The following is a 123,351-nucleotide window of genomic DNA, read 5'->3' on the forward strand; positions in this document are numbered from 1 at the left end:
CTTTGTAGATTTGCAGTGGTCTGATACTCCTTCCATTTCAATATTATCGCTTGCACAGTGCTCCTTGGGATGTTTAAAGCTAGGGAAATCTTTTTGTATCCAAATCCGACTTTAAACTTCTTCACAACAGTATCTCGGACCTGCCTGGTGTGTTCCTTGTTCTTCATGAAGTTCTCTGCGCTTTTAACGGACCTCTGAGACTATCACAGTGCAGGTGCATTTATACGGAGACTTGATTACACACAGGTGGATTGTATTTATCATCATTAGTCATTTAGGTCAACATTGGATCATTCAGAGATCCTCACTGAACTTCTGGAGAGAGTTTGCTGCACTGAAAGTAAAGGGGCTGAATAATTTTGCACGCCCAATTTTTCTGTTTTTGATTTGTTAAAAGTTTGAAATATCCAATAAATGTCGTTCCACTTCATGATTGTGTCCCACTTGTTGTTGATTCTTCACAAAAAAATACAGTTTTATATCTTTATGTTTGAAGCCTGAAATGTGGCAAAAGGTCGCAAAGTTCAAGGGGGCCGAATACTTTCGCAAGGCACTGTATTTCAGGATGTTGTGTATCCCTGGAAATAATCAGAATTGATGTAAACATTACAGTTTTGAAAACATAGCTTGTCCAAAACAGTGGTCTCTTGGCACAACTTACCCCAGGTATGGGACAGGGTAAGTTCAGCCGCCTACAAATTTCTGTACAGAATTAAATATTACCACTGTCTTTATTTCCCAAACACAATAAAATACAATCACTTTGTCGTTTTATAATTTTAAGCATTAGGCTTAACACCTGACAAACATTTGTGTATTTTTTAAAACACTTTTAAATTAACCTGCCCTGTTGTTACCTCCTATCCAAGCAATAATGCCTTGCATTACACTTGGGAAGAAAACACTTCAATTTCCTTAACCTTTTCGATTGCCTCAACCATTGGCTCAACCATTGGCTCAACTTCCCCCATGTCCATTGGTTAAATTTACCCCAAGGACAAACATTTGTACTATATTAGCCCACACAGCTACAAGGATGCTCTTTCATGCTAGATTCAGGATTCACGGCCCAGAGACAACAACAAAAATAACAGTACAACCTTCTTTTTTACTGCAACCGCCAACCACAGGAACCTGCTCTAAATGTTCAAAATAAAAACTCATGAATGCAACTGTTTAATATCAAATTGTTTAATGTTCTAAATAAAATGGTAAACAATTAATTGTGAGGCTAAATCTAAGGGCTGGACATGCTGATAAATGAAAAGCATATTTTTGCTGGTGTCTTGGGACTGGTAGGGTTTTAAGCATACAAAAAAACAATCTATAACAAATTAAAATGGCTTTCGGTTAGGATGCTACTCGATTAGCATGCGCACCACTGCGCACCATATTTACGGCAGTTAAACATGACAAACTGAACAAAGTATGTACAGTTGAAGTCGGAAGTTTACATACACCTTAGCCAAATACATTTAAACTCAGTTTTTCACAATTCCTGACATTTAATCCAAGTACAAATTCCCTGTCGTAGGTCAGCTAAAATCACCACTTTATTTTAAGAATGTGAAATGTCAGAAAAATAATAGAGAGAATAATTTATTTCAGCTTTTATTTCTTTCATCACATTCCCTGTCTTAGGTCAGAAGTTTACATACACTCAATTAGTATTTGGTAGCATTGCCCTTAAATTGTTTAACTTGGGTAAAACTTTTTGGGTAGCCTTCCACAAGCATTCCACAATAAGTTGTGTGAATTTTGGCCCATTCCTCCTGACAGAACTGGTGTAACTGAGTCAGGTTTGTAGGCCTCCTTGCTCGCACACGCTTTTCCAGTTCTGCCTACACATTTTCTATAGGATTCAGGTCAGGGATTTGTGATCGCCAGTCCAATACCTTGACTTTGTTGTCCTTAAGCCATTTTGCCACAACTTTGGAAGTATGCTTGGGGTCATTGTCCATTTGGAAAACCCATTTGCGACCAAGCTTTAACTTCCTGAACGATGTCTTGAGATGTTGCTTCAATATATCCACATAATTTTCCGTCCTCATGATGCCATCTATTTTGTGAAGTGCACCAGTCCCTCCTGCAGCAAAGCACCCCCACAACATGATGCTGCCACCCCCGTGTATCACGGTTGGGATGGTGTTCTTCGGCTTGCAAGCCTCCCCCTTTTTCCTCCAAATATAACGGTCATTATGGCCAAACAGTTCTATTTTTGTTTCATCAGATCAGAGGACATTTCTCCAAAAATTACAATCTCTGTCCCCTGTGCAGTTGCAAACTGTAGTCTGAAGGATGAACCAGACGTGTGGAGGTCTAAAAAAATTATTCTGAGGTCTTGGCTGATTTCTTTTGATTTTCCCATGATGTCAAGCAAGAGGCAATGAGTTTGAAAGTAGACCTTGAAATACATCCACAGGTACACCTCCAATTGACTCAAATTATGTCAATTACCCTATCAGAAGCTTCGAAAGCCATGACATCATTTTCTGGAAATTCCAAGCTATGTTAAAGGCACAGTCAACTTAGTGTATGTGAACTTCTGACCCACTGGAATTGTGATACAGTGAAATATTCTGTCTGTAAACAATTGTTGGAATAATTCTGTGTCATGCACAAAGTAGATGTCCTAACAGACTTGCCAAAACTATAGTTTGTTAACAAGACATTTGTGGAGTGGTTGAAAAATGAGTTTTAATGACTCCAACCTAAGTGTATGTAAACTTCCTATTTCAACTGTATGTACAGTATGTATCAACTCCCAATAAAATGTTGTCCATTCATGTCTCATCTTTCGTCACGACAATATTTTTCATGATTCAATAATATATACATACTGTCACGCCCTGACCGTAGAGAGCCTTTTTATTTCTCTATTTGGTTAGGTCAGGGTGTGATTTGGGTGGGCATTCTAGTTTTTCTGTTTCTTTGTTGGCCGGGTATGGTTCCCAATCAGAGGCAGCTGTCTATCGTTGTCTCTGATTGGGGATCATACTTAGGCAGCCTGTTTTCCACCTTAGTTTGTGGGATCTTGTTTTTGCATAGTTGCTGTCTAGCCCTCCAGAACTTTATGTTCGGTTTTGTATTTTGTTGTTTTGTCGCAGTTCAGTATTAAAAATCATGAACACTTTCCATGCTGCTCTTTGGTCTCATTCATCTAACGACGGACGTAATTCAGAACATGGGGCCATTACAGAATTCTCCTTGTACACCAACTTAGAACCGTAAGATAAATAAAGGTGGCAAATATGAAGACAATGAAAGATCTTACAATATTCGATGATGACATTTCTCTAAAACAGGCTATAGGCTACATGTGCACCACCAAGTCAAAACAGGAGGCAATATTATGAGGGGAAAAGTGATCAAATTATTAGAGTGAGGCACATGGGCTACTAACAGCTTACTTCACAACATACACTTAGTATTACTTTCTTAGCTACAGACAGTATACATATATCCCTGGCACATTACATCATTTATAAAGCAGCATACAAGACATTTTTGGACTCACCTTGTTGTGCAGTGCTCAATTGAACAGGAAGGTGGTCCTTTGTGGGAAAATTTTGTTAACAAACTTACATCAAAGTTTCTGGATTTATGGGGCTTTCAAGACAACTGGGAACTCTGAAAAAACAAGGTTGAATCATGATGTGATCTTCAGGTCGGAGCGCTAGAAAGGCCGTGTTCCCGACTTGCAATTCCGAGTTGGATGACCGTTCAAAACGTATTTTCTCAGTCGGAGCTAATTTTTTTTCCAAGTTCCCAGTTGTTGTGAACTCAATGAGGTCAGATTTCTCAGTTCCAAATTTTCCAGTTGTTTTGAGCATTGCAGAAGTCATGCTGGATTGACAGCATGGCCAATGTTGAATGTTTATTATTTTTAGCTTGGAAAAGAGATCCTTAAACCCAGACTTGGGTCCCCACACCCACTCCACTGAATAGAAGGCTAGTGATTATTTTGCAATACTTGCAGTTAGCCACTGATTCCTTCCAAACCCCTCATTGCTGAATTTGTAATTTCCAACTTGTTGTGTACTGTTTATGTCCAATGGCCGATGAGCACCGATACGTTTCATCTATAATTTATATTCATAATTTCTCTTCATATGACAAGGATTGAAAAGGATTTGCCAGTAGATTATCGACTTGATTCATGATGATGACCGCTAGCTAAGATTTTGAAAGTATGATGTTGACATGATCAGTCCAATCAAAGCTACTGTAGATATGTGATTTGATGTCATTTTATCTGTGGCCAATGACCTTGAGCCTTCTTGGATGGGCACTTCTAATGTAACTATGGCAGCACCCAAAGGCATGAACTTTCGAGCTTTACCCTTAGATTTTGCGGTGATGTCCCCAGAACTGACAGAACACTGAGCCAATCACAGCGCAACTAGAGAACATTACCAACCCCTACGCTCTGTATTTTCCGCTTGCTGCCCCACCTTCACAGCACTGAGCTAGACTGAAACACCTGCATTTTGGAGCTGCCTTACTCAAGAAAGCAAAAAGAGACCAAGTTTGTAGACGGCTTTATTAACTCAATGATTATTGTTTGATTTTTTTTTTTACATTGTTTCCAAACTGTTATTTTAATGACAAAATAACATGCAAGACAGGCAACAACTACAAAAATATACTGTTTGTGTGTGTGTCTGTGTGTATATATATATTAGGGGGCTAAACAGGTGGGGCGCAGCCGGTGACGGGCTGCCACTGGCTGTGTCTCAATCCACCGAATCCGCGTATGTCGGCCTTCCGCATCTGCGGTGTTAGGTGGCCGAGCTACAGCAGTGTTTGTCTAACCATGATTCATCCTGAAAATCGGTCTTCTCACGATAACATCTATAGAATACGACCCCCATAAGTGTCACGGGACTCATCTGAAGTCGGTAACACTGATGTGCCAACTTCTGTCTGAAGCGTCCGAACTGTTTGAGCTACAAACTAATATCTAAATGGAGACTCTCACAAACACGATGATATTCTCCGTTCTGCTCTACAACCCTCACAAGTGGCATGGAACTCATCTGAAGGTAACCCATACAAACTAATGGAGGTATGCAGGTAGTTTTGTGTCATCAAAAACAAAGGGCTAAATGTGTCCAAAAAAACTCTGATTTCCTGAGCTTTCTTACATCTCCTAGATATAGGACAGACATTTCCAAACTTTATTCCTCATTATTTATTTTTGGGCTGTCTTTTTTTGCCATTTTATGTAACAACGAATGCTTGTTCTTTTTACAAATTTTTAAGTTTACAATAGCATCCCAACATTGGTCAGTGCCATCCGGAATCTTTGGGACGTCCTTACACAAAACCCTAACTTTAACCCTAACCTTAACCTTTACCTAACCTTAACCCTTAACCATTTTAAATGTCAATTTCAATGGGGTAGGGACGTCCCAAGGATTCCAGGTAAACATGGATAAACCATGTGGTTCTATCTCTCTGTGACCACCAATAACTTCAAAGTTGATTACAAATACAAAGTTGTCAATGTTTTACTTTACAACTGAGATGATGAATATGAAGTAACGATTGTTTTTGGAAACAATCTTGGAGATTTAACGATGCCCCTATGAAGGTTCTAACGATGAACTTAGCCTTAAGATGCTTTAGGGAAAATGTGCCAATCAGCGGTCTACTCACATTAATACTTTTAAAGAACGGTGTACGCCTGCACCATTCCAACACATTTTTTTTAACACTTAGTTTTCCTTCCAAAACATGACAATAATTTCACACATGTTGTATTTAATTATATTTCAAAGAAATGTGGAAACACTGGACAGTTTAAAAAAAAATTGTCACCTGTCTAAATGTTGTGTACAGCAATCCCTTAAAAATATAACACACCTAAACTCCCTTAATCATGTATTTGAGCCAATGTAATCCTGTCATTTTGGCATAAGCAAGACTTTAAGTGTTCCAAAGAGCACCACTATCCCACAGAAAGGCAGAAGAAGAGAGACCAGGGGAGGATACAGACGGACTTAATTAGAGATTTCAGAGAGAGACGAGAACATGATACAGATGGACTGAACTAGAGATAGCAAAGAGAAACTAGAACAGAGATACCTTGATACAGATGGCCTGAACTGCCTCCTCTTCCTTGGTTTTGTTCAGGTTGAACATGCTGTACACTTTCTTCATGTTGTCAGGTTCACCTCACTATGTGAACACCTTCCACCACACGCAGAAAGACTGTATTTAACCGTGGACTGATCGTGCTCGACCGTGAACTGACCGTGTTTGATGAGAAGGTTCAGGGATTAAAGGCTGGCTAAGCTAACACAGTGAGAGGAGCCACACCTTCAGCTCTCAAGCCCAGGTTCCAGGTGAGAGAAAAGACAGAAGAGAGAAAAAGATGAGGAGCCAGAGACAGGAGGAGAGGAGAGTGGGCCAAAGAAGAAGTGAGCCTTTGTGAGCTGAGAGAAGACGAGAGGAGCAGTTTCCAGGATGAACAATTGGGAAAGGAGGGAGCGAAAGAGGGGAGGGATGGAGGGCAGGAGTACATAAAGAACCACTTGAGGCCTCTAATGAATATGAATGATGTTTGGAGTGCTCTCTTATTCCCAAGGGTAAACCATACAAACGCAGATGTGTGTGAGTGAGTCTGTGAGAATTGTGTGTCCAGAGAAGAAGAGTGGAAAAATACATGCATGTACAAACACAAGAACCACGGACAAGTGTGTACACAAACACAACCACTGTGAGAGCTGTCTTGTCCTGGTAAGTTGACACAGTATTAATTTATAACAAAGGCTGACTTGTCTTTGTTGAGGTCAGGAACATGAGGGGGTGGAGTCCTAGTCATTGACTCATTGTTTTTACACAATAACTACACTTATTAATGGTAGAAGGGGAGCTAAATATATGTACTATGTACTCTCTGTCATGTGTGTAAAACATTCATATGGCCGGCCACGGACAATACGATGATTAACAAAATAAGGATATGCAGATACACGCCTGCTACCTGAGTGGGAGTGAGCCTGAAGAGAACGTACTCGTATTGAGAAACACATTTCAGTGTTGCATTCAGCACATTTGACTTAAGTAAAGCTTATTAGAAACTCAAACTGTCCTGAACACACACATGCAAACACAAATAAAGCCCATATAAATGAGGTATAGGTGACGATAGCTGCACACTGACCTTTAAAGGCTTGAGAGTGAACCTGTTCTTCTAAAGGCCCGCACTCTTAGTATAGCTTACCTAATGAAGTGTGTGTGTGTGTGTGGTGTGTTTACCTCATGAAGTGTGTCAATCTGGCACACCCTGAATGTCACCAAACTGACCTAGTACGGGTTCACAACTTTTAAACAACCTTCATACGCCCTGCTAACAACAAACATTCCCTTAAGGGTCTCATTAGGTCATTTACTAACATTTTCAAAGGAATGTTCCTGTGAAGTGCAAGGAATATTTCCATGAGACCATTACCTTAATGTCAAACAGAACTTACCCACAAAGTGGATGCCATGTAATCAGAACGTACGATATTAATGTTCTAGACAAGTTCCATAAGAAATTTGCAAGAACACTTGTGTCTAGTTTTCTGTGGAATAGGAGAATGTTCTATGAATGTCCCACCAAACATACACAGACCATGGCTGACATGTTCTTAGAACATAATGTATTGATGTTCAAAACACGTTTTATGAGAACGTAGCAAGAACATTCCAGTTTTCTGAGGGTTAGCATGCTAGCAGATACCCATAGACTTCCAGTCATTGCGCTAACGCTAGTTAGCATTGGCTCGTAAAACTACCTCTAACTTCCTTCATACAGGACACAGAGACTTAAAAATGATACCCACGAGCTCTTCTGACTCTGGGGAAGTAGATAAAACCTCAAAGTATCCCCTTAACCACTGATCCATTCATAGCTATTTGTCTGCTGGCAATGTTAGGGACACGCACACACACAGTACATTTAACATAGTGTTTTCAACTTACATATTTGACATACACGATTACATTGTGCATGTTTAGGAAAGTATTATTATTTTGCATGTACTCACTTGGGATTTAAACTCTCAACCTTTTTGGTTGACGGTACTCTGATCTTCCTGTTACGCCACCATGTCCGGTATCAGATCATCTGATTACTCTCATCATTGATTTTATTTACTTATTTCAACAATATAAGGGCTTTCTGTTTTAATGATACTCCAGAATCAATACGATCAATAACATTTATTTTTTAGTGTACTATTAACAAACTCAATTCACCTTATTGCTTACACCTATCAAGTTCTTTGAGATCTACACAAGTGCATATGGAAGAAGGTTTACGGTTTCTTCTGGACAGGGCCTAACCATACTGGCCCAATAAGAACATGCTCTAGGTATATCCCTTATTGGGACAGTGGTTAGGGCGTTCGTCGTTGATGCTGGTGGCCTGGGTTAGAGACCTGCTAGAGGAGTCACCCTACTCTCACATTCTTAGCAATATACTGGATGTTGAATGAAATAAAATCGTATTTGTCACATCCCACGAATACAACAAGCAAGAAAAAAGTAAGAAAATTGTGATAAATAAAACAAGGAAATAGTACTAAAATAACAAGGAGTACCGGTACCAAGTCCATGTGCAAGGGTGCAAGGTGTAATTAAGGTAATATGTACATGTTTGTAGGGGTAAAACTGACTAGTCAATCAGGATAGATAATAAACGGAGTAGCAGCAGCGTATGTGAAAGTGTGTGTTGTTGTGTCACTGTACATGCAGTATGTGTGGGTAGAGTCCAGTGAGTGTGCATAGAGTCAGTGTTTAAGAAAGGGGGTCAATGAAAATAGTCCGGGTAGCCATTTGATTAACTGTTCAGCTGCCTTTTGGTTCCAGACTTGGCGTTCCGGTACCGCTTGCCATGCGGAAGCATAGAGAACAGTCTATGACTAGGGTAGCTGGAGTCTTTGACAATTTTTAGGGTCTTCCTCTGACACCGCCTGGTTTAGAGGTCCTGGGTGGCAGGGAGCTTAGCTCCAGTGATGTGCTGGGCTGTAGCCTCTTTACGGTCGAATGCCAAACAGTTGCCATACCAAGCGGTGATGCAGCCATATCAATGGTGCAGCTGTAGGACCTTTTGAGGATCTGAGGGTCGATGCTAAATCTTTTCAGTCTCCTGAGGGGGCAGAGGCATTGTTGTGCCTTCTTCATGACTGTGTTGGTGTGTTTGGACCATGATAGGTCCTTAGTGATGTGGACACCAAAGAAAATGAAGCTCTCGATCCGCCCCGTCGGTGTGGATGGGGGCGTGCTCGGCCTCCGTTTCTGGTAGTCCAGGACCAGCTCCTTTGTCTTGACGACGTTGAGGGAGAGGTTGTTGTCCTTGCACCACACTGTCATTTCTCTAACCTCATCCCAATAGGCTCTCATCGTCGTTGGTGATCAGGCCTACGACTGTCATGTCATCAGCAAACTTAATGGTGGTGTTGAAGTCGTGTGCTGCTACGCAGTCGTGGGTGAACTGGGAGTACAGGACTGGACTAAGTACTCCCCCCTGAGGGACCCCCTTGTTTCTTGTAGGCTAGGCTATAGGTCATACAGGCCTATCCGATGCATTTCTTGTTGTCCTTTTATAAACACATTTCATGCCATTCTACTACACTTTATATGAATGGAGACATTAGCATAATATTTTTTAATACTACCAAAATTACAGGGTAGCCTACTCTGCTGACACTGACAAACAAGTCAATAAAAACTACGTTGTCAGATCCATATAATTGGCCTACGAAAAGGGGAGACAAAAATACAATATCTAACCTGGAGGAGGAAATTATTGTCCAAAAACAAACAAAAGTGTCACTGACCCAATGATAAAGTTAAAGTTCTCAGCTCGTGCCAATAAGATAGGCCACTGTTTGCTAAATAAAGTTGATATTTTGGATAACTAAAAGAGGGATTGGAGTCTTTTCATTGTCGTCTCTTTACAGCAATAGCCATTTGCTTTCCAAACGTTTTTTCCGCAACTGTATTTTTAAATATTGCGAAATGTCTGACTGGGTCTATCTGCAATCACAACTAAACAATCATCTATTTGATATTTGCAGAGCATGCTGCCCAAATTGCGGGCCCTTCCGACTGTAGGCTATGTGATTTAAAACAATCCAGTTGTTTTTTAAAGAAAAAGCTAATGATCCTCTGTTGGCCAAATTATGCTTTCTGGTGTAGTAGCCTACTTTGAATGGTTTTATTTATTTCTGTATAGATATGAGTAATCTAATTAAGCTATATAATTGTGGAAATTCAAATAAATTTACTTTAGGGAAATCTTAACTTCCTCTAGCCTGATGGACACGCCACCTATGCCTTTTTAACGTGGCATAAACACAAACAGTCGTGACGTTTTCATCTGAATGTCAAACAATCACTTAACAAAGGTGGTCCTGTAGGTCATCAACACACATTCGTACACTCACAAAATAATTCCAACATCCAAACCCCAACAGTGGTCCCGCATCTATTACAAACACCCATTGACTGGAAATGTACTGACATAAGCGTCAACCTTGTCTCTTCTCTTTTTCCCATTGAATGGGAAAATGTGTTGACATAAGCATCAATTGGTTGGCACTCATATTTTCCCATTGACGCGATGTATTGACAAACGCGCCATCAACCTTGGGAAACTCATGTTTTACCATTGAATGCAATGTCTTAACATTAGCATCAATTGGTTTACACTTATCTTTTCCCATTGACTGCGATGTATTGACATAAGCGTCAAATGGTTGCAGCCCATCTTTTCCCACTGGCACCACAAAGCCTGTTGGGAGCATGGCCAATTGACATAAGCTTCAATTTGTTGATGCAACACTTGCAAAATGTGACAGAATGACCTTTTCCTGTGATATCATGTTGCAGCCCAGCCAGCCTCCAGCATATGATCCTTTTCAACATCAGGGTTGCAATGTCGGCATTATAAATATATAATAAATTCAGATTTATTGTAAATCCTAAGGAAAAGTCTAAGATTTCCCATTAATTTCACATGGGGTCATTGGTTGGACAGGGTAAAACAGATTTATATAGACTTTTTGCCTGCAGTGCCTCCATGCCATTGTGTTGTCCGTGATAACACAGGACCACATTACACACAGTGGCATTTGTTTACAGTAAACCCTTATGGCAATGATGGTCACAGAAAGCGGCAGATCACATTAAGTATTTAGGCCCACAACCAACATTTTATTTTGCAAACTTTAATTGAAATTCCATTGAAACTTCCATTGAACAACCCCCAGAAATGGAAATGGTTCACTGAACTGCCATCTATTAAAAACAAAGAAGGTTGCAACACAGACAATGATGAAGAAAGAGCCAGTAGTCTTTACTTTCAGGGTGAGGGTTCAGGAAGTCTTTGCTCCAACCTTAATGAGATGACTCAGGTGCTCCAGGGTCGTTTCCGTGGTAACTGGATGCAGAGGGTGTGTCTACTCTGCGGAGCATGAGGAAGGGCGGTAGAGGGAGGGTCGTCCCTAGTTACCACAGCCACAAAGTCAGAAGGCCCGCCTACTTGACCAATCAGATGAGAGTGAGGATGATGCGTGTGCCGGCTTACGTTTGGTGGTAAACGACCAATCAGATGAGGGAGTGTGATGATGCGTATGCCGACTGGCATGCAGGGGCAGACGAGACATGCATTTATTTTATCTAGTGATCCATCAATGATTTGAGTATTTATTAAATATAGTTAAATCAACTGTTCTAAATGCAAAGTGGTAATCGGATGTCTTATTCAAACTCAACTTATAAGCTTATCATGATGTTTGCCCTTACTCATGGTTACTTGCCTTAACCCAAAATAGGTTTACTCCAATATCTGCATTGTTTTTAAAATAGCATGAAGACAAACAAATTGACAGTGTATAAAAGTACAATGTATTTATATAAAAGTGTATAAATAATGTATTCACAATAAATATTTATATAGATTTTATTTAATCGACTCTTTCTGTATGCCCCTGGTGGCATAACATGATATAATGTGTAATTATTAATGTTTTCTCATAGAAAAACATAGTAGAAGCTTAGAAGTCTGGGTCAGGGACAAGGGCAAAATCGTGTAATTGAGGTATAAAATGCCTCTGAAAAGTAGCTAAAATACTTGACAGAGGTGTTTAAAAAGTATGGGGTGATTCCAGTGTGAACTTAACATACATGTCATGACTTCCGCCGAGGTCGGTCCCTCTCCTTGTTCGGGTGGCGTTCGGCGGTCGACGTCACCGGTCTTCTAGCCATCGCCAATCCACATTTCATTTTCCATTTGTTTTGTCTTGTTTTCCCGCACACCTGGTTTCATTCCCTCATTACTCGTGTTGCATATAACCCTCTGTTTCCCCCCATGTCTGTGTGTGGAATTGTGATATGTTAATGAATGTGTACTCCAGGCTGGTTTGCATTCCCTCATTACTCGTGTTGCATATAACCCTCTGTTTCCCCCCATGTCTGTGTGTGGAATTGTGATATGTAAATGTATGTGTACTCCAGGCTGGTTTGCGCCGGGTTATTGTAACCTGTGTGTGTTTAGTTTTCTGAGTGCCGTGTTTTGTTCGCCTCAATAAAGGGCTCCATTTGCTACCTATTTCTGCTCTCCTGCGCCTGACTTCCCTGCAGTCAGTTACACACTACTTTACAATACAAATATTTTTATTTTTGTTGTTTTTTTATAAAATCCCCAAAATTGACCCGAGGACACGAAAGTGCCCGTAGTTGCAGAATCATTATTTATACACTTTGATATATATATATATATATACATTGTACTTTTATACACAGTTACATGATATGATTACAGTTTGATTTACACATAAAAATGGTACTCATCATTAAATACTCTTGCAATAAGTGCCATGGGATCTTTAGTGACCACAGAGTAAGGACATGCATTTAAAGCCCCTTCTTCAATTTTATTGAGGAAAATCCCAGTGTATGGTATACATTACAGTGACTTGTCTTTGAACTTACTGCCTTCATGTTCATTTCAGCAACACATTTCTCTTTAGATTTTGTTTGTGTCTTTCCCCTGGTGGCATTCATACGTCTTTGTGCCCACAACTTGAAACAGAACATTGGATGGGAGACTTTTACTCTCCCAACTGAGTTTTTTTTTTTTGCATCTGTTGAAGGTCAAGAATATGATACATTACTATTAGAATTAAAGGCTTGGGAAACTAACAACGTTGCTCTATCAAATAGAATAACTCCTCTGTGCTTGGAATGGAATCCCATATGTTGGCTAGCTAGCAAGCTCATTTTAGATGATAGTATCATAAGTTAGCTAGCAGTTTTCTAAAAAGGAAATGACAACTTACCCTTTTGCCCAAAACCTTTTGTCTTTTCAAACTAACCACGTTTCCATCCACAGTTTTTATGTGAGTAAATCATACCGTATAAAACAGCTGCGTTGGAAACAGGAAGATCCGGTACAATTTAATACATGCTGACAGATACAGTTGAAGTCGGACTATAGTTGGGGTGGCAGGGTTGCCTAGTGGTTAGAGCATTGGACTAGTAATTGAAAGATTGCAAGTTCAAATCCACGAGCTGACAATGTACAAATCTGTCATTCTGCCCCTGAACAGGCAGTTAAACCATTGTTCCTAGGCCGTCATTGTTAAGATTAAGATTTTGTTCTTAACAGGCCGTCATTGTTAAGATTAAGATTAATATTTTGTTCTTAACTGACTTGCCCAGTTAAATAAAGGTAAAATAAAAAAATACAAGTTTACATACACCTAGGTTGGAGTCATTAAAATTTGTTTTTCATCCACTCCATAAATTTCTTGTTAACAAACTATAGTTTTGGCAAGTCGGTTAGGACATCTAATTCTTCCAACAATTGTTTACAGACAGATTATTTAACTTATAATTCACAATATCACAATTCCAGTGGGTCAGAAGTTTATATACACTAAGTTGACTGTGTCTTTAAACAGCATGGAAAATTCCAGAAAATAATGTCATGGCTTCAGAAGCTTCTGATAGGCTAATTGACATAATTTGAGTCAATTGGAGATGTACCTGTAGATGTATTTCAAGGCCTACCTTCAAACTCAGTGCCTCCTTGCTTGACATGATGGGAAAATCTAAATAAATCAGCCAAGACCTCAGAAAAAAATGTAGACCTAGCTATTTCCAGCTATTTCCAAACGCCTGAAGGTACCACGTTCATCTGTACAAACAATAGTACGCAAGTATAAACACCATGGGACCACGCAGCCGTCATACCACTCAGGAAGGAGACGCGTTCTGTTTCCTAGAAATGAACTTATTTTGGTGCGAAAAGTGCAAATCAATCCCAGAACAACAGCAAAGGACCTTGTGAAGATGCTGGAGGAAACAGATACAAAAGTATCTATATCAACAAAACCTGAAAGGCCGCTCAGCAAGGAAGAAGCCACTGCTCCAAAACCGCCATAAAAAAGCCAGACTGCGGTTTGCAACTGCACATGCGGGCAAAGATAGTACTTTTTGGAGAAATGTCCTCTGGTCTTATGAAACAAAAATAGAACTGTTTGGCCATAATGACCATCATTATGTTTGGAGGAAAAAGGGGGAGGCTTGCAAGCTGAAGAACACCATCCCAACCGTGAAGCACGAGGGTGGCAGCATCATGTTGTGGGGGTGCTTTGCTGCAGGGGGGACTGGTACACTTCACAAAATAGATGGCATCATGAGGCAGAACAATTATGTGGATATATTGAAGCAACATCTCAAGACATCAGTCACGAAGTTAAAGCGTGGTCGCAAATGGGTCTTCCAAATGGACAATGACCCCAAGCATACTTCCAAAGTTGTGGAAAATGGCTTTAAGACAATTAAGTCAAGGTATTGGAGTGGCCATCACAAATCATTGACCTCATCCTATAGAAAGTTTGTGGGCAGAACTGAAAAAGTGTGTGCGAGCAAGGAGGCCTACCAACCTGACTCAGTTACACCAGCTCTGTCAGGAGGAATGGGCCAAAATTCATCCAACTTATTGTGGGAAGCTTGTGGAAGGCTGCCCAAAATGTTTGACCCAAGTTAAACAATTTAAGGGCAATGCTACCAAATACTAATTGAGTGTATGTAAACTTCTGACCCACTGGGAATGTGATGAAAGAAATAAAAGCTGAAATAAATAATTCTCTCTACTATTATTCTGACATTTCACGTTCTAAAAATAGTGGTGATCGTAACTGACCTAAGACAGGGAACTTTTACTGGGATTAAATGTCAGGAATTGTGAAAAACTGAGTTTAAATGCATTTGACTAAGGTTTATGTAAACTTCCGACTTCAACTGTAATTCCTTCATTCGACATGGTGGGATCTTTTTTTGTCTGTAAAATTAATCCAAATTGGAGTCACGCGATGATAAGGTGTGTGGTCCTCCCACTACGACAACCATGCAGTTTATTAGGCTACAGATGAAATAACTTATGATGAACTTCACAGCTTGGTGAAAATGCACAGTGATCTTGATGCTCTTTTCCAATAATGAGGGTCTGATTGTGGTGACTTGACTGAAATTTGACAAATAAAAGTATTCTCGCTCTTATCCATAATAATCTCATCATGTTAACTACCTATATCTGCCAGTTGTTTGCTAGAGCGTACGTGCCAAGACCAGAGTACGCAAATTTGCTCTTTAACGCAACAGTTGTTGTGAGAAAACTATCGATGGATTTGAAAATGCAATGGAAACACATTGAACTTGAAGATTTTTATTCGGTACATGAAAAAAGTACATTTTGTGTGCACACACTGATTTATATCCACAAAAAGTCAGTTGGTGGAAACACCACTGGTTGGAAAATGCAATATGCAGAATTTAGAATATTCACATGAAAATCTATCGCTGTGTCACGACTTCTGCCGATGTCGGTCCCTCTCCTTGTTCGGGCGGCATTCAGCGGTCGACTTCGCCGGCTTTCTAGCCACCGCCGATCCACTTTTCATTTTCCATTTGTTCTGTCTGCATTTTCACACCTGGTTTCACTCAACTAATTACTTGTTTATTATTTAACCCTCTGTTCCCCATGTGGTATTTTGTGAGTGATTGTTTATTTGTATTTTCGGTCTGTCATGGAGTGCATGTATTTGTTACTTTGTATTTTTGACATTTTGAGTAAAAGTACGTTGATTACTCGTATCTGCTGACTGGCACCTGACTGTCTACACCAGCTACAGTGCCTTGCGAAAGTATTCGGCCCCCTTGAACTTTGCGACCTTTTGCCACATTTCAGGCTTCAAACATAAAGATATAAAACTGTATTTTTTTGTGAAGAATCAACAACAAGTGGGACACAATCATGAAGTGGAACGACATTTATTGGATATTTCAAACTTTTTTAACAAATCAAAAACTGAAAAATTGGGCGTGCAAAATGATTCAGCCCCTTTACTTTCAGTGCAGCAAACTCTCTCCAGAAGTTCAGTGAGGATCTCTGAATGATCCAATGTTGACCTAAATGACTATTGATGATAAATACAATCCACCTGTGTGTAATCAAGTCTCCGTATAAATGCACCTGCACTGTGATAGTCTCAGAGGTCCGTTAAAAGCGCAGAGAGGGGGCCTCCCGGGTGGCGCAGTGGCTAAGGGCGCTGTACTGCAGCTCTGTGCCATCAGAGTCCCTGGGTTCGCGCCCAGGCTCTGTCGTAACCGGCCGTGACCGGGAGGTCCGTGGGGCGACGCACAATTGGCCTAGCGTCGCCCGGGTTAGGGAGGGCTTGGTCGGTAGGGGTGTCCTTGTCTCATCGCGCACCAGCGACTCCTGTGGCGGGCTGGGCGCAGTGTGCGCTAGCCAAGGTGGCCAGGTGCACGGTATTTCCTCCGGCGCATTGGTGCGGCTGGCTTCCGGGTTGGATGCGTGCTGTGTTAAGAAGCAGTGCGGCTTGGTTGGGTTGTGTATCGGACGAGGCATGACTTTCAACCTTCGTCTCTCCCGAGCCCGTACGGGAGTTGTAGCGATGAGACAAGATAGTAGCTACTACAAACAATTGGATACCACGAAAAAGGGGTAAAAAATGTTTTTTATTTAAAAAAAAAAAAGCGCAGAGAGCATCATGAAGAACAAGGAACACACCAGGCAGGTCCGAGATACTGTTGTGAAGAAGTTTAAAGCCGGATTTGGATACAAAAAGATTTCCCAAGCTTTAAACATCCCAAAGAGCACTGTGCAAGCGATAATATTGAAATGGAAGGAGTATCAGACCACTGTAAATCTACCAAGACCTGGCCGTCCCTCTAAACTTTCAGCTCATACGAGGAGAAGACTGATGCAGCCAAGAGGCCCATGATCACTCTGGATGAACTGCAGAGATCTACAGCTGAGGTGGGAGACTCTGTCCATAGGACAACAATCAGTCGTATATTGCACAAATCTGGCCTTTATAGAAGAGTGGCAAGAAGAAAGCCATTTCTTAAAGATATCCATAAAAAGTGTTGTTTAAAGTTTGCCACAAGCCACCTGGGAGACATGTGGAAGAAGGTGCTCTGGTCAGATGAAACCAAAATTGAACTTTTTGGCAACAATGCAAAACGTTATGTTTGGCGTAAAAGCAACACAGCTGAACACACCATCCCCACTGTCAAACATGGTGGTGGCAGCATCATGGTTTGGGCCTGCTTTTCTTCAGCAGGGACAGGGAAGATGGTTAAAATTGATGGGAAGATGGATGGAGCCAAATACAGGAACATTCTGGAAGAAAACCTGATGGAGTCTGCAAAAGACCTGAGACTGGGACGGAGATTTGTCTTCCAACAAGACAATGATCCAAAACATAAAGCAAAATCTACAATGGAATGGTTCAAAAATAAACATATCCAGGTGTTAGAATGGCCAAGTCAAAGTCCAGACCTGAATCCAATCGAGAATCTGTGGAAAGAACTGAAAACTGCTGTTCACAAATGCTCTCCATCCAACCTCACTGAGCTCGAGCTGTTTTGCAAGGAGGAATGGGAAAAAATGTCAGTCTCTCGATGTGCAAAACTGATAGAGACATACCCCAAGCGACTTACAGCTGTAATCGCAGCAAAAGGTGGCGCTACAAAGTATTAACTTAAGGGGGCTGAATAATTTTGCACGCCCAATTTTTCAGTTTTTGATTTGTTAAAAAAGTTTGAAATATCCAATAAATGTCGTTCCACTTCATGATTGTGTCCCACTTGTTGTTGATTCTTCACAAAAAAATACAGTTTTATATCTTTATGTTTGAAGCCTGAAATGTGGCAAAAGGTCGCAAAGTTCAAAGGGGCTGAATACTTTCGCAAGGCACTGTATACAGTAACTTTGATTGGACTGATCATGTCAACATCATACTTTCAAAATCTTAGCTAGCAGTCATCATCATGAACAAGTCGACAATCTACTGGCAAATCCTTTTTAATATTTTTCATATGAAGTGAAATGAAGAAGTGAAAATATAGATAAAATGTATGGATGCTCATTGGCCATTGGACATAAACAACACACAATGAGTTGGAAATCGCAAATTCACAATGAGTGGCTTGGAAGGAATCAGTGACAGTAGCTGTGTGGTCCCAAATCTGGGATTAAGGGGCTCATGTCCAAGTTTAAAATGATAAACATTCAACATTGGCCATGCTGTCAATGAAGCATGATTTGTGCTGCCCTCAAAACAACTGTTAACTCGAAACTGCGAAAACTTGACATCAGTGAGTTTACAACTGGGAATTCCGAAAAAAACGAGCTCTGACTGGGGAATATGTTTTGAGATGTCATCCAACTCCGAATTGTAAATCGGGAAGTGAGGCATCTTTCTAGAGCTACGATCTGAAGAACAGAGAAATGTAATCATAAAATGTTGTAAGAGCTTTCATTGTCTGCTTATGTGCCCCCTTTATTTATTCTACGGTTCTGACTTGGTGTACAGGGAGAACTCTGTAAGAACAGACCACGTACTGAATTCTGTTGCTGTACATTTCAAAAGTGCTAAACAAATAGTTATTAACTGTGTCCGCCCTAGCTCGCTCGTTAATGTCTTCATCCAAATTAGTGTGAATGACTTTTGCTTCCCTCCAGGCCTGAGAGCACACGATTTCTAGTAGGTTTAATTGAAGATGTGGTAAATAGGAGTGGCAAGTGCTAAACAAATAGTTATTAACTGTGTCCGTCCTAGCTCGCTCGTTAATGTCTTCATCCAAATTAGTGTGAATGACTTTTGCTTCCCTCCAGGCCTGAGAGCACACGATTTCTAGTAGGTTTAATTGAAGATGTGGTAAATAGGAGTGGCAAGTGCTAAACAAATAGTTATTAACTGTGTCCGTCCTAGCTCGCTCGTTAATGTCTTCATCCAAATTACGGATTGCCTCTTATCCACTTGTCATCGCCTTCTACCATAGTTTGTACATCTCAATTGTCATCAATTGTCATTAGAAACACATTTGTTTAAGCAAGTAAGCCATATCAGCTATGTTTTTTTAAGTCAGTAAATGAGGCTGAATGAACTGTTTCGCTGCCAGACAAGGCTCTGCTGATTGCCAGGTGTAGCAGTGTTAGGATGTTGGGACAGATTTATGTAGGCCCTAACAGTTTGGGGGCACAGTTTGTCACCGTTATAGTGCAATTAATTACTGTAGTGACTTTTCTGGCATGCATCCCACTTTTTTGTTTTGCCCCATCAGGATTTACATGCTAAAATCGCCACTGTGCTCAGTATCTGCATGTGCAAACTACAAGCAAGCACAGGCTGCTGGGGTAACAGTTCATCGGTTACCTTACTATGAAGTCGAGCAGAGATAAATAAATGTAGTTTGCCAGCTAGTTATCTAAACCAAACTCTGTCTAGCTGGCTTTCATAATAAGCTGGCTAGACATTCCAAAGCAAATCAATGTAATTAGCTAGCTGCTAAATGGCAATGTGATTTGTAGCTTTGCACGCTAAAGTTAGCTTCATTACAATAGCAACAGCCTACCAAATGTGATCAATATAATGCCAAATGTATTCACAAATGTAAATCACCTTTCCAAAAATGTAAATCACTTTCCACAAATGTAAATCAGCAATCCACAAATGTAAATCACTTTCCACAAATGTAAATCACTTTCCACTAATGTAAAACGCTATCCACAAATGCAATTCACTATCCACAAACAAACACCTTTTGATTTGTATTTGTAAATCAATATATTGCATTAGAATTTTGTTATAACTGCAGATATGCAGGGGGCCTTAAAATGACTCCTATAAAGACAAAGTTCTCCAGCGTAGAAAAAAAGTTCCCATAAACATTGATCCCATTGATGCTTTTGACCCGGATCAGGACGCAGTGAAAGCGGGTGAGTGCAACCGGTGTGAAATGGCTAGCTAGTTATGATTGTGATTGTTGTGTGCAGAGGGTTCCAGGTTCAAGCCCAGGATGAGGCGAGGAGAAGGACGGAAGCAATACTGTTACAAAGTCCCTGTGGGGGAATTATTTCTTCCAAACAATCAAACTTTATTATTTAATTAGTGCAGTAACGGAGCTGGTCAGTAATCACCCCTGGAGGTGATCACTGAGAACTCAACCAGCTGGTTTGAGCCACAGCATTTTATAGCAAAGTCCATCCTCCTTCATTCTACATGACACACAACAGATGTATGGAATGGGTCACAAGGTTAAGATTTGTATGAAAGATACTTATAATTCACAGCAGACAGTATCTGCTGTAAAAACGTGAGAACTCATTGTGTAAAGACCAGTGTCTGGCCACGCAACTCCATACTGGAGCAGTAACAGCATTATAAAATAATCTTGTAATTTCCACCATATCCCATATCCTACACCTCCCCTCTATCTTTTGCATGCATCTCCTGGGAAAATGGTTAGAGGCCTCAGGAATATTTATGTCTCGTCTGTGCATCATGAGGCAGCGGATGGATTATAATAATTGACAATGTATGACGTATCCTTCAGATTGAGTGATGCTGTCACACTGGCCAGCTAATTCAACTATTTGGGTGATGAACGGGGTGTACACCGCAATAGTGTTGCAAATATAGAGTAATCTAGGGCTAGGGTTTCGATGTACTTACGTTGGACATACTATGGTTACACACATGGTTAACATATTATGGTTACTATTCTATAATTTCTGCAGCCTTGAAAGGCAGGCATCAACATGGCTGAACGAGAGGCTTCCAGCGATTTATAGAAATCCCTTTCTATGGGTACAAACCTTTTTTTCTATTAATATAAATCACTTTATACATGTGAGAACTTTTTTTCTACTCATGAGAACTTAATATTTTTCTTGTCGTCAAATCCCTGCCAAAAGTCAGGTGACCTAAGCACAGGTTTGCCATTTGCCATGTGTGCGCATATCCCTCCTATGTGCAAATCTTTATGGCAGTCATTTCTCTTAAGGCCCTTGGAAATTACCTGCATACTGTATCTGCAGTTTTAAAACAATTCTAATTCAATATATCGATTTACAAATCTAAATCAAAAGGTGTTTGTTTGTGTATAGTGAATTGCATTTGTAGATAGCGATTAACATTTGGGGAAAGCAATTGGTGATTTACATTTGTGAACACATTTTGCATGATATTGATCCCATACTACCGGTCTGTATTTAACCGTTAGCTAGTAAAGTCTAACATGACTGGCCTAAGTGTTTTATTGATAGAGTCTGATTCTATTAACATCTGCAGCGGCATCTACATCAAGCTCAGCACCAGGAACTAGTGATAACTTTGTTAAATCTTCTGTTAAATCTTCCCATGACAAGTAAATAAACATACTGGAGCTAGGCATAAACACGATCTGTGTCTTGAGGTCATAGTTGGTGTAAGTAGGTCACAACTTTTACTGCAATTTCCTTTGTATTATGGAGGCTTGAAGTCTAAATTGGAGAAAAGCAGAGTTAGTAAGGAGGGGATGGTGTGGGTGACCGACTGCTGTCTATTGGGGGTAGGTACTGTGTGTATGAAGGTTATTATGCATGATCAATTTACACAAAAGGGAGGGGTGGATATAGTGCCTTGTTTGAGTGTGTATTGATCTGGACAAAGTAGTAATATGTTGGCTAATCCCTGACTAGTGTATGTCCTACAGACTAATTCTGCTGCTGCTGCTGATGATGATTCGTCACACCTTTAGTAGTACAGATCCTGTAGACCCATAGGAGGAAAACTTTCAGCCAGGAACAAGCTCAAGCACAACATCATCTGACTCGGAAGAGGAAAAGACTGCACAGGGCCGGCAAGAGCCAAAGTATAAAGTCTATTAGCCCAAGGTCATGGAGCTCATGAAGTTCTGACAGACCAGCTGACATTTTCCAACGCAAGATGAAGTTCACCAGCTGAAGAACATTCAGGTCCCTGCCAGGAGCATTCAGCCAACATATCATCCATATTTATACTGATGTTGTAATATAGAGTGCCTAGTATGCTCACAACTGCATTGTGGTATAAACACAACTGTGTTGGTGTGTGTGGACCATGATCATTCTTTAGTGATGTGTGGATGGGGGCATGCTCGGCCCTCTGTTTCCTGTAGTCCACGATCATCTCCTTTGTCTTGCTAACGTTGTTGTCCTGGCACCACACTGCCAGGTCTCTGACACCATGGTGTCATCTGCAATCTTAATGATGATATTTGAAGTTGAGCGTGGCCACAAAGTCGTGGGTGAACAGGGAGTACAGGAGGGAACTAAGCACGCACCCCCGAGGGGAACTGTGTTGAGGGTCAGCGTGTTGGATGTGTTGTTGCCTACCCTAATCACCTGGGGACGGACTGTCCGGAAGTCCAGGATCCAGTTACAGAGGTTTTTAATCACAGGGTCATTAGCATAGTGATGAGCTTGGTGGGCACTATGAGCTTGGTGGGCACTGACCATGACAGTTTACGATCCAGGGTTACTCCAAGCAGTTTAGTCTCCTCAACTTGCTACATTTCCAGATTATTCATTACAAGATTTAGTTGAGGTTTAGTGAGTGATTTGACCCAAATACAATGCTTTAAGTTTTTTAAATATTTAGGACTAACTTATTCCTTGCCACCCATTCTGAAACTAAATTCAGCTCTTTGTTAAGTGTCATTTCAGTTGCCGTAAGTAGCAAACGTGTATAGTGTTGAGTCTTCTGCTTACATAGACACACTGGCGTTACTCAAAGCCAGTGGCATGTCGTTAGTAATGCTTGAAAAAGTAAGGGGCCTAGACAGCTGCCCTGGGGAATTCTTGATTCTACCTGGATTTTGTTGGAGAGACTTCCATTAAAGAACACCTTCTGTGTTCTATTAGACAGGTAACTCTTTATCCATAATATAGCAGGGGGTGTAAAGCCAAAACACATACATTTTTCCAGCAACAGACTACAGATACTGTCAAAAGACACAATGAAGTCTAACAAAACAGCCCCCACAATCTTTTTATCATCAATTACTCTCAGCCAATCATCAGTCATTTGTGTAAGTACTGTGCTTGTTGAATGTCCTTCCCTAGCATGTTGAAAGTCTGTTGTCAATTTGTTTACTGTAAAATAGCATTTTATCTGGTCAAACATAATTTTTTCTCAATGTTTGAAACAAGTTGGTCAGCTATTTGAGCCAGTTGAGCGGGCTTTACTATTCTTAGATAGTGGAATGACTTTTGCTTCCCTCCAGGCCTGAGAGCACACGATTTCTAGTAGGTTTAATTGAAGATGTGGTAAATAGGAGTGGCAATATTGTCCACTATTATCCTCAGTAATTTTCCTTCCATGTTGTCAGACCCCGGCGGATTGTCATTGTTGATCAACAATAATAATTTTTTCACCTCTTCCACACATACTTTCTGGAATTCAAAATCACAATGCTTGTCTTTCATTATTTGGTCAGATATACTTGGATGTGTAATGTCAGCGTTTGTTGCTGGCATGTAATGCCTAAGTTTGCTAATCTTGCCACTGAAAAAATTATTAAAGTAGTTGGCAATGTCAGTTGGTTTTGTGATGAATGAGCCATCTGATTCAATGAGTGATGGAGCAGAGTTGTCTTATTTGCCCAAAATTTCATTTAATGTGATCCAAAGACAATAACATTTTTCAATTCCTCACGGACCAACAAATATTCTTCACATCAACAACATATGAATCACTACAAAACTTATTGTATGACCTCTTATACACTATATTAGGCCCAGCATTTGGAACTTTGGTTTTCCTAGATATGGCTACTATATTGTGATCACTACATCCGATAGATTTGGATACTGCTTTCAAACAAATTTCTGCAGCATTAATAATGATATGAACAATACATGTTGATGATGTCATTCCTGTACAGTTTGTAACTACCCTGGTAGGTTGATTGATAACCTGAACCAGGTTGCAGGCACTGGCTACAGTTTTGAAGCTTTCTCTTGAGTTGGCAGCCTGATGAAAGCCAGTCAATATTTAAATCACCCAGAAAGAATCACTCTGTTGATATGATATACATTATCAAGCATGTTATCCAGATACTGACTGTTAGCACTTGGTGGTCTATAGCAGCTTCACACCAGAATGGGCTTTAGGTGAGGCATGTGAACCTGTAGCCATATTACTTCAACAGTATTTAACATCAGATCCTCTCTAAGCTTTATAGGAATGTGGTTCTGAATATAGACCGCAACACCTCCACCACTGGCATTTCTGTCTTTTCTGTAGGACCAGCAGAGGCATTCCGGGCAGTAAGAGGGACATAAATTTGGTTATTTACATTGAAGACACTTGCCAGGTTGTCAGTGCATGCACTGAGTACACATCAAATTGTATTAGTCACATGCTCCGAATACAACAGTTACAGTGAAATGCTTACTTACAAGTTCCTAATCAACAATGCAGTTTAAAAAATACGAATAAGAAACTCTCTACTCTCTCGAGCAGTTTCCATACCAGGCAGTGATGCAACCAGTGAGACCATGCTCTCTATTTGTGCAGCTGTAGAACCTTTTGAGGATCTGAGGACCCATGCCAAATCTTTTCAGTCTCCTGAGGGGGAATATATTTTGTTGTGCCATCTTCACAACTGTCTTGGTGTGCTTGGACCATGTTAGTTTGTTGGTGATGTGAACACCAAGGAACTTGAAGCTCTCAACCTGCTCCACTACAGCTCTGTTGATGAGAATGGGGGCATGCTCGGTCCCCCTTTTCCTGTAGTCCATAATCATCTCCTTTGTCTTGATCACGTTGAGGAAGTGATTGTTGTCCTGGCACCACACTGCCAGGTCTCTGACCTCCTCTCTATAGGCTGCTTCATCGTTGTCTGTGATCAGGCTTATCCCTGTTGTGTCAACGGCAAACTTAATGATGGTGTTGGAGTCGTACCTGACCGTGCAGTCATAAGTGAACAGGGGACTGTGTTGAGGTTCAGCGTGGTGGATGGGTTGTTACCTACCCTTACCACGTGGGGGACAGCCCATCAGGAAGTCCAGGATCCAGTTGCAGAGGGAGGTGTTTAGTCCCAGGGTCCTTAGCTTAGTGATGAGCTTTCGGGGCGGAGTGTGGAGTGCAATAGAGATTGCATCATCTGTGGATATGTTAGGGTGGTATGCAAATTGGAGTGGGATAATGGTGTTGATATGAGCCAGGACCAGCATTTCAAAGCACTTAATGGCTACAGATGTGAGTGCTACGGGTCGGTAGTCATTTAGGCAGGTTACCTTAGTGTTCTTGGGCACAGGGACTATGGTGGTCTTCTTAAAACATGTTGGTATTACAGACTCGGACAGGGAGAGGTTGAAAATGTCAATGAAGACATTTGCCAGTTGGTCAGCGCATGCTCGCAGTACACATCCTGATAATCCGTCTGACCCTGCAGTCTTGTGAATGTTGACCTGTTAATTAAAGGTCTTACTCACATCGGCTGCAGAGACTGTGATCACACAGTCATCCGGAACAGCTGGTGCTCTCATGCATGTTCAGTGTTATTTGCCTCAAAGCAAGCGTAGAAGTAGGTTAGCTCATCTGGCAGGCTCGTGTCACTGGGCAGCTCTCGGCTGTGCTTCCCTTTGTAGCCTAATGATTTGCAAGCCCTGCCACATTTTACGAGCGTCGGAGCCGGATCTGGTACGATTCGATCTTAGTCCTGTATTGACACTTTGCATGTTTAATGGTTCGGAGGGCATAGCGGGATTTCTTATATGCTTCCAGGTTAGAGTCCCACTCCTTGAAATCAGCAGCTCTAGCCTTTAGCTCAGTGCGGATGTTGCCTGTAATGGCTTCTGGTTGGGGTATGTACGTACAGTCACTGTGGGGACAACATCATAGATGCACTTATTGATGAAGCCAATGATTGATGTGGTGTACTCAATGTCATAGGAAGAATCACGGAACATATTCAAGTTTGTGCTAGCAAAAGAGTCCTGTAGCTTAGCATCTGCTTCATCTGACCACTTTTTTATTGACCGAGTCACTGGTGCTTTCATTCATGAAGGGAACATTTTGACATTTGCCATATGGTCGGTGAGAAAGTCCATATTGCAATTGTACGGTCCCTTACTAGACGTATGGTCCCTTACGTTTCTAAAATTTGCGTACGGCGGCGTGCCGTGCACGGGGCCGGATCTTCCGGGAAGTCATCGAACGAAGTCTCTCGGACATTCGGTTTCCGTTTTATAAAATTAACAAATTTTGGTCATTTTTCCGCTGTCCCGGTAAATCCCACCAGAGGGCGAATGGAATCATATTCCAAATGTACAAAACATCACCAATCACGACGTGGCCTTTTCTCCTAAACGGAAAAGACTTTGAAGACAAAACTTGGTGAGCATAGGTTTGGCATAATGGGCAGTTGGCCCCGAACAAGATGGTGTCGAGGCCTCAACGCTTTTTGAGTTATGGACATTTTTCTGGGATTAAAGGTCAAAAACGAAAATAGAGCACTAATTTGACCGCTTCACGTCAAAGTAAATGAACCTACGGCGTCAGGAAAAAAAGAAGAAGCCATTTATCTATCATAATTTAAGAGAAATCGTACAATGTACAATTGGTGATGTTCAAAAAAAGGTGTTTTTTCCCCAAAAAAGTTACAGATCCAGTTGCAGTGTGTTCAGACAAATATTTTTTTAAGTGGGTTTCGGAGCTCTGCGAGATTTCTGTGATTTTCTGAAATAACACGCACTTATTCAACCCTCCGTAAATAGTCAGTTCTTAACATAAAGATTTAAAAACTCAAAATTCTATAAGTGCCTACACCAATGAGGATATGTGTTCACGTTCAGCTTCCTGTGTCAACCGGAAGTGCCTAAAAATGATGTCATAGGTGCTGTTTCGAAGGGTTAAAAAGGTCTGATCTTTTCAAAACTTCATATGTGTGATTAGGAAACCCTCGAACTGTAAATCAGTCATTTCTCCCAACAGATGTCAAAGCTCTCTCTCTCACACACACACACACACACACACACACACACACACACACACACACACACACACACACACACACACACACACACACACACACACACACACACACACACACACACACACACACACACACACACACACACACACACACACACAGCAAGGATGGAGTGACAAAGTGCGGTGCTTAAAGACACTCAGAGCCTGCAATGGCATTATCATATCATCATCATCTCTAGGCTGTTCCGAGTTCAACGAGATGCCTCGCTAGACCGTAGCTTGCTCGGTCTGAGCTCAGCGACCATGAAAAAAGTAGGCCCATAATGAAGCCTGCCCTAAATTGCAGGTGCTTTGGGTGACCTCGGGAGAACAGTTAGGGTTAGAAGCACAATTCGACCTCAGGAACATTCCTGAGGTCCTCCCGATCTGTGCAAGCCTAACCTGACCATGTGGCATTAACCCTTTAACAGTTAAAAGAAGGTGTTTACACCCTAAAAGTGTTTTTCCATACCCAACAAGCAGTTTATGATAAATAGTGCATTCAACCCTGTGTAAATCAGTCAGTTCTTAACATAAAGACTTAAAACTCAGGATTTTGTAAAAGCATACCCCAATCAGGATATGTGTTTACTTATAGCTTCCTGTGCAAACCGGAAGTGCCTAAAAAGGGTGTCATAGGGGCTGTTTCGAAGGGTTAAAAACTTCATATGTGTGATTAGGCAACCCCCACAACTGTAAATCAGTCATGTCTCCCATAAAATTTCCAAGAAAAACTCACACACACACAGCTAGGACGGAGGGACACAGACAGAGCATGCAATAGTTACCTTTGTTTGAACTAAAAAAGAACCGTCAGACCTAGAGTTCTGAAACTTTAGATGCCTGTTCTAGAGCTCAGGTCGATAGCGCGTGGTGAGTTATGTGGCTCTAGAAGGTTCTCGGACCGAGAAACAGCGCCTTGTACATTTGCAATAACTTCAATTCATTTGGACCATTATGAAAATGACGACATTTAGAAAAGTCCCAGAGTCGCAAGACTAGGTGCATTGAAACCGTCTCGGCCCATAGAGACGGACCCCAATGTTTCTGTCCGATAGCTCATTCAAGGACCCCGTAGCAAGGCATGGAAAAAGTGGATTTTCAGCACCAATTAAGGTCATTGCTCGGGCACCGAATTACCTATCGAGCTGAAACTAGGGATTCGGGGTCGCCTCACATAGGTCTACACATAATGTCAGAACTGGACCCGCAGCTAGAACGTAACTATGTGTTTTATGTTTTTATTATGTTTTAAACTGAAGACGCTGTGAATTATGGGCCTGCTCTGAAATATGTGATAGTTGGCTTCGAGTTGGAAAAAGTGGGTTTGGTGTCAGATGGTATCAGTTTGGTGTCAGAATGACATCTAATTGACTGATGGACACTGACTTGCTAGTTGACTTTTGTACATTTGCAATATGTTTAAACAGTGAGGGACCATCACCAAAATGACATTCTGAAATCAACACTAAAAATGGCTTCACCATAGTCTCCAGACCGTGCCAAGTTCAACGAGACGCCCGCTTGACCGTAGCTGGCTCTGAGTGCAGCAACCGCGAAAAAAAGCAGGCCCAAAATGAAGCCTGGCCATAAATTTCAGGTGCTTTTGGGGGACAGCGGCAGAACCGTTAGGTTCAGAAGGAAAATTCAACCACGGGAATGTTCCTAAGGTCCTCCCGATCTGTGCAAGCCTAACCTTGACCGTGTAGCATTAACCCTTAATAGTTAAAAGAAGGTGTTTACATCAAACAGGTTTCACTGACTTCTCTCCCCATATGAATACATTGCCTGCAACCCTAAATTCAACCTGAAGCCTATGTGGGTTATGAATGCCTTATGAACCTGTCTTCGATAACAATCCATCAGGGCACTATGAGATCTACCTGTGTTGATTCTAAGCTTCCTAGAGCAACCGGAATTGTTTAAATTCACCCAAAAGGTGTTTGATGTACATAACCTGCAATTGTGAAAATCACTGCATTCAACCCTGTGTAGATCAGTCAATTCTTAACATAAAAACTTAAAACTCAGGATTCTGTAAGAGCCTACCCCAAGGAGGACATGTGTTCACGTTCCTGTGCCAACCGGAAGTGCCTTAAAATGGTGTCATAGGTGCTGTTTCGGAGGGTTAAAAAGGTCATATCTTTTCAGAACTTCATACGTATGGTTAGGCAATCCTCATGAACTGTAAATCAGTCATTTCTCCCAACAGACGTCAAAGAAAAGCTCTCACACACACATACATACACACAGCAAGGATGGAGTGACAAAGTGCAGTGCTTAAAGACACACAGAGCCTGCAATGGCATTACCATAATCTCTAGGCTGTGCCGAGTTCAACGAGATACCCCGCTTGACCGTAGCTCGCTCGGTCTGAGTGCAGCGACCGTTAAAAAAAGAAGACCCAAAATTAAGCCTGGACCTAAATTTCAAGTGCTTTTGGGAGACAGAGAGTGAACCGTTAAGGTTAGAAGCACAATTTGACCTCAGGAACATTCCTGAGGTCCTCCCGATCTGTGCAAGCCCAACCTTGACCGTGTGGCATTAAGGGGGTGATAAGTTTTTGAAAAAATTTTCAACATTTTACTCTTGGGTCTTGACTTGTGTTACATTTGCAATATGTAAAATTACAGTGGAGTGCACTCGCATTCTAGCGCACTCGCCATCTATTGGATTTTTGCAGTGTTACACTTGGCATTTGCCATATGGCATTTGCAATCAACTTTGAATGAAACATCAACATTGTACATCGTGTATATGTTTCGTACGGTGCCAATATGTTCCCATTCATTGTTGTCCATTTCAGGGGGGTGTTCCCTTACTGCTTTAATATTTGCTTGTAAGCAGGAATCAGGAGGATAGAATTATGGTCAGATTTGCAAAATGTAGGGCGAGGGAGAGCTTTGTACGCATCTTTGTGTGTGGAGTAAAGGTGGTCCAGAGTTTCCCTGCATTTAAGTCCATGGCTTTAATGCAGGAGTGCCACGTCTGGATGAGCGTTTTCCTGTTTGCTTCTGGCAGAAGACAGCTCATTGAGTGCGGTCTTAGTGCCTACCACATTGGTTTGTGGTGGTAAATAGACAGCTACCAAAATTATAGATGAAAACTCTCTTGGTAAATGCTGTGGTCTACAGCTTATCTATCATGAGGTATTCTAACTCAGGTGAGCAGAACCTTGAGACTTCCTTCATATTAGAGATCACACGCCAGCTGTTGAGCTGCCCTGATTCCGCTGTTCTGTCCTGCTGATTGTATAGAAAACCAGCTTGATTTAAATTTACCATGTCCTTGTTCAGCAATGACTTGGAGAAACAGGATATTACAGTTCTTTAGATCACGTTGATCGGATAGTTTCGAACGGAACTCATAGAGTTTATTCTCCAGTGATTGCACATTCACCAATAGAATGGAGGGTAGAGGCAATTTATCCACTCTGACATAGTCTCGCCAGACATCCTTCAAGCTGTCTCCTCCTTCTTCGATTGTGAAGTGACTATGACCACAAATATCCTATTTAATTTGTAGTCAATTTTGACACTATAATAAATGTTTCCGACTGATATCAATACCACATTGGCCACTTTCTAGCATTTTAAGAGCAGTCACTCTTTAAAACCGTACTGGATTTAGTGTCAAATAGCGCCAACGTGACCAAACAGCCATCATAAACAAGGCCAAAGAGAACTCATTCTAACTTGCATTTGATTTTCTTCTCTAAACTCAACCATGCATTACAAAACCCTCTCACACACACACACACACACACACACACACACACACACACACACACACACACACACACACACACACACACACCATCCAACTCCTCTCCCAATGCAGGCTCCCTAGCAACCGGTTGCTATTAGATACTGCTGGGCCTGTCACCATGGCAGCAGATTCTCCCTCATTCTCTCTGCAGTGTTACAACACACACACCACACCATTTAGCTGTGTTGTGCTGTGGAGGGTGTGTCATAAGTCCTTGAGGACTTCCCCAGTCCAGCACACCTGTTGTGGACAGAATTCCAATGCAAAGAAAGAGCGAGAGGAACAGGGAGGTAAAGAGGGAGAAAGAGCCATAAGGATTCAAAAGTATCACATGGTATCATACTCATTGTATTGTATTGTATTGTATCATATTCATTCACATGAGATGCACTTTCTTGAGGCTGCTGCTGATGTACAGTTTGCTTACACTGAAATTAATTACTAGAGAGGCAGAAGTGTTTGTCTGTCTGTGTGTGTTTGCTTTAGTGCTTTACTCTGATATATGAATCATTCCCTGGATTTGACACTGCAACATGCTTCACCTCAGCCCTAACTAAGGGTCATCGTAATGGAGCATATGATTTACAACCATGACTCAGTGCGAGTAGACCACACACACACAGAGAGAGGAAATGAGAAGAGAATAAAGGAAAGATGGAGGAGAGGAGAGGTGAATAGAGGGAAGACACTGGAGAAAAATTCAAGAGAGAACAGAGGAAGCAGTGCTTGTTTTCTCTCAAATAAAAGCAATGCTCTCTGATTGTTGCTATGACGACCTCTCCTCTTGATTCCTTTTCATGCTGCTCCCTCTCATCCCTCATCCCCACTGCTTTTCAGCCTGCAGGGTGAATACGTGTGTGTGTGTGTGTGTGTGTGCGTGTGTCTCGGTGACATACTTTTCTGAATCTCTGTCACTCAGCTCCCATTATCCCCTTCTCTCTGCACAACAGGAATCCTTCCATCCCTCCATTCTTCCATCCGTCATCCATCCATCCATCCATCCATATATCCTCTCTCACTGATGTTCATATTCTGTGTTGTTATGTGATTAGGAAAGGTAAAAAAAGGTCAACACTAAACATGACATTCCATCATGACTTCCATTACGGTTAGATGGGTTAGGTTAATAATGAAGATATATTTATATATCTTTATTTATAGATTTGCTGATCGATCACACAATAAACACACACACATTCAAGCCTGAGATTGAGCAGAAAAGCCTTGTGTTGAGCTGTGTAGGTTAGGTGACTTGTCAGTGTTTGTTGGGAGAGAACGGAAACTTTTGTGCAATCCTTTTGTTTCTTCCCCTCAATTGTCACTAATGGCACAGGAATGTCTGAGGGCATAAACACACAAACACAAAGATATATAGTCATTCTCTTTTACACACAGAGAGAAGGAACAGGAGGGGGGAGAGGTGCAACTGCTGGAGAGAGAGAAAGAGAAGATAGAATCTTCTGCTTTACTGCACACACACACGCGGGAAAACTCAGTGCACTGAAGCTCATATAGTTCATTCTCTATGTGGCCAGCAGCTACGCTCCAATACACCACTTTTTAAAAGCAAACCAGTGCGCTATTCCAAAAGCTAGGAGTACCTCTTAAAATAGTATCACCCCCCCCCCCCCCCCACCACAACTGTATCTATTTATTTAGGCTGATAGCTACTTTATTGAGGAAAAATGTACTTACTTTGACATGTGGTTGTCCCGCTTAGCAATTTTAAGATTAACGCACTAACTGTAATTTCCTCTGGATAAGAGCATCTACTAAATGACTCAAATGTAAAGCTCACTGAGCCTGCAATTATGAGGCATTGGAGAGTAGAGAGGGACAGAATCTCCTATTAATTCATATTTAGAGAGAGAGAGAGAGAGAGAGAGAGAGAGAGAGAGAGAGAGAGAGAGAGAGAGAGAGAGAGAGAGAGAGAGAGAGAGAGAGAGAGAGAGAGAGAGAGAGAGAGAGAGAGAGAGAGAGAGAGAGAGAGAGAGAGAGAGAGAGAGAGAGAGAGAGAGAGAGAGAGAGAGAGAGAGAGAGAGAGAGAGAGAGAGAGAGAGAGCACATACACACACACACTGTTAAAGATACAGAGGGGTTGGGGAGAGCAGAGGTAGTAGGCAGATTCATCCTGTAGAGATCTCTCCACAGCCTCAAAGAGAAAAGCAGGGATATTTTAAAAAGAGAGAAATACAGAGGAGGAGATACAGATGTTTTAAGGAGAGAGAGAGATCGAAATAATGACTATTTATGGTAGAGCTTGCCCTGAACACATAGAAAAAAAGCTGACAGAACATTCCCAGATAAAAACAACACAGTAAAAAGATTGAGGAGAGGTAAAGAGGCACAGAAGGAGAGAGAGGAAAGATCGAGAGATGCATGCAGTCAATGATACTCCTCTGATGGTAAGGACTATTTCTCTGTGAGCTGCAAATGTTTGGACATAATTGCTTGAGTTTGTTTGCTAGGACATGTCTGGGTTAGACACAGACAGACACACAGAGCAGTAGAGTGAGAAGAGTGGCATCTGTGGTGTGTCACAGTGTTGTCAGCTCATACGTGTGCTGAGACTCTGGCGTGTGTGTGTTTGCTTGTGTTTTTATGTTTGTGGTGTGTGTGTGTTTGCTTGTTTGTTTGTGTGTGTGTGTGTGTGTGTGTGCGTGTGTATGTGTGTTTGTGTGTGTGTGTGCGTGCATGCGTGTTTGCTTGGCAGCAGGGGGATACATCTCTATTTGTATTGATCAGCACCCTCGCTTTTCCTCACTGCCTTCCTTTCCCTCACTGCCTTCCTTTCCCTCACTGCCTTCCTTTCCCAGACTCCCTTCCTTTCCCAGACTCCCTTCCTTTCCCTCACTGCCTTCCTTTCCCTCACTGCCTTCCTTTCCCTCACTGCCTTCCTTTCCCAGACTCCCTTCCTTTCCCTCACTGCCTTCCTTTCCCTCACTGCCTTCCTTTCCCTCACTGCCTTCCTTTCCCTCACTGCCTTCCTTTCCCTCTATCCCCCGTCATTCCCTTTTCTTCGCTCTCACTCTTTTCTCTCCCATTCCTCCATGTCTTTCAATCTCTGTCAGTACGTATAGCTAGTTCAGCTACATCCCTCCTTCTGCAGTCTCAGCTACAGCAAGACAACCTCCTCTCCTTTCTATTCCCTTTTCCCCTTCTGATATTCCCCCCTCCTTTCCTCTTCTCCCCTTTTATCTCCAGTGTGTGCGTGTGTTATTTCAAACTTCCTCTGTTGTCATTACTGGTGACCACTGCCACTAGGTGATACTGGTGGTCATCAGTACACACACACACACACACACACACACACACACACACACATACACACACTTTAATTAATTGAATACACGATGAGAGTAAAGAAGAGGGAGATCAAAACTACATCAAATTAAATTGAATCCATTACTTAGCAGGGATGCAGATGAAAAGAGGAAGTAAATTGTTGATGGAGAGTTGAAAACACAGGAGGTATTCTCGCAGCCTAAACCTGACCTTGACCCATTATCTCCCCTGTCTCTCTCTCTCACAGGTAATCTCCTGAGTGTGTACAGAGCCATGCCCAATTCACATGTCGCCACAATGTGACAGCAACTGTCTGACCACAGAGACTGCCACCTAGACAATCCACAACACTATACATTCCTACAGCACTGTAACCTGACAACAGTAGATTCCTACAGCGCTGTAACGTTGTAACAACACTGAGTCAATCACCATTGAATTGCCGCCGCTGAATCAACGTCTCTGAATCAACTCCTATAGATCGACTCCTCTGAATCAACTCATCTCTGCTGTGAGGATGCTGAGGGTGTCAATGGTCCTACTGAAGAGGCAGCTGATCCTGTGGGTGTGGGTTTCCAGTGCTCTAGTAGTCTATTCCCTGCCATGGCGGGTCTCCTGTCCGACAGGGTGTGTGTGTCAGATGAAGCCCTGGTTCTCCCCCCAGTCAGTGTCCTGTGAGGCTTCTACTGTGGACTGTAACAACCTGTTCCTAACCCAACTCCCCTCTCCTCTGCCCCCAGACACACACACCCTCCGTCTGCAGAGTAACCTGCTGTCTGCCCTGGAGATACCACTCTTACACACACTCCCCAACCTCACCGAGTTGGACCTGTCTCAGAACCGCTTCAGCTGTGTTAGAACCCTAACCTTAACCCAGCCCCAGGCTGCCTCCCTGCCCTCCCTACTCTCCTTGCACCTGGAGGAGAACCAGCTCTGGTTCCTGCCCCCTGCCTCCTTTTCCTCCCTGCCCGCCCTACAGGAGCTTTTCCTCAGCCACAACCGGCTGTTCTACCTGGCTCCTGGAGCATTCTCCGGCCTGGGCTTACTGCTGCGCCTGCACCTCAACAACAACCACCTGACCTCAATTGAGCCCCGCTGGTTCACTGCCCTGCCCCGCCTCCAGGTGCTGATGCTGGGGGGAAACCCAGTGGAGGTCCTCCCTGACCGGGGCTTCCAGGACCTGGGGTCTCTACACAGCCTGGTGCTGGGGGGCATGGGGCTGAAGGGGCTGACTGAGAGGGCCCTAGAGGGGCTGGACAGTCTGGAGAGCCTGTCCTTCTATGACAACCTCCTCACCACCGTCCCCACACAGGCTCTGAGGAGGATCCCGGGCCTCAAGTTCCTGGACCTGAACAAGAACCCTCTGAGTGTGGTTCAGACAGGGGACTTCAGGGACCTGGTCCACCTGACAGAGCTGGGTCTGAACAACATGGAGGAGCTGGTGGCCATCGAGAGGGCAGCCATGGAGAACCTGCCTGAGCTCACCAAGCTGGAGATCACCAACAACCCCCGGCTGTCCTACATCCACCCCCAGGCCTTCCTTCGGCTGGGCCGGCTAGAAAGTCTGATGCTCAACTCCAACGCTCTGAGCGCTCTGCACCAACACACTGTCCTGTCTCTGCCCAGCCTGAGGGAGGTCAGCCTGTACTCCAACCCCCTCCGCTGTGACTGCCTGTTCCGTTGGGTGGCTAAGGAGCAACCTCACACAGATACACAGATGCCGCAGGCTGTGAGGTTTATCCAGCCTCAGGCCACGTTGTGTTCTGAGCCTCCAGAGCTGAGGGCTCGTAGTGTGAGGGAAGTGTCAATCACCGAGATGTCAGCCTCCTGCCTACCCCTCATCCCCCCTGGTATCCTTCCTCACTACATGGGGGTGAGAGAGGGGGAGAGGCTGACTCTGCACTGTCGCGCACTGGCAGAGCCTCAGCCCACAATCTATTGGGTCACACCTTCTGGAATGAGACTAGGACCATCCGACCACACCCACAGCACCAAGCTTGCATCCAGCCAGACGTCCTCTTACCATTCCCCCTCACCCAGCCGAGCATCTGGAAATGCCTCAGTCCTCACCCCTTCCTCTCCCTCCTCCACTGCCTACCGCTTACTGCCAGAGGGGACATTGGAGATTGTCATGGTGACGGCCCGGGAGGCGGGTCTGTACACCTGTGTGGCTGAGAATACACTGGGGGCCGACACTCACAGTGTGACTGTTGGGGTGCAGGGGCAAGGGAGGGGGGGTTTGAGGCGCCGGATGTTGGAGGGGAGAGGATAGGAGTTGAAGGAGAGGGTTTTGAGGGAGGTCAGGGCAAGGGTTAAGACAGCAAGCATGATCAGAAGTACACACACAAATAAAGCCTAGCTATATAAATAATGGATGATATAACAACACACACACTTACTTGCAGTCCAACGTTTCCAAAGATAACGGCTACCGCTCTTGGCGGCGGTACCATTGTAGGTGGTTGTGAAGCCCGATCCGGGAACCACATGTCCTGCCGCAGTTGGGACATGTTGGTTCTGAATCTGGAGCTGCTTGCGGGAATGGTTTGGGAGCAATGGGGCCTGTAAATAGAACATATGACAGGGCAGTGGTGTACAATCAGATATGTATTTACATTACAGTATATATGCATACACATTGACATTGTTTGTGTTTGTATAAAGAGGACAATCAAACTGCAGTACTGTTTCCTATCCCCAGAACCTATCCACCTAACCCTAACCCAGCGATTGAACTTCAGGAGAGGACTCTCACCCTCTTTACTTACACTAGGGCGCAGGCATTTTCTAAACAGTGTCATTTTATGGTAGCCTATCCTTGCTTTCTTTTAGGTTTTGTAAATCAAAGTGCTTAATGTGAGTAGCCCTTTCTCACTCGGTCCTTTCCCTTGGCTTTCTATCACATTACTTTATTCTTCTATCCAACTGCCTGCACATACCTGCCTGTACATACCTGCCTGTACATACCTGCCTGTACATACCTGCCTGTACATACCTGCCTGTACATACCATGAACTAGTTTTCCTACCCGGTATACCACTTCTCTTTCAAAGATGATTTAGATGTATTAAATTCTATTTTGAGCTATTATTAAAACATTTTGGACTGATATGCTGATGGTTTGTTTTCCTGACTATTAGCCAATTCCCTTATCGCTGGAGGCATGTGCGGAGGCAGACGAGTGCAATACATGATTCACTCTCCAAAACGGTAAGTGGACTACATTGAATTGACAACAATCTTTCTATTCATCTTCCTACGACAACTTAAATTCATATTCAATTACATGTATAACCTATACATTTCTACTGGCCATGGTTTGTATTAGCAATATGTTCGGGGTAATTAAATACAATCTCAGATCATAACACCCTACATAATTAGTATGCTGTGCAGAAGAGCCATAGTGTATTTGCTGAAAAAGAGCACAAATACAACTGAAAGGCTCAGAAGTGTATTACTTCTCATTGAACACAGACACAACTTAACAGAGTCGATTGAAGGAAGTCGGGTGTTAGCATCTCAACTGGTCTTCACAGACGAGTCTCAGGAACAGCTTGCCTTTATCTCTTTATTCCTCACAAACAGAGCGCCTTTTACAGAAACAAGGAACTTTGCTCTTACTCAAGGCATTGATGAATTATTTTCTGAACAGTCTCGGCCCTCTGGCGGAGTAGCGGTGAGCTTGCTGGGCAAAACTACAAAGTAAATGCTATGGCTGTGACGGCTAGTGGGTCAAGCCACACGCGGGTTGAAGTTCTGTCGGGAGATATCCTTGACGGCTCTGAGGTTCCATGGAACAGGTGTCTCTGCAGGACTGTGCCAGGGTCCACCTGCATGTGTTGCTTCTGCCAAGGGAACACACACACAACACACTGTCAGAGATTTACTCACACACAGAAAATATGTGCATTTTGAATGTATTTGAAGTGCTCAACGTTAGTGGGGGCAAGTCTTAAGAGACCACCAAAATGGCATAGCAGTCAGACGTCTTTTGTCCTCGTCTTGTCGTGTCCCGTGTATATACAGTGGGGCAAAAAAGTATTTAGTCAGCCACCAATTGTGCGAGTTCTCCCACTTAAAAAGATGAGAGAGGCCTGTAATTTTCATCATAGGTACACTTCAACTATGACAGACAAAATGAGAAAAACAATCCAGAAAATCACATTGTAGGATTTTTTATGAATTTATTTGCAAATTATGGTGGAAAATAAGTATTTGGTCAATAACAAAAGTTTATCTCAATACTTTAATACATACCCTTTGTTGGCAATGACAGAGGTCAAACGTTTTCTGTAAGTCTTCACAAGGTTTTCACACACTGTTGCTGGTATTTTGGCCCATTCCTGCATGCAGATCTCCTCTATAGCAGTGATGTTTTGGGAATGTTGATGGGCAACACGGACTTTCAACTCCCTCCAAAGATTTTCTATGGGGTTGAGATCTGGAGACTGGCTAGGCCACTCCAGGACCTTGAAATGCTTCTTACGAAGCCACTCCACTCCTTCTGGAGCAAACATCAATTATTCCAGAGCTAGCCAGCTGAAGAGTTCCATCAGTCACTCCTGGGCTACAATCACCTATCCGGACCCGTTTTACTGCCAACGCGGAGCCCCACCGGGCCTTCACAACTGGACTACCGACGTTATCTACCCGAGAGAGTTATCCGGCTGGCTCCTCCGTCGCGACGTTACCTGAACGCCCATCTGCGGCCCGCTAATCGTTAGCTGTCTTATCAGCTGCTATCTGACTGATAGCAGCTTTTATATATATATATAAAATTATATATATATATATATATATATATATATATATATATATATATATATATATATATATATATATATGATTTTTTTTTCTTTCTTGGGCCTCTATAACTATATCTATTATTTTTTTGCGAATTGGATTGATCCCCTCTACCACACGGAACCCCACTAATTCTACCGACGGAAACGCACAAGGTGGCTAAAAACAGACCTCCATCCTATGCTAGCTTGCTACCGATGGCCCGGCTAGCTGTCTGAATCGCAGTGACCCCAACCAATCTCACCACTCACTGGACCCTTTTGATCACTCGACTAAGCATGCCTCTCCTTATTCTGGTTAGTGTTTATTGGCTTATTTCACTGTAGAGACTCTAGTCCTGCCACTATACCTTATCCAACCTATTAGTTCCACCACCCACACATGCGATGACATCTCCTGGTTTCAATTATGTTTCTAGAGACAATATCTCTCTTATCATCACTCAATACCTAGGTTTACCTCCACTGTATTCACATACTACCATACCTTTGTCTGTACATTATACCTTGACGCTATTTTATCGCCTCCAGAAACCTCCTTTTACTCTCTGTTCCAGACGTTCTAGACGACCAATTCTCATTGCTTTTAGCCGTACCCTTATCCTACTCCTCCTCTTTTCCTCTGGTGATGTAGAGGCGAATCCAGGCCCTGCAGTGCCTAGCTCCACTCCTATTCCCCAGGCGCTCTCTTTTGATGACTTCTGTAACTGTAATAGCCTTGGTTTCATGCATGTTAACATTAGAAGCCTCCTCCCTAAGTTTGTTTTATTCACTTCTTTAGCACACTCTGCCAACCCGGATGTTATAGCTGTGTCTGAATCCTGGTTTAGGAAGACCACCAAAAATTCTGACATTTTCATCCCAAACTACAATATTTTCAGACAAGATAGAACTGCCTAAGGGGGCGGTGTTGCAATCTACTGCAAAGATCCAAAGCCTCCAGAGTTCTGTCCTACTATCCAGGTCTGTACCCAAACAATTTGAACTTCTACTTTTAAAAATCCACCTCTCTAAAAACAAGTCTCTCTCTGTTGCCGCCTGCTATAGACCACCCTCTGCCCCCAGCTGTGCTCTGGACACCATATGTGAACTGATTGCCCCCCATCTATCTTCAGAGCTCGTGCTGCTAGGCGACCTAAACTGGAACATGCTTAACACCCCAGCCATCCTACAATCTAAGCTTGATGCCCTCAATCTCACACAAATTATCAATTAACCTACCAGGTACCTCCACAAAGCCGTAAACATGGGCACCCTCATAGATATCATCCTAACCAACTTGCCCTCTAAATACACCTCTGCTGTCGTCAACCAAGATCTCAGCGATCACTGCCTCATTGTCTGCATTCGTAATGGGTCAGCGGTCAAATGACCTCCACTCATCACTGTCAAACGCTCCCGAAAACACTTCAGCGAGCAGGCCTTTCTATTCGACCTGGCTGGGGTATCCTGGAAGGATATTGATCTCATCCCGTCAGTAGAGGATGCCTGGTTATTTTTCTTAAATGCCTTCCTAACCATCTTAAATAAGCATGCCCCATTCAAGAAATTTAGAACCAGGAACAGATATAGCCCTTGGTTCTCCCCAGACCTGACTGCCCTTAACCAACACAAAAACATCTTATGGCGTTCTGCATTAGCATCGAATAGCCCCCATGATATGCAGCTTTTCAGGGAAGCTAGAAACCATTATACACAGGCAGTTAGAAAAGCCAAGGCTAGCTTTTTCAAGCAGAAATTTGCTTCCTGCAACACTAACTCAAAAAAGTTCTGGGACACTGTAAAGTCCATGGAGAATAAGAACACCTCCACCCATCTGCCCACTGCACTGAAGATAGGAAACACTGTCACCACTGATAAATCCACTATAATTGAGAATTTCAATAAGCATTTTTCTACGGCTGGCCATGCTTTCCACCTGGCTACGCCTACCCCGGTCAACAGCACTGCACCCTCCACAGCAAATCGCCCAAGCCTTCCCCATTTCTCCTTCTCCCAAATTCAGTCAGCTGATGTTCTGAAAGAGCTGCGAAATCTGGAACCCTACAAATCAGCAGGGCTAGGCAATCTGGACCCTTTCTTTCTAAAAATTATCTGCCGAAATTGTTGCCACCCCTATTACTAGCCTGTTCAACCTCTCTTTCGTGTCGTCTGAGATTCCCAAAGATTGGAAAGCAGCTGCGGTCATCCCCCTCTTCAAAGGGGGGGGGGCACTCTTGACCCAAACTGCTACAGACCTATATCTATCCTACCCTGCCTTTCTAAGGTCTTCGAAAGCCAAGTCAACAAACAGATGACCAACCATTTCGAATCTCACCATACCCTCTCTGCTATGCAATCTGGTTTCAGAGCTGGTCATGGGTGCACCTCAGCCACGCTCAATGTCCTAAACGATATCTTAACCGCCATCGATAAGAAACATTACTGTGAAGCCGTATTAATTGATCTGGCCAAGGCTTTCGACTCTGTCAATCATCCCATCCTCATCGGCAGACTCGACAGCCTTTGTTTCTCAAATGATTGCCTCATCTGGTTCACCAACAACTTTACTGTGTTAACAACCCTCCAGGCAAGCTTCAATGCCATACAACTCTCCTTCCGTGGCCTCCAATTGCTCTTAAATACAAATAAAACTAAATGCAACCGATCGCTGCCTGCATCTGCACGCCTGTCCAACATCACTACTCTGGACGGCTCTGACTTAGAATACGTGGACAACTACAAATACCTAGGTGTCTGGTTAGACTGTAAACTCTCCTTCCTGACCCATATCAAACATCTCCAATCCAAAGTTAAATCTAGAATTGGCTTCCTGTTTCACAACAAAGCATCCTTCACTCATGCTGCCAAACATACCCTTGTAAAACTGACCATCCTACCAATCCTCGACTTTGGCGATGTCATTTACAAAATAGCCTCCAATACCATACTCAACAAATTGGATGCAGTCTATCACAGTGCCATCCGTTTTGTCACCAAAGCCCCATATACAGTACTACCCACCATTGCGACCTGTACGCTCTCGTTGGCTGGCCCTCGCTTCATACTCGTCGCCAAACCCACTGGCTCCATGTCATCTACAAGACCCTGCTAGTTAAAGTCCCCCCTTATCTCAGCTCGCTGGTCACCATAGCATCTCCCACCTGTAGCACACGCTCCAGCAGGTATATCTCTCTGGTCACCCCCAAAACCAATTCTTTCTTTGTCCTCTCCTTCCAGTTCTCTGCTGCCAATGACTGGAACAAAAATCTCTGAAACTGGAAACACTTATCTCCCTCACTAGCTTTAAGCACCAGCTGTCAGAGCAGCTCACAGATTACTGCACCTGTACATAGCCCACCTATAATTTAGCCCAAACAACTACGTCTTTCCCTACTGTATTTATTTCATTTTATTTATTTATTTTGCTCCTTTGCACCTCATTATTTTTATTTCTACTTTGCACATTCTTCCACTGCAAATCTACCATTCCAGTGTTTTACTTGCTATATTGTATTTACTTTGCCACCATGGCCTTTTTTTTGCCTTTACCTCCCTTATCTCACCTCATTTGCTCACATCGTATATAGACTTGTTTCTACTGTATTATTGACTGTATGTTTGTTTTACTCCATGTGTAACTCTGTGTCGTTGTATCTGTCGAACTGCTTTGCTTTATCTTGGCCAGGTCGCAATTGTAAATGAGAACTTGTTCTCAACTTGCCTACCTGGTTAAATAAAGGTGAAATAAAAATAAATAAATAAAATGACATTCTATTCTTGTCCCACTGGAAGGTGTTCTCGACCTGCTGCAGGCTGATGAACAGTGCATGGCTCTCTGGCATGGTTCTGTAGAACTGGTCATGGATCGTCCTGTAAACCAGTGTCCCAGGGGGAACCTTCAGCATGCAGAATGTATTCCCTTGGCTCAGGCTCCACTAGGGGGTAGTGGAGGCTGAACACACCCACATCTGGGGGTGTCCTAGGAGATCACCTTCATCATTAATTATTGTCCTTATTAGTAATACTGGATATAATACATTTTCACATTGTGAGGTCATTAAAGTAAAAGACAGTATGAACAACATCCACAGTGAAATGTGATATTAACTAATGTAAACATTACATCAACAATGTTTTTTAACAGAACAATTCCATATCACAAACGTAGTAGTGTATTTTGAATTGGTTTGATTTGGTGAATGCCCTTGTGTATAACCATATCCACGATTCTGTGGAAGATAACCTGTGACTGTGTGCATGCTGCCTGAGGTGTGGTCTTGGGGTGTGTTGTAAGTAGGTAGCGGGTCTGTGCCTGACCCTGTGCGTGGAGCCTGTGGTGTAGTTCCACGGGGTCATGATGAAGAAGTACATCAACAGCCAGTTTCTGCAGCCAGAAGCTGTCCACACCCCATCTATAGTTGGCCTCAATCTGATCAGTGCCCTCCTGGATGGTACAAGGAAGTGTGATGAAGTGTTAAGCGATTTTTGTAATCAATATTGACTAATTATGTATACATTTCAATCAGGACTGACTAATCAGAATACTATTATGTTACTGTAGAGATGTATGAATTTTATTTTAATCCTAGTACTGAATATAATGTGTGTAAATATAATCAATAATTAGAACAATGACTGTCTGTTCCTTGGTAGAAATGAATGAACTTATCGTCAGACTGGCTAGAATGCTTATCTACACAGGAAGACCTTGGCTCATACGGGCAACTTCTACCTACTTCAAAGGAAGACATGTCCCAGCAATCCTGGAACAGCCACCTCTCCAACTCTCATTTGCATCATCTCTGATTTTAAAGTACTCAGCAGGTCAAAGCGGCATGGTGGAGATCTGTCTAGCACTATCACTCATCTGGGGCCATCAGGGGAAGGAGGACAGGTAAGCTATCTGCGGACTGAGGACTCACTCAGAAAACATTCTCTAGTCAAACAAATAAAACATTTGAGATGGCCAGTAACCTTCTATACACCAGCCTAGTTCATTTGTGTCAGAAGTGAAAACTGAATGAGGTGCGATAACTTTCAAATCAAATTTGTCACATGCGTGGCCCTTGTGGGATTCCCAGTAGAAACGACAGTGGGTTGCGATGTAGTTGAGCCTGCTGACTGCTGTTCACAGTGGAATTATCCATCTTCATTGTTTTAAAGTTCAATAAGATTTTTTCCTCAAGGATCCTAGAAAAAAAGAGAACATGCACACAGTGCCTCAGCCAAATAATGGTCTATCTACATTCAGATTCAATCATTGCCATTTGCCACACAACCACAGGGTGGTGCTGTTTGCTTTAGGTCCTTATTTTTGTTTTAGAAAAGTCAGATCAGGACAAGACTAATCATTTACCCTGACTTCTTGGACAGAACAGAGCCTCAGATATTCATTTTAGAAACTGTTATTTGTCCTGTAAGATTTACATGGTAAAACAATGTTGATAGCGCACAGGGCTCCGGGCCAGAAGGTTGTGGGTTCGCAGACCACGGTGAACAACAGTAGGGGTGGCAAGATCTCCTTTATAGTGAAAGCATTATATCAGTGATCGTATTTGTAGGTCCGAGAAAACATGGCCTTTTCTTAACATTTTTACATAATTGCACATATTAGCAGAATATTTTTTAATACAACACAAATTACCGAAATTACAAGCAAAGAATGGACAGAAATATAAACGTATATGTATTCATCATGTCATATTCCTCCAATGCCAAATCAGTGTGTCTTGTTGATTGCAACAAAACGGTTCTTGTTTGCAAATAATTCAATAAGAGATGTCATTAGGAATCTGAGCGCGGTACTTTCAAAAGTTCAAATCAAATCAAATTTATTTTATATAGCCCTTCGTACATCAGCTGATATCTCAAAGTGCTGTACAGAAACCCAGCCTAAAACCCCAAACAGCAAGCAATGCAGGTGAAGAAGCACGGTGGCTAGGAAAAACTCCCTAGAAAGGCCAAAACCTAGGAAGAAACCTAGAGAGGAACCAGGCTATGTGGGGTGGCCAGTCCTCTTCTGGCTGTGCCGGGTGGAGATTATAACAAAACATGGTCAAGATGTTCAAATGTTCATAAATGACCAGCATGGTCAAATAATAATAAGGCAGAATAGTTGAAACTGGAGCAGCAGCACAGTCAGGTGGACTGGGGACAGCAAGGAGTCATCATGTCAGGTATTCCTGGGGCATGGTCCTAGGGCTCAGGTCCTCCGAGAGAGAGAAAGAAAGAGAGAATTAGAGAGAGCATATGTGGGATGGCCAGTCCTCTTCTGGCTGTGCCGGGTGGAGATTATAACAGAACATGGCCAAGATGTTCAAATGTTCATAAATGATCAGCATGGTCGAATAATAATAAGGCAGAACAGTTGAAACTGGAGCAGCAGCACAGCCAGGTGGACTGGGGACAGCAAGGAGTCATCATGTCAGGTAGTCCTGGGGCATGGTCCTAGGGCTCAGGTCCTCCGAGAGAGAGAAAGAGAGAAGGAGAGAATTAGAGAACGCACACTTAGATTCACACAGGACACCGAATAGGACAGGAGAAGTACTCCAGATATAACAAACTGACCCTAGCCCCCCGACACATAAACTACTGCAGCATAAATACTGGAGGCTGAGACAGGAGGGGTCAGGAGACACTGTGGCCCACTCCGAGGACACCCCCGGACAGGGCCAAACAGGAAGGATATAACCCCACCCACTTTGCCAAAGCACAGCCCCCACACCACTAGAGGTGTGGGGGCTGTTAAAAGTTAAAAGTTAAACCAACCATTCCACCCCAGACAGAGTATGATGCAGAAAAATGTAAGCTACTTTTCTAACCCAATGACAGGTCACACGTGTTTCCCTAAAAGCTGTCTGGGTTTAAACATATTCTATTGTACAGAAAGTCAACAGCTTAATCAATTGATAGTGACAGAATTAGATTACTTCCCAAGCTAAGTCAATTGTTTGTCTCCTAGGCTATATAAGGTTTTAGCTCAGCCTCTGAATGTCAAAGAAACAAAACAATGCTATTCCCATATGCATCCGAGTCATGTTTTTCCTGGGTATGTTGGCTTGATTCTAGCATAAAGCATCGCTGACCATATGCTGTTCACTTATTAAAATCGGATCTCTTTATTTTCTTAAAAATCTTAAGCAACCAAGGTGTATGTATGCCTGTGCTTTTTTTGTTTGTTGCCATTTTCTTTAATAAAAAGTAGGCCTGTTGCATTCCCTTAACTCAAGTCTTGGTTTTAACTTAACAGCCTTTCACTGACACGGAGGTAGACTAATTAAAGTGTATGGTGGGTGGAGGAACTGACCTACAAATCTATGGATATAGCAGCCCATAGCCTAATTTCGCCTGTCAAACAGGTAGGCCTACTTCTTATTTCTTAAATAGGGAGAAATAGGCTCCAACACAAAGCCTTCTTGTTGTTAGTAAAGCCTAATTAAAATGATGAAGTTAAAATTAATTATGCCTACTCGAATTTGCCTACTTTCAGCACCATGAGCTGTCCATTTCCAATTCATTGTGCTGCAGCTGCTTTCAAGTTTCAGCACCAATGTAGTCCCAATACCCATAAAACCTAGCGGTCAAACAGGGAAATGGTTCCAATTGTTTTTCCACCATATATATTTTTTTCCATAGGGGATTGTAGAAACGCTTAAAATAAGGGCTGTGTTTTGTGTAGGCTTACCCTGGCATGACATTTTGATAACCATGTAAATCTCTCTCGGACACAGTGACTTTTATCAATATATTCGGTCCTATTTACTCTCCGATTCGAAAATGCTAATTAGCATTAAAGTAGATATCATGCACAACTACAAATCCCTGCAAGCTTCTTTATGCACATTATCTCTAGCTGACACCTTTGCTAACAGGTATTGTGTCAATTTAAAAATTGCACAAGACAGTTCACAGAATTATTAACTTAAAGATATTTTGCCAATTCCTTCATTACTACATTTAGCTAACATTAGTTAATTCAGAGATTCTTACAACTCGCTCAAGCCTCTCCCATTTCTCCTTCACCCAAATCCAGATAGCTGATGTTCTGAAAGAGCTGCAAAATCTGGACCCATACAAATCAGCCGGGCTAGACAATCTGGACCCTCTCTTTCTAAAAATTATCTGCCGAAATTGTTGCAACCCCTATCACTAGCCTGTTTCTGTGTATTTGTAAACAACTGCTGGTGCACGAAATCTAAGGAAGTCTCTAGATTTTTCTCGCCTGAAGTAGAGTATATTGTGATAAATTGCAGGCCACACTACTTGCCTAGAGAGTTCTCAGCTATACTTTTCGTGGCTGTTTATTTACCACCACAAACAGATATTGGCACTAAGACCGCACTCAGTCAGCTGTATAAGGAAATAAACAAACAGGAAACCACTCACCCAGAGGTGGCGCTCCTAGTGGCCGGAGACTTTAATGCAGGAAACTTTTCTCAGCCCACTGGTCACCATAGCAGCACCCACCCGTAGCACGCGTTCCAGCAGGTATATCTCACTGGTCAGCCCCAAAGCCATTTCTTCCTTTGGCTGCCTTTCCTTCCAGTTCTCTGCTGCCAATGACTGGAACAAACTGCAAAAATCACTGAAGCTGGAGACTCATGTATTCCTCACTAGCTTTAAGCACCAGCTGTCAGAGCAGCTCACAGATCACTGCACCTGTACATAGCTCATCTGTAAATAGCCCATTCAACCACCTCATCCCCATACTGTATTTATTTATTTATCTTGCTCCTTTGCACCCCGGTATCTGTACTTGCACATTCATATCTATCTATATATATATATATCTGTATAAATATATAGCTTTAATTAGGGAGGTAGGCAATAAATAGGCCATGGTGGCAAAGTAATTACAATATAGCAATTAAACACTGGAATGGTAGATGTGCAGAATATATATACAGTGCCTTGCGAAAGTATTTGGCCCCCTTGAACTTTGCGACCTTTTGCCACATTTCAGGCTTCAAACATAAAGATATAAAACTGTATTTTTTTGTGAAGAATCAACAACAAGTGGGACACAATCATGAAGTGGAACGACATTTATTGGATATTTCAACAAAAAAAAAAACTGAAAAATTGGGCGTGCAAAATTATTCAGCCCCCTTAAGTTAATACTTTGTAGCGCCACCTTTTGGTGCGATTACAGCTGTAAGTCGCTTTGGGTGTCTCTATCAGTTTTGCACATCGAGAACCTGAATTTTTTTCCCATTCCTCCTTGCAAAACAGCTCGAGCTCAGTGAGGTTGGATGGAGAGCATTTGTGAACAGCAGTTTTCAGTTCTTTCCACAGATTCTCGATTGGATTCAGGTCTGGACTTTGACTTGGCCATTCTTACACCTGGATATGTTTATTTTTGAACCATTCCATTGTAGATTTTGCTTTATGTTTTGGATGATTGTCTTGTTGGAAGACAAATCTCCGTCCCAGTCTCAGGTCTTTTGCAGACTCCATCAGGTTCTTCCAGAATGGTCCTGTATTTGGCTCCATCCATCTTCCCATCAATTTTAACCATCTTCCCTGTCCCTGCTGAAGAAAAGCAGGCCCAAACCATGATGCTGCCACCACCATGTTTGACAGTGGGGATGGTGTGTTCAGGGTGATGAGATGTGTTGCTTTTACGCCAAACATAATGTTTTGCATTGTTGCCAAAAAGTTCAATTTTGGTTTCATCTGACCAGAGCACCTTCTTCCACATGTTTGGTGTGTCTCCCAGGTGGCTTGTGGCAAACTTTAAACAACACTTTTTATGGATATCTTTAAGAAATGGCTTTCTTCTTGCCACTCTTCCATAAAGGCCAGATTTGTGCAATATAAGACTGATTGTTGTCCTATGGACAGAGTCTCCCACCTCAGCTGTAGATCTCTGCAGTTCATCCAGAGTGATCATGGGCCTCTTGGCTGCATCTCTGATCAGTCTTCTCCTTGTATGAGCTGAAAGTTTAGAGGGACGGCCAGGTCTTGGTAGATTTGCAGTGGTGTGATACTCCTTCCATTTCAATATTATCGCTTGCACAGTGCTCCTTGGGATGTTTAAAGCTTGGGAAATCTTTTTGTATCCAAATCCGGCTTTAAACTTCTTCACAACAGTATCTCGGACCTGCCTGGTGTGTTCCTTGTTCTTCATGATGCTCTCTGCACTTTTAACGGACCTCTGAGACTATCAAAGTGCAGGTGCATTTATACGGAGACTTGATTACACACAGGTGGATTGTATTTATCATCATTAGTCATTTAGGTCAACATTGGATCATTCAGAGATCCTCACTGAACTTCTGGAGAGAGTTTGCTGCACTGAAAGTAAAGGGGCTGAATAATTTTGCACGTCCAATTTTTCAGTTTTTGATTTGTTAAAAAAGTTTGAAATATCCAATAAATGTCGTTCCACTTCATGATTTTGTCCCACTTGTTGTTGATTCTTCCCAAAAAAATACAGTTTTATATCTTTATGTTTGAAGCCTGAAATGTGGCAAAAGGTCACAAAGTTCAAGGGGGCCGAATACTTTCGCAAGGCACTGTACATTTCTAAAATCATGTTTTCACTTTGTCATTATGAGGTTTTGTGTGTAGATGGATAAGAATGTGTGTAGATGGAGAAAAATAACATTTCATCCATTTTGAATTCAGGCTGTAACAACAAAGTGGAATATGTCAAGGGATATTAATATTTTCTTAAAGACACTGTATTTGAGATGGAGCACTGTTAACTTCAATTGCTTACCTTTCACTCAAAATTGGAGAACCAGTTATTTGCAAAACTGGAATATACTATAATAATGTTCAATAAAACATGGTGGCACATTTCACTTTTAGGTCAAGAGTTCAAGACTATCTTGTGGAATTATGTTTACTTTGTTGTCTTTTAATTTTGGTCAGAATGAACATTTAATAAAGTCTTTATTTGTACAACTATGCTGAACAAAATAGAAATATACATTTTCTTTGTGAGTCTTGGTAAAAAGGCCCTCTGTGTGTGAGGAAGAAAGAGAAAGTGAAACTGTTTCTGAGCTTTGTCGATAAAGACCAGTTGAGATGCGAACAGCTCAGTTCCTGCCATCAACTCGTGTCTGGGCTCCTAATATAAGTAATAAACTTTGCCTGAGTTTACACAGGCAGCCCAATTCAAATCTTTTGTCAATTATTTGCATATCCGATACCCATCTGCTCTTTTACCTAATGGGTAAACAGAAAAAAACACATGGAACCTGATCTTTGACTTCCGATTTATAAACACCTCCATATGTGGATCTGAATCCGGTAGCAAACCTGATCCTCCATTTGACCTTAACGTGGATGCTCAGATCAGATAGATTTGCTCTGAAGTGTTTTTTTTTCCTTCTTTTCCACGAGCATTACATATGTGTACTACTTTAAATCCTATCGGCATAGGCAAGGTGAGATGGTATAAAATACAGTATATACAGTTGAAGTCGGAAGTTTACATACACCTTAGCCAAATAACTCAGTTTTTCACAATTCCTGACATTTAATCCAAGTACAAATTCCCTGTCTTAGGTCAGTTAGGATCACCCCTTTATTTTAAGAATGTGAAATATCAGAATAATATTAGAGAGAATGATTTATTTCAGCTTTTATTTCTTTCATCACATACTCAGTGGGTCAGAAGTTGACACACACTCAATTAGTATTTGATAGTATTGCCTTTAAATTGTTTAACTTGGGTAAAACGTTTCGGGTAGCTTTCCACAAGCTTCCAACAATAAGTTGGGTGAATTTTGGTCCATTCCTCCTGACAGAGCTGGTGTAACTGAGTCAGGTTTGTAGGCCTCCTTGCTTGCACACGCTTTTTCAGTTCTGCCCACATATCTTCTGTAGGATTGAGGTCAGGGCTTTGTGATGGCCACTCCAATACCTTGACTCTTTGGTCCTTAAGCCATTTTGCCACAACTTTGGAAGTATGCTTGGGGTCATTGTCCATTTGGAAGACCCATTTGCGACCAAGCTTTAACTTCCTGACTGATGTCTTGAGATGTTGCTTCAATATATCCACATAGTTGTTCTGCCTCATGATGCCATCTATTTTGTGAAATGCACCAGTCCCTCCTGTAGCAAAGCACTACCACAACATGATGCTGCCACCCCCGTACTTCACGGTTGGGATGGTGTTCTTCGGCTTGCAAGCGTCCCCCTTTTTCCTCCAAACCTAACAATGGTCATTATGGTAAACGGTTCTATTTTTGTTTCATCATTCCAGAGGACATTTCTCTAAAAAGTACAATCTTTGTCCCCATGTACAGTTGAAAACCGTAGTCTGGCTTCTTTATGGGGATTTGGAGCAGTGGCATCTTCCTTGCTGAGCGGCCTTTCCGGTTATGTCGATATAGGACTTGTTTTACTGTGGATATAGATACTTTTGTACCCGTTTCCTCCAGCATCTTCACAAGGTCCTTTGCTGATGTTCTGGGATTGATTTGCCTATCAGAAGCTTCTAAAGCCATGACATCATTTTCTCAATTTTTCCAAGCTGTTTAAAGGCACTGTCAACTTTGTGTATGTAAACTTCTGACCCACTGAAATTGTGATACAGTGAATTATAATTTAAATAACATGTCTGTGAACAATTGCTGGAAACATTACACATAGTAGATTCTTAACCGACTTGCCAAAACTATAGTTAACAAGAAATTTGTGGAGTGGTTGAAAAACTAGTTATAATGACTCCAACCGAAGTGTATGTAAACTTCCGACTTCAACTGTACATGTGATATAAGTAAGTGGCCAGGGATTTAGGTCTCAATGTAGGCAGCAGCCTCTCTGAGTTAGTGATTTCTGTTTAGCAGCCTGATGGACTTGAGATAGCTGGGACTGAGAGACTGAAAAACAGCTTTGATGTACCTGCACTGACCTCACCTTCTGGATGGTAGCGGTGTGAACAGGCAGTGGCTCAGATGGTTGTTGTCCTTGATGATCTTTCTGGCTTTCCTGTGACATCGGGTGCTGCAGGTGTCATGGAGGGCAGGTAGTTTGCCCCAGGTGATGCATTGTGCAGACCGTACCACCCTCTGGAGAGCCTTGCAGTTGAGGGCAGTTGAGAGCCTTGCAGTAGCCATACCAGGCTGTGATACAGTCCAACAGAATGCTCTCGATTATGCATCTGTAAAAGTTTCAGGGTTTTGGGTGACAAGCAACATTTCTACAGCCTCCTGAGGTTGAAGAGGGGCTGTTGCGCCTTCTTCACCACACCGTCTGTGGATGGACCATTTCAGTTTGTCTGTGATGTGTATGCCGAGGAACTTAAAACTTTCCACCTTCTCCACTGCTGTCCCTTTGATAGGGGGGTGCTCCCTCTGCTGTTTCCTGAAGTCCACCATCATCTCCTTCGTTTTGTTGATGTTGAGTGAGAGGTTGTTTTCCTGACACCACACTCCGAGTGCACTCACCTCCTCTCTGTAGGCTGTCTTGTCATTGTTGGTGATCACGCACACTACTGAGCACACACCCTTGTTGGGCCCCCATGTTGAGGGTCAACGAAGTGGAGATGTTGTTTCATTCCTTCACCACCTGGGGGCAGCCCGTCAGAAAGTCCAGGACCCAATTGCACAGGGAAGGGTTGAGACCCAGGGCCTCCAGCTTGATGATGAGCTTGGAGGGTACTATGGTGTTGAATGCTGAGCTGTAGTCAATGAACAGCATTCTTACATAGGTAATCCTCTTGTCCAGATGGGATAGGGCAGTGTGCAGTGTGATGGTTATTGCATCGTCTGTGGACCTGTTGGGAGGTATGCAAACTGAAGTGGATCTAGGGTGGCCGGTAAGGTGGAGGTGATATGATTCTTGACTAGTCTCTCAAAGCAATTCATGATGACAGAAGTGAGTGCTATGGTGCGATAGTCATTTAGTACAGTTATCTTTGTCCTCTTTAGTACAGGAACAATGGCGGCCATCTTGAAGCATGTGAGGACAGCAGAATGAGATAGGGAGGGATTGAATATGTTCGTAAACACACCAGCCAGCTGGTCTGCGCATTCTCTGAGGACGCAGAAGGCGTTTAAATGTTTTACTCACGTCGGCCACGGAGGAGGAGAGGGAGGGGCGCAGTTCTTGTTAGTGGGCCGTGACGGTGGCACTGTATTATCCTCAAAGCGGGCAAAGAAGGTGTTTAGTTTGTCTGGAAGTGTGACGTTGGTGTGCGTGACGTGCCTGGTTTTCTTTTTGTAGTCCGTGATTTCCTGTGGATCCTACCATAAACGTCTCATGTCTAAGCCATTGAATTGACTCCACTTTGTCCCTGTACCGGGATTTCACTTGTTTGATTGCCTTGCGGAGGGAATAACTACACTGTTTATATTCAGCCACATTCCCAGACCTCTTTCCATGGTTAAATGCGGTAGTTCAAGCTTTTAGTTTTGTGTGACCGGAACATATCCGACCGGATCATATCCCAGTCCACGTGATCAAAAACGTGGATTCCGATTGGTCAGACCAGCGTTGAATGGTTCTAGTCACTGGTACATCCTGTTTAAGTTTCTGCCTATAAGACGGTAGGAGCAAGATGGTGTCGTGGTTGGATTTGCCGAAGGGAGGTTGGGGGAGGGCTTTGTATGCATCGCGGAAGTTAGTTGCAGTGATTGAGTGTATTACCAACACAAGTACTGCAATCAATAAGCTGATAGAATTTTGGTAGCCTTATTCTCATATTTGCTTTGTTAAAATTCAATAAATTCAATAAATGCAGCCTCAGGATATATGGTTTCCAGTTTACATAGAAATTTGTTGAGGGCCGTCGTGGTGTCTGCGTGAGGGGGAATGTACACAGCTGTAGCGATAACTGACGAGAATTCTCCTGGGAGGTAATAAGACAGGCATTTGTTTGTAAGGCATTCTAAGTCGGGTGAGCAGAAGGACTTGAGTTCCTGTATGCTGTTATGATTACACCTTGAGTCATTAATCATGAAGCATACACCCCACCCTTCCTCTTCCCAGAGAGGTGTTTATCTCTGTTGACGTGATGCATGGAGAAGCCTGATGGCTGAACCGATTCAGACAACATATCCCGAGAAAGCCATGTTTCCATGAAACAGAGAACATTACAATCTCTGATGTCTCTCTGAAAGGCAACCCTTTCTCGAATTTCATCTACCTTGTTGTCAAGACTGGATATTGGCGAGTAGTATACTCGGGAGCGGTGGGAGATGTGCACGTCTACGGAGCCTGACCAGGAGGCCGCTCCGTCTGCCCCTTCTGTGGCGCCGTTGTTTTGGGTCGGCTTCTGGGATAAGATCCATTGTCCTGGGTGGTGGTCCAACAGAGGATCCACTTCTGGAAAGTCGTATTCCTGGTCGTAATGTTGGTAAGTTGACTTTGCTCTTATATCCAATAACTCTTCCCGGCTGTAAGTAATGAGACAAGATTTCCTGGGGGTAACAATGTAAGAAATAATACATAAAATACTGCATAGTTTCCTAAGGACTCAGAGGCTGCATCAGTGTGGTCATGTTCCCCTGCTCATCGACTGTGTCATCGACTGACAGATTTCTAGCACATATTTATTTATCCTTTATTTAATAGGCAAGTCAGTTAAGAACAAATTCTTATTTACAATGACGGCCTACCCCGGCCAAACCCTAACCCGGACAACGCTGGGCCAATTGTGCGCCGTCTTATGGGACTCCCAATCACAGCCGGTTGTGATACAGCCTGGTTTCAAACCAGGGTCTGTAGTGACACCTCTAGCACTGAGGTGCAGTGCATTAGACCGCTGTGCAACTCCGGAGCCCTATATAGTTAGCTAATACATAAAATACCTATCCAGGCGTTGTAAGATCTGTCAGGAGTCAGCAATGCCTGGAACACGCCCTGTGACAGACTAAAATATAAATTTAAATATGGGTCACATGTAACATTTTGTGTGGACAACCAGAGGGGGAAAAAATCTGATTTGGGTCCTTAGGGTAGCAGTGTAAACACAGCCTTGGTTATTATTTTAACTGAAAAACACAATTATGATCATCACATTCCATCTGAAAGAGCTTTTGTGCCCTCTTGTGGAGAAATAAAAGCCACAATTTCACTCACTGGAAAGGGTGTAGGCTAGACTAGAATTTGGGTCACCGGGGATAAATTACATCACCTTTATCCAGATTGAGAGAGATTTTTTGACAGTGTATTGCATTTTACTTATTCTTAACTCTGTAACCTGTGCTATCAATTCAATTCAATCAATTCACATCGATGGCTCTGAACGAACTTTATTTAACTCTCTGCAAACTGGAAACAATTTATCCGGAGGCTGCATTCATTGTAGCTGGGGATTTTAAGGCTAATCTGAAAACAAGACTCCCCAAATTTTATCAGCATATCGATTGCGCAACCAGGGGAGGAAAGACCTTGGACCATTGTTACTCTAACTTCCGCGACGCATATAAGGCCCTGCCCCGCCCCCCTTTCGGAAAAGCTGACCACGACTCCATTTTGTTGATCCCTGCCTACAGACAGAAACTAAAACAAGAGTCTCCCACGCTGAGGTCTGTCCAACGCTGGTCCGACCAAGCTGACTCCACACTCCAAGACTGCTTCCATCACGTGGACTGGGAGATGTTTCGTATTGCGTCAGATAACAACATTGACGAATACGCTGATTCGGTGTGCGAGGTCATTAGAACGTGCTTTGAAGATGTCGTTCCCATAGCAACGATTAAAACATTCCCTAACCAGAAACCGTGGATTGATGGCAGCATTCGTGTGAAACTGAAAGCGCGAACCACTGCTTTTAATCAGGGCAAGGTGTCTGGTAACATGACCGAATACTAACAGTGCAGCTATTCCCTCCGCAAGGCTATCAAACAAGCTAAGCGCCAGTACAGAGACAAAGTAGAATCTCAATTCAACGGCTCAGACACAAGAGGCATGTGGCAGGGTCTACAGTCAATCACGGACTACAGGAAGAACGGACATATTCAATCAATCCCTATACCAGTCTGCTGTTCCCACATGCTTCAAGAGGGCCACCATTGTTCCTGTTCCCAAGAAAGCTAAGGTAACTGAGCTAAATGACTACCGCCCCGTAGCACTCACATCCGTCATCATGAAGTGCTTTGAGAGACTAGTCAAGGACCATATCACCTCCACCCTACCTGACACCCTAGACCCACTCCAATTTGCTTACCGCCCAAATAGGTCCACAGACGATGCAATCTCAACCACACTGCACACTGCCCTAACCCATCTGGACAAGAGGAATACCTATGTGAGAATGCTGTTCATCGACTACAGCTCGGCATTCAACACCATAGTACCCTCCAAGCTCGTCATCAAGCTCGAGACCCTGGGTCTCGACCCCGCCCTGTGCAACTGGGTACTGGACTTCCTGACGGGCCGCCCCCAGGTGGTGAGGGTAGGCAACAACATCTCCTCCCCGCTGATCCTCAACACTGGGGGCCCACAAGGTTGCGTTCTGAGCCCTCTCCTGTACTCCCTGTTCACCCACGACTGCGTGGCCACGCACGCCTCCAACTCAATCATCAAGTTTGCGGACGACACAACAGTGGTAGGCTTGATTACCAACAACGATGAGACGGCCTACAGGGAGGAGGTGAGGGCCCTCGGAGTGTGGTGTCAGGAAAACAACCTCACACTCAACGTCAACAAAACTAAGGAGATGATTGTGGACTTCAGGAAACAGCAGAGGGAACACCCCCCTATCCACATCGATGGAACAGTAGTGGAGAGGGTAGCAAGTTTTAAGTTCCTCGGCATACACATCACAGACAAACTGAATTGGTCCACTCACACAGACAGCATCGTGAAGAAGGCGCAGCAGCGCCTCTTCAACCTCAGGAGGCTGAAGAAATTCGGCTTGTCACCAAAAGCACTCACAAACTTCTACAGATGCACAATCGAGAGCATCCTGGCGGGCTGTATCACCGCCTGGTATGGCAACTGCACCGCCCTCAACCGTAAGGCTCTCCAGAGGGTAGTGAGGTCTGCACAACGCATCACCGGGGGCAAACTACCTGCCCTCCAGGACACCTACACCACCCGATGTCACAGGAAGGCCATAAAGATCATCAAGGACATCAACCACCCGAGCCACTGCCTGTTCACCCCGCTATCATCCAGAAGGCGAGGTCAGTACAGGTGCATCAAAGCTGGGACCGAGAGACTGAAAAACAGCTTCTATCTCAAGGCCATCAGACTGTTAAACAGCCACCACTAACACTGAGTGGCTGCTGCCAACACACTGACACTGACTCAACTCCAGCCACTTTAATAATGGGAATTGATGGGAAATGATGTAAATATATCACTAGCCACTTTAAACAATGCTACCTTATATAAATGTTACTTACCCTACATTATTCATCTCATATGCATACGTATATACTATACTCTATATCATCGACGGTATCCTTATGTAATACATGTATCACTAGCCACTTTATACTATACTATGCCACTTTGTTTACATACTCATCTCATTTGTACATACTGTACCCGATACCATCTACTGTATCTTGCCTATGCTGCTCTGTACCATCACTCATTCATATATCCTTATGTACATATTCTTTATCCCCTTACACTGTGTACAAGACAGTAGCTTTGGAATTGTTAGTTAGATTACTTGTTATTACTGCATTGTCGGAACTAGAAGCACAAGCATTTCGCTACACTCGCATTAACATCTGCTAACCATGTGTATGTGACAAATAAAATTTGATTTGATTTGAGTTTGTTACTGTGATTTGCACACTTAAATCACGTGGATAAATAGTTCCTTGTTTTTGCACTAAAAACAAATGTGGTGTTCATAGTATTTACATGAATATTTTATCCTGGAGAGAGGGAAGGGCTGAGGGGGAGATGAGAGATGGTAGCTAAAATAACTACGGTCAGTCAGGTGAATGAGTTTATCTTGACATCTTTATTCCTGCCCTGCTGTACATTTGCTATTTTATTAGAGTAAATACATCTTAAATAGTTCAAACAGTTGATATTTTCACAATCAAACTTCCAAACCCACGTCCTCTCTCGCTTGTTCAAACTACAGTTTTACAGGGAGAAGCAAGCCCTTTATGCGATTGCAGTACTTGGGCAAACCCCCCCAATGTCCATGTTTTTGTCCCCAAAACTCTCCCCTCCTTTCAGACATGATTACCAGTGGCCTGCTGGTCTTGTATTCCTCTTGACGACAACTGATGTCCAGTTTGTAAGAATTTACCTTTAGATGTGTGTCCATCACTGCCTGTCAGTCAGTGTACAATATGGTACAGACAGACAAGGGAAGGGAAATGGTAGAAAATAATTAACTGGCATATTACTTACTGGTAACTATAGTTCAGACAACTGTACAGTACATGTCTTCTATCACCAGAGGTCCACCTGATACACAAGTTACATAGCATGTCTGATTTGTTTAACGTTACCCAGTAGATCACTATGTGGACAAAGATTTAAGATTGGTTATTTCTTTTTCAAAGTACAGAACAGATTTACTTTATACGGTTATGGAGTGCCATATATTAATAGAACAATATTTTCTGTTAAAAATGCATCTTTTTTCACAGTTTGATCAGTTTGACCCCCCCCCCCCCCCCACACACACACATTTTTTGGGGGGAGAATCAACCTATACAAAGGTCAACATCGTCCCCGTCTTGGAATCCCTCAGAGCTCCAGAATATAATATGTGGTCCACACAATGCAGTGGAGAGGTTATATCCAGACAGAGCCAGAATAAGTGTAGTGGCTGTCGTCTGAGGTTACGGTACCAAGCCTGTGCGCAGTATCTTCATCCTTCGACCACAGCCCACCTCCATGACAGTTTGTCCATTCCCTGGATCCAAGGGGTCATATGAAGGGTAGCAAACCAGGAAAGGTGACAGGATCTGGGGGAGTCTTGCCTGACTGCAGGGCCCTCTCATGGTAGAGGGTGCAGGTTAAAAAGCCCTTATATGCCAACAGGTGTTATTGTGTTCAAGCAAGATAGGGGGTAACTCAGCAGTGTTTGTTGGAGGGGGGGAGCTCCTGGAAAACCACATACAAGAGCACGTACTGTACGTATACTAAGGAACACCACTCACATGTATGATAGCAGCAAAATGTCAGAGTGAAATTAAGCATTTCTAGAAACAAAATAAAATGATTATTTTCCAACATTTAGGTCTGTCTTCTATACAAGAGGTCAAGGGGTGTTGACTTGGCTTTGACAGAAGTCTAATGAGGCATCACAATGTTCTACTGGGTCACTGTGGCTGAACTGTGGGGATAAGTACCTTCAAAAACAAGAGGAGGAAATCGAAATAAAGTGGCCCTTTTACAGTAAAAAAACCCCAGAACACTTAATGAATTAAGATTGGAGTCATTTAACATACTTAGTTTGGACTAAAACACAAACAAATCTAACTATTCAGACAGGGCATGCAGTACAAAACCACATCTGGTTGGAGTGTTTCAGAGTTTGTTTGTGCTCCTTCTTTCCCTCCAGACATGAGGAAAACATTCTCCAATCGCCAGAAGTCATTCACAACAACAGTTATCCACAGAGGAAAGAAGACACAGACCACCACAGAAACACTTGCATCTGACAAACTTACTGCTCTAACATGTACAAGGCATGAAGTACTAGCTAACAAATAAGGCAAGTTAAACAGGACCAAGCAGTGTTCATTTGTATTGTCAGCCCTATGCTGATGTTAGTGTTGTAGAGAGCACAAAAGCTAGTAGTCCTACCTACGCCTTTCAATATTGAGAAATATTACGAGAACCCCTGAAATGAAGAATGTTTTCCGCTGACTTTTCTTTCAATAGAAGTTGGCTCAGACATGACTATCTTAAATCAAATGATCTTCTCGGGGAACCAAATATCTTTCTGAGGTGGTAATAGTGAGTAGAATGAGAGAGAAGGTTACTGTGGCCAAGCAACCAGTTTTATCCCGCATATTAGCAGTAATTTAAGGCAGGTCTTGTGCATTACAATCTGTGAAATTGAAATTCTGTCATTCTATCTTATGTTCCAGGATCAAAAGGTGAGTAATTCCTATTTCCTGAGCCTTAATAAAAACACAGGGAAGACTGATACCTGCTATCTACAACTGGCAAACTATACTAAACACCATGAAGTCATTTAAGCAAAGGAACTTGAAAGAAATTAATGCCACCGGTAATCAAGCTCAAAGCATATTTTGTTCAACTTCCTTGAAAAGCTGTGCAAGAATCTTTCACTGCATAACCATTCCATGATAAATAAATGGCACTGCATGGACCAAGCATCGACTTTAGTCTCCCCAGCCTCCAACCACAATTCAGCCCAACCTTGAAGGCAACAGAAAGTAAAACATCACTCATGTATCACTCACTTCTCCACCCAAGACAGGTCTTAAAATGGCAACCTCCCATCACACAAAATAAACATCCCGACTTACTTTACAGCGCTGAGCATGACCACCTTCAATCACAACAAAAATCACATAGCAAAAACAATGTGTTTAAGAAGAAAAGAAAGCTAGGTTCGACGGCTGGACTAACCGTAAAAAAAGGCATCATTCCTATGTGGTGTGTCTTGTATCATGCTCTGTCCCCTACTTGTATCCATAATAATAAGGTTTCTGCAGAGCCCCTCTAGAGTGGAACAGGAAGGCTGGGGGAGGTTAATTAGGCATGGGGATATAGGCAACTACTGTCCACTCTTTTCACGGGGTCAAATGTAAAATCTGTGTTTTGAGGTGTGAGGAGGTGTTGGGGGGACTCACCAGGGGTTGGTGACCACCCCCCCCCCCCCCTTTAAGACCAGTGTTGAGACTGTTAAACAATAACTTTGCAGGAACTCATTGGAGATGCTCGGCATGATCACACTGGAGAAAAATAGTCATTAGTGGTGTTGCTCTGGCAGACATGGACTCAAAAAGAGGGGACAGAAAGCCTAGTCTAGACGAGACTAGCATGGCACAGCCTGGCAGGGGCAAGGTACTCCTCTCCCAAACGTCTATGGTACACAGATAGCTTGGTGATACATCTGCTTGCTCTGCCTTTCTTTGACCGTCCTCTTTAGTTTAAAAGTTTGTTGTTGTTTCAGCTTCCACCGTCAGTCTTCAAGTCCATGTTGCCACTATGCGCCATAGGTCCACTCCTCACCGCGAATTGGTGAGCTGTGGGAGAGAAGGATAAATTATTAAGACATTGTGTAAGGACTCAGTGTCTCTGCTGTGAATAAATGAATCAAATGTATTTTAAGTAATTTTAACAAATTGGCAGTTGTCACAAAGTACCATAGAGACACCCAGCCTAAAACCCCAATGAGCAAGCAATGCAGAAGCATAATGGTTGTGAAAAACCTAGAAAGGCAGGAACCTAGAAAGAAACCTAGAGAGGAACCAGGCTCTGAGAGGGGCCAGTCCTCTTCTGGCTGTGCCAGATAAACTGTTGTTGATTATTCTTGAGATCAGATATGGGCAGTATTTAAATTACTTTTGAGTATTTTGTATTACACTGGGCTGAACTACACTACAATGATTTTGTAACCAGATGCATTCGAGAGCTATAATTTATACATATATTTTATTATTACAGTGGTTCACAATTTTGTGTGCCCCCATTCACCCTTCATTCGTATAATAAGTCTGATTGCACTATGGTGTGATCAAAGTGTCTGCTAAATTAATTAAATATAAATGTAAAAACAAACAACTGAAAAGCATGCTGAGTATTATTCTAATGAGCTCCGCCCCAAAACAAGGCCAAATAATAATACAGTGTGCTTTGCAGTTAATTTTGGTATGTTCATTTTCACATACACATTTAGGTTATTTACCAGAAATTCTTAACCACAGTGATAAACAATAACAACTGACCTAGAATATGTGGACAGCTACAAATACCTAGGTGTCTGGTTAGACTGTAAACTCTCCTTCCAGACTCACATCTCCAATCCTAAATTAAATCTAGAATCGGCTTCCTATTTCGCAACTAAGCCTCCTTCACTCATGCCGCTAAACATACCCTCGTAAAACTGACTATCATACCAATCCTTGACTTCAGAGATGTCATTTACAAAATAGACCCCAACACTCTACTCAGCAAATTGGATGCAGTCAATCATAGTGCCATCCGTTTTTTCACCAAAACCCCATTTACCACCCACCACTGCGACCTGTATGTTCTCGTTGGCTGGCCCTCACTACATATCCATCGCCAAACCCACTGGCTCCAGGTCATCTATAAATCTTTGCTAGGTAAAGCTCAGCCACATCTCAGCTCACTGGTCACCATAGCAACATCCGCCCGTAGCACGCGCTCCAGCAGGTACATTGCACTGGTCATCCCCAAAGCAAACACTTCCTTTGGTCGCCTTTCCTTCCAGTTCTCTAATGCTAATGACTGAAACAAATTGCAAAAATCTCTGAAGCTGGAGTCTTATATCTCCCTCTCTAACTTTAAGCATCAGCTGTCTGAGCAGTTTACAGATCACTGTACTTGTACACAGCCAATCTGTAAATAGCACACCCGGCTACCTCATCGCCATATTATTACTTACCCTCTTGCTCCTTTGCACCCCAGTATCACTACTTGCACACCCCAGTATCACTACTTGCACACCATCATCTACACATCGATCACTCCAGTATTAATGCTAAATTGTAATTATTTTTTGCCTCTATGGCCTATTTATTGCCTACCTCCCTACTCTTCTACATTTGCACACACAGTACATAGATCTTCTCTGTTATTGACTGTACGTTTGTTTATGTGTAACTCTGTTGTTTTTGTCGCACTGCTTTACTTTTATCTTGGCCAGGTCGCAGTTGTAAATGAGAACTTGTTCTCAACTGGCCTACGTGGTTAAATAAAGGTGAAATAAAAATAAATATCAGTCATAGCAAGTAAAACATTTCTGTAACCGTTACTGAGAATGTTGTAGCTGTACGGGCCGGCTACTTGCAAATGTATTTTAGTATTTTAAAATGCATGCATTTTAAATCAAGATACAGAATCAAATTATAATACTTGTATTTTGTAATGTAACTGTATTTTGTCATTTGTGCCCATCCCTGCTTGCGATAAAGTTGTTAATGGGCTGAGTCTATGACCGACCTCCATCAAGACACCACACAGCGGCAGCTCATGCAGTCCTGCCCGCTCTCGTCAGGAGGGTTGAGCTTCCTCAGCTTGTGTTGCCTGATCTCTCTGACTAGTGTGTAGAAGGCATCCTCTACCCCCTGCAAACACACATACACCTTCAAAACTACAATCTGCAAAGTGGGCATTACACATTACCAATCTTGTAAACATGGCCATCTACAACATTACTTTTCTCTATATTTGTTTGAGCTGTTATTTAACACTGAAAACAAAAATTAATGAAAACAAATTAAATCTCAAAAACTTGAGCTTTTCAAAGTCGGATCGGTATCACCATGGAAACGGCAATCACATCGGATGCAACCAATAGAAAATTTGCAATGGTCGAAACGAGACAATGTGTGTGGAAGTGTACCTGTCGTGTCTTGGCCGAGGTCTCAATGTAGGGAATTCCATAGCTGCGGGCCAGTTCCTGGGCTTGCCGCGTGTCCACGGTACACGCCGGGAGGTCACATTTATTACCCACCAGCACCATCGGTACGTCGTCAGAGTCCTTCACACGCTTGATCTGTTCCCTACAGGAGGACAGAAAGACACTGGTCAGTTCCTTACTAATTGGTTTCTCTTTTAACCTTCGTTTACAGGAATTAGGACAGTACTCCACATTACATAAACCATATACCAGAAGAACTACCAGTAGAATTACTGGTGTAATGTCAATACCTTGTAGTAGAGTGGTATGCACTTGCAGCCATGGAGAACCTCATCACAGTGACTGTAAACATTTTACGTACATTTTTTTTTGTCATTTAGCAGACGCTCTTATACAGAGCGACTTACAGGAGGAATTAGGGTGCCTTTCTCAAGGGCACGTTGATAGATTTTTTACCTAGGATTCGAACGAGTGACCGTTCGGTTACTGGCTTAACGCTCAATCGCTAGGCTACCTGCCGCCCTCTAGGCAAACACTATGCGACTGGCAAAGTATTTCCACAACTAATGCATGATGTAAAGTTGCCATAATCAATTCCCAATGAAGGAGCCCAGTGTTCGTGGGTCATTTCACCCTTCTGTATAGGATCCTACCTTCCTCTCCTTCCCTCCATAAACATCACCAGTCAGACAAACAAGGGGCTCTATGACCCAGAGGAGCAGGCCTTGCTGTGCAGCACTGGAGGGAGGTGGACAGCAGGCAGGTGGGCAGCAAACAGCATGACCTCATCTCTCCAGCAGCCATCTAGCTAGCAGGCCAGGGGAGTGTGAGCGTATGAGGGGAGTGGGTCAGATCTATCCACCTCTCTGTGTCCGTAACTCAGCACAGTCACAGGCAGGACAGCTAACACCAGGTGGAGGAGTTGTGGTGGCATTCCAGGCTGTCTTTATCCACGGTCGTGCTGTGAAAATAAAGACAACCTGGGATGCGCATGCTCAATGTCTATGGAGATGGACGGGAAAGGCAGGGAACATGAGCTCACCACTAAAACAGCCAGTCAGATGATTGTGTGACCGTGTGAGGAGACCGAGGGTAATGGGTCAGATCTATATAATTACCCCTTGATTTACCTTCATCACCTAGCAGTACACACAATAGCCAATGCAAACCCACCAACACCGATCTATGGTCCGTTTGGTGTGATTTGTAGATCAGTGACTGCATAGCGCTTTGGCCTTGTCGATTCCCTATATAGTGCAGGCCAAATGGTGGGCAACAGGCACGCTTTACCAATCCCATAGCTGGCAGCCTGGCATTAGAGCTGGAGTTAACACAGAGACACTGAACGAACTGCACCCTCCCTCTGTCTATCACATGAACAATACATCTTTAAATAACTTGACCAGTGTAACTCCGTAGTCATCCTCCATTCTGGCCTGGGATCTGGGATGGGGAGTATTATTACAGCATTGAGTGTCCGTCCATCTTTAGACAGTGATGTGGTGTTAACTGACAGCTTTGGCACCTGGCACACCAGGTTGTCAGGAGTAAAACAGGGGGAGACAAATGTGCTGTTAGCAGCGGCGACCCGTCATTCAGGGCAGGTGGGGTTTTGGGTTGCCTGTTTTGCATGTTATTTTGGCGTTAATACATGTCACATATCAGATTACAAATAATGTGTGTAAAAAAAAAAGTTAAAGCCACATACACAAGAAAGCAAAAAATAAAACATGTTTGTAAGGCAGCTCTAAAATGCAGGTGTTTCAGCCTCTCAGTGCTTTCTGTGGTGGTGGGGCATCCAGCGGAAAATACGGAGCATAGGGGGTTGGTAATGTTCTCTAGTTGTGCCGTGAGTGGCTCAGTGTTCTGTCACTCATGGGGACACTACGTCACTGCCAAATCTAAGGGTAGCGTTCAAATTCAAGCGCCATGGGTGCTGCCATAGAGTTACATTAGAAGTTCCCATCGGAGAAGGTTCGAGGTCACTGGCCGCAGATAAAATGACGTCAAATCATTTTATTTGAACAGTAGCTTTGATTGGACTTATGTCAACATCATACTTTCAAAATCTTAGCTAGTGGTCATCGTCATGAATCAAGTCGACAGTCTACTGGCAAATCCTTTTAAATCCTTGTCATATGAAGTGAAATAACAAAGAGAAATTCTAGATAAAACGTTCCCGGTGCTCATCGCCATAAACATTACACAACAAGTTGTAAATCGCAAATTCGACAATGAATTGTTTGGAAGTCATCAGTAGCTAACTGCAAGCATTGCAAAGCAATCACTAGCCTGCTATTCAGTGGAGTGGGTGTGTGGTCCCAATTCTGAGTTTGAGGGTCTCTTTTCCAAGCTTAAAATTATAAAAACAACTGTCAATCCAGCATGATTTCTCCCGCACTCAAAACAACTGGAAAATTTGGAACTGAGAAATCTGACTGAAATGAGTTCAAGACAACTGAGAACTTGGGAAGAAACAAGCTCCGACTAGGAAACGAAGTTTTGAATGGTCATCCAACACTAAATTGTAAGTTGGGAACTGGGGTTTCTTTCTAGATCACCGACTTCAACATTATTCAACCGATGAATATCGAATGTACATACATGTATTGGTTTGAATTAATCTTAGATACCCTTTAAGTTTCCAGATTGTATATGAGGTTTCAGTGTGTATTATTTAGTCATTAAGGGTGGATTGTTAATGAGATTTATATGTTCATATGAATGATTAGAATATTCCACCCTGAAACTCATATGGCAGGCGAAAACCTGAGAACAATCCAACCAGGAAGTGGTAAATCTGAGGTTTGTAGTTTTTCAAAGCTTGGCCTACCGAATACAGTGTCTATGGGGTCAAGTTGCACATCCTAAGGCTTCCACTAGATGTCAACCGTCTTTAGAAACTTGTTTCAGGCTTCTGCTATAAAGGAGGGGGGAATGGGAGCTGAATGAGTCAGGTGTCTGGCAGAGTGTCTCGGGCTCGTGACGTGCGGTCCCGACAGAGTTAGCTCTTGCTCCAGTGCTTTTCTACAGACATTGGAATTCTCCGGTTGGAGCATTATTGAAGTTATGTTAAAAACATCCTGAAGATTGATTCCATACATCGTTTGACATGTTTCTACAACCTGTAACTGAACTTTGACTTTTGTCTGGACGTAGTGCTCGTGCCTCATGAAGATGGATTACTGGGCTGAACACGCTAACAACAAGTGGCTAATTGGACAAATGATGGACTTTATGGAACAAATCAGTCATTTATTGTTGAACTGGGATTCCTGGGAGTGCATTCTGATGAAGATCATCAAAGGTAAGTGAATATTTATAATGTTATTTCTAACTTCTGTTGACTCCAACATGGCAGATATTTTGGGCTGGATTGGGCTCTGAGCGCCGTACTCAGATTGTTTTTTGGAAATCTGACACAGCGGTTGCATCAAGGAGAAGTCTATCTTTAATTGTGTGAATAACACTTGTATCAATGTTTATTATGAGTATTTCTGGGATTTGATGTGGCTATCTGCAAAATCACCAGATGTTTTGGAATCAAAACATTATTGCACGTAAAGCACCAATGTAAACTGAGATTTTTGGATATGAATATGCACATTATCGAAGAAAACATACATGTATTGTGTAACATGATGTCCTAGGAGTGTCATCTGATGAAGATCAAAGGTTAGTGATTCATTTTATCTATATTTCTGCTTTTTGTGACTCCTATCTTTGGCTGGAAAAATGGCTGTGTGTTTTTGTGACTTGGCTCTGACCTAACATAATCATATGTTGTGCTTTCGCTGTAAAGCCTTTTTGAAATCGGACACGATGGTTAGATTAACAAGAATTATCTTTCATTTGCTGTATTGGACTTGTTAATGTGTGAAAGTTACATATTTCAAAAAAATATTTTTGAATGTCGTGCGCTGCCTTTTCAGTGAAATGTTGTTGAGGGGTTCCGCTAGCGGAACGCCTGCGCTAGAAAGGTTAACAAACTATTGTTTTGGCAAGTCGGTTAGGACATCTACTTTATGCATGACACAAGTAATATTTCCAACAATTGTTTACAGAGATTATTTCACTTATAATTCCAGTGGATCAGAAGTTCACATACACTAAGTTGACTGTGCATTTAAACAGCTTGGAAAATTCCAGAAAATTATGTCATGGCTTTAGAAACTTCTGATTGACTCAAATGATGTCAATTAGCCTATTGGATGTGGATGTATTTCAAGGCCTACCTTCAAACTCAGTGCCTCTTCGCTTGACATCATGGGAAAATCAAAAGAAATCTGCCAAGTCCTCAGAAAAAAATTGTAGACCTCCACAAGTCTGGTTCATCCTTGGGAGCAATTTCCAAATGCCTGAAGGTTTTTATTTTATTTTACCTTTATTTAACTAGGCAAGTCAGTTAAGAACAAATTCTTATTTTCAATGACGGCCTAGGAACAGTTGGTTAACTGCCAGTTCAGGGGCAGAATGACAGATTTGTACCGTGTCAGCTTGGGGGATTGAACTTGCAACCTTCCGGTTCTTAGTCCAACGCTCTAACCACTAGGCTACGCTGCCGCGTGAGTCAGGATCGATCTAAGGTACCACGTTCATCTGTACAAACAATAGTACGCAAGTATAAACACCATAGGACCACGCAGCCGTCATACCGCTCAGGAAGGAGACGCGTTTTTTGTGCAAAAAAGTGCAAATCAATCCCCAGAAAAACAGCAAAGGACCTTGTGAAGATGCTGGAGGAAACAGGTACAAACGTATCTATATCCACAGTAAAACGAGTCCTATATTGACATAACCTGAAAGGCCACTCAGCAAGAAGCCACTGTTCCAAAACCGCCATAAAAAAAAGCCAGACTACGGTTTGCAACTGCACATGGGGACAAAGATCGTCATTTTTGGAGAAATGTCCTCTGGTCTGATGAAACAAAAATAGAACCGTTTGGCCATAATGACCATTGTTATGTTTGGAGGGAAAAGGGGGAGGCTTGCAAGCCGAAGAACACAATCCCAACCATGAATTACGGGGGTGGCAGCATCATGTTGTGGGGGTGCTTTGCTGCAGTAGGGACTGGTGCACTTCACAAAATAGATGGCAACATGAGGCAGGAAAATTATGTGGATATATTGAAGCAACATCTCAAGACATCAGTCAGGAAGTTAAAGCTTGGTCGCAAATAGGTCTTCCAAATGGTCAATGACCCCAAGCATACTTCCAAAGTTGTGGCAAAATGGCTTAAGGACCAAAGAGTCAAGGTATTGGAGTGGCCATCACAAAGCCTTGACCTCAACCCTACAGAAGATATGTGGGCAGAACTGAAAAAGCATGTGTGAGCAAGGAGGCCTACAAACCTGAATACGTTTTACCAGCTCTGTTCATGAGGAATTGGCCAAAATCCACCCAATTTATTGTGGGAAGCTTGTGGAAGGCTACCCAAAAGGTGGTCAGTCCAGTTGAATTGTTCAGCAGTCTGTTGGCTTGTAGATAGAAAATGTCTGAGCCTGTTGGTATCAGACCTCATGCTCTGATATCGTCTGCCCCACGGTAAGATAACAGCTCGTGGCTGGGGGGTATGTGGGGTCCTTGGTAAGATAACAGCTCGTGGCTGGGGGGTATGTGGGGTCCTTGATAAGATAACTCGTGGCTGGGGGGTATGTGGGGTCCTTGATAAGATAACAGCTCGTGGCTGGGGGGTATGTGGGGTCCTTGATAAGATAACAGCTCGTGGCTGGGGGGTATGTGGGGTCCTTGATAATGCTGCACGCCTTCCTCGGGCACCGTTTCAAGTAGATGTCCTGGATGGGTGGGAGCCCAGTCCCAGTGATGTACTGACCCGTCTTCATCACCTGCTGGATGGTCGTGGACGGAGCAATTCCCGTACCAGGCTATGATGCAACCAGTGGTTGGTGCAGTGATAGTATTAGGGGAGGACCTGGTATTACTGTACTCCTAATATAAAAAAATAGCATGAATGATGAAAAAAGCTACCGCAACTTGCATTTGCTGCAACACTTAAGATTGGAAAAAAAACATGAAAAGGAGCTTCATGTGAAATCGAGTCTCAAGTGGAATTGTCACATTTGTCAATTAAAATTGTCATAGTTCGCATTTTTCAAGGGCATCTCATCTCGCTATCGTCATAGTTTTAGTCAGGAAAAAGGTTGTTGAGGAAATTAACACTGATCTCGCTGGTCCAATTGAGTCAGGATCGATTTAATTGACAGCGTGCTGTAATCCCCTTAGTCACAGGCTAAGCTTTTTTTATAGCTTTGTATAACCCTTTGTCCTGACACACACACACACACCTGTACTGGTGGATGTCCTCGAAGGACTTGGTGTTGTTGATGGCGAAGACACAGAGGAAGCCCTCCCCTGTCCTCATGTACTGGTCCCTCATGGCGCTGTACTCCTCCTGACCTGCAGTGTCCAGGATGTCCAGCAGACACGTCTCCCCGTCAATCACCACCTGCTTCCTGTATGAGTCCTAAAACAAGGGGAGGGACATCCTCCAGTTACACTGCTACAGACAGGCTGCCTACGTATTCTTTAACCAAGTGTGCACAGGAGCAATTAGGGTTAAGTGCCTTGCTCAAGGGCACAGACAGATGTTTTATCTAGTTGGCTCGGTGATTTGAACCAGCGACCGTTTGGTTACTGGCCCAACGCTCTTATTAACTGCTAGGCTACCTGCCACCTTGTTAGGTTTCAGATGGCTGTAATCTGGAGAGCCGCACACTCTAGGAGCTCAGATGCAATAATTTAATAACCAACGTTGACACACAACCTGTTTTCATCATGGTATAAAGACAAACACTGCAGGTCACACGTTTATATAGTGTCACAGGACACACACACAGGTATCTGTAATCATGGCCGGTTGTGGACTGATATCATTGGTTAATTCTCAGATATAAAAATAACATAAAAAAACACATGAATGGATACCATACGATCATAGATACAATTTGGCTACATAGGAAACACAAACAATAACAATAGCAAAATTCCAATAATCACAACATGGGCTTCAGATCACACTTCAAGTCTACGTTGAGACCGAGAGGAGCAAGGGTCTTTAAATTAAAGATCCAGGCAGCCTCTCGTTTTAACAATAAATTGTTGAGATCACACCCTCTCCTAGGGAGGGTGACATGTTCGATCCCGCTATAACGTAGGGACAAAATCGAGTGGTTCACTTCTAAAAAAAAAAAAAAGTGGGCCGCAACTTGGTAAGTTGAGTTCCTGCACCTAATTGATCTCTGAGCCCCGCGAGAATACCGATACTGTCATCAGATCTTAGAATGTTTGAACGATTCCTTTAATTTGTTCAAAGCACTTTGAATAGTGGGTAGTTAGAATGCAAGAATACTTATTTTTGCGAGACCGTCATTGAAAGAGATCATGTCTCGATTTGTTTGAATTTTCTCAATTGCGGTATTAATCTGACCATTTTTGTACCCCCTCTCCTTAAATTTTCTTTGCGTCTCAGCCCTATTTCTGTCGAAATCTGATTGGGTTTTGCAAATTCTTTGCAAATAAATTCCATTATTGACTAAATGAACATACTAGAAAATATGCGTGTTCAATATAATAACTAACAATTTACACACGTATTTCGAATATGCCTGAAGCATGAGCCTGGGACCTAGTTTTTCTCACACACACACACGTGTACTGGTTGATATATACACTAAACCCCTATGCTGTGTGACTGGCCAGGGAAGAGGTAGTGGTATCAAAAGGGCAGAGTAGCAGGGCAGATGCTTAGCGTCCCAACACACAGACACAAACATGTGGTGCAGGGCCTTTGTGTGCTAGTGCATAGGGGACAGGAATGCACACACACAAAAAAGACATTGTCTGGCCAGAGGCAGGCGTGGTGAGAACGAGAGAGAGAGAAAGGGGGAGAGAGAGAGGGTAGTGGAGAAATCAGACAGACTCTCTCTCTCCCTCTCTTATAGTGAACGGAGGGGAATGACATTAGGAGTAGTGGTGTAGTGTAAAACAAAATAAAAACTATTGGAGAATTGAATTGATAGTGAGTGGCATATTTGTTCATGAGTTTTTTTTGTAGTGAACAGCAGGGATGGGACAATACCAGTAATGCAATACCTGTTAGTGTCATGGCAAGGAAACAAAACACAAAGTGGTTTTAGGAAAACATTCCTAATGTTGGAAACAACATGTTGTCATCCAGAGTCACGTTTATTTATTTTCCAAGCTATCACACACTATTTTACATACAGCAGGTTTTAAAAATACCAAAGAGTAGTCTGCTTCGTGTTTTAATTTTTTTAATATTTTTTTTTAAATACTGCGATACTGGTATCGTCACAGCCATAGTGAACAGTGGTCTCTCCAACGAGCCAGTGGACTCACACTAGGTTACTCTATCCGTTCACTGTAGACCAGGGGAGGGGCCACATCCGCATGACATCACCCACAGTGATCAGCTGCAGATGTGGACAGAAGCTCTGGACACATACCTCTATGGTGGGGTCGTATTCATCCACAAAGTGGTTCTGGATAAGCTGGATGGTGAGTGCACTCTTCCCCACACCTCCTGCTCCCACCACCACCAACTTGTACTCCGTCATCCTCACTGCTCCCCACACACACACACACACACTTCTGCGAGAGAGAGGGAGAGCGTGAGAGGAGAGAAAGAAATAGCAGAGCAGCAGAAAAACAGGGAGTGAAGAGAAAGGTTAATTCATTTTATGATGTGTTATTCTTCAAATGTACAGTATACATTTGGGGTACTGTATATTCATTGGCAGTATTCTGAGTCTGACATTCGCTTCACTGAACCCCTACCGTGCAACTGAGTTTACCACCAGGTGAGATGTGTGTGTGTGTGTGTGTGTAGGGGGGCTGAGACCCCCATAGGGGAATGTGAAAAATGTGCTGAAGGTACTCAATGTTTCCATCCACTCCCGCTCAACATGAGGGGGAGGGAGAGAGCGGAGGGGGTTTGACACTGGCAGAGTGCTCCTCATTGATGCCTAGTATTGCCTACCTCACAATCTGAAGCCTTTTGTTGTTTTTTTATACAGCGTAAAGGTGCTGTTTCTCTGAAAGCCTGTGTGTAGCCCATGCAGCTGTTGAATATACAGTACATGGTGACACTGCAGCATTGATGGGCAGTGGAAAGGAGAGGACAGGAAAGGGGAGGCCCTGCAGTCAGAAGGTTTTAGGACTACCATGTGGGTCCAGTTAACAGCCACAGCCATTACAGACGGCTGCCCTGCCCATAAATCATTGGCTCTCACTAAACAACTTGAGTTGTATTCCTTAGTGCAAAACGAAAGCAAGCGCTTCTTATTGGTCAGGAATGTCCTTTTTTTGTCCTGTCTGCTTCCATATGGCTAATCGTAAATACGACCAGGCCTCATTCTCTTCCAGAACACATCCTTTCCTATTGCCATCTCACTTTATCTCTAGCCTGACGACTCACACTAAATTCTTCCACTGCTCTGTCGTTCACTAGATACTTTAGTGAAGTCGTGTGTGGTGATGAGGGGCATTGTACAAAACGTCAGCGATTGAATCGTCTCTAACCAATCAGATTATCAAAGCTAATGACAAATTTTGAAACCGGCACTTTACGCACGTGTTCTGGCTCTACCAATCGGTTTCTGGACCAATCAGACGGCCTGGAATGTGTTCACATTCGATGAAAGATTGGGGAGGTACGTCCATGGGCGTGGCGTAGCGTTTGCAAGGAGCAAGGAGTCTGGGTAGCCAGGCAACTTCATCTCATCACTGATCTGACATGACTGGCGAGAGAGACTCAAAACAACAGGCTGTGGCAGGTAGGCGAGCGGTTAAGAGCGTTCGGCCGGTAGTCAACTTAACCCTAATGGCTCCGTCCTGTGTGTCGCTGTGGATAAAAGCGTCTGCAAAATGTAAAAATGTCTGTCTTTAGAAATGCATCCTTTTGACAGGTGAGAGCTATAAAAAAGGTGGAAATCGACCATATCCAATCCATTCACCCATCAGTGATCATGAAGGAGAGGCGGCAAGGAAAGGGAGCCATAAGAGTATTGTCCAACACACAGTGAACTGTCAGGTAGAAGAGTAAACTGCCTGTACATATCCAGTCTCTCACTGCAACAGATGGCGGAATGGAGTGTGTGAGAGGGATTCAGAGATTACCCACAGCATCAAAAGATATGAATGTAGCCTAGATGACACTGGTGATGGTTTTGATCCATGTGTCACTACACACTGGCCCCACTAGCTCCAATCAGTGTGTCACATGGAACTATATAACACAATGTCAGACTAGTGGCTTACTTATAGGACATCAGTGCCGTAAAACAAAGACCGCTAACAGAAATCTATCAACTTGTAATTGTCCCATAAGATCTCAGCACATGCATCCCATGCCAGCCTTAGTAGACCGAGCCAACCAGTAAAGCTCTGATCTGACAGGGTCAAACCCAATAGGCCAGTGAACTGGGTGGCAGTGTAGCGTGGCTAAAACAGCCACACTGTTAAATTGTTGCCCCCTCCCAAAAAAAAGAATAAACAAATTTTCTTAAAATAACATTTAAAAAAATATATCCCACACACACACACACACACACAACCAGTCAAAAGTTTGGACACACTTACTCATAAAAGAGTTTCTTTATTTTTACTATTTTCTACATTGTAGAATAATAGTGAACACATCAAAGCTATGAAATAACACATATGGGATCATGTAGTATGTGAAGTTGGTCTAGAGAATGCCAAGAGTGTGAAAAGCTGTCATCAAGGCAAAGGGTGGCTACTTTGAAGAATCTCAAATATATTCAGATTTGTTTAACACTTTTGTGGTTACTACATGATTCCATGAGTTATTTCATAGTTGATGTCTTCACTATTATTATACAATGCAGAACGCAGCAAAAATAAAGAAAAACCCTTGAATGAGAATGTGTCCAAACTTTTGACTAGTACTGAGATATGATATATAATTATATACACTCAGCAAAAAAAAGAAACGGCCCTTTTTCAGGACCCTGTCTTTCAAAGAGAATTCGTAAAAATCAAAATAACTTCACAGATCTTAATTGTGAAGGGGTTAAACAGTGTTTCCTATGCTTGTTCAATGAACCATAAACAATTAATGAACATGCACCTGTGGAACGGTCATTAAGACACTAACAGCTTACAGACGGTAGGCAACTAAGGTCACAGTTATGAAAACTTAGGACACTGAAGAGGCCTTTCTTCTGACTCTGAAAAACACCAAAAGGAAGTTGCCCAGGGTCCCTGCGCTAACGTGCCTTAGGCATGCTGCAAGGAGGCATGAGGACTGCAGATGTGGCCAGGGCAATAAATTGCAATGTCCGTACTGTGAGACAGCACTACAGGGAGACATGACGGATGATCATCCTCGCAGTGGCAGACCACGTGTAACAGCTGCACAGGATCGATACATCCGAATATCACACCTGCAGGACAGGTACAGGATGGCAACAACAACTGCCCGAGTTACACCAGGAACACACAAACCCTCCATCAGTGCTCAGTCTGTTCTCAATAGGCTGAGAGAGGCTGGACTGAGGGCTTGTAGGCCTGTTGTAAGGCAGGTCCTCACCAGACATCACCGGCAACATCACCTACGGGCACAAACCCACTGTCGCTGGAACAGACAAGACTGGCAAAAAGTGCTCTTCTCTGACGAGTCGCTGTTATGTCTCACCAGCGGTGATGGTCGGATACGCATTTATCGTTGAAGGAATGAGCGTTACACTGAGGCCTGTACTCTGGAGCTGGATCGATTTGGAGGTGGAGGGTCCGTCATGGTCTGGGGCGCTGTGTCACAGCATCATCGGACTGAGCATGTTGTCTTTGCAGGCAATCTCAACTTTGTGCGTTACAGGGAAGACATCCTCCTCTCTCATGTGGTACTCTTCCTGCAGGCTCATCCTGACATGACCCTCCAGCATGACAATGCCACCAGCCATACTGCTCGTTCTGTGCGTGATTTCCTGCAAGACAGGAATGTCAATGTCAGTGGCTAGCGAAGAGCCCGGATCTCAATCCCATTGAGCACCTCTGGGACCTGTTGGATCGGAGGGTGAGGGTTAGGGCCATCCCCACCCAGAAATGTCCGGGAACTTGCAGGTGCCTTGGTGGAAGAGTGGGGTAACATCTCACAGCAAGAACTGGCAAATCTGGTGCAGTCCATGAGGAGGAGACGCACTATAGTACTTAATGCAGCTGGTGGCCACACCAGATACTGACTGTTACTTTTGACCCCTCCTTTGTTCAGGGACACATTATTCCATTTCTGTTTGTCACATGTCTGGAACTTGTTCAGTTTATGTCTCAGTTGTTGAATCTTATGTTCATACAAATATTAACACGTTAAGTTTGCTGAAAATAAACGCAGTTGACAGTGAAAGGATGTTTATTTTTTTGTTTATATAATGATGACAATAATAATAATAATAATAATACAAAAAAAACATTGGGATGTAAAAAGTTCAGTGTAAACTTAAATGACTAAAATCAGATAAAGTGTTTAAGATAATGGAGCTATATATATATATATATATATATATATATTTTAAATAAGATCATCATTGAGAACTAACAATCACCAAAATAAAAACTAGACAGTTAGGGAGAATCGAAAATTCAAAACATGTCATGGCATAAGGCCCCCATTGATTTTGTTAGAATTTTTTACTCACTTGGCATAACATGGCATAAGCCATAGCAAAATGTGTAGAATCATATTTTGCAACATTTTCTGGTTGTAACCAGGACCTCAGCTAACCACAAGATAATTTCACTGATGCTTCTTGGCAACCGCAGAACCCCTCCCTTGGTTACACAAATGCAGAGTAATGTAAGAGAGGACATAGATCAGTGATATAGCATCATCAGAGCTGTTGTCAGATCTGTGAAGAGACTGGGGAAAACGTATAAACATTTCACTGCAAGTCAGGTGTGTGTGTGTGTGTGTGTGTGTGTGTGATATATACATATCTCTCAAAAGGGCAATGAGCAGATGAGCACAGACAAGACCGAACACACTGGTGGAATCAGTTCCAGTACGACACCCAATCCTCTGGCCAGCCAGCCAACCATCGAGAGGCGAAAGAAACGCACACCTATTTAGGCGAGGTGCTGGCTAGCGGAATAGAATACTTAAAAAAATAAAAGGAGAGCTGCACACTCTAGGAGCTCAGATGCAAAAATATTTTTGTCCAACAGTTTCAACAGACAAGCTGTCTTCATCAGGGTATAATGAGCCAGCCAACCCCTCCTACTTCCCACCACTGCGACCTAGTGTATGGATCTGCCCCACCTTTATCTTCTACTGTACGCACACAGACCACGTACAAACAAACAAACCCTGGATCTTCTACCCCACATATGCATACTCCTGTAGTAAGTACACTACACTCACCACAACCTTCTTGACCAACCAGCCACTGTACATCCTCACTGCACTCAGAAATATCTTTATTACGCAACAGCCCCATCCTACACTAACCTCCTGTCCTGACCTGTGTGTGCGTGGGCACGTGTCTGTCCCACCCTACCTCTACAGTTTGAGCTCCATGAAGCCCTGTTACTCCTCATGTGCTCATAAAACTGTACACACACACAGCAGCTGCAGTGTTCCTAGAGGAGAGGAGTAACGAGTGACATCAACCTGGACTCTGGACAGTTTGTTGAGAGCAGGATACACGACAAAATCCCCCAAAACAACCCATTTGCAAGGTTAATGCAGTGGCGGGGAGTCAAAGGCAACAGACACACACCAAGTAACTCCTATATTTGTCTCTGGGTGTATTAATAGATCATGTAACTCCGCTTCTCTGAGCCCCTATGTGTTTGTGTGTGTGTGTGTGTGTGTGTGTGTTGTTCAGACCAGGGTGACTTGTTGATGAGCAGACTGTTGGATCATGGCAGGCTTCTTTCTGACAGAGCAACTGCCCTCTGCTCTGCTTCAAAACAGCTTCTCCTGCACGGCAGCGCCAACAGGCTCTATATCAGACTGCCACAGGGTTTCATGGAAACAGGTAGCTCTCCAGATCGGCTAGACCATCACCAATGTCAACACTCACAGGCTTGTGAAAACAACTTGATGGCTATAATTCTCTCTCACACACACACACAGCTATAATTCGCTAACGCAACAGGAAGGGAATTACCACGACCTCAATCGGGTGGGCAAACATTTAGCTTCCTTCTTTCCATACTGTAAATAAAGTCAGTAAAAAACACACGGAACATCCACGTAAGTGCATACATGCACACTATTCTTGTCTATGCACACACAACGCACTAACATAACCAGTTAAATGCCCAGTATCTGGCTATTACAGCAGAGGTGGAGGACATGTTTTGAGGCGTCTCTTGGCTGAGCATGGCCTGGGCGACCGTAGTGTTATCTCCTGAAGCAGGAGGCTGTAACAGAATACAAATCAGTGATTCATTCTATTGTGATAGAGGTCTGGTCCAGAGAGAGAAGCTGCTGCTTTCATCCATCCCTCTGAATCAATAGGGAAGATGGCTTCTTGCATACAGGCCATTGTTGCCTTTTCAACATGGAGATTTATAGCGGCAGATCTATCTTACTGGGCTGTCAATCCTGACAGGCAGGTGGACACAACTACAGGAATGACAGGATAGGATGACATCACAGGAGAGGAGAGGCACAACCAATCAACAGGATGGACTGGGCAGGTAGGTCAAATCAGGGAGACGGTGGAAAATGAGTGACAATTATTCTCCTCACCTTCCCTCACCCGACTCCTAACCATTCCACTCCCTTGGTGCTCCCCCCTCACCTGTTCCCCTTCCATTGTAATAAAATAAAACATTTTATTGAAGTAAATGTGAATAAATTATGGTTAATAAGTGATAAGCAGTAATGGGCAGTCGCTACCATCATGGGAATTGTAATTGTTTTATTCTGTGTTACAGCATTCAACCCACATAATGCATTTCATGTCTAAAACAATTAATTGAAACAGAAATCGAAAAGTGATTATCTTTTACCGAAACCGACCTCAATAAGCACGAATTGCTGAGCACTAATAGTACCTTGTTTCTACACCGTATAAGGGATTGATCATGGATCGTTACATTCTCATTATAATGGGAATAACAGTTTAACTCTGTAATGTGACATATGTAGTCATATCATGACATCACTTTGAGGCGTGCCCACATTGGGAAGAGCCAATAGCGGCAGTCTAGGCAGATTTGAATTGTATTGTGGATGTTGGTAAGAGGAGCTGTCTATTACACACTTCTATGGGTGAGGGGAGACAAAGCCGTGCCATTCAATGACAATCTAGGCCACAGGTGTCAGTCATTCCATGTAGGGCCGAGTGTCTGCGGGTTTTTCGTCCTCCCTTGTACTTAATTGATGAATTAAGGTCACTAATTAGTAAGGAACTCCACACCTGGTTGTCTAAGGCTTGAAAGGGGGAAAAAAATGGAAAAACCTGCAGGCACTAGGCCCTCCATGGAATAATTGTGACATACCTGATCTAGGCCATGTCAGAGATTAATAATCCAAATATAAATAGGGAGATGATGATTTTTTATTTTTTTTGCAGCCCTGTCTGCAGACTCCAGTACCACTTGTTGTCTGTAGGGATCTGTGCTCTTCTGTGGTGTTTGTCTAGGTACTACTGAGGGAGGACACTACCACACGGGATGCCCCCCCCCCCCCACACACACAGTTCCCTGTGCCAACACTACCCTCGCTCTCTCGTTCCTCTGACTGTATGGTAATTAGTGCCACAACACATTGGGTCTCTCTACCAGTCTTAATTAGCCCCTAAAGTACACGCATACTCCCAACACTACAGTACCCCAATGCTACAGTTCACAGACCGCAAATATAGTCACACACACACACACAGTCCAACCCGATCACTACAGTAAACACATACAGTCTGGTATGGGCACAGTGCTGGTGATCTATATACAGTGGGGAGAACAAGTATTTGATAACCTGCAAAATCAGCAGTGTTTCCTACTTACAAAGCATGTAGAGGTCTATAATTTTTATCATAGGTACACTTCAACTGTGAGAGACAGAATCTACAACAAAATTCATTGTATGATTTTTAAGTAATTCATTTGCATTTTATTGCATGACATAAGTATTTGATACATCAGAAAAGCAGAACTTAATATTTGGTACAGAAACCTTTGTTTGCAATTACAGAGATCATACGTTTCTTGTAGTTCTTGACCAGGTTTCCACACACAGCAGCAGGGATTTTGGCCCACTCCTCCATACAGACCTTCTCCAGATCCTTCAGGTTTCGGGGCTGTTGCTGGGCAATACGGACTTTCAGCTCCCGCCAAAGATTTTCTATTGGGTTCAGGTCTGGAGACTGGCTAGGCCACTCCAGGACCTTGAGATGCTTCTTACGGAGCCACTCCTTAGTTGCCCTGGCTGTGTGTTTCGAGTCGTTGTCATGCTGGAAGACCCAGCCACGACCCATCTTCAATGCTCTTACTGAGGGAAGGAGGTTGTTGGCCAAGATCTCGCGATACATGGCCCCATCCATCCTCCCCTCAATACGGTGCAGTCGTCCTGTCCCCTTTGCAGAAAAGCATCCCCAAAGAATGATGTTTCCACCTCCATGCTTCACGGTTGGGATGGTGTTCTCGGGGCTGTACTAATCCTTCTTCCTACAAACAGGGCCAGTGGAGTTCAGACCAAAAAGCTCTATTTTCTGTCATCAGACCACATGACCGTCTCCCATTCCTCCTCTGGATCATCCAGATGGTCATTGGCAAACTTCAGATGGGCCTGGACATGCATTGGCACCATGACTGACCCACCTCCAAACCGGTCATGCTGGAGGATGTTGCAGGCAGCAGAACATTCTCCACTGCGTCTCCAGACTCTGTCACGTCTGTCACGTGCTCAGTGTGAACCTGCTTTCATCTGTGAAGAGCACATGGCGCCAGTGGTGAATTTGCCAATCTTGGTGTTCTCTGGCAAATGCCAAACGTCCTGCACGGTGTTGGGCTGTAAGCACAACCCCCACCTGTGGATGTCGGGCCCTCATAGAGTCTATTTCTGACCGTTTTAGCAGACACATGCACATTTGTGGCCCGCTGGAGGTCATTTTGCAGGGCTCTGGCAGTGCTCCTCCTTGCACAAAGGCGGAGGTAGAGGTCCTGCTGCTGGTTTGTTGCCCTCCTACGGCCTCCTCCACGTCTCCTGATGTACTGGCCTGTCTCCTGGTAGCGCCTCCATGCTCTGGACACTACGCTGACAGACACAGCAAACCTTCTTGCCACAGCTCGCATTGATGCACCATCCTGGATGAGCTGCACTACCTGAGCCACTTGTGTGGGTTGTAGACTCCGTCTCATGCTACCACTAGAGTGAACGCACCGCCAGCATTCAAATGTGACCAAAACATCAGCCAGGAAGCATAGGAACTGAGAAGTGGTCTGTGGTCACCACCTGCAGAACCACTCCTTTATTGGGGGTGTCTTGCTAATTGCCTATAATTTCCTCCTGTTGTCTATTCCATTTGCACAACAGCATGTGAAATTTATGATCAATCAGTGTTGCTTCCTAAGTGTACAGTTTGATTTCACAGAAGTGTGATTGACTTGGAGTTACATTGTGTTGTTTAAGTGTTCCCTTTATTTTTTTGAGCAGTGTATATGTAACAGTATAATTTTAGACCGTCCCCTCGCCCATACCCGGGCGCGAACTAGGGACCTTCTGCACACATCAACAGTCACCCTCGAAGCATCGTTAACCATCGCTCCACAAAAGCCACGGCCCTTGCAGAGCAAGGGGAACTACTACTTCAAGGTCTCAGAGCAAGTGACATCACTGATTGAAACGCTATTTAGCACCCACGCTAACTAAGCTAGCCGTTTCACATCCGTTACATATATAAAGATCACCAGCATATATATATATATATATATATATATATATATATATATATATATATATATATATAGAAGCTTCCAAACGCATTTGCGTTGGACCTTGCATCAGCACCTACATTAAATTCCACACAGCTCCAGAGGTCAAAAATGGAGGAGCAAACATCATGTACGCACTTTCCAGTGGGGACAGATAATATAGTCTACATACTCTGTCTTCGGCCACATCCCTGTCTGATGGCCTACTCCACTAAATCTCTGCATGGCTGTGCCCTTTTGCTCAAGGAGAGGTACATGTGTAGGGTTATATATAGCCCACGGCCATCTTGAGCTGGGAGACATTAACAGTTTGTTTTGAAACCCTAGAGCTTTGCCTAGACCATGAGGGTAATCTTACATGACAGTTTATTGAGGGCGCAGGCTGGGAGTCATCGACCTGAAACAGTCAGAGACTTACCTTACTGGTATGCACTGCACCCCACGAGTTGGGCCTACATGTTGGACCTAGGAGGTAGCACTGCCTTAGCAACACATTGGGTTTATATACAGTGGGGTCTGAAATTATTGATACCGTCAATAAAGATTATTGCTAATTTCTGTATAAAACAAATAAAAATACTGAGCTATATTGTATGCTCCAAACATTTTGGGGGGAAATTATTTTAAGGTAGGTCAAAATTGACACTCTTAAAGAATGTTATAGAGTTTTCAAAAATGTAGTATTTGTCTCAATGTTCCTTGCAAGTCATGTGACTCTGTAGAGTCACATCGAGCTCGTCTCTCTACAAACTTGTTGGATGCATTTGCAGTTCTTTTTGGTTGTGTTTCAGATTGTGTGCCCAATAGGAATGAATGGTAAATAAGAATAGAATACTGTAGGTTTCTAAACACTTCTACATTAATGTGGACGCTACCATAATTATGGATAATCCTGAATGAATTGAGAATAATGAAAGTTAGAGGGTCAAAGATCATATCCCCAAGAAATGCTAACCTCTCCTGTTATTGGTAATGGTGAGGTTAGGGAGGGCGTTTACTTGTTAAACAAAATCTCTTTCTCTGCCCCAGGAATACCCAACTGTTGTCCTCAATTGGTGTGTTGATTTTTAATTTGTTGCACAATGAATATAAATTAATTAAATAATGTAATTTCCCTTTTTAGCATAAAATATAGCTCAGTATTTTAATTAGTTATTTTTATACAGTTATTATTGCTCATCTTCATCAAGGTTGTCGATAATTTCAGACCCCACCGCATAGTAGAGGTCGACCGATTAATCGGAATGGCCGATTAATTAGGGCCGATTTCAAGTTTTCATTGCAATCGGAAATCAGTATTTTTGGACACCGATTTGGCAGATTTTTTTTTTTACACCTGTATTGAATCTTTATTTAACTAGGCAAGTCAGTTAAGAACACATTCTTATTTTCAATGACGGCCTAGGAACAGTGGGTTAACTGCCTGTTCAGGGGTAGAACAACAGATTTTTACCTTGTCAGCTCAGGGATTCAATCTTGCAACCTTACAGTTAACTAATCCAACGCTCTAACCACCTGCCTCTCTTGCTAGCTAGCATTAAACTTATCTTATAAAAACAAAATCAATCAATCAATCATAATCACTAGTTAACTCCACATGGTTGATGATATTACTAGTTTATCTAGCGTGTCCTGCGTTGCATATAATCGATGCGGTACGTATCGTTGCTCCAATGTGTACCTAACCATAAACATCAATGCCTTTCTTAAAAACAATACACAGAAGTATATATTTTCAACCTGCATATTTAGCTAAAAGAAATCCAGGTTAGCAGGCAATATTAACCAGGTGAAATTATGTCACTTCTCTTGCATTCATTGCACGCAGAGTCAGTGTATATGCAACAGTTTGGGTCGCCTAATTTGCCAGAATTGTACATAATTATGACATAACATTGAAGGTTGTGCAAAGTAACAGCAATATTTAGACTTATGGATGCCACCCGTTAGATAAAATATGGAATGGTTCCGTATTTCACTGAAAGAATAAGCGTCTGGTTTGCGAGATGATAGATGATTCGACAATATTAATGACCTAAGGCTCCTATTTTTGTGTGTTATCATGTTATAACTAAGTCTATGATTTGATAGAGCAGTCTGACTGAGTGATGGTAGGCACCAATAAAGTACCTATAAGAGCATCCAATAGTCAAAGGTATATGAAATACAAATGGTATAGAGAGAAATAGTCCTATAATTCCTATAATAACTACAACCTAACCTTCTTACCTGGGTATATTGAAGACACATGTTAAAAGGAACCATGTTGTAATTGTCATTATTACAAATAAATCAAAATTAAAACATTTTTTTTATTTTTAAACGGATGATTAATTGGTATCGGCTTTTTTTGGTCCTCCAATAATCCTTTGAAAAGTCATAATCGGTCGACCTCTACTGCATAGACAGTACGGGTGGGCAGAAAATAAATTGTATTCAGCATTGATTTGATACTAGAAGGCTACTCTTTGCCACTCAATCGAGTTTCTGATGAGAGGGAGACTACCTTTCATCCTGAAAACAAAGAATTGTCCTGCTGTCGGTCCCACCCATCCTATGTCGAGGATAAAGAACTTAAGAGCGGACTTCTGCGTCTACACATGCAGCCCCCTCTCTCAACTAAAGCACTTAAATTGGTTAAAGGATCCATATTGGCAGAGCCAAAAGCCCACTGCAGGGATAATAGATTTTTAATGGAGAGATGATGGTAAGGGGAACCTCTCTAGGGACGGATCACAATCGAACACAGCGACCACCGTGGAGCCACCCCCCCCCCCCCACCACCTCACACACACACACACAAATGACTTCATCTCTGTAAATGGCATCTTTAGTGGGGCACTGGAGGAGACTTGGCTGCAATGCTACAACACAATGTAACCAAGCCTTGACACAATTTAGCTTAAGAAAATCCATCCATTTACAAAGGGAGATATAACTAGCCAGGCCTTTCAGGGTTCTACACTAACTTTTTCCACTGGTGATTGTCACACAATTTAAAAACAAATACAATATGACCTGGCCTGTGTGCCATAAATGTGCATGCATTCCATATATAACCAGTGTCCTTACATTGATTTACTGTAACAGCAAAGTAAAGACTTTAAAATCTGCAATAAATAAATATTGCACTTTATTTTAAGTGCTTAGTGTTTTTTTCTGCAAAATCGATACCACAGCAAAAAAAGAAAAGTGGCAAGGTCTGATGTTTCAGGTTTTGACTCTCAAAATCACACTTTTCACATTATTATAGAAAAGTCCACAACAATGCTTAAACCACATCAGGGCACCATTTGAGGTCTAGGAAAAATGACATTAAGATTTTTTTTGTGTAGTTAACCTTTAATTCAGGTGTGCACCAGCCAGACAGCTGTGTTTGGCTAGTGGCGTGTCTTTAGCCACATGTGGAGTTTTCAAAGCAAATGGCCACTGGATTGATGCAAATAACCATGATTATGCAAGGTTGGCATAGGCTACTTTGTAGTTACCTTTTAATTGACTGCAAAAAAACAAAAATGGTTATGCTATCACTAGCGATGCTAACGGCCACACAAGTGGTAGACTACTGGGTTCATACAGACATCGGCAAGTCAAATTCAAGGACTGTTAAGGACTTTTTCCAAGCACTTAAATTGTAATTTTCGAGGACTTACCATGATATATTTTATTGTTGTAGTAACGCCATTTTGTGGGGAAAATCTCATAATGATTGGCTGCACCCCTACCCAGTGATGTGAAATCAATAGATTAAGGCCTAATACATTTCAATTGAGTGATTTATTGCTATAAACTCAGTAAAAATATTTTACATTGTTGCATGTTATGTTTATATTTTTGTTCAGTACAGGCAGCACGCTCCCGACACAAACACACTAATGAAGCCTGTTCACATGTGGTATCTAGTCAGTCTCGCCATTTGGGATGTTAAAGAGTTATTGAGGGGTTACTGTGTCATGTTTTAAAATGAGAAAGCGACCAATTATTATTTTTTGAACACTATGGAAACCAAGTTCAAGCCAACATTCAATGATTTTACAGCAACATGCGCAGCAGACTAGCACAACGCCATTCAATTGAAATGGTGGTTAACAAACAAAAGCCCCTACCTCATAAAAACTGATCAGAAATTAAATCAAGAAATAATTCTATTGGAGTAGTAGAACTTCTAAATCGGCTACCATAACATCCATGAATTTTCAAGGACTAAAGAGCCTAGAGGAAATGTCTGATTTTCAAGTTAGGCTTCCATGATGGTTGAATATTTACAATGGGCAATTCAGTCAAGACTTGTATTTTTTAAACCTGGTTTGCATACCCATTCTTGCCATAGCATTTACTGGTAGATATAACTTGGACCATATTCCCTACCCCTACCACTGTCTGTCTTCACGCCACACAACAACCAGCTGTTTGAGAGCTGCACGCACTCTCTGCCCGACAGATTATCTATAGGCTGTGTGATAAATTATTATTATTATTTTTTTTTAAATCGACAAAAACGAACAGCGTCGGAAATCCATCCGTTTTTAAAAATAAGAGTTATTTAGCCTAGATTATTGATCCCTGACAAACAGGGAGGGGCATACCAGTGCAGTTGTTGCCTTTTCAGAATGTTGGTTCATTGTGAAACAAAAACTAACATGACCAGGCACATTTTCACTGGCACCGTTGCATAGGGCTGGGAGATATGGCCTAAAAATGTTCTCAATTTTAAAAAACGTATTAGGTGATTCACAGTGCATTCCAAAAGGTATTCTGACCCCTCTAACATCCAGAGATGTTCGATCGGGTTCAAGTCCGGGCCACTCAAGGACATTCAGAGACTTGTCACGAAGCCACTCCTACATTGTCTTGTCTGTGTTCTTTGTGTCGTTGTCCTTTTGGAAGGTGAACCTTCACCCCAGTATGAGGTCCTGAGAGCTCTGGACCCAGTTTTCATCAAGGATATCTGCACTTTGCTCTGTTCATCTTTCCCGCGATCCTGACTAGTCTCTCAGTCCCTGCTGCTGAAAAACATCCCTACAGCCTGATTCCTCCAGATGTGATACGTGGAATTCAGGCCAAGTAGTTAAATCTTGATTTCATCCTTTACGTGCCTTTTGGCAAACTCCAAGTGGGCTGTCATGTGCCTTAAATAGAGGTTGACCGATTAATCGTAATGGCCGATTAATTAGGGTCAATTTCAAGTTTTCATAACAATCGGAAATCTGCATTTTTGGACACCGATTGTGGCAGATTTTTTTATATATATATATATATATATATATATATATATATATATTTAACTAGGCAAGTCAGTTTAAGAACAAATTCTTATTCTCAATGACTGCCTAGGAACGGTGGGTTAACTGCCTTGTTCAGGGGCAGAACGACAGATTTTTACCTTGTCAGCTCGGGTTTTCAATCTTGCAATCTTCCAGGTTACTAATCACCTGCCTTACATTGCACTCCACGAGGAGCCTGCGTTGCTAGTTAGCATTAAACGTATCCTATAAAAAACAAGTTAATCTAGCGTGTCCTGCTTTGCATATAAATCGCTGCGGTGCGCAGTCGCGAAAAAGCCCTTTGTTGCTCCAATGTGTACCTAACCATAAACATCCGTACCTTTCTTTAAAATCAATACAAAAGTATATATTTTTAAACCTGCATATTTAGTTAATATTGCCTGCTAAAATGAATTTCTTTAAAATAGGGAAATTGTGTTACTTTTCTTGCGTTTCGTTCAAGCAGTCAGGGTATATGCAGCAGTTTGTGCCGCCTGGCTCGTTGCAAACTGTGTGAAGACCATTTCTTCCTAACAAAGACAGTATTTATTTGCCAGAACTGTACATAATTATGACATAACATTGAAGGTTGTACAATGTAACAGCAATATATAGACTTGGGGATGCCACCCGTTAGATAAGATACGGAACGGTTCCGTATTTCACTGAAGAATAAACGTTTTGTTTTCGAAATAACAGTTTCCGGATTTGACTATATTAATGGCCTAAGGCTCGTATTTCTGTGTGTTATGTTATAATTAAGTCTATGATTTGATAGAGCAGTCTGAGCGGCGGTAGGGAGCAGCAGGCTCGTAAGCATTCATTCAAACAGCACTTTCCTCCGTTTGCCAGCAGTACTTCGTAATGATTCAAGCATTGCGCTGTTTATGACTTCAAGCCCATCAACTCCCGAGATTAGGCTGGTGTAACCGATGTGAAATGGCTCACTAGATAGCGGGGTGTGCGCTATTAGCGTTTCAATCGGTGATGTCCCTCGCTCTGAGACATTGAATTAGCTGTTTCCCTTGCTCTGCAAGAGCCACGGCTTTTGTTTCGAGGAGAGGGACGGAAGCTATACGGTTACACTGGCATTACTAAAGTGCCTATAAGAACATCCAATAGTCAAAGGTATATGAAATACAAATGGTATAGAGAGAAATAATCCTATAATTCCTATAATAACTACAACCTAAAACTTCTTACCTGGGAATATTGAAGACTCATGTTAAAAGGAACCACCAGCTTTCATATGTTCTCATGTTCTGAGCAAGGAACTTAAACGTTAGCTTTTTTTTACATGGCACATATTGCACTTTTAGTTTCTTCTGCAACACTGTGTTTTTGCACTATTTAACCAAATTGAACATGTTTCATTATTTATTTGAGGCTAGATTGATTTTATTGATGTATTATATTAAGTTAAAATAAGTGTTAATTCAGTATTATTGTAATCATTATTACAAATAAAACATTTTTAAAAAATTATAATTTAAAATCGGCCGATTAAGTCGGTATCGGCTTTTTTGGTCCTCCAATAAATCGGTATCGGCGTTGAAAAATCATTATCGGTCGACCTCTAGCCTTAAACTGAATAGTGGCTTCCATCTGTCCACATAAAAGGCTTGATTGGTGGAGTGCTGCAGAGATGGTCGTCCTTCTGGAAGGTTCTCCCATCTCCACAGAGGAACTGGAGCACTGTCAGAGTGACCATCAGGTTCTTGGTCACCTCCCTGACCAAGGCCCTTCTCCCCCAATTGCTCAGTTTGGCCGGGCAGCCAGCTCTAGGAAGAGCCTTGTCGGTTCCAAACTTCTTCCTTTTAAGAATGATGGAAGCCACTGTTATTAGGGACCTTCAATGCTGCAGATTTTGCTCTGACATGCACTGTCAACTGTGGGACCTTACATAGACAGGTGTGTGCCAGCCAAATCGTGTCCAATGAATTGACCAATCAAGTTGTAGAAACATCAAGGATGATCAATGGAAACAGGATGCACCTGAGCTCAATTTCAAGTCTCATAGCAAAGGGTCTGAATACTTATGTAAATAAGGTGGCTGTTTTTTTATTTGTAATAAATTAGCAAACATTTCTAAAAACCTGTTTTTGTTTTGTCATTGTGGGGTATTGTGTGTAGATTTATTAAATAAAACATTTTCCTCATCAATTTTAGAACACGGAACCCAAACCAGTTGCGCGCGTGCAACATCGTACATAAATGTATTCTGTCCCCCCCACACCAAATGCGATCACAACACCCAGGTTAAAATATCAAAACAAACTCAGAACCAATTATATTAATTTGGGGACAGGTCGAAAAGCATTAAACATTTATGGCAATTTAGCTAGCTAGCTTGCACTTGCTAGCTAATTTGTAATATTTAGCTAGCTTGCTGTTCCTAGCTAATTTGTCCTGGGATATAAACATTGAGTTGTTATTTTACCTGAAATGCACAAGGTCCTCTACTCAGACAATTAATCTACACATAAAACGGTCAACCGGATCGTTTATAGTCATCTCTTCTCCTTCCAGGCCCTTTCTTCTCTGGACTTTATATTGTGATTGGTAACTTTAATAAATTAGGTGCATTAACGCCACTGACCTCATTAGTCTTTCAGTCACCCACGTGGGTATAACCAATGAGGAGATACCCATGTGCTATCTGCTTCTATAAACCAATGAGGAGATGGGAGAGGCAGAACTTGCAGCGCGATCTGCATCGCAAATAGAACTGACTTATATTTTAGCCCTTGGCAACGCAGATGCTCATTGGCGCGCACGAGCAGTGTGGGTGCAATAATTGAATAATATAGATTTCTACATTTATTTTGCAATGCTCATGCCTGTTGTAGTCGGGGTATAAGGTTGTAACGTAACAAAATGTGGAAATAGTCAAGGGATCTGAATACTTTAAGAATGCACTGTATACCTTGATTTTTACAAATGTATTCCAAAATAAGAGTTGTACAATTGAAAGGTCAAATACACCAGATGTTAAACAGTCAGCAACAATCTAATGAATTCAGGGCTTGTGAACTTATATCTAGGCTGAATATAAGCCTTCCACAAACTTAAGACCCACTAATAATTTATTTTGCAATTATCACTTATCTGGCTTTCAAGTCTATGAGAATATGATTTAAAAAAACTAACAAATCTAACTAGAACCGAACCACGCATAATGCACATTCACTAATAATGACAAACTTTTTGTAGCGAGTATCGGCTTACAGAAAATTAACACGTCTCATCAACAATCAAGCTTACTTGCTAGTGATTAGCCAGCTAATCTTTAGCCAACTTGGATCTATTTGCTAGCTAACAGTATCGAACCCTATCTTTAGGGATGGATAATGGATCAGTCAGTCAACTAATCAAGATCCTTGGAGTCAAGAAAGCTGGGGGGGGGGGGGGGGGGGGGGGCGGTTAATAAGTGAGAGTGCAGTGCCCTCTCCCCAATAAAACACTGTGTGTAGAAGAGAATAGAAGTGAGGGCCCAAGCCTCAAAATAGACAGCCTCTTAGCAAAATATGACCTTTTTCCTCACTGGGTCCTCCTTTCAGGTTGTTAACCGGGGATCATCTCACACACAAACACGAGACAGGACCATCAGTGGACAGAGTCGCTCTCTATTCAGCTCTATGACAATATTTCAATCCATTAGTCAACAATCCCTAACACAAAGCAACATGCCCAAGCATTAGAGGGGCCTTGTCCCTCAGGTAGCTTCGGCTACCCCTCATCAAGTGCAACAAACCACCTCAAAGCCCGTTATGTGAATGGAACCTTTTCTAAATCTGACCGTGTCCATATCAATGGTTTATCTAGCTTGAGTGTAAATGAGCAGAGAACTTCCATTGGAATCATTGCTTTTTGTATTAACCTGTTACTCATGGGGTATTGACGTCATGCTTCTTGAATCATTCTTTATCAGACCACTGATTTGTCATCCACTCATTTTAGTGTACTGTACTACTAAGCACCGTATTACTAAGCACCGCTAGGCTAATGTATTACTAAGCACCGCTAGGCTACTGTATTACTAAGCACCTAGGCTACTGTATTACTAAGCACCGCTAGGCTACTGTATTACTAATAAGCATCGACATCATAAACAAAAATAGGAAGTTATCATCAAAACACCCGATGACTGACAATGTGTGAATCTGACCTGCAATGAATGGCATGTATGATTATACAGTGTGAAAATATATAATCCATAATGGTCTCTACAGACATCACTCAATGTGCCTGCGAGTGCATTTTGGAGCAGCGTGCACTTCTGCATTCCACCCAGAGAGGAAGTCTGCCTTGTGTAGTGTATATCTACTAGGGGGCTTGGGATGTCTGAGTAGCTCACCAAGCAAGAGGGTCCAAGGCACTCTGACAGTAGCTAGTGATGACATTTGAACTTCCGGATCCGGTGTTATGTGCCTTTTGTTTACAAATACTAGCTAGTATGGTGTTCTATTTTGTACTTTTTACCTATTCCCCCCCAATTTCATGATATCCAATTGGTAGTTACAGTCTTGTCCCATAGCTGCAACTCCTGTACGGACTCAGAGAGGTGAAGGTAGAGAGCCATGCATCCACCGAAACACGACCCGCCAAGCTGCACTAGTTCTTGACACACTTCTCGCAAAACCCAGGAGCCAGCCGCATCAATGTGTCAGAGGAAAAACCATACAGCTGGCACCCTGAAGTCAGCGTGCATGCGCTTAGCGGCCACAAGGAGTCGTCGCTAGAGCGCGATGGGACAAGGACAAACTAGCCAAACAATCCCCTAACCCGGACGACGCTGGGCCAATTGTGCGCTGCCTCATGGGTCTTCTGGTCGCGGCCGGCTGCGACACAGCTTAGGATCGAACCCGGATGCAGTGCCTTAGACCACTCCGCCAGTCAGGAGGCCCAGACACTTAAGGATTTAACAAGTTACAGAGGCAAACATGTCTCTCTACAAATTGGAAGACCTTGAACGGCTCTTAATACTCAGGAGGAGAAATAAAAACAAAAATAAGCAAGAAAATGGTATGTTCGTCCAGTGAACACTACAAGAAGGGATGAGCTTGTCCATCCATAGCTAAGTGCTGCAGAATGGCTGGCTCTGACCCTTCGGTTTTTAGCGAGTGGCAGCACACAAAGTATCGCAGCAAGTTATAAACTAAAATATCAACATTTTGTGACAATCACAGAAGTGTGCCAGGCTATCTGGTATATCCTGAAGGAGGATTTTGTTGCTCATCCCTCCATGGAAAAATGGGGCAAAATCGGCTGAGTTTTGGGATCGTTGGAATTATTAGTTGTGTGCAGGAGCTGTCGACGGAAAACTCAGGCAACGAGTACCACAACTACAAGGGCTTTATCTCAATGGTACCGATTGCAGTTTACGATGAAAGTACTGCTTCATCGTGATCGACATGGGTGTATATGGTTAGGAGGGAGACGTGGGAATCTTCACGCGAAGCAAGGTCGGCACCCAACTCATTGCAGCTACCAAGGCCGGTGTGCATACCGGGGACCAAAACAGAGTACATATGTCTAAGTGTGGGAAGAGGCATTCCCACAGAGTAAACCTGATGTGACCATATCCATGTAGGTATGCTAAATGCATATGACTAATTATATATGGTGTGAAAATTATACCAATATAGAACTTGTAATTATATGCCTCATAAAAGTGATCTGGCATCCCAATAAGAGGATTGGGGCCTATGTCCAAAGCATAGGCCACACAGTTGTTACAGTACACAATAGTATTGAACGGGAACATGAAGGCTAGCGGAAACACTTATTTTATTCAAAAAGGTTCTGCTGGCCTTGATGTGCGCAATAACCTAAAGGACTACTTCCTCATACCAGCTGGTTGAGTGTATTTCCAAGATGCTGCCATCACATGTGGCACACTACAATAAATTTTCAAAATGTTGGTGTGGTACGGAAAAACATGGGAGCACATATGTTCTCTTCCTCTGGGTGATGTCTGTTTCTAGGTCATGTTGTGAGCGACACACTTAGCTTCGCCGTTCGGATTTTGGCCTTTATCTTATTCACACATTAATAGTCACAATAAAGAGTACAATAATGAAAGTCACTTCATCCTCGTGTCATTTAAGTTTGTCATATTCTTTTAAGGCTCGACCCACAAGACATTTACATGGCCATGTACAACCTTGTGTTATGTGTAGTGACCTTTCAACATTTTAATGAGAACTTTCCTACTATGGTAAATAGGTGAGAATGACTGTCCAGCAGTATACAATAAGGACAGACCCACAAGCCATTAACCTCATCTACTTCACATAGCTCATGTGCAAAGCAGTACAAGTTTACTGAGTGACTAATTAAGAAAACAGAATTGTTTTCTGTCACAAGTGCCAATAACCAGACAAAGAAAGACATTATAGAGCAAAAGGTCTGACATTTATTTTATTTTTTCCCCAGGTGACGATCACAAGAGGACATAATGTCAGTGTCCTAAGGATCCTCCGCTGTCATCCACATCCAGCCACTGGAGCTGGGTGGAGTTTGATGGAGTGCCAGGGAAGAGAGCAAGGGTGCACCTGGGCGGAGCATTAGGCGTTAGTGAGAGGGTCCGGGGACGTGATGAACTAGGCCGGGGAGATGATGAATCAATGGGCGATGAATCACCTGTAGATGGGCCCTACTCCTGTCTACAATGAAATCCCTCTCACAGCGCCTATAAGCAGCAATCTCCATTGGCCCATTTTGAGTTAAAATGCTCACACAACATAACTGATTTCATAAACATCTCAATCTAACTAGCACACACAGTGTCTGTTTTCAGATGTTTGAACTGGCCCTGCTAATCATTATGATAACAAAAACAGGCACAGGATATTTCCAACTTACACTTTCTCCCATCCAGAAACGAGATGATTTCACATGTTCTAACTAGGTCTGCTAAACATAAGATCAAAACATACACTGTTCAAAAGTACTCAGCTGCATGACAAGAGTACATACCATATCTGGCATATGTCTGACGATGTTTCACGCAAACACGAAGCCACACTCCTTGTCTTCTTCACCTTTTTCTAATTGCGTACATACCGGTCCCAAATCATTCTCCATTTTTCTTTGATATCAGTATCCGTGTTCCAATTTGTGATATCTCCCTCCAGTGGTTATCTTTTACGTTCTTGTCCAAAAACAACTGCACTGAAGGATTGTAGAGGTTATCGTATCATCTCACCTCCTTGCAGATGCTCCTTAAAACTGGACAGGCATACTTGCATGTAGCAAATGTTGAAATAAAAGCACAAAAAAAGGATGCTTGCAAGTAGAACAATAAGTAGAATAGCAGTTGCAGCGAAGTAGCAGCACTTCCATCTCTTCTGTGTTTATATCTGTTGGGATGTGATTTAGATACAGGGCGGGACTTCCACTGCAAACCTCACTCAATACTGCCCCTCAAGTCGTTGCAAGGAATGATATGGCGCTTCTCAATTTCCAGTTAGCAAAAAACTGTGTCAAATGCCGTAGCGTATTACAAGGAGCTGCCGCTTTTGTGACAAAAAACGACATTACAGCACTGCGCTACGCTCCGTAGCTTCCATCTCTGTAGTGTGGATTTACCTTAAATCTCTTGGTCAACCCAACATGGATGATGTCATACCCCACTGAGTGGCAGTGAGAGGGTCGTTATTAGTTACTACTGCCAAAGTCATAAACCCAGCCCACTTGGGTTGACTTTAAACATAACCTCAACCACACAGCTTACTTTATGCCTTACCTTAAATTAAGACCAAGCTGTTTTTAGGAATTTCTACTATACAGCCAATTAATGACTTTGTGGCTGTGCTATCTAGTGGAAACCCGGTGAGAGTTGCTACACTTTGGCAGGCATAAATAGGGAGTAGCAATGTTGTTGAATGAGTGTTATATTTAGCCTTGTGTGGGCTATATATAGACTACACACAATACCATGCTTCTCTTTTGTTTCAACGTCAGGCTACTCAAAAATATTGTTCCGCATGTACTCAATGCCTAAACTTTGAATATAAGCTAGGCAACATAGATAAACTTCAGACATTTTTGTCTGGTAGGACTGATAGTAAAAAAATAAAAAAGGGCCAATCATGATATCAGTGATCTTCAGGTTGAAAAAATAAATAATCAGAGCTCTAGAAAGAAGCCAGAGTTCCTGATTTGGAATTCCGGGTTGGTTGCAGGCCCCCCAGTGACCGGTCTGGTGCGTGGAGTCACAAGCGCTGCTGGTCGGCTACTGCATAGCAACCAATGCCAAAAGCCCTGGTCTGCCCAAGAAAGTCTTTGTAAATTACGATCACCAGAAAGCCCCCCAAAAATGTTGGATGTCTGTTTTCGGATCTAAAATTTGTTTGTGATGAAGTTCGATTCCCACAGTGAATTATTTTAAAGTTTGTTACAAATCAATATATTTAATTAAATAGTGATCCATTCTGACTACTACATTTGTCATCATACTGGACCACATGTTGACAGACAACCCACAGGCTGGCATGCTATGAGGAGACGCCATTTAACTCTCAGGCAGGATGAAAACGACTACGTCGACCATGATCCTTTGCAAGTTACGGCCACTTTCACCATAACCCTTAGCAATTTTTGGGTGCCATTCAGCAATATGGCTCACTTCAAATACTTTCGTATTCATGCCCGCCTGGAGATTTCCATAGGAATACGTGGATGATGTCAGCGTTATCCCTATCTACTGGTTTTACGGTGCTTTCAAGACAATTGGGAACTCTGAAAAAAACAAGGTTAAATCATGAGATCTGATATTTTCAAGCCAGAATGTCGGAGCTCTAGAAAGATGCCATAGTTTCCGACTTGGAATTTCGAGATGGATGACTGCATAAAATGATTTTTCAGTCGTAGATCGTTATATATATATATATATATATATATTTTTTTTTAAAGAGTTCACAGTTGTCTTATATACACTCACAGAAGTCTAAGATTTCTGAGTTCCCAGTTGTTTTGAACGCTGCAATAATGTCTATAGTTTTTCCGAGTCGGAGCTAGTGTTTTTCCCGAGTTCCCAGTTGTCTTGAACGCGGCATAACCTACTGTCTCTAGCCTAGAAATCAGTTATTCCTGGACCATGACCAAGCACGTCGGAATGGAATCGCGTTCTTAATCAAACGCCTAGTAATGGAATGCAACTTCCGCAGTGCTCCAATTCGGTTTTCACTGTGACTGGGCGTCACCCGCGTCCGTGTGGTCTACAAACTACAGACGCAGGGCGGCTGTGGAGCCCTCATTGACTGGCCATAACATTTAAAAAAATGGCAACAGTTTAACACTTTAATTTCTTGACAATGAAAATGTGCTTCCATGGTTTAGTTTACATATCGGCATTAAATGATCCTCCCCTGTCCGTGAAGTTTAGGCGGCGAGCCGGGATTTAGCCAACGAACTAAATATAGCCTATATTTGAGAAAATAGTAGTAAACAAATTATATAGCAATATGTTGAGTCAACGATCACGGAAACATCAGCTTGTTTGGTAAAACGTTAGGCTACACTTCCCAATGTTGTGCTTGCCAACGAGACAGCCTGATGCAGGCGTGAATGATGTCGTAAAAACACAAAATGTAAAGGTGCGCCGCAGTGTTCGGCGGTGTGAACGAGCTCGAACAGTTGTAGCACATTTTGGTCCCCTGTATGGGTTCCCCGGTCAATGCACAAACAACGTTGAGCGACACATTTCAAGAATCATACATTTGTGTAAGAGGTGAAAAATGTGCACGGAATACTTACAATAAGCAGAGCTCTACCCTAATTATCAAGAGGGCGAGGTGGTCTACTGGAAACAATGTATTATTACTCAGTAGCTTCTGAGCGTTCCAAGCGTTGAAGTCCAGATGGTGTTTCCTCAACGAATGTCTCAATAGTTTCGACAACAGAAATGTATGTTATTCCAGACACTGCAATTTTAATTGAAATTTATCAAAGTATTCGTTCAGTGTTGTATGCGAGGTTAGCTCACGGCGAACAATGTGCTTCGAATAGGGAGAGGAGAGACTGTTAGAGTCCACGCCCAGCCCTGTATGAACCGCCCCGGCGAGAACAGTTCAGTTGCCTGTTTTGACCATCGTTAGTTAGCACATTGGGCGGTTTCCGTATAACTGCAAAATATAAAGGGGCAGTGTGGGCATACAGAATTACAACTACAAATTCCGTAGTAGACAATCTTAACGTGATTTATGCATTTCACATTTTCGAACCATAGCCCAGTCAGATAAAGTAAACCTGGGAGCTTTAGTATTACATGTTTAATATTCATATGTGGCTGAACATGTAGACTAGAATGTGTGGTAGCTTATCATCGTAGTGTTGTTATCGATCATGCAATAAAAAAAAAAACACTTTAGACTACATATCCCAAGGGGCAAAGCCCCCTTTTATAACCGTATCCAGGAAGTAATTTGCCGTTGTCAAGCAAACTTGTGCGTGTCTTTGCAAATGCTCTCTGAAGAATGTGCACTTCACACGTTTACGAATGTAGCTAGCTATCTAAGGTAAGAGAAAATACGACATTGGGTATTGGTGGATAACCAAAATGAAAAGTTATTTGTGATTCCATTTAGACTTTTAAATTAATTTGTTATCTGCAGCCAATCAACACGTCAACACATTTGTATGATATTGAGATGTTAGCCAGCTTCTTTTCATACTCAAGCCAGCAGAGCCAACCCCTAAGTGTGAGGTATCAGCTAGCTGACTAACAAGGCTAACTAACCAAATAGCCAGATAAGCGACTTCTTCTGACAATATACCTCAGATAGAATGTCTTGTTTAGGAATTTATGAAACAAGTATGTAGAAGTGGCGCTAGCTAGCAATGTCAACTTTTATATGCTTTGTTTTTAGTATCTTAGATATATTCTTACATGGTTTCAAGTGCAGTTACAGTAGCCACATCACACTCATTTACACATACCAGCCATCTCACACACACATAAATATGTTGACGCTTTCACTAACATATTATTATTATTATTCACCTTTATTTAATTGCTTCCAGGTGTCCGTGAGTGATGATTTGTTCCCAGGACTCTGTACCTTTGGCGCGGCCAGGCACAGAGATGGTACTGGTGACTTAGCTGAGTGGGTCTGGTCAGATGAACCCAACCCCTGCTGCTTACAAGGACTCTGACATGCTGGTGGAGCTCTTACCTCTCTACAGAAAAGCTGGTGAGGCTCTTATTGGGAACGGATGTGTGGCCCTTTATGGGATATGGAAGCATGCTTCTTCACTACATTTAGGGCATTAAAACAATTATATAATTGTAGTTTGCACAAAACCTATACATTCCTATATTCGTATGCTTTTAAAGGACAAGCATGTGACTCCACAAATTAGCTAATGTTCTTAAACCATTAACATGCTCCATGACCTTGATTGCTGAGTGGACATATGGGGGGGATATTCATAAAAGTGTCACAAGCATCAGAGGTTGATGAATGGCACACTGGACGCTCAGGATGTAGGCCTAAGCACAGCATTAGAGAACATAAACGACACACACCCTCTGTCTATGTACGTAGAAGTCTTCATATTTAATACTCTGATATCAACATTAAGGCTAACATCAATAAGATAACATTTTTTTGTAATCTCTCCTTGCAGTGTCTGTTTTTAAAAAACATTTTTTTATCAAAATGATAAAGCAAACTCATTGCCCTTTCCGTCAGTGTCACTGTTGAAATTATTTGGTGGGCTAGTTTATAAATGAGGCTGTGGTGTGGTTGCCTGGTGCGAAACGCTATTAGCCTCTTCAGTGAAATTGGTCTCTGGAAAGGAGGAGACAGCTGGGTGCAACTAGTGAAATCTGGCCATTAAGCTTTTGGGGAGATTTGGATTTATCTCTGATGTCTGTGCTTCCTTGTGAGTATGCTAAGCCAAAAGGCATGTAGTGCAAACACTCCCATCTATAATCATCTGTGGTGTGCAGTCAAAAATGAGATTTTCTTTTATATGTATTTGGTCATTCCATGGTCACATCCCCATGCGGCAAATTAGTTAATAGAACAATAAGAAATAGTTCCAAACCTCTCTGCCTATACAAGCTAGTTTTCTGTTTTTCCCTCCCCACTCAGACACTCTTAGCAAAATTCTTGCTTGAGAAAATGTAAAACAATCACGGTAAGGTACTTAGTTATTATTTGATATTGAGATATAACCATCTGCATTGGACCTTTAACCTAGAACCTGACTGCCTCCTCCAGTAACAGACAGACAGACAATAGTCACAGTCACTTGGATCTCTTTATTACTTTTTCATGAGTCAAATTTTGAACGTTTTCATTGCCTGTTTGATGCCAAAAGCAACAGTAATTACCATAAAGTGCTTTTTTAATGAAGCAGCCAGTTGAGGACTTGTGAGGCATCTGTTTCTCAAACTAGACACTCCAATGTACTTGTCCTCTTGCTCAGTTGTGCACCAGGGCCTCCCACTCCTTTTTCTATTCTGGTTAGAGCCAGTTTGTGCTGTTCCGTGAAGGGAGTAGTGCACAGCGTTGTACGAGATCTTCAGTTTCTTGGCAATTTCTCGCATGGAATAGCCTTAATTTCTCAGAACAAAAATAGACTGAGGAGTTTCAGAAGAAAGTGCTTTGTTTCTAGCCATTTTGAGCCTGTAATCGAACCCACAAATGCTGATGCTCCAGATACTCAACTAGTCTAAAGAAGGACAGTTTTATTGATCCTTTAATCCGAACAACAGTTTTCAGCTGTGCTAACATAATTGCAAAAGGGTCTTCTAACGATCAATTAGCCTTTTAAAATGATAAACTTGGAATAGCTAACACAACGTGCCATTGGAACACAGGAGTGATGGTTGCTGATAATGGGCCTCTGTACGCCTATGTAGATATTCCCTTAAAAATCAGCCATTTCCAGTTAAAATAGTCATTTACAACATTAACAATGTCTACACAGTATTTCTGATCAATTTGATGTTATTTTAATGGACAAAAAATGTGCTTTTCTTTAAAAAACAAGGACATTTCTAAGTGACCCAACACTTTTGAACGGTAGTGTGTGTGTGTGTGTGTGTGTGTGTGTGTGTGTGTGTGTGTGTGTGTATATACAGTGGGGAGAACAAGTATTTGATAACCTGCAAAATCGGCAGTGTGTCCTACTTACAAAGCATGTAGATGTCTGTCATTTTTATCATAGGTACACTTCAACTGTGAGAGACAGAATCTAAAACAAAAATCCAGAAAATCACATTGTATGATTTTTAAGTAATTCATTTGCATTTTATTGCATGACATAAGTATTTGATCACCTACCAACCAGTAAGAATGCCAGCTCTCACAGACCTGTTAGTTTTTCTTTAAGAAGCCCTCCTGTTCTCCACTCATTACCTGTATTATCTGCACCTGCTTGAACTCGTTACCTGTATAAAAGACACCTGTCCACACACTCAATCAAACAGACTCCAACCTCTCCACAATGGCCAAGACCAGAGAGCTGTGTAAGGACATCAGGGATACAATTGTAGACCTACACAAGGCTGGGATGGGCTTCAGGACAATAGGCAGGCAGCTTGGTGAGAAGGCAACAACTGTTGGCGCAATTATTAGAAAATGGAAGAAGTTCAAGATGACGGTCTGGGGCTCCATGCAAGATCTCACCTCGTGGGGCATCAATGATCATGAGGAAGGTGAGGGATCAGCTCAGAACTACATGGCAGGACCTGGTCAATGACCTGAAGAGGGCTGGGACCACAGTCTCAAAGAAAACCATTAGTAACACACTACGCCGTCATGGATTAAAATCCTGCAGCGCACGCAATGTCCCCCTGCTCAAGCCAGCGCATGTCCAGGCCCATCTGAAGTTTGCCAATGACCATCTGGATGATCCAGAGGAGGAATGAGAGAAGGTCATGTGGTCTGATGAGACAAAAATAGAGCTTTTTGGTCTAAACTCCACTCGCCGTGTTTGGAGGAAGAAGAAGGATGAGTACAACCCCAAGAACACCATCCCAACCGTGAAGCATGGAGGTGGAAACATTCTTTGGGGATGCTTTTCTGCAAAGGGGACAGGACGACTGCACCGTATTGAGGGGAGGATGGATGGGGCCATGTATCGCGAGATCTTGGCCAACAACCTCCTTCCCTCAGTAAGAGCATTGAAGATGGGTCGTGGCTGGGTCTTCCAGCATGACAACGACTCGAAACACACAGCCAGGGCAACTAAGGAGTGGCTCCGTAAGAAGCATCTCAAGGTCCAGGAGTGGCCTAGCCAGTCTCCAGACCTGAACCCAATAGAAAATCTTTGGAGGGAGCTGAAAGTCCATATTGCCCAGCAACAGCCCCGAAACCTGAAGGATCTGGAGAAGGTCTGTATGGAGGAGTGGGCCAAAATCCCTGCTGCTGTGTGTGCAAACCTGGTCAAGAACTACAGGAAACGTATGATCTCTGTAATTGCAAACAAAGGTTTCTGTACCAAATATTAAGTTCTGCTTTTCTGATGTATCAAATACTCATGTCATGCAATAAAATGCAAATGAATTACTTAAAAATCATACAATGTGATTTTCTGGATTTTTGTTTTAGATTCTGTCTCTCACAGTTGAAGTGTACCTATGATAAAAAATTACAGACCTCTACATGCTTTGTAAGTAGGAAAACCTGCAAAATTGGCAGTGTAACAAATACTTGTTCTCCCCACTGTGTGTATGTGTGTGTGTATATATATATATATATATATATAACTATATATATATATAACATGTGTAAATATTTGTATGAACATAACAACTGAAACAAAAACTGAACAAGTTCCAGACATGTGACTAATATAAATGGAATAATGTGTCCCTGAACAAAGGAGGGGTCAAAAGTAACAGTCAGTATCTGGTGTGGCCACCAGCTGCATTAAGTACTGCAGTGCATCTCCTCCTCATGGACTGCACCAGATTTGCCAGTTCTTGCTGTGAGATGTTATCCCACTCTTCCACCAAGGCACCTGCAAGTTCCCGGACATTTCTGGGGGGAATGGCTCTAGCCCTTACCCTCCGAGCCAACAGGTCCCAGAGGTGCTCATTGGGATTGAGATCCAGGCTCTTCGCTGGCCATGGCAGAACACTGACATTCCTGTCTTGCAGGAAATCACGCACAGAACGAGCAGTATGTCTGGTGGCATTGTCATGTGGAGGGTCATGTCAGGATGAGTCTGCAGGAAGGGTACCGCATGAGGGAGGAGGATTTCTTCCCTGTAACGCACAACGTTGAGATTGCCTGCAATGACAAAAAACTCAGTCCGATGATGCTGTGACACAGCGCCCCAGACCATGACGGACCCTGCACCTCCAAACCGCTCCCGCTCCAGAGTACAGGCCTTGGTGTAACGCTCATTCCTTCGACGATAAACGCGAATCCGACCATCACCCCTGGTGGGACAAAACCGCTACTCGTCAGTGAAGAGCACTTTTTGCCAGTCCTGTATGGTCCAGCGATGGTGGGTTTGTGCCCATAGGCGACGTTGTTGCCGGTGAGGACCTGCCTTACAACAGGCCTACAAGCCTTCAGTCCAGCCTCTCTCAGCCTATTGCGGACAGTCTGAGCACTGATGGAGGGATTGTGCGTTCTTGGTGTAACTCGGGCAGCTGTTGCCATCCTGTACCTGTCCCACAGGTGTGATGTTGGGATGTACCGATCCTGTGCAGCTGTTGTTACACGTGGTCTGCCACTGCGAAGACGATCAGCTGTCCTCCCTGTCCCCCTGTAGCGTTGCAATTCATTGCCATGGCCACATCTGCAGTCCTCGTGCCGCCTTGCAGCATGCCTAAGGCACGTTCACGGAGATGAGCATGGACCTTGGTCATCTTTCTTTGTTGTTTTTCAGAGTCAGTAGAAAGGCCTGTATGACAGCTTTATAGGGATGATTAATCTTACGCAGCGGGCTTGTCTATCATGTAGAGAAGTGGCCTCAGAGCCCAGGTATACAGTAGCTTATTGTTGCGTCTCCCTTATGACCTACACTAACTACAGCTGAATGAGAGGGAAACAGAAAGTACAACACTCTGACACACACACAGTACAGAGACGGAGGAGATTTAGGTATCAGCACTGGGGAGGACCAACACATCTGATTCAGCAGCCAAACCATATTCAGACCACTTCTATTCCTCCTATCGAGATACTTGACTGAACAAACCACTTCAGCATCTCTGACCGGACCTAATACACTCAGCAAAAAAAGAAAGTACGCATGGAATTGTGTATTAACAACCCTTGAAGTTTTCCACATTTTGTTACGTTACAGCCTTATTCTAAAATTGATTCAATCGTTTTTTTTCTCTCATCAATCCCTTTATAATAAAGATCTGTGGCTATATATTTGGCTATATATAAAACCTGCTCCAGAGTGGTCAGGACCTCAGAATTTGGCGAATGTTCACATTCCAACCGGACAACAACCCTAAGCACACAGCCAAGACAATGCATGAGTGGCTTCGGGACAAGTCTCTGAATGTCTTTGAGTGGCCCAGCCAGAGCCCGGACTTGAACCCGATTGAACATCTCTGGAGAGACCTGAAAATAGCTTTGCAGTGACGCTCCCCATCCAACCTGACAGAGCTTGAGAGGATTTGCAGAGTAGAATGGGAGAAACTCCCCAAATACAGGTGTGCCAAGCATCATACCCAACAAGACTCGAGGCTGTAATCGCCGCGAAAGGTGCTTCAAGAAAGTCCTGACTAAAGGGTCTTAATAATTATGTAAATGTGATATTTCTGTTTTTTATTTTTATGGTACAATAACATATTTAAAATAATCCATCTACCTTGAGGATCTGTTTGGACAATTTGCACATTCGGGTCAAAATTATTGATATCATCACTGCTTTTTTAGTTTCTTTGCCAATAGGAGAAGTATATTCTGCCCCTCCAGTCCATTTTCCATACAACTACATCTAAAATTGTTGAATGAATTTTCTGTAAACAATAGATATAATATTCCTTCTCTTTTAGCCAGGTAAATACTGATAGTCTTTTATTATCGGTCAAGCCATTATAATTATATATGGCTATACTTACTTCACCATTTACCACAATGAGATACAAGTTTCAATACTATTTATCATAATATATGTTTGTAAACTTGCCATGAAATAGTGCCATAATGATTGAATGTCCAAATAGCTGTACCACTGTCCAAATAGCTGCACTACTACTGAGTAAACCTCCAATTGTTCTCCACTATTCCACCATATAATTTTTTAAATTTAAATTATTATTATTTTTTAAGAGAGGTCAGAGTTAGCCTGACTTGTAAAATAGGCTAAGGAACAGAAGTTCGGTTTTGGAGAAACGTCATCAGTGCGTGCTCTGCAAGCAATGCAGTGGATGAAGGCGCGGCAAGAGCATGGTGAACGGATAGATGTGATAATGGACAGCGAGGAAGAAGGAGAAGAGCCAGGTGTAGTGGGAAGAAGCGTGTTGAGGAAGAATGGCGTCAGACATGATAAGGAGGAATCTGGGCCAATAGGAGTGACATTTTGGGAGAAAGTGAGCCCCTGCCTATTGGCAGATCCATTTGTGGTTTCAGGGTGGGTGAGAAAGGAGTTGTGGGCAGTTGAATCAGTGAAGTAACCTGTAGCGGACTTGTGATACTGTATGTTTTTGTGTTTTTTCTGATCAGAGGGAGCAGGCGCTACCACTTTGTTTCTGGTGCAATGGTCATGTTTCAGCAGTGTGTAGAAGGGAGATTCTAAGATGTGGGATGTGTGCAGTAGTGCATGGGACAGAGTATTGTGTAATTTCGGTGGATAAAGTTGTATGTGTCAACTGTAGGGGTGCCCTTGTTGCTGGGGATCTGAAGTGTCCTGGGCGACAGAGGCAGGTTGAAGTGGCCAGAGTCAGAGTAGTGCAGAGGGTGTCGTATGCTGAGGCAGTGAAGGAAGTGGAGGGGGATGAGTCAAGGGTGAGGGATCCTGAGAGGATCCCAGTGAGTAGTAGATTTGTGCCAGCACGGAGGGATAGGGTAACGAGTGAGTTATGCTTCAGTAAGGTTGGCTTCTTAGTGTTCATACTGTAGCAATGGTTATCAACTGTACCCCAGAAATGGAATGTAACTCACAGCAAATAGATGTTGTGGTGGCAGCTGCAGAGAAGGGTATACGAGATTTGACTTCAGAAGAGTTACAGGGTGTGTTGAGGGGTGGTGGCCCGTCCTCCCAGGCCATCAAAGTAGTGGAATAGTGTAGGTGGCATCTGCAGAGAGGTACCTGGGTGTATGAGTTAATGGGGTGCTGATTTTTATTTATATGAAATAGTGGTATATAGGTATAGGGTTAGTTGGTGGTGCAAGTTTTTCCTTTTAGGAACAGGAATAATGAAGATAATTTAATGTTGGTAGGTCGTGACTGGGTTCACATTTTAGTACAGTAGGGGGCGGTGTATGTACCTTTAAGTTGGATTCGATCCGCCAACCCAATCCCAAAGAAGAAGGTGTGGTTCCGGAGTTAATTAAGCAATAAATATCTATCATGCTAGGGTTATGTATGAAAATGCTGGGCAGGCCATTATGTTGGCTACCATGGCTTTGCCCCCCATATGATGACAATGCACCCATCCACAGGGCTCGAGTGGTTTTGAATGGTTTGATGAGCATGAAAACGATGTAAACAATATGCCATGTCCTTTTCAGTCACCAGATCTCAACCCAATTGAACACTTATGGGAGTTTCTGGAGTGGTGCCTGAGACAGTGTTTTTCCGCCACCATCAACAAAACACCAAATGATGGAATTTCTCATGGAAGAATGGTGTCGCATCCCTCCAATAGAGTTCCAGACACCTGTAGAATCTATGCCAAGGTACATTGAATCTCTTCTGGCTTGTAGTGGCCCAACACCCTGTTAAGACACTTTATGTTGCCATTTCCTTTATTTTGGCAGTTACTTGTAACATACAGTGAGCTCCAAAAGTATTGGGACAGTGACATATTTTGTTGGATGCATTTGCTGTTTGTTTTGGATGTGGTTCAGATTATTTTGTTCCCAATATAAATTAATGGTAAAAAATGTATTGTGTCATTTTGGAGTCACTTTTATTGTAAATAAGAATAGAATATGTTTCTAAACACTTCTATATTAATGTGGATGCAACCACGATTTCAGTGCTGGAGTACATAGCCAAAACAACAATTTTTTTATTTTTGCAGTATTTGCAATTATAGGGGACTGTGTACTGTATATTCTACTGTATATGACGTGTATGTGAACAGTACTGTATGTGAATCCTTGTTTTAATCAAACATGAAGTGGGCATTATGCAATACCAACTGTATGTGTGAAATGTACAGTGTTGACAGACTCACACATGATGTGTTCATATTATGTGTATTGACTCATAGTATAGATAAATTAAGACAATCACAATCTACACAGACATGGTTTACTGTTAGACAGATAAAAGCCAGACAAAAAAACATACCGTGGCTGTGTGATGCATACACCCAGGGGTTGGAACCGGTTCAGGGAACTGCACAGAAAATTTGAGGAAAAAATATGTTTTTAAAGGAACAGAATCAGAACCGGGAACGAAAGTGATCTATTCCGGAACAGAAACATTATTTTAAAATAATGGGAATCGGTTAATGGGAATCGGTTACTAACGATATTTTATGTTCCGGGAATTTTTTCCTATCCCACTAAAAATTGCAACATAAGCCCTATGCAAAGCCCTCACTGTCACTCAGAAACGTATTCCAGTGTCTGCCTGCCAGCTGAAAATCTTTGCGTGTGTGTGTGTGTAGGCTACCTTCCCGTCCCCTCCGAAACATAGGCTACTGTAGCCTACTGACGTTACAACCGTGATTCAGAAATTAGGGAGAGAGATTTAATTAGAGAAGAATGGATTAACTTTTTAAGAATACTGTAGTTATCACATTTGATATTGTATTTATTAACTACAAAAAGACGCTAAGACGTGTTTTTATTTTAATTCTGGTGCCGCTCTGCACACACAAGCTTGTTAGCTAGCTATCTAGCTAGCTTCTCTGGTCTAACATTAAGCCAACTCACTGAAGTTCAAAGTCATTCAAAGTTCCTTCATAGAAGCTGCTCCTCCATAGGTATAATTCTGTGAGCCTAATTCAGATAATGCATAACAGCAAGAATTTCCAGCGCTTCAAGTCAAGCCTCCTCCTCCTCCTCCACCTCCACCCTCGCTTTCCCGCTCCATAGCAAGCTGCTCTATCCGATTAGCTATGTAATTTAATGTCGAGCAAAAAAAATGTTGATTTCAGAAGTTTATAAAGGAACCATTACTTTTTTGGGGGTTCGAACTGGTTCAGAACTTTATTTTGCTGGTCGGAACAGTAGAAACGAAAAAATAATGGTTCTGTTCAGAATGAAACGATGGCAATAATTTAGGTTCCAACCCCATGCACAAAACAGAACATGCCAAATTCACACTTAGGTTTGTACTGTACCATACATAGCTCTCTCACTGAGCACAACTCCCTCCTGCTCTTCTCACTGCTTTGACAGATAAGGACAGAAAGAACCGCACCATCATGCTCACCTATGTCCTTAAGAAAAGCTCAATTGCTCAACTTGTGCAGACATGACGGAAGTTTGTCTGCGCAGGGGTGAATCACTAGCAGCAGACTCTGTCTCTCTCTCCGTTAATGAATGGAGATTATAGGTCTGTTAAGGCGTGGCTGGGAGGGAGCCAGCCAGTTGTTTAAGACCCAATCGAATCAAGTCATCGGCCCTCTGTGACGTGTGAGGAACGTCTCTCTCTCTTTATCTTATCATCTTGCAGGTGCCTACTTGCCCAAGCTGGTGCAGCTGAAAATTAACAACAGTATGATAACGTCAGTGGGGTAAGCGGAAAGTCCCACTCTATAGTGCTCTGTCTCTGTCTCTCTGTCTATTGTAGTTATGTGTTGGAATTGTCTGTTAAATAAAATAAAGCATTTTCTGCTCTGAGTATTACAAACACTACTACTAGCAGCAGCTAACAGTATAAAGGCAGGTAGCCCTAGATGCTCCATTCCTATGAAGCAGGAGACCCACTGTGTGTGGGTTTCCCATCCTCCCACAAAGAGAGCTGTAATTGGAACCAGAGCTAGTGTTGTCCCATGGGGATCTCTGTGACGCTTCACCCTGGCCTGGCTGTCTGCATCAGGAAAGGCCCAGAAGCAGAAGGCTCTGGAGGCCCGCAATGTGGTTAAGAGCTAGGCTTTGAAGACCGAGACCACTGGGTCCTGCTGGTAGGCTATGGGATAGGAACATACACAGTACAGGTGCAGTGGCTTTATTTCCACTAAGGCAGGCCGTAGGGAGCTGTAACACTAGGGCGAGGGGGAACAGCAAATCTGACTGAGGGCCTTTGTCTGTGGAGAAAGAGGATGCACCCGGCCTGTAAATCGCACAGCAGACAGACAGACAGACTGTGGCCTGTTTGCCATATCAATTTTTGCTTTAGCCAGAACCTCTGTCATTCGCATGTATAACAGCACAAAGCACACAGATTTGGCAACCAGGCAAGGCTGACAAGGTGCTGCTGGAAAAAGCCTGTCGTTGGAGGATGAAGATGAAGCCATTGTGCATCTGTGTAAGTGTTATACAGGAAGCAGAGGATGCGAGAGGAGCAGAGGAGAGAAATATCTGTGTTATATGGCCTGGATGTTCTGTAGAGGGAGCGAGGGATAAGAGAGGAGAGGGAAGGTAGAGTGATACAGGATCAAGGTATATAAGAGAGGAAAGGAGCAGAGGGGAGATAGAGAACTGTGTGACCCACCCTGTGAGGAACAGCCAAGGGCCGGCCGGACGTGAACAGCCTCGATAGCATTTCCTGCTCTGGGCTGCAGAGGCTGATGAGGAGAGAGTGTTTGTTAGGGAGGGTGGTGGTCAGGGACAATTGAATACTGCGCCTGCTGTCAGGAGAGAAAGTAGGGAGTGTAGAGAAAGTAGGGAGTGTGCTGTTGGGGCTAAGGTTGAGGGGACCAGCTTTTAAAAATATACTGAAGTTGGGGACAGACCAGAAGTCATAGATAAACAAGGCTTCCAAAGGGTTTCCCATGGACCTGGGATTGGATGCAGGGGCTGGGTAAGTGTGCAGAGAGTAGGGATAGAAAGTCCAGCGGGGTTGTGGAGAATGCAGTATGCTGACTGGGTCCTGGAGGCCTGTCGGGAGACTGTAAGGAGTGTGCTAAGGTCCAGGGGTACTCATAACAGAGGCTGGTGAGAGAGGAGTGTGCAAGGGAGGGAGGCTGTGATGGGGCTACATTCACCGACAGGATTTCTTGCACCGCCTCGGCTGTGAAATCACGAAGTTCCCAAAAATGTTCAGCAGCTTTCAAAATGATTCCAATTTTCGTATACTTTTTATCCGCTTGTGCTGTACAGTTTATGACCATTACAATAAATAATACAAAGTCCACCTTTTTACCATGTAGCATTTCACTGTCCATTGGTTAATGAGAAACCTTCACCGGTCTTGGTGGCTCTACTACAATTGCTTCTTCCCCGCTACTCGTTCCTTCTAATTTTCTCACCGCCTCCAGATAAGAGACATGCCGGACACTCCTTACCCTTGCCACCTCATTCTCCTCCACCCTAACAGGGCACTCCAAGAATTCAAGCGCATGTTCACCTCCACAGTTGTAGCATTCCCCTTCATATGGCATACAATACTCTTCCCTTCTGCACACACTTGACACATGACCAAATATTTTAGATTTATGACACTGAAGGGGCTTGTGCACAAAAGCTCTTACAGGGTATCTCATGAATCCTAACTTTATATGAGAAGGGAGAGACTCTTCATCAAAGAACAGTAGCATGGATGAAGTGAACTTCTTTTCTCCGTCCATCGTACAGGTCAATCAACGTGCACCAACCACTCCTTCGATGTCTTCAGTAATATCCTCTACCTTTATTTCTTGCGTCACCCCAGAAATAACCCCCTTGATAGGCTCCCTGCTACGAAAACCCACGCAGGAAACATTCCACTCCGATATCTTTTTTTGAGTCTTAACACTCGTGTGTCTGCGGAGCAGAAGACACAACAAATCTAAATATGACCACTTCTTGTGACTCTCACCGACTCCACACTTTCTTCCAACACATTCCAGATTTTCCTGGATATGTTAAACGGATTTCTCAAGTAGCATTGATCCAAAACCCTGACACTGACCAAAAACAAGTCTATTGGTTCCCTATTTTCCAACATAGCTTTACTTCTCGTTTCCCTTCTTCTTCGCCACTGTCACCCACTCATTCTCACTCCGTACTATTAGCTGCACTCGACTCTCTAGCAGTTTCAAACAAAACCTCAGTTTCTGCAATCATCCTTCCGTAATCCTAGCTACCTGAACTATTTCCCTGTTTGTCCGCTAGGTTTTATGGGTGTTATGACTCATGCAGTGGTACTCTATTCGTCCTCATGGCTGCGCTTTACTACCACAGGTAAAATCTTGAAGATTGCCCATTATTTCGTTGTAGTAAGGACCCAAATAAACAAAGTGAGTGGGAGAACCTATTAAAGTAAGTAAATGTTTAAAAAACTTTTTTTTTTTTTTTTTTTACAGTCCTAGTAGTAGGCCACTTTGTAGGCTAACTCAACTGAGCTGCTAGCTAATGTTACACATTGTTTAGCTACGTGAATTAAATGTCATCAGCTAGCTAACGTTCTATTAGCTAGCGATCTTGATGTAATTATTGTAAATGAAAACGGTCTCCAAATGCTTTTGTAGAAAGCAGTCATGAAATGAAGAGGGTGAAATTGCAGCTCCAACTGTCAGAAAAAAGGAGAGTGTAGGCTACTGGATAGCGCAGGTAACTTTGTGGGAGAACATTATGAAAACATTCTCCAGTTCCAGACCCGAGAGAGAAAAACCTTGAGGACAGAGAGATAATAGCGACATAATATTCAGTGCGGTCTAATTTGAGTATAAATTAAGCCTGTTTCTTTGTGATGTTTTCTGTCCTCAGATAAAGAAAGCCTGTGTTTGCAATTGAAGAGAGGGGTCCCAATGAATGTTCAAAAAAACTAATGGTGCATTTCCATACATGATTTACACCAGTGTTTTACCCATAAGGCTCAGACTTTTCGGTTTCCATCTACGCAGGCCAGCACCCTTGTGCCACTGGGCCATGTCTCTGGTGGACCTGCTCTCACTTGGGGCCAAAGCCAAGCCACTGGTACTTTGCAGTTTAATTTACATAACAAAGGCTAATTGTGAACTAACACCTTCTCACAAACCAACTGTGTATACCAGCTGTATTTTTGTATACAAAATGTTGATAACATAGGTAGGCCTACCTATATGCCATGGGTTATATGTGTAGGCCTACTTATGTTAGCACAGGTTGTATACAAATATACAGTTAAACATCACACACAATGTATAAACCTATTACAATTGGGGCAGGCGAACCCTGCTGGAGGTCTGCTGGGTGTGCCAAGATTCTGTTTCAGCCCAGCAATAACACACCTGATTCAACTTATCAAACCCAAGGAGTTGACAATCAAGTGTGCTATTTCTGGGCTGTAACAGAAGTTTGGTCACCCAGTAGAACAGGGATCAGTGGAGCAAGGTTGTGCTATCGCTGGTATGGTGTTTTTTCTTTTGTTCACCTGAAATTATGCTTTAGTAATAATATTCTACTCCTCAATGATCTATTGTTGTTTTCACTAAGATGTCTAATCTTAACATACGAGTTATCTTATGTATACATTTTATAGTGATGAAGGGTTGATTCTTTCAAGGGAAGTGTTTTAACTTGTTTTAATTGTTAAACTATTTTATTCAAATGAACTAGTGTCAATGTTGATTAATCGCATATCACAATCCTGCAATAAAGAGGGGAAGGGCTTCTGTCTCTGTGTCTTTTTCCGTGTTGTATTCTCAAATGAACATTTCCTTTTTGTCTAGTAGTTGAACAAATTATTTTCAGATGGTCATACCAAGAATCATTTAGCTATTTGATTTTGAATTGTAAGACCCCTTGAAGTATCAAAAAATGTATTTAAAAAATATTTGTTGAAAACAATGTTTGGACCTTACTGCTGTTAGCCCATACAAGTGCATTGAATAACAGATTCACTACATGGAACAACAAAAGGATGTTTGTTATGAAGTGTCTGTCCTATATCTGAGAGATATAAGAAAGATCAGGAAATATATACATACAGTGCCTTGCGAAAGTATTCGGCCCCCTTGAACTTTGCGACCTTTTGCCACATTTCAGGCTTCAAACATAAAGATATAAAACTGTATTTTTTTGTGAAGAATCAACAACAAGTGGGACACAATCATGAAGTGGAACGACATTTATTGGATATTTCAAACTTTTTTAACAAATCAAAAACAGAAAAATTGGGCGTGCAAAATTATTCAGCCCCTTTACTTTCAGTGCAGCAAACTCTCTCCAGAAGTTCAGTGAGGATCTCTGAATGATCCAATGTTGACCTAAATGACTAATGATGATAAATACAATCCACCTGTGTGTAATCAAGTCTCAGTATAAATGCACCTGCACTGTGATAGTCTCAGAGGTCCGTTAAAAGCGCAGAGAGCATCATGAAGAACAAGGAACACACCAGGCAGGTCCGAGATACTGTTGTGAAGAAGTTTAAAGCCGGATTTGGATACAAAAAGATTTCCCAAGCTTTAAACATCCCAAGGAGCACTGTGCAAGCGATAATATTGAAATGGAAGGAGTATCAGACCACTGCAAATCTACCAAGACCTGGCCGTCCCTCTAAACTTTCAGCTCATACAAGGAGAAGACTGATCAGAGATGCAGCCAAGAGGCCCATGATCACTCTGGATGAACTGCAGAGATCTACAGCTGAGGTGGGAGACTCTGTCCATAGGACAACAATCAGTCTTATATTGCACAAATCTGGCCTTTATGGAAGAGTGGCAAGAAGAAAGCCATTTCTTAAAGATATCCATAAAAAGTGTTGTTTAAAGTTTGCCACAAGCCACCTGGGAGACACACCAAGCATGTGGAAGAAGGTGCTCTGGTCAGATGAAACCAAAATTGAACTTTTTGGCAACAATGCAAAACGTTATGTTTGGCGTAAAAGCAACACAGCTGAACACACCATCCCCACTGTCAAACATGGTGGTGGCAGCATCATGGTTTGGGCCTGCTTTTCTTCAGCAGGGACAGGGAAGATGGTTAAAATTGATGGGAAGATGGATGGAGCCAAATACAGGACCATTCTGGAAGAAAACATGATGGAGTCTGCAAAAGACCTGAGACTGGGACGGAGATCTGTCTTCCAACAAGACAATGATCCAAAACATAAAGCAAAATCTACAATGGAATGGTTCAAAAATAAACATATCCAGGTGTTAGAATGGCCAAGTCAAAGTCCAGACCTGAATCCAATCGAGAATCTGTGGAAAGAACTGAAAACTGCTGTTCACAAATGCTCTCCATCCAACCTCACTGAGCTCGAGCTGTTTTGCAAGGAGGAATGGGAAAAAAATTCAGTCTCTCGATGTGCAAAACTGATAGAGACATACCCCAAGCGACTTACAGCTGTAATCGCAGCAAAAGGTGGCGCTACAAAGTATTAACTTAAGGGGGCTGAATAATTTTGCACGCCCAATTTTTCAGTTTTTGATTTGTTAAAAAAGTTTGAAATATCCAATAAATGTCGTTCCACTTCATGATTGTGTCCCACTTGTTGTTGATTCTTCACAAAAAAATACAGTTTTATATCTTTATGTTTGAAGCCTGAAATGTGGCAAAAGGTCGCAAAGTTCAAGGGGGCCGAATACTTTCGCAAGGCACTGTATATATTTTTTTACATGTATTTAGCCACTTATTTTTGGCACTAAACAGTCTAAGCCCCGTCGAAGCTGGGGAGGGGGTTCTACTAAGCTATTTAGAATAGCAAGATAATTTGATTTAGAATTTTAAGACCCCTTGAAGTATCAAAAATAATTATATACAGGACCAGTCAGAAGTTTGGACACACCTACTCATTCCAGGTTTTTTATTTTTTTATTTTTACTATTTTTTACTATTTTCTACATTGTAGAATAATAGTGAACACATCAAAACTAAGAAATAACACATGGAATCATGTAGTAACCAAAAAAGTGTTAAACAAATCAAAATATATTTTATATTTGCGATTCTTCAAAGTAGCCACCCTTTGCCTTGATGACAGCTTTGCACACTCTTGGCAATTCTTGTAACATAACAAAATGTGTAGCAAGGGAAGGGGTCTGAATACTTTCCAAATGCACTGTAGGTAGATGCCGTGGATTGAGACGCATCCAATGCAAAAAACAACAACATATCTCTAGCTTAAACTGATGCATTTTTATGGGGATATTTTTATTATGCTAATTATATTCCTGTGGGTGAGTGGACATCGACCTTAGGGGGTTTTAAGTGTCGACATATAACATTGGTTAGTGCAAATCCAACCTTTAAAATGTAGGTACAGTATGAAAATAATATTAATCAATAGTCAATAATTTCCTTTTTTTATTAACATTTTGTTGGCTTTATAATCATGATAAATTGAACTATACTGAACAAAAATATGAACGCAATATGCAACAATTTCAAAGGTTTTACTGAGTTACAGTTCATATAAGGAAATCAGTAAATTCAAATAAATTCATTAGGCCCTAATTTATGGATTTCACATGAATGGGAATATAGATATGCATCTATTGGCCACAGATACCTTTAAAAAAAAGGTAGGCGCGTGGATCAGAAATCCAGTCAATATCTGGTGTGACCAACATTTGCCTCATGCAGCTTAACACATCTCCTTCGCATAGAGTTGATCAGGCTGTTGATTGTGGCCTGTGGAATGTTGTTCCACTCCTCTTCAATGGCTGTGTGAGGCTGTGTGAAGTTTCTGGATATTGGTGGGAACTGGAACATGCCGTCATACATGTCGATCCAGAGCATCCCAAACATGCTCAATGGGTGACATTTCTGGTGAGTATGCAGGCCATTTTCAGCCTCCATGAATTGTGTACAGATCCTTGTATTATCATGCTGAAACATGAGGTGCTGGCGGCGGATAAATGGCACGACAATGCGCCTCAGGATGTCGTCACGGTATTTCTGAGTTCAAATTGGCATCGATAAGATGCAATTGTGTTTGTTGTCCGTAGCTTATGCCTGCCCATACCATAACCCCACCACCACCATGGGGCACTCTGTTCACACCGTTGACATCAGCAAATCGTTCGCCCCAAAAGACACCATACACATGGTCTGCGGTTGTAAGGTCGGTTGGACGTACTGCCAAATTCCCTAAAACGATGTTGAAGATGGCTTATGGTAGAGAAATTAACATAAAATTCTCTGGCAACAGCTCTGGTGGACATTCCTGCAGTCAGCATGCCAATTGCACGCTCCATCACAACTTGAGAAATCTGGCATTGTGTTGTGTGACAAAACTGCACATTTTAGAGTGGCCTTTTATTGTCCCCATTACAAAGGTGCACTTGTGTAATGATCATACTGTTTAATCAGCTTCTTGATATGCCACACTTGTCAGGTGGATGGTTTTTCTTGGCAAAGGAGAAATGCTTGGGATGTAAACAAATGTGTGCACACAGGTTCCTTGACTAACCTGTACCCCCACACATTTACTCGGTACCAGGCCCCCTGTATTCTACTGTGTTACTTGTTATCTTTACTTTATTTCATTTTGGAAATATTTTCTTAATTCTATTTCTTGAACTGCGCTGTTGGTTAGTAGGGTTGTGGCTACCAGTACAGCTCCATCTAGTTGTCACGTTGGGGATAACAGTTGTGGACAACTAGCATTTTAGCTAAGCCTAACCCAAAACCTTTTCCTAACCTTAACTTCATTCTCCTAACCAGCTACGTAATGTCACTTCTGTTCGTAGCTGGGTTAGGCTTAGCTAAAATGCTACAGTTGTCAACAAACCATCAATCTCGACAAACCATCAGTATCATCACAGGGGCTCCAGGGGATGAGCTTCAAAACATGATTCATATAGGCTATCTAAATACCTTTAAATCAATCTATTACCCTGGTGCTCGTTTTAAAAGTTGGGTACACCAGTGCTACTAGTACCAATGAACAAAGCCCTGCCGGTAGCCTTTTTCCCTCCTGATGTTCTGTTGTGACAATTCCACCCTTGCCTCTGGATCATGGCTGTGTAGGGACCTGGGAACCACGCTGTCTCACCTTCAGGTGCTGTGGATATCTCACTGCAGCCTGGCAGACCTGGATGGTGTCCCCTCCTCCTCTCTCAAGGTAGAGTTTGTAGTGGAAAACCTTTGCAGTGTACCATCATGAACTACAGTCCACAAGACCTGTTACTCCACCTGGCTTCTATCCACCTCATTTACCTGTGAAAACCTCACAGTTCAACAAAGGTTGACGTTTTATGTATTTGACTATGTAAATGTTGAGTTCCACTAAACCTGAGCCTGTGTTGGTATGTCCTCTCCCTACGCTAGGAGCTGTATGTGGCCTACAACAGAGTGTCGGACCTGAGTCAGTTGAGCATGCTGGAGAATCTACAGCTGTTGGACCTGGAAGGGAATGATGTGAATGACCTGGTGCAGGTGCAGTACCTGGGCCGGCGCTCCCAACTCTGCACGCTCACCCTAGAGGGAAACCCTGTCTGTATGCACCCCCACCCTAATGCCACACAGGTATTTGCGCACACTCCAACACTCCTAACCCTCACCACAACCACAATCATGTGTATTATTGTATATATTACTGAATCTGGATTTTAGATACTCCAAGATGCGTGTGTGTGTGTGTGTGTGTGTGTGTGTGTGTGTGTGTGTGTGTGTGTGTGTGTGTGTGCGTCCAGGCATGGGGGTTGTGAGTGTTTGAGTCTGGTAATGAAATTATCCAGAATGACTGTGCTACCATGGCTTTGCATGCTGGGCTCAGGCTGTGAGTCATACTCTCCACAATGTCCCCCATATGGGCCCAGATGATAATGTCCGCATCAGGCAGAACAGGGTGGGACTGGAGAGCAGGGGACAGGGAATTGGTGTTCAGAGCAAAACAGGCTTTGCTTGTGTAAGTAGGGATGGTACAAGCTGTGGTGATAGTTAGTATAAACGTTGCTCAACTAGGCAGGGTGGAAAATATACTCTCTTTAGCACAGGTGTTGATATGGGAATGAGCCCATATTAAAGTGGTATATTAAGGTTTCGCTATAACGACGTAATGCAGTGTTGAAGTGGTATGAATGGATGAGTGAATGTGTTTATTTTTGACCCACCCAACCAGCAGCAGGAATTAGGAAACTGGGGCAGTGAGGGAGGGAACGCTGTCCTGAATATGCATTAGGCTTGGTCCAAGCTCTGAGAGAGGGGTCCTTGGGTTTGCTTTTTTTTCTACTTTTCTAGACTCTATACCCTTGGTGGAGCACAGAAAGTGCAGCTCTCTCTCTTTCTTCTCTCTCCTCCCCCTCGGTCTCGCCTCTCTCTTGTCTCTTTCCCTCTCTCTCCCCTCTCTCTCTGTTGGTTGGTGAAGGGTGAGAGTACTCCGCTCTAATTTAATCTCTTAGCAGCAGCATAGTGCTTTTACTGGTCTCTCTCCCTCCTCGCTCTCCGCAGTGCTGTCTCCCAGTGCTGATAAAGGACCAGAACACTGTACAAAGTGCAGATTATTGCCATTATTAGCACTCAGAACCATTTTCTTTGTCTCCTCCTTTGAACAGAAGTTACACTCATTGTGGCTTAAAGCTCTTCTAACAGGGCTATGTTCTTTTACAGTATGTTATTCTGGTGTTAAGTGGTGTGTTTGGCGTTGAAAGGATAACTTTGAAAGGTTGGACATTCCTTGGCCTTAATCGACCATTAAAATCACAACCAAAGCACAACATTGGACCCTTTATGAAGTCACCTATCATATTTGTATCACCTAACATACTGAATCGACTGTGTAGTTCAGAGGTAGGCAACTCTGCTTCTCCAGGGCTGCACTGGATGCATTTATTCAAGCCCTGTTTTAACACACCTAGCCTAATTCAACCTGTCATCTGCTTATATGGACCTCAATTAGTTGAATGAGGTGTAAGTGCTGGGCTGGAATAAAAGCCTGCACATACTGCAGCCCTCCAGGACTAGATTTTCCCCACCCTCCATGTAGTACCCTTTGACTGAGCTGGTCTTCTGCAACTGAAAGTAGTTGGAGTGGATCTGTTAGCGTTTCTTTTTTTATGTGCGGGATCTCTTCCTTCAAGGTACCCTCTCGTGTTTCTTCATCCTGCCTTCTCCTTTCCCTAGTTCGAGGAGGAAAAGGGGAACTGCTACCGGTTGGCGGTAAGGGAGCTGGTCCCACAGCTGCATTACCTAGACTACATGTGTGCAGAGGAGAAGGCAGGGCCTGGCTGCACCAACTCCATGGGGGAAGACTGGGCCCTGCTCAGAGAGTCCATCAAAGACGGCAGCTGCGTAGCGATGGCACAGGGTGTGTGTGTGTGTGTGTGTGTCTTTTTGCTTCCATAAGGCCATTAATACTACTCTGTATTGTACTCTTCTATATGTTCCCTCTTCCCTGTCTGGCCATAGAGGAGAGAGCAGCCAGTGTGAGTGCCTACTCCAGACCCAGCTCTGGCCAGCGCCTAGCTAACAGCCTCTTCAGTTCCCATCCCTCCAGTCGACCGGTCAGTGCCAGGCCCCTCTCAGCAGTTGACTCCAGACCCCTTTCTAGGTCGTGACCCTTATCAGGGGCTGGATCCAGAGCCTTCTCTCCTTCCGGGTCCAGATCCGGTTCTGCTGATGCAGGTCCAGCCTCTGTGGACCCAGACGCTAGCGTTCTGACGCACGGTGGAATACTGTATTGGTGTCCTTAGCACTGAAAGCCCTACCATCTCCACATACAAGGCCCCACTTTTAGTAACTGAATATGGCCCATATAGTGAACCAGGCTTATTGTTTTGTATCCTTCTTGTGTGTTATTCAACAGTTTCTAATGTATTTGACTTTATTTTCCAAACGTAGCATCCAAATGTATAATTAGTCAACACTGCCACCACGAGGACATGTTGTAACAGTGTCTGAAGATTCATCATCATGTCGTTTTAAATCAGCGATCATTGATTTTCTGACCCTAGAAATCAGGCATACTATGCCTTTATCCAGTTTCATAATTTCCCATGTTGTGACAATCCCATCCCTGATTAGCTATCCTCCACAGTAATTCATTGTTTTTTGTTTCTCTCCAGGTGCAGGGAAGATCTTGTTCTGTGGGAACCCTGTCCAGGCCCTCAGAGCCAGGCGACAGAAGATGAGGGTATGTTGACCCATCAGTGGGGAGAAACTGTAGATACTGAGTTCTTACTCATCTCTGGCACATTGACCACCACAGCAGAGATTTGACAGTTTTCCAGTGCCAATGGAAGGTGGCCCAGAGTGAAGGTGGAATAGTTATGTGTTGTGACAGACCATTATGGCTGGGTGACGTTGCCCCCCCCCCGTCTCTCTAATGTGATGTCAGGATGAACAGAAGGAGATAATTATCTGAGAGAGGAGGGGAGGGTGATGGAGCGATGCAGCTGTGGCCCAGGTGACATGACAGATGGAGCTCCCTGCCAACGTCCGACGATCTGTCATCTCTACACACTCTGTCACTTTCTCTCTCTGTTCTTCACTGTATTTCTTCCTCTGCCTCCATCCATATTCTATATCTTCATCCCTCTCACCATTCCTGTCCCTCTATCCCTCCCTCTGATTCCCTCTCTCTATTCCCCTTACCCTCCTATCTCCAACCTCATCCATCTCTCTCTCTCTCCCTATGCAGGTGCCACCCCCACCTCTGTGTAAAGCTCTGTCTTTAACTTCATAATGTCTCCCTGCCTCTCTCTCCTTACCTTTGTATGCAGACTGCGGCCCCCTCACCTGTGTCCACTCCGAGCGCCCCACCCCCATGTTTTGGAGCACACATATGACCTTTCGGAGCAGGACAGACACCAGCGCAGCGACGAGGGAACAGCATAACATGTACTGACCACTTAGTCCTGTGTCAGTCAGCCAGCCACTCTGAACTGACTTTTCACTCTTTTCTATGACTGTGTTCCAGATGTCTATTAGCCATGTCGAGGGATGGCCTCAGATACTGACCATCCTCCACAGTGATGAAGAGAAGGATGATGAAGGAAGTCTCAGCATTTTCAGTGGCGAGGAGGTGGGTGGAAAAAGAGATGGGTCGAGTCACTGGGCAAACACTGGCTCGCCAGACTTACCTTTCCAGTCCCCCTCTTCAGGTGAGTCTCTCTCACCTCTGGTTTACAAGGCCATCAAACATGTCAAACCTATTCAGTATATAAAATAAAAAACCAAGAAACCTAAATATAAATCCAAGGAATTGTAACACAGAATAACTTGAAATCACACTACCACAATGCAACATCAAATGTTCTCTAGTAAACTATGTTTCATTTACAGATGTGTTTCAGATAAAAGCCAAATCCCTTGAGGTGGCCTGTATCTCCCTATCCTCTGAATCCACTCTGATGCCCTCTCCCCCTCAAAACGCCACATCAGACCGTGGTGGCTGGAGGGTGTCAGAGCTGCGAGCGCGCAGACTGAGGCTTAGTGGTGGGGTGGCTGAGGCCAGGGCTGGGACTGCTGTAAAGCCTACTGACGACCACACAGAGCTAGGGCCAATTAGAGGAGACCCAGGCTTGAGAACCAAGGGCTCCAGGAGTCTGTGAGGCCCAAAGTCCCTCTGCTTCCCTAGGATACTCACCACCTGCCACACAGGCCAGCCTCCATCTCCCTAGTCCAAGGGCTCAGGTCACCGACAGGCGGAGCTTCTGTGCAGTCCTGCAACGGGCATCAACCAATCACCTCATGCAGATCACCAGAGAGGATGACCATCATGTTTAGGGAAGAGGACTCTGGGGGCTGGATTACATCCAACAATCACCTGAAGAGTGGAACATGGGATCCAAGTGTGAACTTCCTATCTCAATGTTTTGACTCCCTCTGCTGGACAGTTAGAGAATAATTTGCATCCCTCTTTTCTTTCCCAGCTCAGAATTGTACAGTACTGACACTGATATCACAGTGCCTTTACTGAGGACAACAGCCCTTGTAGGGGGAGGCACAGTCCCAAAATTCCATTTTTGTTTTATCAAGGCAACGGTCTGCTTATGGACCATGTGGACGCCTCCGAGCAGTCGGATAGGCTGTTTGGAGTGTTCATCCGACTGGATTAAAAAAAGTAATAATAATGTCCCCCCAACTTCTAAAACCAAAGTTGTGCCCCTGATCATAGCAAAAGTAATGAAGACATCACATGGAGGTTTCTAAATGAAATAGTGTATGTGCATATAATCAGACTGTGTCAGAGTGCTTTAGGCTAGTACTAACACTACTGGAGCTTTTTCAGAATATTTGGGAAAATTTAGTTGGCCAGTGTTCCTGCTTAGAGAAATACCCCTGAGCTGCTGGATCAGGACCAGTGCTATTGTGAAGCTTACAATGGAAAGGTCAGGACCAGAGAGGAAAACTGATCCTAAATCCGTTTCTAAGGGTTCAATGTAATTTAATTGCTGTTGGTTTTGACTAGAGAAACTCTGTGACACCTTCCTCTTCATGTGGTGTCCCATGTCGACAACAAGTGAACAATTTTAACCAAGCTGACATATTTGAGCAAGCCCAATCCTGTTCCGGGAGACCGGGAATCCACACACATACACACTCACACCGCAAACTGAGGGCCTTGTTTCCAGTCCACATGTCTGTCAGTTCTGCTTCACTGCTGTCTCAGGCAACAAGACACAAATAAAGGAGCAATAGAATAACAAAACATTGTCTGTCATCACAACCACAGACTACTGTTAGATTACTTACTACCATTGAAGACTTGTGTGGGATTAATGGATACACAGAAACACAGAAAATACCATACGAAGGTGCATGTTTCAACCATGAGACTGTCCTTACATAACAAGAAGAAGCTGTAGGTTTGACTTGCCTGAATAACCTGATGCATTTTGCTGCCTCCTGTCTGAGCCCATCTGTGCAGCCGTTTCCCAACATGCACCGGTGCTTTCACCAGCCATGTCTCACATGATCTGTATAGCTGGCACCCTGTTGGGCCTTCTCAACTGCAATGCCTACTTACTGCTCATTTCATTTAATTCTCTGAGGTTAACACTCTTGGCAAAGGGCAATCATCCACACTGCCTGCTAGTGATGAGAGAGAAAGAGTGAGGGAGAGAGAGAGAAAGCGTGAGAGAGAGAGAGTGAGTGAGAGAGAAAGAGCGAGAGAGAGAGAGAGAGAGAGATCTATGCAGCAGACAGCTGGAGAGGGAGGCTCAGTCAGCGGTCCAGGTAGTAGGCTCATTTAACATGTTTATAATTTGACTGTGGAAAGACAGACTCCCAGCTGGTGGTGACTGACTGGAATCTGGACTGTAGAGAGCTTGGCCCTGCTCACCAGTCATTAGTCTGTAACCAACCAGGTGCACTGTAAATGTAGCCTGCAGGTTGTATATCTACTCTCCCACCATTACGCCACACACTGAAGTCTACCAGCGTTATCATTAAACGAGAAAATACCTTCACCACTATACAAGGCTGCTAATTGTAACCAGCTCACCACTACATGAAGATGACAGACCACATAGTAAAGGGCCTGGTAACATACTGTCAGGGTGTGGGTACATTGGTTGGACCCTTCTGCCCCTGGGTTACTGTGAATGGAACACTATCAACCTTGTTGTTGGGAGATGATTGACACTGTTGGTATGACAGCAGGTGGAAGGAAGATGCTTTTTCTCTGATATCAAATTAAAAAGACAATTATACCACCACACCACTCCTCCCCAAATCTGCCTCTTGATTCCCAAGAGATATCTTTCAACAGAACATTGATGCTCTTTAGAGGGTGGAGGAAGAGTGTTTAGGCTCAAGTCAAATTTTAAAAAGTAAACAGTACTAATTATAATGTCAGCCCGTTTACCAGACATCTGAAACGCAAACAAGATGCCAAGTGGATGGATGTTTATCGTATCATAATTTTTTTTTAGATTCTTTCTTAGAAGTAAACGATCTTATAGGAGTCTCTGAGAGGAGATGGGGACACCTCATTCCTAGCTTCAGTGGACATGTGGCATGCAAATATAAACCGGCGTTCTTACACTGAAAACAACATACCTATAGTGACGGCCCACACATAGAATAACTGAACACAGAATTCTGAATAACAGAATATCTATGGGCCCATACAAGTTTGGTACTAGGGGGTAACTAGCCCCCCCCTAAGAACAATGTATAATTGCTGACACAAAAAAGCAACGTTTGGACAAAAAAATGTTATGTGGATGAAGGTCATGTTTAGGCAAATAAACTATAAAGGGAAATAAATTACTATAGTTTACACTTTTTTAGTTATTTTATGAAATGTTGTTCTTAGAAAAAAATTAAGTACCGGGGTAACTGCCCCCCCACCAACACTCATCCAACATATTACATTTTTCTTTCTG

At 42.8% G+C, this 123,351-nt stretch overlaps 3 protein-coding genes across 4 annotated transcripts; 2 read left to right on the plus strand and 1 right to left on the minus strand.

The window, feature by feature from the left end:
- Positions 1-33,201: 33,201 nt before the first annotated feature.
- Positions 33,202-37,536, plus strand: lrrn2 (leucine rich repeat neuronal 2). The gene is made up of 2 exons (XM_021600344.3): positions 33,202-33,547; positions 34,675-37,536. Exon 2 carries the CDS (start codon positions 34,945-34,947, stop codon positions 36,697-36,699), a length of 1,755 nt encoding a protein of 584 aa, XP_021456019.1. The 5' UTR covers positions 33,202-33,547; positions 34,675-34,944; the 3' UTR covers positions 36,700-37,536.
- A 20,545-nt stretch (positions 37,537-58,081) lies between these two features.
- LOC110522187 (GTPase HRas) lies at positions 58,082-97,065 on the minus strand. Of its 2 annotated transcripts, XM_036976888.2 has the most exons (6): positions 96,654-97,065; positions 72,174-72,318; positions 69,993-70,171; positions 63,669-63,828; positions 63,266-63,390; positions 58,082-61,323 (listed from the first exon to the last, which is right to left on the minus strand). In XM_036976888.2, exons 2-5 carry the CDS (start codon positions 72,282-72,284, stop codon positions 63,271-63,273), a joined length of 570 nt encoding a protein of 189 aa, XP_036832783.1. In that variant the 5' UTR covers positions 72,285-72,318; positions 96,654-97,065; the 3' UTR covers positions 58,082-61,323; positions 63,266-63,270. The 2 variants fall into 2 exon arrangements, with proteins under 2 accessions (XP_036832783.1, XP_090086491.1); XM_090230365.1 differs by lacking the exon at positions 72,174-72,318 and having other exon boundaries at positions 96,654-97,004.
- On the plus strand, positions 96,997-121,670 carry LOC110522188 (uncharacterized). The gene is made up of 8 exons (XM_021600372.3): positions 96,997-97,414; positions 97,920-98,089; positions 116,048-116,141; positions 116,348-116,545; positions 118,142-118,325; positions 119,083-119,150; positions 119,937-120,120; positions 120,302-121,670. The coding sequence occupies exons 4-8, from the start codon at positions 116,396-116,398 to the stop codon at positions 120,568-120,570; spliced, it is 855 nt and encodes a 284-aa protein (XP_021456047.1). The 5' UTR covers positions 96,997-97,414; positions 97,920-98,089; positions 116,048-116,141; positions 116,348-116,395; the 3' UTR covers positions 120,571-121,670.
- The last annotated feature ends 1,681 nt before the right edge of the window (positions 121,671-123,351 follow it).

This window comes from Oncorhynchus mykiss, chromosome 1, assembly GCF_057628025.1.
Source record: "Oncorhynchus mykiss isolate SJ-2025 chromosome 1, ASM5762802v1, whole genome shotgun sequence".
NCBI lineage: Eukaryota > Metazoa > Chordata > Actinopteri > Salmoniformes > Salmonidae > Oncorhynchus > Oncorhynchus mykiss.

What these genes read in the sequence shown, in the direction of transcription:
- LOC110522188 (XM_021600372.3), top strand. Translation starts at nt 116,396, where the DNA reads ATGCTGGAGAATCTACAGCTGTTGGACCTGGAAGGGAATGATGTGAAT. An exon ending in CCCACCCTAATGCCACACAG is followed by an intron (nt 116,546 to 118,141) that starts GTATTTGCGCAC and finishes TCCTTTCCCTAG; the next exon opens with TTCGAGGAGGAAAAGGGGAA. An exon ending in CCAGGCGACAGAAGATGAGG is followed by an intron (nt 119,151 to 119,936) that starts GTATGTTGACCC and finishes ACTGTGTTCCAG; the next exon opens with ATGTCTATTAGCCATGTCGA.
- lrrn2 (XM_021600344.3), top strand. Translation starts at nt 34,945, where the DNA reads ATGCTGAGGGTGTCAATGGTCCTACTGAAGAGGCAGCTGATCCTGTGG.
- LOC110522187 (XM_036976888.2), bottom strand. Translation starts at nt 72,284, where the DNA reads ATGACGGAGTACAAGTTGGTGGTGGTGGGAGCAGGAGGTGTGGGGAAG. An exon ending in AATACGACCCCACCATAGAG is followed by an intron (nt 70,172 to 72,173) that starts GTATGTGTCCAG and finishes CCCTTGTTTTAG; the next exon opens with GACTCATACAGGAAGCAGGT. An exon ending in GAGGACATCCACCAGTACAG is followed by an intron (nt 63,829 to 69,992) that starts GTGTGTGTGTGT and finishes GTCCTCCTGTAG; the next exon opens with GGAACAGATCAAGCGTGTGA.